Genomic DNA, 121,896 nt, shown 5'->3' on the forward strand with positions numbered 1-121,896 from the left:
TGGACAGGTTTCCTTATAAGACTCTAAACACTAAGCATACTGAACAGCACTTAAACAGGGGCTGCATATTATAGTCACCACTCAAAGACATGAAGCCATATGAAGACATATGCACGATGGTATGCAAGAAGTTCCGTCTCAGAATAAGACTGCTTTGCAGCTCAGATTAGAGTTGCACACTAGAAAATCAGTTTTGATATGACCACTGTTTCCAATTGCACATCTAGTTAGTACATAGTACAGTGGTAAATTTGATGAGGACATTTTGCAGTTATGTTGATCACAGGGGTGACTAGGCAGGTGTCTATGTCACCTACACCAAGAACTGACCCTGAGTTTCATGTTACTTACTGCGTGTATAGTAGCAGTACAGATTTAATATTATAGTCTTTAAAGGTCTCTGCATTTCACGCTGGAATGTCCATCCTCTACAAAGAAAGACCATGTTACATTCATAGTCTGGATATACAGTAGCACAAAAAAATTTTTTATAGTGCTGGAAATTTTAATAAAACGTTTATTCATGACAGATCACCCGGTCTGAATAATAATAGTGTAATTACATTCAAATGATAAAGGATACAATTAAACTTTAAGAGAGGTAGTAAGAAAACCAATAACATATTTTGACAATCCTATGAGATTTTATATAAACCAGCCTTTAAAAGTATGGGGTTGTGAAAGAAACAAAATGAGATTAATCCATAGAACAGGTCATTAACTTTGCATAGGATATTGTGTGTAATTGAGCAAACAGAAAACAAGGCTATGTTGAGAAAAAGTTCAGTACTGAGTTTTATGTTAAGTGCAACCCTGAGGTAGTATTAATAAATATAAGAATTATAAATGTCCTAATAAGAGGGGCAAGCATACAATATGTAATTGAAAGGAAATTATCTTTTATCATGTACTCTCTGATATTATGAACTGCTATCAAATACCTATGATGAATGTAATCATTTAATTACCTTGTATTCATTTAATTACCTCTTTAAATAAGCTGATCAACTGCTATCCTTGATTATAGCTATATACTTGAAATACACATGTATTTCCGTGTCAACATGACACAGGAATTATTTTGTATTATGACTATGTGCTGTGTGTTTTGTTTAAATCTGTCTGACACCTGGACCAGTAGAAACCGTCCACGCACTGCTGTTATCAATGTGTATAAATACTCTTGGTTTGCATGAATAAAGTGGGATGTCTTTATGAGCATGCAAGAATTCAGTGTGTGTTCATTTTAGACCCCCCAGGCCTGAACGCTCCACGGTAAACCACACTTTCTAAATGTTAATAGAAGTTAATGGTAAAATAGGCCGGAAGGCATGACGGACGATTTGACAGGCATAAGATACGTGAAATCTAACAGTAATAAAAAATCATCACATATATTAAATTTAATACATACAGATCTCAGTGAAAATGTTTACCTCTATCTATCTATCTATCTATCTATCTATCTATCTAATCTATGACCCATTGAGACTTGGACTCCACAAGACCTCTGAAGGTGTGCTGTGGTATCTGGTACCAATACGTTAGCAGCAAACCCTTTAACGTCTGTAAGTTGTGAGGTGGGGCCTCCATGGATCTGACAGATCTCAATCAGATTGCGATCTGGGGAATTCGGAGGCCAAGTCAACACCTTGAAATCTTTGACATTCCTTAACATTTTTTGCAGTGCGTATTTATCGTGCTGAAAAATGCCACAGCCATTATGGAATACCGCTGCTATGAAGGAGTGTACAGGACTTGGTCTGCAACAATGTTTAGGTAGGTGGTATGTGTCAAAGTAACATCCGCATAAATGTGAGCACCCAAGGTTTCCCAGCAGAACATTACCCAGAGCATCACACTTCCTCCACCAGCTTGCCTTCTTCCCATAGTGCATCCTGGTGCCATCTCTTCCCCAGGTAAGTGACGCACATGCATCGGCCATCCACATGATGTAAAAGAACATTAACTTTTAGTAGTTTGTGTTACAGTAGCTCTTCTGTGGGATCAGGCTAGGCTTCATTCCCAACGAGCAGCAGTGAGCCTTGGGTGCCCATGGCCCTGTCAGGGGTTCAGCAGTTATCACTACTTGGACCACTTTTGTTAAGTACTAACCACTGCATACCGGGAACACCCCACAAGACCTGCCATTTTGGAGATGCTCTGACCCGGTCATCTAGCCATCACAATTGGGTCTTATCTTATTGGCTTCTGGCACAATTGGCCAATCTTATTGGCTTCTGATTGGTTAGATTCCTTGATGTGTGTATCTTTTAGAAAATGCGGTTCTTTTAGGAACATATAGGATCTTTTAGGAAGGCACTGCTTTGTACCCATATTCACAGATTTTCATTCTTAGGTTTTCCGGTTTCCGATTGAGTGCATGCTGTGCAAGTTTTGGCTGCTGCTCTTCACCAGTTCTTATGTTTTTTGCGAATATGTCTGTTTGTGTTTGCTCTGTTTCCTGCTTACCAATGTCTGCTCCAGAGTTATCTACTTTTTACATAGTACCAATTTGAATCTTCAAATAAACCAAAAGCGTATTTTTTATGTTTTGGATTACTTCTCTCCTTGACTTCTTTCTAACCCACTGTATTTTGGATGGTCTCACCAGTCCTCACAGCTTCAATCCCCCCACTGCTGGTGCGGCTTCTTGTGAGTACGTTACTACTTCCATGCTTAGTGACCATGCCACCAGGATCAGTTTTGGTGAGGTAGTTGCAACTGCCTCTCTGTACTATACACTTAATGTTTAATGCTATGGGTTGACTCGTTGCTGCTGGCTAACTCAGTATTTAAACTGGCTGTGTTTGTTAAACTCATCTCAATCACCTTACTCCTGATTGGCTGTTATCAGGAGATTTTGCACATGCATGAACATATTCTTGACAAGAACAAGGTTATGAGATGTGTTATGTCAGTGCTAGGTTAAAGAAATGTGTTTTTAATCTAGATTTAAACTGAGAAAGTGTGTCTGAACCCCGAACATTATCAGGAAGGTTATTCCAGAGTTTAGGAGCTAAATGTGAAAAAGCTCTACCTCCTTTGATAAACTTTGATATCACCTGTATTATCAAAAATCCAGAGTTTTACAATCTTATAGAGCGTGAAGGATTGTAACGTGATAGAAGATTGGTTAAATATGAAGGAGCTTGGCCGTTTAGGGCTTTATAGGTGAGTGGCAGTATTTTATAATCAATACAGAACTTAACAGGTAACCAATGTAGAGATGATAAAATTGGGGTAATGTGTTCATATTTTCGTGATCTGGTATGAACTCTAGCATTTTGGACTAACTGTAGCTGATATATATGTATGTGTGGATGTTTATGTGTATGTGGATGTGTGTATATACTGTGGTAATTCGGTGTGACTCAAGGTCAGAAAGGTCATTAAGGGTTTCACTATTTTTAAAGAAATATGATAGAGAAGTGTTTTTTGCTTGGAAATGTGAGAAGGATTATATTTATGAAAATGCAGCAATAGGGTAGAGTTACTCCTTTTTATTTATAAGCTGAGGTTTAGGTGCAGTGCGTAGCATTGCCACCACATACTGTATATCCCGACCTTGATCCCGAACTCGGGTTACTGTCTGTGCAGAGTTTTGCATGTTCTTCCCTCGTCTGTGTTGGTTTCTTCCAGGTTTGATTTCTCCTACCTCCAAAAATATGCCGTTAAGTGGAATGGCTATGCTAACTTGTGTGAATGTGTGTGTGCATAGTGCCCTGTGATAGACTGGAATCCTACCCAGTGTTCATGGGATATACTGTAAGCTCCAGATCCACCATGGCCCTGACCAGGATAAAGCGGTTACTGAAGATGAATGAATAAATGTTGAGGTTTATGTGTCAATGCTTGGAACAAAATACTGGAAGGAATATGTAATGATATATTTTTTCATGAATTCTTCTCAATTGGTAACATGCTGACTTTATTAATGTTGCTGGAAAACAAGACAATGTGAGCTTATAAGATTCTTATTCGTAATTGTTAAGAAAAAAGGATGTTTCTGAACTTTGATTTCTGTACTTAACCAAGCATGATAAAATGAAATCATTTACTTTTATAAGATATACTGTATATAATTTAACACTTTTAAGTGCAATCCATTCGATGCACATATCGTGTGTCTGATGTGCACTGCATGGAGTGAATGTACCACTCATGCCACCATGTGGTATCTAGTCATACTGCTGTCATACTACTGCATATGGGCCTCTCTTTCATTTGATGTAAGATTTTCATTTATTGATTTAGATATCTGGCTCATATTTGGATAGTCAATCAGAAATGCACTGTGTATTCCTGAATCTAGAGAACAAAATAAGGTGATGCCATTAGTTAATCATTCTGTGAACAAAGTTACTGCCAATAATACAAATTATTCTTTACTTTCAAAATAAGGACAGATCTATATAAATGAACAAGTAAACACTCCTATGATTTAGTCCATGTTTGATATTTGTTACTGCTTTTTCAGTAGATTGCCAGAAAGCAAAGCCTAACACTAGTTTTGGAAGGGGGATCTGCAGTACTTCATTAGTTGTACTGAATTCTGTATAATAAATGATTCTTGAACTAGCTTGCAAGATTTAGCTGACAGTTTATGTGATTTCAGTGAATGACTGAATAAGAACTGTGATGTATAAAATGTAACACTGAAAAATGTATTAAAGTGTAATATAAAACAGAAGCTTCCAGTCTTATCAGGCAGCAGAGTGGCATGATTGCCTGTTATGATAGTTTGATAGTCACCCAATACAGAACTCATTTTTCTTTGTGGCTGAAGGGGACAAGGAATTACAGATCTTTGTGGTCTATCAAGTGCAACCCAAGCCTATCAATCAGTGACACTCTTAACTTGGTCTAAACCCTAGAATGAAATGGAAGGGGAGGTCCACCAGAGTTCACACAGCCCCTGTGGGAATTAGATCATCTCACTCTGTCAGTTTCCTGATGAATATGCACCTCAAGTCTATCCAGGGTCTTTTGTCTGTCATTCTTGATTGACTCACCAGCAGACTGGAAAAAGCCTACCCTGATGTAGATTATTGCTTTCTCTCTTGCTTTGTCTCAAACACACACACACACACACACACACACACACACACACACACACACACACACACTGTCTTGTGTATATAAAATGTTGTGAGCAATCAATTATTCATCTTCAGTAATATTACAGGACATCATGGGCACACATTCACACACTCGTTTACATCTACGACAATTTAGCATAGACAATCCACCTGCTGGCATTTTTGGAGAAAACCCCAGAGGAAACCCACATAGCTGCTGGAAGAACATGCACATATGTCATAATTATGCCATTAGAACAACTTAAAATGTGCATGATGCAGAAATTACAGAACAAACCACGCTCCTGTAAGGAAGGGGAAGGGAGGGGGTATAGCACATACCATGTATATATATAGTATGATCCAAAAATGCTGCCATTCTCTGGGCCAAAGCTCATTTAAAATGGACTGAGGCAAAGCGGAAACTGTTCTGTGGTCAGACGAATCAAAATTTGAAACTCTTTCTGGAAACCATGGACACCGCGTCCTCTAAACTAAAGAGGTCTAAAGAGGCGAGGGACCACCAGCTAACCATTAAAACCAATACCATTACCATAATTGGTCCTTAATGGTATCCACAAGACATAACATGCCACCAATAGAAGGCAACAAATTACCATTACAGTTTTCATTCAAACCAATTCCCTTTATAACTATTAAAATCATTTCAAATTCTATGAGGGTTTCTATTGGGTTTTTTTCTCCAGCAGGGATGTACATTCTAAATACTATACTGTATATTCAGTTAACGACTCCATCAACATTCAAAATGAACTGCAACTGTGAAAAAGTGACCGAGGCTGCATTTGTGGCTCAGTATTATGTTCTTCGCGTATGTTGAAACCACAGTCATTAGAAGCCAGTGAGCATTGTATTTTAAAGGAAAAGGTTTACTTTCTGAAATTGTCCCGAGGCTTTGGATAAGTGCTAATACACAGGCTTCACTTGCACACTTGTTCAATAAGCTCCTCTAATTCCCATTCTGGAACAGTTCCTGGCTCCAAGAGGATTACTGTGTACTGAGTTTTTCAGGACAAAGCAGCAAAAACTAAATGAAAAAGCATTTTGTGCACATCCTACACAGAGTTGGGTAGAGTAGCTAAAACCTTGACTCAGGTACAAGTAAAACTACTTATAAAAATAATTACTCGAGTAACAGTAAAAGTAAATGTTAACAATCACTTCAGTAAGAGTAATAAAGTATCCAATGAAACATATTAAATACTCAAGTAGCAGGTTACTAGTTAATTTGGATCTGATTAGAATGAAAGGAAAATCCTGAATCTCAGTGTGTGTTGGTGTGTGTATATGTTGAGGTGTGTGTGTGTGTATGTGTTGGTATGTGTGTGTGTGGGTTGGTGTGTGTTGGTGTGTGTGTGTGTATGTGTTGGTATGTGTGTCTGTGTGGGTTGGTGTGTGTTGGTATGTGTGTGTGTGTGTGGGTTGGTGTGTGTTGGTGTGTGTGTGTGTGTATGTGTTGGTATGTGTGTCTGTGTGGGTTGGTGTGTGTTGGTATGTGTGTGTGTGTGTGTGGGTTGGTGTGTGTTGGTGTGTGTGTGTGTATGCGTTGGTATGTGTGTCTGTGTGGGTTGGTGTGTGTTGGTGTGTGTGTGGGAGGGTGGCGTCCTGCTTATTCCCACTCTCCAGGACAAAGCGGCTAAATACGTCAGCGTTTGTTGCGTCCGCATTCAGACCACTGCAGCGTATTGTATCGAGAGGCTCGTGACATCATCATACGTGATATAAACTAATTATTAAAACTACATATGTTCATTAACATTTAACAGTAACGGAAGAACGCCATCGAATGTAGCAAAGTAAAAGTACATTTCTGTGATTAAAAATGAGTAAGTGCATGGCCAGTTAAACCTACTCTTAAAAGTTTACTCAAGTAAATGTAACGAAGTAAATGAAAGGCCTATTTCAGACTGATAAAATTCATCACAAATGTTAAAACTATACAAACTGTTACTTTGCTGACATAAAATAGCTATTTAGGCAAAATTTTGATTACACCATCACCATTTTATTCTTTTAGTCAGCACAAGAGTCAGCATTAGTGAACACTTTTAATTTACTACAATAAATCCAGCCCGTTCCACATAAAATCCATCAACATTATAATGTATTTTATTGATTCTCTATTCCTAATTAAAGACTCCTTACTAAGCGGGACACGAATTCACATCATACTGAAGTGCTAGCTTAAAAGTTAATGGGTGCACAAAGAAATCCTGACACATTCATTTCTCCTAAAGGATTAATCATTCTTAATGTCTTATGTAGTAAAAGTGAAATAACTTGACAGACCCTCTAACTCATTGTTTGTGTGGGTGTGTGTGGTCTATGTCCAACTTTCATGTGCTTGTTAGCGTTTTGCTCATGGATTCTATCACAAAAGCTGAATACTCAGGATTTCTCTCCCACATTCTGAGGCTAGACTTTTTCAACATGAAATAGCCAATAGTACAAAGGTTAAAGGTGCAAGAGTAAAGTTTTATATTTATTTCTAGCACACATAAAAGTTTTAAAATTACATTCCAGGCCAGTCTGCCTATGTGTGTTTACCTGGGCCTTCTCTCTGCCCAGTCTCAGGCTGTTTGGAAAGGAAAACATGTCAGAATTTCATCCAAAAAAAAAATCTGATAATATGATGACAATAAACTAGAGTAAACACTAGTAGTACATTGCTGAGATGGAGAACTGTATTACTGGTGAAGGGGCTGAAATTGGATGTGGATTTAGCGATGTTGTTCATGGACAGGCATGTAAATGTAATCTGTATAAGCGTTGAAGTGTTACAGTAACTAGTTTTGCTTAAGTAATCAAGTAGACACCTGTTTCTATTTAGCTGTTGCTTTGGAAGAACTACCTTCATAAAAACATTTGTAAGGCTATCTAACCCTCATGAAGCTAACGATGCTAACTAGCTAACATCAGTAGTTACATTCAAATGAAAAACTCATGGGAGCTCATTAAAAGAAAAACAGGACAGCAAAGACACTCAGGGGAAATTAGTATGAGCTGAATTTCATATGTTTATAGTCATATAACTCAACTAGCAAGCTGTTGATTGACCTAGTGTGCAAAACCACGGGTCAGGGTAAAGCACTGCCATGAGGACACACAGAAGTTTGATACCTGCTCTGGCAAAAACACTGTTGTATCAAGAAGTATTCAGGTAGCATGATTAGAGGATAAGTCACTCTGTATAAGTAAAATGTAATGGTATGTCATAAATAAATAAATCGGCAGCTGCTGAGGAAAGAGCAGTGATGTAAATGTAGCTGTAGTGATGTAGCCCTCTTTTGATGCTTATCTCCTAGGCATTTCCTCCTAGGTTTCTGAAAGCAGCTATATAAACTAGCCTGTTGCCACTCTATTCACTGTTGTTATTAACTTGTGATGTTGTTTTAGCTATAAAAGAAGGTCAAAGATGTCATCTTTGCTAATGATATCTAGGCTATATTCAGTGTTTTGGTCTCTTATCATGCAACATTGGCATAATGCTAGCATAATGACATTCTCCTAATGCAGTACAACAAGTCTTTTATCATCTCTTTAATAAACAGCCTACCTCATTGTTTGAAACAGATGCTATGACAGTCCATGGTAATGCTAACTCTCACTGAACTCACAGGCCACTGGGAGGGTGTGGATTTTTGTACACGGGAGGGAATGAGAGGCAGGTTCAAGGACTAATGTTGTTTACCTACTTCACCCTGCAGGTGAGCTAGAGCTTCAAACTGGACTAATATTGACTAAAACACCTTTAAATGTAACACTGAGGTAACACTTTATTTGGACAGTCTGCTTTAGTAACTCTACAAACCACTTATAGGCTCTTATGGAATCGCTATTAACATTTTCGATTCAATTCATGTGCATGAATACATGAATAGAAGTCCACATGAACTGAATGAAAAATTATTAGACGGTTTGGACTGTCAAATAAAGTTTTACAAAATATATATATTTTTATATACAGTACATGCCATGTATAGAAATAGTTTGACTTATATCAAATGCAGACTTTTGCTTGCATAACTGTATGGAAGCTCACTTCAGCTGGCTTTTGTGAAGGGGATGTGACACATTTGGCTGAGATCGATGAAGTCTAGCCAACAGCATCATGTTGAGTGGACCAGAGTGTCCAGTGGAGCCTGCTGTCACCCTTATAACACAGACAGTGCAATGTGAATAGTCCTCTCACTGATACTCAACTGCTGTTTTGCTGACAGATATAGGATGCATCTGTTCTGTTCATTTGAAACCGGAAGCACTAAAGTACTAGCCTCAACATGTCCAGCTTACAAATTGTGGTGTGATTCATTAGATAAATCAGTTCCCAGATGTGATACCTTATTTCATGGCAATGATTCTGAATGTTCAATGGATATTGTTTTTTTGTTTTCTTTTCTTTTGTTTTTTTAAATGCCTAGAGTCCGTGAAAGTGCCTAGAGGTCAGATCAGGTTAAACATCATGGACTAGTCATCTGTTGGTTTAAAGCAAATGTGTAGAGGAATAGTATCTGAACATTGGAAAAAGGGTCAGGTGTGTGATTAATGTATTGTTTCTCAACTGTTTGAATGTCATGCTATGGATGTACTGTTTACTCTTAAAGTTACTGTATGTTAAAGGTAAGACTTTTTTTTTTTTTTACTTAACAGGACTTACCATGATATGAACTCTGCATACTGACAACGCCAACACTGACCATGTATAGATTGCAAGAAGTGAAAGATTAATCTGTACTGCCCTCGTCTGGAGAAATGGCTCATGTCAGTGCATTTAGTGCATCTCCTTTCCATGTGAGTAAGATACAGATTTAAATTAGCAGTAATTTTTTTTATATATATAAAAATATTAATACAGTGTAGGTAAACCTGCATGGAATTATTACCATACTAATATTCTAATATTTACAATGTGAAAAATGGCAAATATTATCTAGGCTCTCTTAGTGACACCCAACAACAACCTACTCCTCTACTGACAACCTGCATGCTACATGCATTTTTTAAAATGGTGTTAGTACTATTTAGTCTGTATTTCCTATACCACAGTACCATAAGTCTCAGTGGAAACTGGTGGTTTAAGACACGAAAGTGATTAGCATTTTATTATTTCACAAGCAGTATACTGCAGGAAACCGTGCCAGCAATTTGGATATTTCATAAAATTTTTAGCGGTGCTGCCAAGGAAATAATCAATCAGGGACAGTAGATATAGTGTGCTAAATTAGACCATGATTGTGAATATCTAAACTCTTCACAATCTGACCATTTTACAACGGCATTTTTCATAGCTTAGTAAGGGGACAATATTTTTCTTCATGAATGTTAAATAAATTAATTTTTGACAAAAATATTACAGTAGTGTAGTGGTAGTGCTCTAAGACATATGTGGATGAAACTTGTATACATAAAACACTATACAGTTGACTGTATGCTGTAAGTAATTCCTTGGGAGGCAAAGTATAAGGTTTTATGGTGGTTACCATTATGCACCTTTTAAAACAAGTTAAGTGATTCAGTTCATGGCACAAGCAATTGATTTACAACTAAATCGGAAGTCCAGATTCCCGTAAAATTTCATTAAAATGTATCAGTGAAATATCTCACCAATGGGGCCAAGCGAATATAAAGGGGGAGATCATTCCACAATTTAGGAGCAAGTACAGAGGATGCTTGATCACCCTTTGACTTTTGCTCAGACCGAGGTACAGCCAACAACATTTCATTTGTAGACGTCAAAGGCCTAGACCAACGATAAAGGCTTAGGAGATCTGTGATATAATGTGGAGCCAAGTTATGTACTGCTTTAATAATAAGTAATAAAATCGTAAAATCAACCCTGAATTGAACTGGCACCCAGTGAAGAGATGATAACACAGGAGTAATATCCTCCCTCTTTTTTTGCCTGCCTGACTGCAGTATTCTGCATAAGCTGTAGGCAGAACAGTTTCCACTGACAGAATCCTGCATGAAGAGAGTTGCCATAGTCCAATCTAGACGTAATAAAAGCATGAATAATTTTTACAGCTAAAAAAGTTTTTAGCTTAGAAATCATCCTAAACTGATGGAAGTTACCTTTTAACAACAGAATTGATCTGTTTATCAAAGCTAAGGGTTGAGTCAATGATGACACCAAGATTTCTCACACTGTTTTTCAAAGTTATCGCTAAAGGAGCAAGAATACTGGTTATCTTCTCTGTGAGTTTTGGTGGACCAAATATCATCTCTGACTTTCTTTCATTTAGTTGAAGAAAATTGTCATACAGCCAATTTTTCACATCTTCTAAACAGTCCATAATGGACTTTAGAGACAGATCGTTCCCAATTTTCAGAAGGATATAATTGTGTGCCGTCTGCATACGTCATAAGAAATGCCTTTTTTTAAATTCGTTTTTTCACCTTTATTTTAACCACGATAGCCTCTCTGAGATTAAAAATTTATTTCACAGGAGTTTCCTGGCCAAGATGGACAGTAGTACACAGTCAATTACAATCACAAGTTACAAACAAGAATCAACAAATTAAAACACTTAAAGACAATTACACATCACTGACTCATCTTCCAGCTGCTGAATAATAGATTTAAAATGTTCCATAGACACCAAGTTTTGTAATTTCAATTTCAGTTGGAGAGTATTCCAGTCAGACGGAGCTGCATACATAAAAGCCTTTTTTCCCAGTTCAGTTCGGACAAAAGGAACAGAGAGAGTATGACAATTTTGAGAATGGAGGGAATATTTCCCAACACTTTTCCATTGAATGAGACAACAGAGATATGAAGGCAACAACCCCAAAATGGTTTTGTAAGTGATTATATACCAGTGCATTTTCTTTGAACTTGAAAATAGCATATGCTTAGTTTTATCAGCATTCAGAACAAGTTTTAAGTTATAAAACTGTGACTGAATGACATCAATTGCATTCCACAATGTCGTTTAAGACTTTCAATACAGCTTTTGTGGTACTATGTTTTTTACGAAAACCATGATGGCGGCAGATAGAACCTAAAGTATGCATGTATAATGAAGACAGAATAGGACCCAGACTAGAACCCTGAGGAAGACCATAGAGGTCAATCGTGTAAATAAGAATCAAACCATTTTAGTACTGTCTCTCGAATGACGACTTCATACTCCAAATGGTCTAAGAAAATTGAGTGATCAACAGTGTCGAGTACGGCGCTAAGATCTAACACGATTAAAATTACAGAGAGCCCAGAGTCAACAGCTACTAAAATATGCTTTTGCCAGATTCGCTGGTCCACCATTTTTTTTTATAACCAACCAGCTCAACCAGCTCTGACAATTTAAGTAGGCAAGTACACCAGCTAAACCACTTCCAGATCCAAGCTAATCTAAGTTAAATTTTTCAGCAGGGAAGGCTTATTTTAAGGATGGCAGCTCTGTAGCATCACTGTCCACAACATTTAACTGATATCTGGTTATGGTTATGTTATGTCTAATCAGAGTTCAGAGTTCCTTCTGATTAGATGGCCATGACAGCACAGACCTCAGAGAAAACATTTTTTAGATATCCCTGGCGGGTGGGGGGGGGGGAACCATCACAGGAATTCTAGTGGTTTCCACTACAAATATCCTTACAAACCATCAGCTAACCATTAAACCCATTACCATTATTGGTATCCACTAGACATAACATACCACCAATAGAAGGCAACAAATTACCAGTAGAGACCCACAGCAACCATTACAGCTTCCATTAAAACCAACACAATTCCCATTATAACCATTACGAATTCTATGAGGGTTTCTATTGTTGTTGTGTGTTTCAGCAGGGATTTTTTAATGATGATATGGAATTTATTGTTCTGTGTCAGCATAATCTGTCATCACTACGTGACGATTGCAGCTCTTTGGATAATGCAATACGTTTTGGTAAAGATCAAACACCCACACACACTCCCTTGGATTTTTAGCGCACCACACACACTCAGCCTCGAGATGAACCGCTCGAGATGAGCCACACACACACACACACACAGGCACACACGCACTGAAGAGGGGGCGTCACATTTACTGTTGAGAAAAATCACCGCTGTAACGCACATCTGCCAGGAATGTAGCAAAAAATGTCCAGAAGCCCAAGGTGAGTGATTGTTTACGATCATTATTTTTTTCCAAGGTAGAGTAAATAAACGCTGCGTTCCCAGTTTGTTGTTGTTGTTGTTGTTGTTGTTGTTGTTGTTTTTTGCAGTGAAATATAGAATACAGTGGAGCACTGTTTTGAAGCTTCTACCGTAAGATAATTGCGGTGTGAGCATGCGCACTGAGTTGCGTTTTCAATAACATCGACAGCTAATTGTCAGTCTGTGAACGATTAAAGCTCACACGAGCGGATTTCTCAATCCTCTGACATACTGCGAATGTTATTCCGGCTCAGAAAAAAAAGTATTGAGGGCATGATATCCGTATTTTGATCCCAGGTGGTTTCATAATCATTTGTAATAGTTTGTGTTTATGAGTTGATAACACAATTGAAATGGTACCTATTTAAATGTCAGCCAAGTGTTGGTGTAGTGATCTTCCATTTCAGGAAATTACAGAGCTTTCATTGTTAGCCTATATACATTATATAAACATTCCATTGAAATTCAATAATTAAATTAATTACACATTAAATACATCAGTAACTGGAACATAAATAAGTGGACTCTTGAAAAGAAATAAAGCAACTAGCTTGTGAAAATGTTTCATGGAAATTCCTATTAGTAAGTGAAAGCTCATCTTGGTATGTATGAACAAGTGGGGAAACAGTGGGTTTAAACCACAACAGAGATATAGCTCAGTATTTTCAATTACAACAGGGGCATGGTGGTTAGTTAGCACTTAGTGGTTTGTTACCATGGATATAAAAAGTCTACACACCCCTATTAAAATGGCAGGTTTTTGTGATGGTAAAAAATGAAACCAAGATAAATCATGTCAGAACCTTTTGTATCTTTATTGTGAAATTTTAAGCTATTAATTAAAGTGGAAAAGAATAAGAAACATTTTAGGGTTTTTTTTTTTTTTTTTAAATAAAAAATGTGCAATAACCTGGCTGCATAAGTGTGCACACCCATAAACTAATACTTAGGCTAGTTGAAGCACCTTTAGATTTTATCACAGCATTCAATCTTTTGGGGGTAAAAGTCAATCAGTATGGCACCTCTTGACTTGGCAATATTTTTGCCATTCTTCCTTGCAAAAGCATTCTAACTTTGTCAAATTGGCTGGGCATCTCCTGGGCACAAACCTCTTCAGGTCAAACCCACAGATTATTGATTGGATTGTTTTGGTGAAGCCATTCCTTTGTTGATCTGGAGGTTTGCTTTTGGGTCGTTGTCATGCTGAAAAGTGAAATTCCTCTTCATCTTAAGTGTTTTAGCAGAAGACTTAAGGTTTTGCACCAAAGTTGACTGATATTTGGAGCTATTCATTATTCCCTCCTCCCTAATTAAAGCCCCAGTTCCAGCTGAAGAAAAACAGCCCCAAAGTATGATGCTGCCACCACCGTGCTTCCCAATTGGGATGGTGTTCTTTTGGTTTTTCTTGGTGTTTCTTTTCTTTTCTTTTCATTTCTTTTTTTAAAAAAAGAAGCTTCCGTCTTGCCACCCTAATCCATAGACCAGACATATGAAGAATCTGGGAGATTGTTGTCACATGTAGGGAGCAACCAGAACTTGCCAGAAATAGCTGCAATTCTTTTATTGTTGCTGTAGGCCTCTCGGCAGCCTCCCTGACCAGTTTTCTCCTGGTCTTCTCATCAATTTTAGGTAGTCCTGTTCTTAGTAGTGTCACCGTCATGCCATAATTTCTCCACTTGTTGATTATTGTCTTTATCATTCCATGGTATATCCAATGCCTTGGATTTTTTTTTTGCAACCCTCTCCTGGTTGATATTTTTCAACAGTGAGATCCTGTACCTGCTTTGTATGCTCGTTGCAGCTCATGGCTTTCCCAGGTGGATGTTACCAAAGAAGATGTCAGGAAAATCCTATAGGAAAATCCTATAGGTACTTAATTTGGGGGTAATCAGTCACTTTAATTGATGACAGGTGTACACTAATTAGTATTTAACATGAATTTGAATGTGATTGGTTTATTCTGAACACTGCACCATTCCCAATTATAAAAGGGTGTGCACCCTTATGCAAGCTGAGTATTGGAAGTTTTTTGTTTTTCTTTTTTCCCCAAAAAACATTTGTGTGTGTTTGTCATTTGAAACTTATATGTTGCAATTTTACAGTAAATTTGAAAAAGTTTCTGACATGATTTAACTTAGTTTCTGACATTTCAAGAGGAGTGTCTAGACTTTTTATATCCACTGTAAAGGTAAGCACGTCTGCCTTGCACCTTCGGGGTTTGGGGTTCGAATCCCACCTCCGCCCTGTGTGCATGGAGTTTGCATGTTCTCCCCATGCTTCAGGGGTTTCTTCCAGTTACTCCGGCATTGATTGGCATTTACAAATTGTCCTTAGTGTGTGAATGTGTGTGTGATTATGCCCTGCAATGGGTTGGCAGCCTGTCCAGGAGGTGTCCCCTGCCTTGTATCCTGAGTTCCCTGGGATAGGCTCCAGGGAATCCCCACGATCCTGTGTAGGATAAGCAGTGCGGAAAATGGGTGGATGGACAACTAGCCATATACATAGACAAATGTCTTTACTTTATGCAGTTCGCCTACAATAGTTCTGCAGAGCTCATTCAAATGTTTGGGTGTTAATTTGCACCCTTGCTATAACCTGTTAATCATCACTAATCATTTGATGGTTAGTCTTAGATATTTCTACAGATATTGACCTTTCCAAGATAGGCTCTACTAGCATTTAACATTTTATTATAATATACTAAAATATTATATTAATTACTTATTATTAGGCTACTTAACATCAACACATGAGAACACCTTAACCTTGTTTTGTGTCTCCCACAGAAATAGCATGTTGGTCAGTGTGTAAGTCGACTCGCCATTTGATCAATGGAAAGCAACAAATCAAGAAGACCCAGGACTTCACATCTCAGAGTCTCTTCAACACTGTCTCCTAAGATCTAACAGGCTGGACTGATATATCCATTTAAAGAATGTTGCCTATGTTTTCTCTTTGAAGAGTCTCATTGAACCTCTTTACATCAAGATGAAATAATGAAGAGCTAGTGTATTAAGTACCACTGTTCAGTTCTTCTGGTGTATCCTTCATCCCTGGAAGAATCATGGGTTGTGGAGGCTCTAGGACAGATGCTTTGGAACCACGGTACCTGGAAAGCTGGACTAAAGAGACAGAATCTACTTGGCTGACCAGCACAGATACAGACATCCCATTATCTTCAATCCACAGCATCCCCTCAGAGACCTCCTCTGAGGTTGCTTTTACATCAGAGAAAACCACCAACTCTGGTGAGGAAACATGACAAATAATTATGTAGTTTGTTACAATCTTTCAGAAATAATCGGTTTCACTGTTTCACCAAGACAGTGCATTGCCCTTTGTGAGAATACTGTCAAGACACCAGTATATTCAGCTTCAGTTGTCATGGAGATGGCTCCATTCCTTCTGCAGCTCACTAGATGGGGATAGGCTTTGCTTAACACAATAAGAGCTCCTTAAAAAAATCCAAAACAACATTGCTACAATGGTAAAGATAAAATATTTGAATGGTGACAAGGATAAGTTTGTATGGGCTACTTATAAGGAAAGCTGTGAATCTCAGTGATGCAAAATAAAAATAAAAAATCTTAATATTCAGCTTGAATATTCATTATTTTCCATATGATTCTTATTTTCATGTGATTTGAGTTTTATGTAATTGCTATGTACAGTGGGGGAAATAAGTATTGAATGTGTCAAATTTTTTCAGTAAATATATTTCCAATGAGGCTATTCACATAAAGTTTTCACCAGACATCAGTATTAACTCAAGAAATCCAGAAATATAAAGAATTCACAACATTAAAGTCCATAAATAAAGTTATGTGTAAGAAAGTGAAATGACAGGAAAAAAATATTGAACACGCTAAGAAAAAGCCGATCTCCAAGGCAAGGAAAGGCAAGGAACCAGCTGAAATCCGTAAGTAATTATACCTCCTATCTGTGCAAATTAATATCAGCTGGCTTAGTAAATTGATGGTCTATAAAAAGGATTTTCATTACCAAGGTGTCACACAAGAAACCTCTCATGATGGATAAAAGCAAAGAGCTCTCCCAAAACCTTCGCAACCTTATTGTTGCAAAACTTATTGATGGAATCGGATACAGACGTTTTTCAAAACTTCTGAATCCTCCAGTAAGCACCACTGGGACCATTATCTACAAGTGGAAGCAACATCACTCTGTCATCAACCGGCCATGCACAGGAGCTCCTCGGAAGATTTCTGACCAGGGAGTCAGAAGAAGAGCCCAAGAGCCAAGCACCACTCGGAAAGAGCTCCAGAAACACTTGGAGGCAGCACGTGCCATTGTCACAGAGAAAACAATAGGCAATGCACTCCACTGCTCACGCTCAACCCCGCAAGACTCCATTACTAAAGAAAAAGCATGTCAAAGCTCATTTAAAGTTTGCTACAACTCATTTGGACAAGCCTAAGAAATACTGGGAGAGTGTAGTCTGGTCAGACGAGAGCAAAATTGAACTTTTTGGCTGTCATACTACACATCATGTTTGGAGAAGAAATGGCATTGCACATCGCCCAAAAACACTATACCTACAGTGAAGTTTGGAGGTGGAAGCGTCATGGTGTGGGGCTCTTTTTAATCGCATGGTACTGGCAGACTTCATATAACTGAAGGAATGATGAATGGAGCCCTTTACTGGAAGATTCTTGAGAAGAATCTGCTGCCATCCACCAGGATGATGAAGATGAGACGTGAGTGGAGCTTCCAGCAGGACAACGATCCAAAGCGTACAGCAAAGGAAACTCTCAGTTGCTTTCAGAGAAGAAAAATCAAGGTGTTAGAATGGCCCTGTCAATCACCTGACTCGAATACAATTGAACAAGATTTACAGACAATATGTTTAGAACAATGGGCCAAAATCACACCTGAATACTGCGGCCGATTAATTTCTTCATATAGGAAGAGAAATTTCGTCTTGAAGCTGTCATTACAAACAAAGGCTTCTCCACTAAGTATTAAATAAATTTGTGTGTTCAATACTTTTTTCTTGTGTCATTCCACTTTATTACACATACATTTATGGAGGTTAATGTTTGGATTTCTTTATATGTGTGGATTTCTTGAGTTAATACTGATGTCTGGTGAAAATTTCATGTGGATAGCCTCATTGGAAATATATTTACTGAAAAAAATGTTGATGCGTCCAATGCTTATTTCCCCCACTGTAGATGTTTCAGCTTTCCTTCTATAACACTCAATAGTTACATACAGGAACTCAGAGTGTTGTGATTTATCTTTTAGAGTCAAGTATAAGAGTCATCTAAGTTCCACCATTATTATATATGCAGTGCCCTCCGTTAATATTGGCACCCTTGTAAATATGAGCAACGAAGGCTCTGAAAAATTGTCTTTATTGTTTAACCTTTTGATCTTTTGTTCAACAATTATTGGCAGTCAATACTTTGTGCTACCTCCCTTTGCCAAGATAACAGCTGTGATCTTCTCCTATAATGCCTGATGAGGTTGGAGAATACATGGCAAGGAATCTGAGACCCTTCCTCCATACAGAATCTCTCCAGATCCTTCAAATTTTGAGGTCCACACTGGTGTACTCTCCTCTTCAATTCACCCCACTGGTTTTCTATGGGTTTCAAGTCAGGGGACTGGGATGGCCATGTCAGGACCTTGATTTTGTGGTCAGTAAACCATGTTTGTGTTGATTTTGATGTATATTTTAGATCATTGTCCTGCTAGAACCAACCACGGCCCATTTTAAGCTTTCTGGCAGAGGCAGTCAGGTTTTCATTTAATATCTGTTGATATTTGATAGAGTCCATGATGCCATGTATCCAAACAAAATGTCCAGGTCCTCTGGCAGAAAAACAGCCCCAAAATATTAAAGAGCCTCCACCATATTTAACCGTGGGCATGAGGTACTTTTCCATATGGCTACCTCTCTGTGTGCACCAAAACTACCTCTGGTGTTTATTGCCAAAAAGCTCTATTTTGGTTTCATCTGACCATAGAACCTGATCCCATTGGCAAACTGAAGATGCTCGAGTTTGTTTTTGGATGAAATCCTTCCAAACAACGTGCGGTGATGTAGGTGACTTTTGGAGATTTTCTGACCCCAAGACACAATTAACTTCTGTAATTCTCCAGCTGTGATACTTGGAGATTTTTCTTGCCACTCGAACCATCCTCTTCACAGTGCGTTGGGACAATATAGACACACACCCAATTCCAGGTTGATTCATAACATTTCCAGTTCCAACAGCAGGTTAAACAATAAAGAAAATTTTTCACACCGTTCATTGCTCATATTTACCAAGGCTGGTAAATATTAGTGGAGGGCACTGTAAAGCTCAAAACTCGACCTACCCAAAACCTTTGGATAGATTCTGGCTCTAATGATTGCCAAAGGTCACTGGGTTCACTAACATTTTTGGTTCCTCTATATTTGCACTGACAGATATATTTGACGATGGCCTGCCAGCTCCTGCTCAGGCGTACCTGAAGGTGTGTTCTGCCATGTCTGAGCCTACTCATAATGATGTGAAAAGTGGTGGTCCTCATGCTATACTGGCCTCTCAAGAACAGGAAGGGGTGCCCTCCTCACCAGGCACCACAGTCCAGAGAAGAAGTGTTGTTTGCACTGAAGAGATTGTAAGTTTGAACTTTACACTCAACAATAGCCCTATTAGAAATCAGGTGTTATCTTCAGAATTGTTTCATTATAAATACACAGTGTGCCATTAAACTGTCAAGCTGCTATATACAAATTTGCTAGAGTAATTCAAAATAAAGTCCATACTTGATCCAATTTACTGGAGCAGGAAGAAAGAGCAAGAATATTTCCTTTATTTATTAGCCAAAACATTGAGATTTGGTTGGACATAGATGTCCTCAGATCTTAAAATAAATCAATAGCGAGGCATTGAGTTTACAATTATAACAAAAATGTATTGCAGATGTTATTATTCCAGCCTTGATGTTAATATAATCAGGGTACCCCAAGAAGACATCTATCCTAATACTTCTTTGTGGTATCCTGTGTCCAACATATCTTATGTCGCAATTGTGGTTTATCAGTTTCACATTACATCGACCGAGTAGAATAGAACATAATGAGCAGATGTGCAAATTACATTATCACAATGTGTATTGTACAATCATTTTGCAATCTGTAATCACATTCCATTGTTTGTCTTTTTTGTATTCTGGTAAACCAAGTGGCAAGACAACAGGATGTCCACTAAGCAGGTAACCATCACTGTAACCCAGAGCATTCGTCAAGTGGACAAGAGTGGAAAGATCAAAGAAAAATCCCACACTACTTTTGAGATCATGAAACCTCAGGATTGTTTGAAGGAAGCAGAAGCAGACTCTCTTTTGAAGTGAGACTGATATAAGGAGGCTTATGGATCGTCAGTCTTGTAAAAACTGTGATGAACAGAAGGCAGCATGGAATCTAAAGGGAGGTCTGATTTTTGACAGAAGCACAGGTCTGTAAATGTGGTCTCAATCAAACAGGCTTTATTAGACTATGTAGTTTTGTGTGAAAGTCACATTTTGTTCATTTATGCCAAATGCTCGCTTTTATTGATCATTCTCCAATGCCATGTCTTTATTATAATAGGGGCAACAGAGTTATTTGAAGAAGAGAAAAAAAAAAAAACAGGGTAGATTTATGACAATAAAAGTAAACACCAGAAGGCCTCTTAAGCTATTTATATAAAAGTATAAACAAAAACACATGGTTACATCTGTTTTATGTGGGCAGCACACCAATTGTATGTATTTTTCCTGTTAATCAAGAGTGCCTTTTTGAAGGTTGGATGAATAATTCACTTTTACTATTTTGATAAATGGGATTTTATTGGGGAGAATTTAACAAATTAATATAATACCTAGGCAGCACAGTGGTGCAGTGGGTATCATTGCTGCCTCACAGCTCTATGGTTCAATCCTGAACCTGGGCAAAGTTTCTCATGTTTACACCATTTTACAAGGGTGTGCTCTGCATTTCCTGGTTTCCACCATGCACCAAGTGTTACCAGGATTAGCTCTGGATCCAACGTGATCCTGACTGTGGTAAAGCGGTTACTAAAGATGAATGACTAAATGAATGAATGTAATACCCAAAATAATAAGTTAATTGCCTTTGGTTTGACATGGAGTGTCAGAACATGCTAAGCTATAGTCATGTGAAAAATAAGTACACAACATTTAAATTGATTTTTTGTTTTTTTTGCATATTTGGACAAGCAAACAATAATTTTCACAACTTAAATTAACAACAAAAAAAACAAACAGATTAGTCACATGGAAAAAGTAAGTAACATTTATCACACCTTCAAATCCATAAAATTAGAATCAGGTGTTTTTTTGTTATTGTTGTTTTTGGTGCCAGTGATTAGAATCTGCTTAGCGAGTGCAGGAGTTATTTCAAACTCTCACATCTAGTGTCTGTTGTTCCCTTTGCTATTGAGGTGTATGGAGTCATCATGCCCAAATCTAAAGAGTTCTGTAAGGCCTTCAGAAAAAAGGTTGTGGATGCCTATGAGTCTGGGAAGGGATTTAAAAAATCTCCAAATGATTTGAAATACATCATTCCACTGTAAGGAAAATCATCTACAAATGCCGGAGATTTCCAACAACTGTCAATTTATCCAGGACTGTTGGCCATCCCAGCAAATTCAGCCCAAGAGCAGACAGTCTCATACAAAAAAAAGTCTCCAAGAACCCCAAAATTTCATCACAGGATCTGTTAGTAAATCTTGCAATTGTTGGTGTCAAAGTGCATGCTTCTACAATCAGAAAGAGATTGTACAATTTTGACCTGCATGGGAGGCATGCCAGGAAAAAGCCTTTGCAAGACAACAGTTTGTCAATGAGCATATAGACAAAGACCAGGCCTTTTGGAATAATGTGCTCAGGACAGATGAAGCAAAGATAGAGTTGTTTGGCCACAGTAACAGCAGACATGTTTGGCGTAGACCAAAGACAGCTTTTCAGGGGAAGCACCTCATACCAACTGTGAAGCACGGTGGTGGAAATGTTATGTTATGGTTTGGGGTTGCTTTGCTGCCTCAGGGACTGGACAACTTGCATTCATTAATTCAACTATGAATTCACAAATTCTTTCATCAGGATAATGATCCTAAGCACACTAGTGAATCCATCAAGAAATGGCTCAAAATGAAGAAATGGAGGGTTATGGAATGGCCTAGTCAAAGCCCAGATTTGAATCCCATTGAAATATTGTGGGGGGATTTGAAACAGTCAGTACATGCAAGAAAACCCTCAAACATCTTGCAACTGAAAGAATATTGCATGGAAGAGTGGTCAAAAATTCCAGCAAGCCTGGTGGACAATTATGCAAAATTCCTACTAGAAGTAATTTCTGCTAAAGGGGGCAATACTAGCTTCTGAGACCAAGGGTATACTTACTTTTTCCACAGAAGAATATCACATCTGATGATATTTCTGTTGAATAAATGATTGAAAAATATATTTTTCCTTGTGGTTTGTTCAAATATATCAACTTTATTAATAGGCACTGTTTCAAAAATGATCAAATGTTTGCTTGTCCAAATATGTCAAAAAAGCCAACAATTTCCATGGGGTGTACATATTTTTTTCACATGACTGTATAACACCATGATAACACAATGATGTTCCCATCTACTGCTTCCAACATTAAGGCTTTTTTATTTGTTGATGTGACGGAAACTATCAAATGTATGCTCTAAATGTATGAGCAAAATCCAAAGCTGTGTTTAAAACATTAACTGGATTTTTTAACTGCTTTGATGAGTGTATTCAATAATAAAAGTAGCAATTCAAAGTGCATGTGATGCAACACAATCATTTGCAAAGACAAAAGACACACAAATATTTGAAAATAATAAAGATTCTATAAATCATAAATCAAAGACGGTAACACAGCACCCTGTCAGCAAATTAAATACAAGAAAATGGCACAATATTCAGCATGAGCAGTGCTCTCAGGTCTTTATATACAGTAGAGCTGATTCTGGGTAAGGCAGTAGAATGGTTAGATGTGTTTTAGTGCAGTATGGATTTGTCTCTGCTCATCGTATTCAACGTGCCCCGCCCTAAAACATGGCTCCTCCATCTCTAGCCAGTGCTGAACACTGAACTCTGGAAAGAAGAAAGCAATCTCTCTTTCAGCAGACTCTGATGAATCTGTGAGAGCACACAAAAATTTTAATTAGCTTAAGTAAAAGCACAGAGACAAGCAGAAGAACTGATCCTGACCGCAGCATTCGCAGGCAACAGAACACATACGCATTCGGTAACTACATATCCACCGGTAAACACCCACCATAAAATGCACTTCCAGGAACATAACACAGTTTGTTTACAAATGGATGTGTGCTGACTGTGTATATGGCATCACTCAGTCTATTAGATTTGTACAATTGTGAGAAATTGGTCACTGAATAGAGAAAAAAAAAAGACTGCATGAAGAAATTGATTTCAGCAGGAGAATAGATTACTCCAACAGCCTGTTCTGACCATTCATCTGCAGTTGAAGCAGAAAAGCCTTTATATTGTTAGCTAACTCATATTGATTCAGGTCATTTTAGAGTGACCACACATGATGATTAATAATAAGTAAATTTTGTACACATCAGTCATTATTCAGATGGTCAAGAGCTTCAGGTAATGTTCACATCAAACAACAGAATAGGGGGAAAATTGTGATCTCTGTGACTTTAACCGTGGCGTGATTGTTGGTGCCAGATTAGCTGGTTCACACACAACGGAGTTTATACAGAATGGTGCAAAAAACAAAAAACATTCTGCGTGCGGAGGGTCTGCAGACTGAAACGCCTTGTTGATGAGAGAGATCAGAGGTTGCAGTGGGGTGTAATATTTTGAGTGAAAGGTTTGTATATGTGTTCTATCTAAAATAAACACTTAAGTTATTTAGCAATTTCCTATTTATTGATGTTTTATAATTCAAGCACTTTTTAAGCACCTCTAGCACCACTATTTTCAAGGTTTTCCAGTACTTCAATTTCAAAAAGCCAAATTCAAGTACTTCAAGCACCTTGTACGAAGCCGGTAATTAATACATTTTTGGTTTTTAAGAATTTGCAAAAAAATACTAAAAATCCTTGCAAAAGAATATGAGCAACTGACTAATTATAATTTGTATTGCTTTAAAAAGTAACACTGTTTAACTATAAAGGGGATTGTAAACACATTGCCTGGTGTTTCTGTGGATTTGTCTGCTTCCTCCTCACTTAGTTAAAACATTATGAATGAAAAGATGTGATATAATGTAAAATGATGATAATACTGGTGACCCACCGAGAATCTTAACATACACAAAATTTTGATTCGCAAGGAACCGAATCATAATGAATTTCCCAAGCTGGCACTTGTACACTGTGTGGATATTAGTTGCTTTTGATGCTCCATGTTGTAATTGAATTCTGAACATTTAAGGATGTACACATCACATTCTACATGATCATGTCAGCAAGTACCTGAGCCATGAGTTGTGTTCCTGGTGTCAGTGAGCCCATATAGTGCTCGAATGCTCCTGGGTGATGTGTACCGTGCTCGATACACTTTAGTGGGACCCATCAACTCCCGCCAGTGAGTAACAGCATCCTCTCTCGCTAGGATGTAAGCTCTCATTGGACCACTGAAATGGAAACAATGAACATCCTATCTTAACTGCTAGATCCCTTCAAGTAGAACGACTAACCTAGAAATAACTTTTTGTCACATCATTTATACTGGTATTGTATAAAGTCAACAGTATAACTATTTCAGTTTATGCCACAGCACACAATTCTCGAATCCGATCGCTCAGATGTTGATTAATTTAGTATAACAGCAGCTCTGACAGCCGTGCCAGCTGTAATTCTAATCACAGGTTTATAATAATGCACTTGTTCTAATATATTATCACTTCTATAGTAATAGCTCATTCACAGGCCAAATGCTCACATAATTTAAGTCTAATAATAACCACAAAAAAAAAAAGAAAAATGTATACTCGTTGATATGGTAAAGGTCTCTATAAGGAGACGTTTATTTTGGGGATTTTTCACCCAGTTTCTCCCAAATTTGATCTTGGCCAATTCCCACCCACTCCCCTATCAAACAACAGCTACCAACCAGGAAGGGCTAACACGTGCTTCCTCCGAGACACGTGAAGCCAGTCAGCTGCATCTTTTTGAACTGCTCCTCATGATGCATCACACTCAGAGGAAAGTGCTATCAGCCATCTTCCACATACATGAGCTCAGGCCATAAACAATGCCCATGATTGGCTAGTGTTGTTGTGACTGACAGGGTAGAGAGAGTATACCATCCCTCCTACCCAGAGGACAGACAAATTTTGCACTCTTGCATTCAGTAATAAATGAAACATACATGTGACAGCTTTCACCATCCTTGGTTGGTAACCCTTTTATGTAAAATAAGAGAGAGATGACATGAAAATTATCTCTAAAGGACTAGAACGTTGTTCATGACTAGCATAGATTAATTCTGCTTTTTTGTTTGTTTTAAAAGTAACCCTGTTGAGCTGTAAAGGGAAATATAAACACATTGCTTTGTGTTTCGGTGTATTTGTCTCTAAAGGACTAGAACATTGTTCATGCACATGTCTGATATAAACATCAGGAATATCGAAATAAAGAGCTGCTTCTTTTATGGGAATCCAAAAAGCAGAGCCAGCAAACCTCAAGTGGCGTGCTCACGTTTCATCTTTTATTTTTAAGCTGCCTGATGACTGGCTGCCATGGAAACAACTGACCGGATAAATCCTCATCATTTTAGGCTAATCCATCCTTTAAGAATCTTAACAGTACTACCAGTGTAGACTACAATATTTACCTCATGTTCAGAAGCTTAAATAACTATCTGACAGCACATTCTTCAGGATTTTGGTATTATAAGCTTCTGTCTGGGTGAAGAGCCATTTTGTGATATGAGACATGAAAGATTTGACATTCTAGCCAGCAAAAACCTAATGTTCAGTAATCTGCAGTTACAGCTCAACAAGGCCTACACTTTAAGATTGCTCAAATTTATAACGTTCTATCTAACTTATTATATATCCCGTTTCTTATTAAGCGATCTCGTAATCTCGTTAAATAACTAATAAATGGTAATAATTTCAGCAGAGAAAGCTATTTCGAGGCTATTCTGACCATATCATGATCATATATGCTTGTCATTACTTTTCAGTTTTATTTTTCTGAATGTATTCTCGAAGATCTGAATTACAAGACATTTCTTTAAACGTTGTTCCTAATCAAAATATTCTGTCTTGAATTTCAGTTGGAAAACATTTAACAACAATAAAACCTACAATCAGAACCTACAATACATGTTTCTATGCAACCACACAAACACATCTTACAAGTGAAGTTCAATTTCTTTAAACACATTGAATGTCAGTAATATTTAATGCTAATGTTATCTGATGTTAGCTTTTCTATATTTTTTTATATATATACACATTATTAGCTTTTCTCTATGTTGAAGACTTTCTAAAAACATTTATGCACAAAACCAGCAAGAACAGTATTAAACTTGCTTTTTAATACTCTCATGGAGCATACCGTATGGGTAACACTGACAGATAAAAGTTACGTTTTCCTCTGGCTTGCCATACAGGCTTCAAGACTGTTCTTTTCTGATTGGTCAAGGCCGCCTATGTTGTGTTAACCGTATGTTCATCCTCAAAGAAGATTAAAAACGGAAAGAAGATAAAACCAGGTTTATCTCTGGGTTTCAGAGCACACCACAGAACCTAATCATTTTTACCAAAATGCCATAAAACCTTATAATACAGCAGTTTGTCAGTAATATGAATGTCAAAAACATATCATTAATGTAATAATATGTGATCCAGTTAATATCTGAATGAAAAAAAATGAATTTACAAAGGCAAACACTTGAACAATGATTAATTTACACTTTCACACAATGAAATTTTTGAGTCCAACACTGCCCACATATTCTTTAGTCTATAATTTCTAATGTGCAATTTTCTTCAGGCTGCTTTATGAAACATGATGGTGAAGAGATGGTGAGGAAGATGATAATTACATAATGACTTACTCATACCTTGACATGAATTCAACTAGTCGCTGGTAGAAGAACCGTCCTACAATGGAAACCAAAATTTAAATGGATTTCAATTAGGCAAGCAGGCAGCCTGGGCTATTACTCTGTTAGCATGCTTTCAAATGGCAATTTTCAAATTCAGCACCTTCACGACTCATATATGGATTATGAATGACATATGCAAGTTGGCAAAAGAGAGCAATAATTTGTTGTTTGTCAGAGAAATGATAGGTATTACACTGGCATCAGTTGGCTCATTCAGGGAAAACTCTTGCAATGAATTATTAGTTAGGAATAAAGATCAGTATCCTTACACAATTTCATCCTTTTCTTTTGCCTTGAATATGAAATGCATATAATCCACATCTGTGAGAGTCGAAACATTCTTCCTTACCTTTATGCTCTGCATAAAACCTCTCTGAATCACTTCTTCTCCAGATGAGATCTTTCCTTCTAACAATGAAGAAGTCGTTCTCTAGAATGTTCTGATGAAGAGCCTTAAATATAAAAATGCAACATTTTAAAATTAATTAGTAAACGTATTGCTACATGAAGAAAAAAGGAAGATACTGATATTTTAACATTTAGATACAAAAAAATAGAATTTTAATCAGTTGAAAAAAATTTAATGTGGGTGTATGCTGCAAGAGGAGATTTCAAAACACAAGGCAAAATCAAAGTATAAAAAAAAATTTATATAATTTTTAAGACATTTTTCCAGTCCTCTCAGCCAATAGTGGACATTCAAATGATTCTGTAACATTTATATCACATTCACTACTTGGCTTTTTATGGTACTGTTGATAATGAAGGAACAAGAATGAAGCAATCACATTTAATGCTGTAAAAAATGTCACTGCCTTCTTTATTTTACCCTAAAGGTATGCAAATTTTATATCACTGTAATTTCTAAAACCATCATTGGGTCAAATAGCCATTGCATGTAAGTCATGAACTAATTATTTAGTATTTTGTCTTTATTAGTTATCTGTTTGCTGCTTTTTATTGTATTCCAGTCTCACATCATGAAGTTGGCTGTTATAATTCTCCAACTCCCTTTATAGGATTAATAAAGTGTCTGTCTTCCTGTCTGTCTATAGATATATTAAAAGGCAGACAGATGCATCTGTCTATCTAACAAGTATATTCAGACAGACAGAATATGGAAAATATCTATCATTCATCTAAAAATTTTCAAAATCCAAAGTTATGACTCAAAATGTTGAAGGCTTCTCCACTCAAGGGCATTTCAAATTAGCACAAAGTGGGCAATGTTAGATTTCACCCAATGTTTCAATTAATCACTTTCATGTGCATCTACACGCGCAGATTAAAGCACCACAGCCTGGGTGCCAAAAGAACTAAAGATAATTGCAATTCTTTGAAGCTGAACCATTGTATATCTTTATCCTGGTCAGGGTCGTGGTGGATCTGGAACCTATCCTGGGAACACTGGGCATGAAGACAGGAACTTAACATTGCCAATTGCCCAACCAGCATGTTTTTGGCAAGTGAGAAAGGAAAGGAACCCCACACAGACACGGGAAGAACATCCACACAGTCAGTAACCCAAAGTTAGTATCGAACCAGGGACCCTGGATCTGTGAGATGGCAATGCTATCAACTGTGCCACCCTCTTTGAAGATCCATATCACTAATGTTTCCCAAGGGCTCCAAATGTATGGTCCACATGGCCAACCACAAAAGCTGCCACAGGCTTTATTAGGTTGGCAATGAACTAAGCATTAAAAATGCAATTACAGTATTGCATTGTAATACCATAACTGGCTCAACAAACTTCACAGTGAATTGTGAAGGGACTGTTCAATCACAAAATCTTTGACCCAAAGACCTTCCCTATATGTTTAAATATCATTCAGGAGAACCAGTATCCTGTAAAAGACTCAAATGTTTCACTAATGCAAAGTATTCAATTACTATTTACTACTATTCCTAATAATAATTTTACCGATTATTTCACATAATCTATTGATCTTTAATGACACCCGCATGGTGCGCTGTGATGGACTGATTTATTCCCACCTCACTCCCAGTGTTCCTGGGATATTCTCCAGATAAACCACAACTTTGACCAGGATAAAGGGATTACAGAAGATGAATGGATGGATGAAGAATACACCAAATTCAACTCATGAGTTGAATCTCATGTGCTAAACTCTGACACATCCAGGGTCATTGCAGTACCAGTGAAAGGTAACTGGTGTCATTGTGGATCAACATAAAAAAACACTCGCTTTGTAAGCAAACATCCATATTGGTCTGGACGTTCATCTACCCTTCTCCTAAACCACAGATTCCCAACACTGGTCCTGGAGTACCCCTCTGACCTAAACATATTTTTTTGGGTGTGTTTTCCCTTCTCTGACACATCCACACTCAAGAATTGGCTTATAATTAGCTGATTAAGTTCAATCGGGTGTGTTGGTCGCAGAAAATGCGCAGGACAGGGGTACTTCAGGACCAGAGTGTCCTAGACATACGTGCACACAGACGGCAACAATATTCCTATCCTCCTCTCACCTCCAGTAGTAGAGGATGCGCGACAGCGTCCGGTTTTATGATTGCAAGGGTTAGCTGCAGCACCCGCGCGCATCGTAGATGAGTTAATATCATAACCTGTGTTGGGAATAAAATGCTCCTTCGTGTTTACCTGTCACCTTAATCCACTAGTTGTAAAGGTTCGACCCTGATAACGTTGTGATGTAAACTGGCTAACACTTCACATCGTCTAGTAACCCTGTTAAATCTCCCAAAGGCGTCGAATAACTAACTTGGATTAATATTTATTTATTTATTTATTTTAAACGACTAATGGTTCGTTCATTTCTTTCAAACTTTGCTACTTCTGCACGAGACCCGCAGCCTGTGTGGGCGCCGCCATTTTGCTCTTTCGTAAAACAACAACAGCGGTGAACGGTCCAATCAAATTTCTCCTCTCAGGTCAAAGGGAAGGGAGCAACACATCCGTACTCACGTACTGCCCTACTAAATAGTATGTCAGTATAATAGTCTGGCGTGCTATTTTGGCATACTATTTAGTACGCTAGTATGAGATGTAAAGTAATATGCGTAGTGTTAGTATAGAAGTAGCCAAATCCAAACGGTGCAGTATTAAATGTATTAAACAGTATGTCATAAACAAATACACTTGTTACTTGACATACTACTGTTGTATGCGTTTTGGACGAAGTTACAACGTATTAAACACTGTCTAAGATTAAATATAGACTAAAAGTAGTCTGCTTTTTAGTCTAAATGGAGTACCATCTAGATTTCTGTCCTGTCTCATTAGCATTTTAGCATTAATAGAGTTAAATTGTAACTGCTGGACAGATAATACAGTAGGCCTAATTGTTTTCCCTAATAGACAACATATATTATTATTATTATTATTATTATTATTATTATTATCCATCCATCCATCCATCTTCTATACCGCTTATCCTTCCTTCAGGGTCACTGGGAAACCTGGAGCCTATCCCAGGGAGCATTGGGCACAAGGCAGGGTACACCCTGGACAGTGTGCCAATCCATCGCAGGGCACAATCACATACACATTCACACACCCATTCATACACTACGTACACTTTGGACATGTCAATCAGCCTACCATGCATGTCTTTGGACTGGGGGAGGAAACCAGAATACCTGGAGGAAACCCCTGCAGCACCGGGAGAACATGCAAACTCTGCACACACAGGGCCACGGTGGGAATCGAACCCCCGACCCTGGAGGTGTGAGACTAACCACTAAGCCACCGTGCGCCCAACATATATTATTATTATTATTATTATTATTATTATTATTATTATTATTATTATTGTTGTTGTTCTTGTTCTTGTTCTTGTTGTTATGTTTGTTGTTGTTTTCTTTTGTACACTTTAAAATGGTCAATGTCGAAGTTGCCGTTGTTAAGTGATTGGCTATTTAAAAAGGTGGAGGAGCCACTTAATATGTCCCGCTCTGATTACCTTTTTTCAGTTTCAGTGGAAATTACGTTGGAAAACACATTGAATAACGCTGCACGTTTCAAGGCACTTCATGGGGACTATGACATAATTAAACATATATTTACACCCAATTAATAATCATTTAAAAATCTTATAAAACTATAAAACCAGATTGTAGCTGGAAAAAAACAAGGAAACGTGGCATAATTTATTTATTTTACCAAAATGAAAGCATGCTTGAGAGCTTGATTGTCAACAGTGTTTTTGCTGTATTTGTGTGTTTCATATGAATAAAGTTCATATGCATACAAGACATTTAATTGCTGCATGCTTATGACAGTTTGGAAGTTGTTTATTTCATGCTCATAATTTTATTAAATGCAAGACAGCATGCTGTTTGGTGGGTCGGGTAGAATCTGGTGGATCTTTGTTTAAACATAAAACACTGCTTCATAGTTGTTCTAATTCCCACACTTTTCTTAATCAAAATACCAATTTAAGCAAGTATAGAAACATAGTGAGTTTCCAGTCCACCAGTCTAACAAATAAACAAATTAGAATGGGGCAAACCTTTTAAAATATATTACTTGTTATTAAACGATCCATGCCCCAGGCATCACTTGTCACGCTCTATACAGGAGGTCTGTCCTGCTTTTACAACAGGGTATAGCTGACACCAGTTGAAGCCACACACACTCTATTTTGACACCCTGTGTGTTTCATGTGCCTCAGTAAAACTGAAGGTGACAGGGTGGGTCAGGTCAGAAAGGCATTTCCTGTCATATTCCCATTTGGTCATCTGCTATTTAGTGTCCTACCACTGATTGTACTTTTATTTTATAGGACATTGAGATGTGGCCATGCTAATCAATGTATGGGCCATAATAGATATGGGCCAATATAGTTTCAGTTGATAATCCAGGAAAACGTACTTACAATAAAGGAACAAAAATAGTAGTTTCCATTTTATCATGTAAAATACGTTTGCAGCTGAAAGATCGTTTTTCCCCCTATAAGGCCCTGTTGTCTTCATTTTCCTCTCTATGTATGTCCATGTTTTCATCTGAGATAAAACTGTCATCTGCTGGCTCTGACTGGCACCTGTTTTAACTTTTACAAGCCTAAATACAGGTCTCCTTTGACCTTTTCTATTCTGATCCCTCTTGGTGTGGGCTGGGGCTCTCTGAGACAGCTGTTTCAAGCTCAGCCTGAGCAACTGGCATCCCCAAGGATGGAATTCACCTTTAACTCTAACTGTTTTGCCAGCAACAGGTCCTTTTAATGCTACATGTTTTAATGCTACACTGCAAAACTGATATGTGAAAACATCTTGAATATAGTCACATTCATAACATCATATTTTAATATTTTGTATAAGATTAAAACAAGTATTCTAGGAATATAAGATTATAATTTTGTATTATAAGATTAAAACTATTAAGATTATTAAACTGATTTTATTTTCTCCTGATTTTAAACTTGAAATTGTATTGACAGGTACAGTTCCCCTCTTGTTGTTGTTTGTTTGTTTGTTTCTTTGCTTGTTTTTTTGTTTAGGTTTTTTGTTTTGTTTTTAGAAATAAGTGCTTGAAATAAGCAAAATTTATATTTATAGGAATCTGGCAATATAACAATACACTTTCAAGCTTGAAATGAAAGTCTAATAATAATCATAATAATTTTATTCGTTGTATCATAATCCCATAATCACGGTTATTAAATATATTCACCTAATGTAACTGTATATTTAACATAATGTTTCCTCACCAAGATATAATTTCTTATAGTGTAGATAATTTGGGCAACAAGCATAACTTTATTATGACTATTTGGTCATGTCCATGTACAGTATATATATAGTTCATCTTATTCCCTCTGTTAGATGCTTTATTCAGTTAAGACCTCATATTTATTATACAATCCCTGCTGGAAAAAAACAATAGAAACCATTACAGAAATTCTAATGGTTTCCTTACAAACACCATTACAATCCATCAGCTAACCATTAAAACTATTACTATTACCATTAGTGGTCCTTAATGGTATCCACTAGACATAACTTGCTATCAATAGAAGGAAAAAAATTGCCAGTAGAGACCTACAGGACCCTTTACAGTTTCCATTAAAACCAATACAATTCCCATTATAACCATTAAAATCATTACAAATTCTATGAGGGTTTCCATTGTTTTTTTCAACAGGGATGTTATGAAAGAAATAACATCAGATATGTCAGTACTGTTGGCTGTCAATGTGTTACTTTGTGTTTATGCCATTTCACTGTTGAAAATATCCCAGTAAATATGTGAAGTGAGGGGGGAAATTTGTCTTAAGATACACCTGAGTGCAAAATTTACATCCCTGTAGGGTAAAATGAAAATAAAAAAGGTAAAGATATGCAATGTTGGCTTTTGCAGATGATACTTTGTCCAACGTTTAACAAAAATGATCAAATGTTTTGTATGTACAGTATGTTAAGATAATGATGAAATGATTCTAAAAGGAATGTTTCTGAAAAATCACTTCTGGTGATTTAGGTAATAGCAAAACCTTTTTTCAAACTATATTCTCTTGATTTTGCCAAATATCAAATTGGTTTTTGTTTGTTTAGATAAATTGCAAACATAAAGCTAACTTGTCCTTTTTGCTATCTAGAACCCATGGTGAATGCAAATTCTTTTGCATCCAGCCATATCTTATCCTGTTATCTTATATACAGCACGACCTATCACAAATGTCATAGTCATAAACTGCTCTGGATCTGGTGTAAAAGGAATATAATTAGAGGAAATGCTCTTAAGTAGAATAAAGATCCATCCACCTGCTTTAAAAACACTGGTCAGCTGTTGAATGTGTGGGCCCTAGACAACACTGAGAATAGGTATGGCTTAGGGGATTAGTTTAGCTATACAATTCTGCTCTGTTGGGAAGTCACAGCAGCTGAGGTGTAAGGACTGAACTGAGGTCAGTTGTAGGTGTTCTCTGTTTCTGAAATGGTTCTGAACCATATACGTATGCCATCTGAGCCCAGATCTGCTTTCACGTTGTGCCATCCCCGGGGACATCACATGTCGCTTTTGCTGTTATGAGTTAAAGAGCCATGACCTCTGAAATACAAAGGGATCCTGGCTTGCAAATTCATGTGACAGAGAGGAACAAAGTTATTAGCAAGCTGAACTTCAGCCGGGGTGTGCCTGAGTTAAAAATAAAACCAGTCTAGAACTGACCTCAACACTGTTTTTTTTTTTTTTTCTGAGCCCAGGGAAAAAAAATGTCACCTATTTTGTTTTTAATTCCCAGACCACACATTTTCATGCACATCTTGGGCTATGTGAATTTTTTTATACAATGGAATTATATGAGCTTTAGTATTCTGTATACAACCTGATGAAAACATTCATCCTTTTGAACAGTTTCTGATTTAATCACCAGCAGCACAATCACATGTTTCTCTAGCAGAATATACTGTAGTGCTATACTACAGTATGTCCATTACAATAGCAGTCATGATTGCCATGAAACCTGAAAATGAAAACATTTCATTTTGTAAGTATTACTTGTGAGGAGAAATGAGACTAGGATGTTGATAGTAGCTATTTGTGGAGGCTTTACACAGTTACAATACTGCAGGGCATTAGGTTTCAGAGTAAGCTTCGTCTATAGCCCTGGCTTTCTGTGAATGGGTCCAGGGCTCCTGTTGCTCAGGCTCGTTTTAGAACACAGGTGCTGACTTCAGGATACTGCCATGCTTGCTGCAGGGGAAAATAGAGCCAGCGCTCTCCTGTTTCTCTTGTAGAGATAAATCAAGTCAAATGTGCAATTAAAACAAGATTCATTTAGAAAAAAAACAAGACATTGGACAACCCAATCAAAAACATTTTTTTACACTGAATAACTTCTTTTTTCTTTTTTCTTATTGCTTCATCAAGTGCTGTTGTTAAACAACATTAATGGTTGACAAAATGAATGATTTTATCATTTTGTGATTATGAAAGCAGTTATAATGAAAATAAAAACAAATAATTGTCCGGTATATTTAAGAAAATAAGGGTTTATACACATCCTCATACGCATATTCAGTAGGTAAATGAGTTGAAATAAAGAACACAGTGAATAACACATGTAATCAAAGTGTACTGAAGCTTGAATCTAAGCTGATCCGAGCCTAGAACGCAGTAACAGTACCTAGAAAGCAGGTTGGTTTTAGCCACAACCCTACCCGCTATCTGGCAATGAAACTTTCCTACAGTTGTTTCCGGGGCCATGCATCAGGATTCGCTTTCTTTCAGAAGCATTGAAATTCAGCATAAAAAGAGGAGTGAAGGGTGTTGGGTGTCTTGGGCCTAGTGTGAACAGCTGAAAGGTGTGACTTGCTCTCCCATGTCATGGCCCTGATTGGGCTGGACAGCAGGCGCAGGAGAGGCCCGGGCTTCTAAAGGACACCAACAGGTGGGAGGCCACCATGGCATAGGGGGGGAGAGTGAGGGAGACAGAGCGATAGAAAAGGCTGGGAGCAGGAAGACATGCCTGTGCAGAATCCACAAGCTGGTCTAAGAGGAGGATGGGACAAAGCGAGAGGGAAAGAGAGAGAGAGAGAGGTGTGGAGAAGATCATTAAATGATTAGGACAAACTTTTAGAGAGAGGTGTTCAAATGTTTTAGAAAAGCTACAAAGTTTTTTTGTTGTTGTTGTTCTGTATGTAAGTGGTCAAGTAATGCTAATTGAGCAATTAACAGTCTAGCTCTTAAAGATAAGCATATTACTATGCCATTGATATTAGATTAATCCATCACAGGACTTTTTATTATTTAAGAAAGTGGTAGTAGTCTATTTGTAAAAAAAAAAAAAAAAAAAAATTGGTCCTTTTTGCTTCAGAGGATCCAGCAACATCAAGGTTGAGTAAGGTTTGGATTTGGACAATATTACTTAAAGTATCCCTGCTTTATTATCAAACCCACAAATGCAGGATATCACACGGTTGAAAGAACTAATCCATGTGAAAAGGTGTGCTGGGAGGAAACAGATGTAGGAGTGTCATCAACCTCACACTTGTCATTGCTTACCTTTGATCTACTGTAGCCTGTAGCACTTTTCCACACCTCTGAAAAGTAAAAGGCAGGGATACACTTCAAGGATGTCAATTCTATAGTAGTTCTGTAGGTTGACAACATTCAAGCTCAAGAGGGGATTGTTCTACATTTGCTTAATCAATCACACCTCTCCTTACTTTACTGAACAACACCAGTGAATCTGCTGATGACGACAATAAATATACAACGCAGGACTTCAGTGACATCAAGTACAGGTAATGTTCAATTTCATTTTACAATGACAGTTTACTATTTTACATTGACAGTACATTTAAGGTTATTTCATGAATGGCTGCTAGATGCTTACCCAATATAGTTAGATAGACACGAATAGCCATTTTCATTTCCCTTTTTTTTTTTTTATAAACTACCATAAAGTTACTGTGGGCTGATGCATTGCTGTATAACAGGACACTTTGTCTGTGCAGAGAAGAAAATCCAGTTGTTGCCCCACTGTGAAGACATGCTTCCTTATATCCCCATATGAATAATCTAGTTATGGAATGTAAGGAAGTGTGTGGTTTCAGGGGGAATTTGTCATCAAGGTTTACAAAAATAAATAAATAAAAACAGCTAAAACATTTCTATAATTTGTATCATTGTTGTGAAAAAAAAATAGTTGCAGGGCTAATAGGCAAGCCCCTGACAGTGGGTAGCAGGAGAGGTGCTAATACTGCTGTTTATGTGGTTGGTTTGCCAAAGGCATGTGCTGATGGCTCATCGCTGTCTGCTCTAACTGTCTCACTGAGCAGACAGAACGAGCAGCTGTTCTAATCTTTCTGTCTTGCCAGAACTCTAACCTTAAGAGGACTTTCCTCTATGTGTAGTCAGAATCCATGTTCTGCTGTCCTCTTATATTGACATGTATGTTTTTGTAATTTGCGCACTTTCATACAATTAAGGTGCTAAACAGCACAAACATAGAGTTCCCAATAATAAATAATACCTCAAGATATAAAAACGGAGACAGTGAGATATACTTGAGATATATTTGAAAGTATAGTGAAACACTGGTCACAAGGTAGTTCAGTCACACTATGAATAATACAACTTTAAGGAAGGCCTGCAATAATAATAGTAATGTACAACTTTATCCATGACCACAAATCCTGCTTGTCAGACTTACAGAGAATTAAATAAAATGTCAAATAGTTTTCAGATTGCATCCAGTGGCTCCAGTGAAAACCCAGTGAAAATTTTTAAATTTCATTTCTTTCTCTCTCAACAGGTAAATATCAAGAGTCATTAGAAAGGATGAAAGGCAGTTGAACCCTAGTACTAATACCAGCTCTTGTCATTCCCTCACTTGTCCTGAATCAACACACCTTGCTGTGGCTGGTCAAATGGAACCAAGTCAGGTGTTTCTGTGAGGTTTGGTCCCCTTCAACCAGCTACTGCGCTGTGAATTCAGCCAGCAATTCAGACTATTAGCAAATAAAAACTGTCTATTTAAAACATTTTTTTTTGTAATTAAGTGCATTTCTAAAATTAGTCATAAAGAATAAGGAATACTTTTGAAACCCTTATCTATTTTTTTTTTTTTACGAATGAAATAATATGCAGTTCTGTATGTGAATTTTATGTTTATATACAGTATAATTGAATAAAATGTTGAATGATTAATGAATCTTGTGATTGTAAACATCCCTTTAATATCTTAGAATTTCATAGTATTTTACATTTCATCCCATTAGTATTTTTAAATTTCACTGTAAATAAAACAAAAAGTGAGCACTTTGGAAGCAAAATGTGAACTCATCATTATCCCGTTAAAGTAAAAAGGTCAGCAGTCTATAGTAAACAAGTCAAAAAAAAAATCTATATATTTTTTATTTAACGTCATTACAAACAGGTGGTTACTTATAGTCCAACATGTTTTTTTTTTCCAGATACATCAGCTATCAAATTTTTTTAACAAAATTTCAGAAAAAAATCTGATCATGCCAGGCCATAATCACAGCTAAAATGAACCTTCAGATCTGCGAGTCAGCTCACAACATTCACCTCATATAACCAATTCAAAGAGTGTAATCAATGATCCAACTTGTTCGCAAAGATCACTTCACAAATATTTGTATCTAGTTGCAGGAAACAATTACAAATGTTTTTTAAAAATTACTATTACTCTTAGTTTGTCAGTCTATTTTTTTTCTTCACATTTGTATTATTTTTAATTGTACTCAGTTTGATTGTGTAGTAGAGCTGAAACAGGCTGAGTTCACATACAGACTTGCTTGTGGACAGTCTGTTCCTCCTTCTGTCTGCAGCAGCAGGTGTTACTCCTGCACATACAAGTTGTTTCTGTTCTCTGATAGGTTGTGACTCCTTATTTTCAAACCTGGGGTCTAAATTCACACACATGATACCAAGGGAGTTCAAATTCTCATTACATTCATGCTCTTGTGGTTTACTAAATTCCATCCATCCATCCATCCATCTTCTACCGCTTACTCCTTTTCAGGGTCACAGGGGAACCTGGAGCCTATCCCAGGGAGCTACTAAATTCTCATAGATATAATTATTGTTTTTTTTTTTCCCTGTGTTTTTTTAAGTATGAAATACTTATCCTTTTGAGCAGGATGAGGTTTTTTGTTGTCCTGCTTTTTTGTTGTCCCAGATGATTTCCTTGAGGAAAATAAACAGAGGTAGTTAGAGGACCAGAAGGTACTGAAGTCAGCTTTCTCCTTGGATAAAATTAGCCATTTTGTCTGCACATTTTAATATTTTCCAGCTCTAATTCAGCTGAACTTGTCCCATTAGTGAATTGTTAAACTCTTCATAAGGGAAAAACTACATTGTATATTTCAGGTGAACTCCAGGGGAGGTTATTGAACAGCTGGTGGCATTCTTGGTATTCTTAAATTGTATTCTTCTGCTTAAAGCATATGCTGCATAATTTAAATCGCTGACTACGTTTACATGCACATCAATATTCTGATATTACGAATTTGGCAATATTCAAATTAATATTGAGTTAAATGCCGCAATCCGATTGCCCGATTACAATATTGCCAGAAGACAATTTTCTGATTCCCAACTTTTTTATTTATATTTATTGTCCAGGGATTTTATGTTGTGCATTGAGTAGGTCTTGTACTTGTTTCTTATTAGATATTGTATGTTTATGTTATATTATTTTTCCTGTATTTAATTCTGCATAGAATTTATAACACAAATCAGTGCCAATAAAGACTATTCTAAATTGTGTTTTGAATCTATAGGGACCTGCAGCGGCATTGAGAGAATGAAATCTATACATTGTTCAGGTTCTTCATTTCAGTGGTAAAAAGACAAACAAAACAAAATAAAAAAAAACCCAAGAGATTAATTTGAATAAAAAACAAGAGATTCATTTGAATAATTCACTGTGATTTGCCCATGGTAGCCACTAAACATGCAATGCCCAAACGTGTGAGTCTCAAACCCCAACTAATTTTACAAGTTGAAGGCTACTCCATTGAGTAAAGTAGGTTTTTGATGGATTATATGGAAGTAGAAACTTTGGGGCTTTGATAATTTTAATGGACACTGAAATCTTTATCTTAAACGTGGCCATGTATGAGCAGTATATGTAGAAGAAAAATTTATTTTTTTTCCTTAACTCTCCATATCTATTTTCTTCAGTCCTTTTCAAAATATCTGGGCACCTGTATGAATGTTTATTGTCCAGCAAATATCAGTATGGAGCTGGCTGTCAAATGCGAAGATGTTTTTCACAAAAGCTTCATACTACTTCACACACTTTCTGCTACACCAGCAAGCCTAAAAGTCAACCATTACCTACCTGTCCTCACCTGTGGTCACGAGTTGTTGTTGTAGGTAGTGACCAAAAGAACAAGGTCATGAGTACAGGTAAGGGAAATGAAATACTTCCACAGGGTTCCTGGCCTAACTTTTTGTGATAAGCTTGAAAGAAGGCAACTGAGGTGGTTTGGGTACCTTGCAAGGGTGCCCCATGTTGGCTCCTGCTAGAGGTGTTCACGCATGTCCAACTGGACTGAGAGACCCCTGTGAACCCTCACCAGGGAATGCAGAAACAAAATAATAATGTATTTACATTTATTGAATTTAATTGAACTGAGTAAACGAGTCATTAATCAGGCTTATGAGCTTATTAACCTGAAAAGGTATATATTAACCCAGGGGTTGCCAAACTTTTGGTAGCCAGGGATCCTTTTAAGTGTAAGATAAATTCTATAAACCCCCTCAGTATGGATTTATTTTGTGAGATTTCACAGGGAAGCCTGGAACCTAATCCAGGGAACTTGGGGCACAAAGCGGGGAACACCCTGGACGGGGTGCCAGGCCACCATGACATTTTTCAAATAATAATTTTTTGGAGCCAGAACTTTTTTTTTATTCCTGAAATTTCCACTGAAGGAACACAGGTCTGAGTAGACTTTGGTGCTTGGAACCCAAAATGTAATAACTTTGATAATGTGGATTGTGATTTCCACCACTGTAAATAAATAAATAAATAAACAAATACATACATACATACATACATACATAAATCACAGACCGCCTGGCTATGCTCCATGGACGCTGAGAACCCTAACTTTGAGAATCTCTGTATTAAACTTAAAAGAAGGTTTTGTTGTGGCGAGGTAGCCACAACGCGCATGCGTGCGTCCGGGGCGGGGGCGCGCACGTAGGTGTGCGTGTGCGCGCCCGCTCACTGGGCAGGGCTCATGTCTGACTCCCGCACTCCAGTCGCTAGAGGCAGTATGATGTTTCTGATCGTTTCTCAGCAGCTTTCCACTTATTGCATGATATTCGCAAACTTACCAAATGCTTAATCTGTTTCTCATATTTATGCTAAGGGGCTGAGTGTTTCCTTCTTCTGGGTTTCTGCACATGTAGGGATAGAAGGGAATGAAATTGTGGATGTACTGGCAAAAAGATCGATAGAACATGAAACAGTTGATATACAAGTACATTAAGTAGAGCAGAGATCAAAACCATTATAAACGGACACGCGCATAAAACATTGCAGGAATACTGGGACACAGCTGACACCGGACGACAACTATATACCATACAAAAACAAGTAGGCATAAGTGTGAGGCAGGGCAGAAACCCAAAGGAAGAGATGATAATTACGCGTCGTAGAATAGGTCATGCTGGCTTAAATCTAGCATTAAACAGAATAGGAAAACACCCCACTGGACTCTGCACACACTGCAGTACACAAGAGACAGTAAAACACATCCTGTTAGACTGCACAAGGTATGAGGAGGAAAGAACTGAGCTAGAGATGCAGATTGGAAAACAAAACATGACACTAGAGAACTTGCTGGGGAAAACATCTGGGAAAATGCACTGCCCCCTAATAAACTATTTAAAAAATACTGGGATAAGTGAGAGACTTTAGTAATCTAGTAGGAATATCTATAGCTATTCATCTCTTTATTTTCTTTTATTTATGTATTATTGTTTTGGTATTGTTATTAATTAATTAATTTATTTATTTTTTATTTATTTATTTATTTATTTTTTTCTTTTCCTGCCAACCTACTATCCACACTCCAGTCCAGTATGTGGCGGTAATGCACCTTTAGTGGTTTGCCAACCGCCATTAAAACAAAAAGAATAAGAAGAAGAAAAAGAATGTTCGCAAACTGGAAACATGGCAGACTCAGAGGGAAAAGGTGAGTCCAAACAGACTGACAGCAGCAGCTGTGGTAAAGCTGCAGGTAAACGCACGAAGCTCTTTTCTTAATGGCGTGAGCATTTAATTGAAGCGCCATTATAAAAATTACACCTGTGTTGTTTTGTTTTTTGAACACTCAACACAAGCTAGGCTTTTCTTTTAGTTAGCTTGTTCTGTGTGACTCAGCTAACGCTAAGTGCAGTGAAAATTGCATCATGTTTCGTGTGTATTCTCTCAGTCCTGCAGTGTGACTGTGTGGTCGTGGTTAGTGAATTGCTGAATATACTTGTATTATTGTGGGGAGAAAAAGGTTACTTAATGTTTAGTATTTTTTATTTTCAACCATCTCGTAACACATCTTAGCGCCAGTAGCATGCTGCCTGGCTATGTTTCCTACATTTATTAAGGCTATATGTTCATTGATCTCGGTTTTTTTTTTAGTTATTTATGTTTAGCTGACAACAGTTTGATAATAAATTCTGTCTTTTCTGAAGATGGAGATGGGAAAGTCGTGGAGATTGCACGAGTTAAGGTGAGTCATATAGTTGATGTAAAGGTATATATATGAATTTAGACATAAAACATGTCTCCATCCAGATTCCATACCATTTGTACTTCTGAGAGACTCTGACTCTCTAAGATACTCTTTTTATACACAATCATGTTACTGACCTGTCGCCAATTAACCTAATTAGTTGCAAAAATGTTCCTCTAGCTGTTTATTTTTAGTAACACTTACTTTTCCAACCTTTTGTTGCCCCTGTCCCAACTTTTTTGAAACGTGTTGCTGCCATCGAATTCAAAACTACTTTATTTTTTCCTTAACATGGTACATTTCCTCATTTTAAACATTTGATATGTTTTCTATGTTCTATTGTGAATAACATATGGGTTTATGAGATTTGCAAATCATTGCATTTGGTTTTTATTATTCCGTTTATTTATATTTCACACCTCGTCCCAACTTTTTTGGAATTGGGGTTGTAGGATGTAAATGTGTTCTTCACTCTTAATGCAGTCAGTTGGTTTAAAAAAAAAAAGAAAAGGAATATTAGTAAACCTTGGTGTTATTGTGTCTGAACTTTAACCTGTCATCTCCAGATTGAAGGTCGAGAACTGACAAAAGAAGAGAAGCAGCGTCTGCGGAAAGAGAAGAAACAGCAGAAGAAGGGCAAAAAAGATGACAAAGGTCCAACAGAAAAAGGGGTGGATAAAGAAAAAAAAGAAGCCTCTTCCACCGCTCAGCATCCACTTCCACAGAGTCCAGCACAGAAAGGTAGGCAGTATGGACCCATGCCATATTTTAATGACCTCATTCTCCGCTTCAGTGTCTCATCAGATTTTCTGTCCAATCAAATGCTCTCTAAAATAATAATTTTTTGCCCCAATGTTGTAAAAATCACCTTTCCAAAGTTGCGGTTTTAATCATAACTCGCTTTATTGCTCGGGATCGCATTCCATGGTACTAGCTGTTAAGTACTGTTTAGCCTGGGCTGTGAGGTAAGCTAAACGCTATTGGCTATTTAAAAAAGGGGGGAGAGGCCATTTGATATGTCCTGCCCTGACTCACTGTTTCATTGAAAATTTCGTCAATGAATAACAATGTATGCTTCAAGGCACTTCATGGGGGGCTTTAAGAGTAGCTAAAGGTGCACTGAGTTGGATATGACGTGCATCAACTAATTTCTGCGTCGAACTGCAATTGATTATCATCTATGCATCAAAGATATATTGTCTTTAAGAGCATGTTTTTTAACCACAAATCAGTATGAAATATCTTCATCAGCAGTATATGAAACAATGCACTAGACTGTGTCATTTAATATGTGCAGCATGTGGTCATCTGAATGCTCAGGTCATTTGCTCTCAAAAGTAATATAGCACAGTATAATATGTAAATATGAATAAAGCCATTTCAGATATCAGTGTTTTCATTGTAAGCAGATTATAAATGTCATGTAAATGTTTTTAATACTGCCAGTTGTTATACATGGAAATAATAGACTATTTAATTTATCTGTGGCATTTCTTTGCATTCATTTGCATACCACCTCATGGCAAACTGTTTTCTTATCTTGACTAATCAGGTTGAACCCAAAACTAGTCTTTATGCTGTACTTCTTGTTTTTTTTCCCCCACAGAGAACAATTCGATGATATTATTTAAACAGGCTAAATCTAAAACACACCCCTAAATAAATGTTATATTGCTGAAAAATTGTCTATAGAGATATGTCCTCGATGGAAATGATGTTAAGTTTGTTGTCATTGATTAAGTTAAGTTAAGTTTGTTGTCATTGTTGTCATTGAGGTTATTAAATGTTGTTTTTTTTTTTTTATTTCACATGAATATATCATGACTTATGATGATTATTTTGTAATCACAGGATAGAATTTAACACAGGTGTGATTGTGCCTTATGTATAGCACCCTGTCCCTGTTGTACAGTTCTCCTGGCACACTACCGAAAGGGGTGGTGATGATGCTTCAGTATCAGGCGTTTGTCTGCCTGATTTTATATAAGTTTTTTTTTTTTTTATTATCAGATTTAAACTTCAATTCCATATTTGGCTCTTGCAGTAAAAGTAATATTACAAATCACAATTGGTAACACCTAAAGCTGAAAGGTAAGTGATCTAGCCCATCCTTACTTTTTCCTAATGGAGGTTTTGCATTTAACAAACAAGCCATTGGATTAGAAGATTCCGTATTTTTAATACACATGGAAATGTTTATGTATACTTTTTTCGAACGTTCTAGGAAGTAATCGTCTGTCCACATTTAGGAATTATTTACACACGCCTTATAAATGAGGCTCCATGGTTTTATTGCTCAGAGCTTCAGTGTGCTGATTCTGAGTGTGCATCCTCATATGTTTTAAACATTATACAGTTACAGAAGACTCTGTGTATTTGCACTGTATATGCTGTTTATTCATGCGGCCCTGCTTTGCTTTGGTCTTGTAGTGCCATCAGTGGTTGCTGCGCCTGTCAGTGTAGCTACAGTAGAGAGCGCTACGTCTGCAGACAAGCCAGCTAAGAGTAAAGCAGAGCTGAAGGCAGAGCGAAGGGCACGCCAGGAAGCAGATCGTGCAGCGAAACAGTCTAAGAAAGAGCCGGGCGCCTCCTCCATGAGCAAGCCTAAAGCTCCTCAGAGTGAACTACAGCCAGGTAACATAATCACGGTGAAACTGTCCTAATAGACATGTGTTGATTATATTCTACATGTACTGTACAAAAGGACAACGTAATGAAGTTCTGTCAAACAGTGACTGCTCGCTCCTGTGTAGATCATTCTTTACATGCCATGGCAAATGTCCATTTAAAACATTTTATTCAGTGTGGGATATATATATATATATAGATGTATCCTTGCTATGTTTTCTGGTTATGTTATTCCTCAGTGGTGAAACGATTACCAGAACACATCCAAGTAGATGATCCTGCAGTGGTGAGAAAGCTGGCCAAGAAGCTCGAGAGACAACAGGTCAGTAAGTTTTCATACATGCGTTATATATGGGTGATTCCTCCTTCACCCCCTCTTTCTTTATTCACTTCCTCCGCTACTGACCATGTAGATACTGCATCACACTTACTTCAGATGCTTTACCTCCCATTTCTTACAGAGGTCAGGGCAAGGGACCCGCATAAATGTGTCTCAAGTCAAGGTCTGACCCCGTACTGTGTGTGCAGTGGAACCTTTTTTTCTTTTTTTTCTTTTTTCTATTATTTTTTTTTTTGCTTCTTAAATGTGTATTTTGTCAGTGCACATGAATAGAGATGAGCAAGCATAGATGGGATGTCACTGATATGTGAAAACATCACTTGTGTGACGTGTACATTTGTTATCTAGGGTAGCTGGCTGTTTCGTTGCGTGTGTTGGTGTTATGTAGGCTAGTTGGGTTTCATTTTGTTATGTAGTAAACATGAGTGTTTTGTTATGTACTGTGCATCTCACATGTTTATTCTGGCTGTAAAACTCCATTAAAGCTATATTTTTATTGCTGCAGCAGCACTGATCCTGAAGAGGAGAAAATATCCTCTGCCCAGTAACTGAGCTGACTGTTGCCTTCGTTGTGCTGCAGACTGATGGAGTTCACTTGGCTTCTTTATTCTTACAGATTCCTCTGAGGTCGGAGTATGGCTACAAAGTCAGCCTGTTCTCTCACCTGCACCAGTACAGCCGCAAAGCCCCTCTCACGCAGCAAATCAGGTACTGAACAAAGTCCAGCAATGTAAATAGTTTGAAATAGTTTTGTGTTTTGTCATTTGAGTACAGTAAAATCTGGAAATTAACCCTTTTTGTTGAAAAGTGTTTGAATAAAAAAAAAAGGTCGAATGCAAATGGTTGCCTACATGGAAGAATGAAGAAAACTGCACATGTAAATTATAGCACCAATTATACCATTTAGTGTATTAGGTTTCACATGAGTGATGGGAATTCTGGCTCTTTTTAGTTTGCAAACGACACATCACTATTTCACAGATGTTCATTCGTTTTCACGATGAACAAAGATATTATTAATAAAATAACTGCCTCACATATACAGTGCATCCGGAAAGTATTCAGAGCGCTTCACTTTTTCCACATTGTTATATTACAGCCTTATTCCAAAATGGATTAAATTCATTATTTTCTTCAAAATTCTATAAAAATTCTAATTAAATTCTTATTACATTCTATAATCTTTTCAAATTTATTAAAAATAAAAAACAAAAAAGCACATGTACATAAGTATTCACAGCCTTTGCCATGACACTCAAAATTGAGCTCAGGTGCATCCTGTTTCTACTGATCATCCTTGAGATGTTTCTACAACTTGATTGGAGTCCACCTGTGGTAAATTCAGTTGATTGGACATGATTTGGAAAGGCACACACCTGTCTATATAAGGTCCCACAGTTAACAATGCATGTCAGAGCACAAACCAAGCCATGAAGTGCATGAATTGTCTGTAGACCTCCGAGGCAGGATTGAATCGAGGCACACTTTCCGGATGCACTGTGTTTCATGTCCCCTGAACATCTTTCAGATCCTCGCAATTGTAATATTCAGGTCCCCCAGCAGTACGTTGAATCCCCCACCCCTTTTGCTTTCTTTTTTTTCCCGTTTTTTTTCTGCTTTCTTTTTATATATATATATATATATATATATAAAAGAATTTTTGAGCTCTAACTCTGCCAAATTGCTTAGCCACTTGTGACATTATTTGTTTTAACTCGCTATATAATGTGTAATGTGATTTATCAAGGTATACTTGTGTGTGTGTGTGTGTATTTAGAACTACTCCTGACCATTCATATAAAGAAACCCCTAGAAGTAGAAATGATTATGGGGAGCTTGAATCCCACTCACAGGCCTGCCAGCCTTTACACATTTAGCATAGGACTTTAACATGCTGCTGCAGGTTATTACTCCGACAGACCAGTATTTTTCAGAATTTTGTTTCAATTTTAGTTCATGCCATATGATTTAAATTACTTTTTTGTTACAGGGTGCACCCCTATTTTTACATATTTTGTGTGGGTGCAAACTTTTTAATCAAGTAATCAAAAAATAGTGCTTGAAAAATCCTGGAATTTGATGTTATTGCATCTGTATTTCATGTCAGCGGTGTGGCTTCTGGTGAGGAGCAAGTGTTATTCTATTGAGAGAGTGAGGTATTATACTATAATGTTAATAATAGACGTGTCATTTTCAGCATCCCTGCCACAGTTATTCACCCCTTCATAGTCCGGTTGGGCCTGCAGTACTCCCAGGGCATCATAGCTGGCTCAAACGCTCGCTCTGTGGCTCTCTTGCATGCCTTTAAACAGGTATAATGTTACTACAGCCTTTTCATTTCCCTTGCTTTGGTTGTCCATGTAGAAACACGTCACTGATTTAGAGCTTTTCAGTCATTCTGGTTACTGAATGTCCAACAGCAATAAATCAAGGCAACAAGAATTTGCTTTCAAACCTGAAAGTTACTGTAAGATATAATGTTATTGTGATGATGTTGCAGGTGATTCAAGACTACAGTACTCCTCCAAATGAGGAGTTGTCCAGGGACCTAGTGAACAAACTGAAGCCCTACATCAGGTAAACAGTAAACATGTCTAGTATATCGAGTTGTTTCACACTTCTACCTTATCTCCTTCATTCAAACTTTACCAGCTGTTTAAAATAACACTAAGCTGGTTGCTAGAACTGAATGGAGAAATTTCCCTGCTGTCTTCCTCTGCAGTTTTCTCAATCAATGTCGCCCCCTCTCGGCAAGTATGGGTAATGCAATCAAATACATCAAGAAAGAGATCTCCAATATTCCAAATCAGTGCAAAGAGGAGGAGGTGAGAAATATTATTAAAGAATAACTTGGCTATGCTAATATGTCACTATATAAATATGAATCCATCCCATATGTGAATCTGTGTTTGAGATGATTATTATTATTATTTATTTTTATGTTTTTGGGTGGGTGGCTTGGGTTGCTTGCTAGATCAGTGGTCAGGAACCTATGGTTCGCGAGTCACATGTGACTCTTTGACAAAAATCATGTGGCTCGCCAGGTGTCTCTCCGTTCACCAGAATATCGTCGTTAAAAACTTCACTAGAGATCAGTTTCCTGCAGAAAATGCTAAATCAATTACAATTCCTCTGTTGTGCAGCCTACCGAAGTTGTAAGCGGACTGAAAAGTCAGTTTACAGTAATATATTTCAAATTCTGGCCAGTGCATGTATGTAGTGCTGTTCTGTTTTTTTAATAATGTAAAATATTAGTTTTTGCAATGGCTCTTTCACAAAAAAAAAAAACATTAACCAAAGAGTAAAAAAAATGTCTCTGGTTGGGGGGGGAGGTTCCTGCCCCCTGTGCTGCTGTTTATACTCTTCTGGTATTACTATTACCCGCTGTCTGTACTCTCTGACCATTTTCTGATTAAGTCAAGGACATGGAAGATACACAAATCTTTCTGTTGAGATTTGAGCGTATGGGGTGAGAGACATTCAGATGTTCTGTTTTGTAATTTATAGAAATAAATTTGATCAAACAGCTGCTTATATAAGCAAATATTTCAATGGCTAAAGCAAATTATATCCATTATCTCCAAAGCAAATTGTTACACTGCATGTTTTGGCTAATTGGTAAAAGATATTTACAATATAGAACAGCCTTACTGAAATAAATATCGTTTTTAAATTTTAAAAGTTTTGTCTGCTGTCATCTCTACATTGTTGGTGACGGTGCGTGTGCATTACACACCATTTGACAGCTGGTTTTTTTTTTTATCAGTTTACAAACTGAATCTAGTGGGTTTTTGGATTTATGTCTGTTTTGCTGTGGCAACCAACAGCTTGACATTCACTGTGTGAGGAAATCACACATGGTCAGCATACTAGCAGTTAAACAGCAGAAAACAGACAAGGTTAGAAAGTAAATAAAAACATTTTCACATTGTTTTGGTGAAATATATTCATTTTCTTAAAGCATTTTTTAGGCAGGGGAAAAAAAACCCAATTCTGGTCACTTTTTGATGGTTTGCTAGAATTCAGCCACAATGACTTCCAACAGGTTTTCCCAGACCACCACACGTATGTAACATGCAACAACACTGTCTTATTAGATTTTAAAAATGTTACCCGTCTCCCCCCCCCCCCCCCCTTTTTTTTGTCTATAGGCTAAGAAGAAACTATTGTCATGTATTGACAACTATGTAAATGAGAAGATCAAGTTGGCTGCTGAAGCCATCTCTAAATTCGCAAGTGAAAAGATCAGTGATGGTGATGTCATTCTAATTTATGGATGGTAAGATAATCAATGTCCGTCTCTGTACATTTTTATTTTTAGAAGATTCGCCTGATTGTGCAATGTGTACTATTTATTTAAAAAAAAAAGTACTGTTTCTTTTTCCAGCTCCTCACTTGTCAATCATATCCTGTGTGAGGCGTTTGAGAAACTCCAGAGGAAGTTCCGAGTCATCGTGGTGGACAGCCGGCCCAGACTGGAGGGCAGGGAAGCACTGAGACGTTTGGTGAAGAGAGGAATTCGCTGTACTTACGTGCTCATATCTGCCCTCCCCTACATTCTGCCTGAGGCATGTAGCCATACAAAAGTGAAGAGTTTCTCTCTAGTGTTTTATTGCACTTTAGTAAATTAACAGCATTCTTATAATTACATTCACATACAGGTGTCCAAGGTGTTTCTTGGTGCCCATGCTCTTCTGGCTAACGGGTACGTCATGTCACGAGTGGGAACATCGCAAATAGCCCTTGTAGCCAAGGCGTACAATGTGCCTGTGCTGGTCTGCTGTGAGACCTACAAGTTCTGTGAACGAGTGCAGACCGACTCGTTCGTATCTAACGAGCTGGGTAATTACGATCGACTTGGCAGATAATAGTATACTAACGATTTACCTGATGATAAATGATTTATGTGCATTTTTGACCAAGCCTTTCCCCCTTCCCTCCCTAGATGACCCTGATGATCTGATCGTGACACGGAAGGGGAAGACCCAGCTGGAGAACTGGCAGTGTGTGAAATCCTTGGGCTTGCTGAACTTGGTCTATGATGTTACACCTCCAGACTTTGTTGACTTGGTGATCACAGAGCTAGGCATGATCCCCTGTACCTCTGTGCCTGTAGTACTAAGAGTGAAGAATGTGGATCAGTGATGATCAGGCTTCCCGTTTTACATCTGTTTATTCATAAGCCTGGACACGCTGCACATCTGGCATAAAATAAATCTTATCTAAAATGCCACTTCCTTTTTAATCAGTGCTGTTCTGTCTTTTTTCCCCCATTATCTTTGACAGAACATCACTTAGAGGAGTTTCTGTACTTGTACAGTTTCTGCATTTCTTTCAGAGGGTCAGCTAGGGTGCGTGTGTGTTTGAAGGGGGGTGGTGGTGCTGGTGTGCGCAAGTATAATGTAGAATAAAATGAAGAAAAGGAGACATTTGAAGGAATAATAGTCTGGTGATTTTCTGTTTGTCCACTCAATAAAATGCAACCAGTAGAAACAGGTGACTGAATTCATTGGTACAAAGAGTTCCATGGACCAACTTTTTCACCAAAGCAAGTTACATCTTCGGCTTCGGGGAGTGAGGCGGTAGAAATGTGAACGTGTGCTGTATCTTACGTTACCGATGACCCCGGTTGGGAGCTTTTGTGCATCATTCAAGCCAAGGCATTAAACGTCAGTAAACTTATATATACTTAGAAATATGTAAGAAAGATTGTAAATGTCTTTAATTATGTTATCTGGAACAGAATTTGATTTTGTTAGTAAACCTTTTTGATTAAGCTGCGTACATGATATAGGGCTTCTTACAAATTTGACTGCACTTATTTATACTGGCTGGGGAAAAAGTAAAGAAAATGTACACATGAATGTTAGTTTTGTAATTTCTTACAGCATTTATTTTTAACATGGCATTAGCCTACGCACATTCCATATCTTCATAGTAACATCGCTATTACTTGTGAGGACATACAGTACATAATGCCAGTTGCATAGTGACAAAAAGTCGTCACTGTTATTCATAAATGTAACATTCTAAGTTTTAGCACCTTTGTCTTTTTGAGGTTCTTGGACATTTTATGTACATTTTAAGGTGACTAAACACAATGAGAACATATGCCAATAACAAAATTTATTATTTTAATTTAAGTGTAATTACTTGTACCCAGTAAAAATTTATTCATATATACAGTATTTCACAACAATCAATAACCACAATAAATGAGAGAAAATGTATGCAAAAATGCCCAACTATTTCTAGTCATCCAAGTTAAGTAGTAAGGTTAACTGACAGGATATGTTATAATCTTAGATTTTGTACCTCATCCAAAAGACTATCAGTGCCCCTCTCTAAAGTACTGTATGTGATGATAAAAACTTAATGTCACATAACAGTCATTGACCGCCAGAGATGTAAATGTAGGAACATGGTACACTTTCAAATATTTATTCAGTATATATTTTTGGCCGAGTAGACAAATGGTTTAAAAGACGCACAAAGGAGACAATCTCTGAACTTCACACAACACTTGCCATGTGTATATTATACCATTCCTGCAATTTGCAACTCCGTGGTCATCAATGACTCTTAATTTTCACTATTCATTAGAACTGATGAGCCTCAGAAGAAATCTAGTCATTTTGACTTAAAACCCTTGGCCACTATTTACTACATGCCACAGCATACACCTACAATCCAAAGGAACAATTCCTCCCAGTGTTCAGCATACCTGTATAATGCATACCATGCAGTTTATTAATGTGTCTGTTATTCACTGAAGACCAGCAGCTCTGAGGCAATGAACAGCATCTAAAAGACTGAACTTCCAACCTGATCATGTGCTTAGAGCAAAGTCTGTTTTTGTTGAAAACAGATCAATCTTAAACACACAAAAATACTAAATAATATATATATATATATATATATATATATATATATATATATATATATATATATATATATATATATATATATATACACATACATATATACAGTGCCCTCCACTAATATTGGCAAAGAAGGCTGTGAAAAATTCTTTATTGTTTAACCTTTTGATCTTTTGTTAAAACCATTCAGAAAAATACTCTGCTCTCATTACCAAGAGTGCCAATATTAGTGGCTATACAGAGAACTGTATAGAATGCATTTCTCTATTCAGACATTGTATCCCTTTGACACAATGTGTTTTGTTCAGTGTTTCTTACAGCTTTCTTCCAGCTCCCAGATGACACAAGAACTCAAGTGCCTTTTACTTTTCGCCTTTGGGTGATCCATAGTAAGATTGAAACAACAACTGTGGACCCACCTAATACTGCCATGACTTCCAGCATAGGAAAATGGCCCTGCAGTCCGGAGAAGAATCATCATTAATAACACAGTCTGCTCGAATTTTATACCTATGTTTTGCTGTTATCAGTACAGATGGACTACTTCAAGCTGAAATTCTTACCTCTCGTAGGCACTTGTATCCATGGAAGTTGTGGGTACAGCTGCACTGAACGAATCCTGGTCCATAAGGCATGCAGATAGAGTTCCCAGGACAATCCAAGGCTAAAGTTAGAATGGTGAAAAGGCTCTTGTAAAATCTCATAAATAAAGAGCAGCAGTGACGGTGTTTATGTTCTACAGAAGAAGAAAAAAAAAAGACTGAAGGTGTGCTTGACTTACACATCTGCCCAGTTTGATTGCAGGCATTCCTCTGTCCTTCACAGAGCCGGGTATCATGGTTAACGTCCACTCTGTCCCATGATGTGTTGCCACCAGGACAGTCCAGTTTTCTGGGCAGTATACTGAATGAAAAGTAAATGTTAGATTAAATACACCTGTATAATTGTGGTCTGAAATGTGATTATACAATTGGCTTACTTACAGATGGCTGAGATAATTAAAACCTTGGAATATAAAATCACTCATGTTGGAAATAGGGTTGCTTGAGAGGTCTCTGCGAAAAACAAAAAGGCATTCCACTGAATTTGAGACTTATATGGTGCATATATTTTGTAGTTACACTTGCTGGCTATTTTACACGTATACAATTACTGACTGTAGCCCATCTGTTGCTTTGCACAGCTTGTCAATCCCGAACTCACTGTAAAGAACATGCATGCCTGTGATCACCATACTAATTCTGTACATAACGATGTCAAGATTTTAGTCCATTCCTTTTTTCCTTGGCTCACAAGGTCTAATATCTCTGATTCATTTTTGTGATTCTGACTTTTTTTTTTCCCTTCCAGAAAAAAATACTGATCAGGAATTATGAGGACTTGCATATTTCCATTACTTTTCCAGGGCTTTCCTGAAACCTGAGAACATCCTGCATACTGAACATTCCAGCATTTTTTTTTCTGTCTGAATGTTGAATATTTAGAGTCTATCCAGAAATGAATCCTCTGCTCCTGTCAAGGGACACTACTTTGTGGAGCTTGTTACCAAATCTACCAGGTTTTCTTTTCTCTCACAAACTCTACACCAGGTGTGTCCAATCTTATCCACAAAGGGCCGGTGTGGGTGCAGGCTTTCATTCCAACCAAGCAGTAGCCACACCTGATTCCACCTGTTTAATCAGTCGATCTTGGCTTTCAATAGACTCAGGTGTGGCTTCTGCTTGGTTGGAATGAAAACCTGCATCCACACCTGCATTTCTGGATAAGATTCGACACCCCTGATCTACACCATTTTATTCATCAGTGGAAAGGGATCCCCCTGCTGACCAGATTTCATTAGGGTGATTGACCATTTGTATTACAGCAATAACACTGATGTGCGTGTGTGTGTTGCACTGGTATTAGCGTATCAGGTAATGCAGTGTTGCAACCGACTTAAGAAAGGTCCACCAATCAACAAAAATGGCAAACATTTTAAGCTTTTAATGGTCTTGACAACGCATCATCGGTCAGAAATTTGCAAGATTAATCAAATGCACTCCTGAGACATCGTGTGCCTTCATTTGCTCGTTTACTTTTGCTGCAGTGAACTGTTTAGGGAAAAGCTAGAAACAGGGAAATTCACTTATATAGTCTTCTTGTACACAAAGGTAAAATCATGATAACGATAAAAATGTTTGATGTAAAATTCAAACACGTCAGGGTTTACTAAATCAAAATCAAGTTAAAATGAATAAAACTAAATAAAATAAATCATTTTAATAAAATAAAATAATAATAAAAAGCTGTTCACAGCAAGTTTATGCACAATGTTTAAACATTTCAAAGGGATTTCTTACCAATTTCCTGATCAATGATTTGCTGTTAAGACCATTAAAAGCTTAATATTTTGTCATTTTTAATTTTTAGCTCAAGAGTGTATACTCATCACCACATGCACGTCCATGTCTGCTGTATGTGTAATTACTCCATGCTTGGAGTAATCCTCCAGACTGGAGTATACTTATTAATAAGTGTATAGGTGGTAGAAGCTGCAATACTGTTTCCACAGGACCAGGCACTCTGCTTGCACAGCAAGACTTATATATATATATATATATATATATATATATAAGTCTTGCTGTGCAAGCAGAGTGCCTGGTCCTGTGGAAACAGTATTGCAGCTTCTACCACCTATACACTTATTAATAAGTATACTTATTAATAAGTATATATATATATATATATATATATATATATTCCATCCATCTTCTATATCCTTATCCTTTTCAGGGTCACAGGGAACCTGGAGCCTATCCCAGGGAGCATTGGGCACAAGGCGGGGTACACCATGGACAGGGTGCCAATCCATCACAGGGCACAATCACATACACCCAAACATACCAATCAGCTTACCATGCATGTCTTGCCCCCAAAGGACCCCGGTGGGAATCGAACCCCTGACCCTGGAGGTGTGAGGCAGATGTGCTCACCACTAAGCCACCATGCACCCAAATATATATTTTGTTATTTCTTAATTTGTTTACTTACACGATAACTGCAGCAGAAGCTACATGGAGATCCTCCACTTGATTCAGAGAACAATTAGATAAATCCAGCCTGAAAGAATTATATATAGATATAGATATCTTAAACTCTGAAGTCCCATATTGAAAGAGAAGTTATTGCACTGCTTATCTACCCCAGAATGTTTTCCTCTTCATCCTGTAAACAGCACCGACCCTCAATCCTGCCTTCTGATAGGCAGAACCTCCACACAGCGCTGTGGTTCTGTATAGCTCCTTCACACATGTGGCATAACTACAGTAATCACACAGGAACTGTTCAAGTCAGGCAAAACCTGTAATCGCTTTACATCTTACTAACAAACAGCAAACGTAAATACATTAGCCTTCTTATAGTCGTACCTGAGCATCAGTGAGCTGACAGTCGACGTAAACACGTGATAAAATAACTAAAACGCTAAATAAACATACAACAGAAAAGGCAAAAATGCTGACCCCAGCTGTCATGTTTCCCCCCCCACCTCAGGTCACATGACACATTGTAGATCACGTGACGTTGGCATTCATGCCAAACTAATCGGCGCTGCGTTTGCGCAGACATCACTCTTTCCGGGAATAAGAAGTTGCAGTGATGCGCTGATTTGGGACAGGGATCTTACAAAAACAAACAACAGCACGTCTAGTTTGGAAAAGCATTGCAAATGATTCTAGAAAACATCAGTTATTTCAGACTGATTTCTACACACCATCACAAAATAAATAAGAAAACGTTCTAGAAATGCGCAGGATATCTTTATTTGATGCGTAAACGATTAAAGTTAGAAAACCAAGATATAATGTGTTTGAGATATTTGAACCGGATTTCGTGTGTTTAATTGTTGTGATTTACTCCCAATAACAATGCACAAAACAATAGTTAAACCTAATTAGACCTAATTTCCCCTCAGATTCAATTGACGCCTTTAATCAAACGCTTGTTAATTTGCCCTGCAGACTCGGGAAATACCATCACCTTCTTCGAGGGTGTACGAAATTTGTTTAGAAGTGAAACGTTTTTTGTTTTTTTTTTATCTTTCTTTGTAACAAAAAGTAAATATGGTGCATGCATGGATAGATACGAGTGTAGTTTGAAATAATATTAGTTCACGAATTATAGTAAGAGAGAAACATTTTGAGGCGAGTCAATATAAACAAAAGTCCCCCTCTTTTTTTTTTAAATGGTTTGAACCAAAGGACTGTTGCAATGCCTAGAGAAAGAGTGAACACACACACATTGAATATATTATCGACCTTTGCTAGATAGAGAGGAACGCAGGGAAGGCGTTATAATGTTAGTCCTTTATTATCATCTTTGGGAGACATGATACACACGGAAGAGTAGATTTTGATAGCAAAGTGGCAGAATTGTTTTTCCTCCCTTCTTTTTTGTGTTTCATTTCCTTCACTCGTTTGTACTGGGGATTTTGCAGATCGCACACATTTCCATGCAGTACAGTATTTAGAAGTTTATCTGGTTTGGCCGTCTATCATAAGGGTTTTTTATTTATTTATTTTGTATAATTTTTTTTTTAAGGCTAAACCGTGTTACAATTTACATTGAAACAGATTTGTCCAAACAGGCTGAAAAAGAGCCAACAATGAAGGCGGAATTACTTCCAATTGCAACATGGCTGCTGCTGCCCACACGTTTATGGGAGAAGTTTAGTCCCTGATGCAGAATAAGTTTTGTTTCTCGTTTATTGAAAAGATAAACGTCAGTACTTATTAGATACATTGCCTTTGCTTTGGACTGCACGAGCCAAAACTACGCAGAGAAACCGAGACAAGGGCGACTTGGATACTCCATCTGTGATTACAGGACTTCGCGTTACTGTCCGGATTTGTTACTCTTGTAACGGCTGAGGCTTTATCTTATCTCTCAATCTTTCCTGAGGAAGACATAAAGATGCATTTTTCCATTCCTGAGACGGAGGTTCGCTCCGGTGAAAATGGCTCTACATATGTGGTGAGTGTTTTGGGCGCGTGCTGGTTTTCTTTTCTCTCGGAGTCTTGCCAACAATGTTTAAAAAAAAAAATTCATCTCCAATTCGACCATACAGGTTAATTCATGTCACCTGTCTAGTATGCCCACCCATCCTGCTTGCAACAAAGACTAATAATTCGACTCTTTACAACCTGGAAATTCCTAAGCACTCTACTTATTTCACATGATTTTATTTAGTACAGACTGCATGTCTCATGTTGTAGTCACATGAAATAATTATGACTAGGACCTTTTTTAACAATCCATTTTCGAGGTTGTTGGCCTGTAATGAAATGAATAATCTCAGGATTTATGGAGAGTGTGCTGTCATGCTCCTGACAGTGGAGTCCAACTAACAGTACACTCAGAAGAAGGGCTCTTCTAGGGGTCAATATTACTAGCTTTCTACAGGGACTAATACTTGAAAGCTTGACCAAAAACCTTTTTAAGACTTTCATCAGAGGAACAAACTTAATTTAAATAAATAAAGGTAATAAATCCTTAAGAGTGTAGACTTTGCATTAGGGCTGGGTGATATGACAGAAATGTATTGTATCACTATACTTGAGGACATTTCTACAATGTACGATGCATATCGCAATATATAATTTAGCCAACAAACTGTCTGCAAAACAGTATTAAAATAACTTTTTTAAATGTTAATTGTTTGTTTCTTTAATGCCGACAAAGATTAAGCAAATAAAAAGGAAACCGCTGACATCCATTCAGTGCCAATTAATTTGTAATAAAAATTTTTTTATGAATCATACCAACAATATCTCAGAAAAGTGTGTATAGTGTAATAATTGATCATGATATCAATATATATTGCCCAGCCCTACTTTGCCCGCTTCCTAATAGTGTCTATGCCTTTGGGTGGGGATTCAGAGAAAGTAAGATTTGGTAAACAGGTACACATATGTAGTCTGCTTTGCCACTTTGAGCCTCTGGCACTCTCTTTCTACACGATCAAGATTTTAACTCGGGAAAAGTGCACCAAGCTGCTGAACTATGCTTCCTCCCTGCTTCATTTGTGGAACTCCCGGGGGAGGCTGAATTACAGTAAATGGGCTGACCGGGTGAAACCACCTGTCTTTCAAAGACCTTTTATAAGGTTTAATATTGACATCCACATAAGATTATTTCCTTGTGTATTGAGATGGATTGTTTTGGACTTTTGTGTCACCGATTGCAACAGAACCAACAGTTTTAAGAAAAATCGACAGAATTTTAGGTAGAAGTGAGGCTGGGGCTGATTTCTTTCAAGCCCAGACTGTAGACAGCCATGTCTGATGATTACATGGTGAAACACCATCTGATATTGTTCAACCCACTTCACTGACCTCTGTCCCGCTGCAGTGACTGAGAAAGCGCACATAAAATAGTGTGGCAAGTATAATAAACATGAATGAGGTGGATTATTTACTCAGCTTACCTTTTGCAAAGGAACTTACTATAGATATACTGAGCATGAAATAGGGCTGTTGCATATCGTATCATCCATGATATACCGGTACAATTCCTCCCCGCGATGAGAATTTGTCATCTCGCGATATTGAGGTTAGGCGATGCCGTGTTGACTTGCCGCAGCATGGGCGTCTCAGACGTTCAGTGAGAACAAGGATGGCGGGAGGCAGAGGTTTGATTATGAATCCTGCGAGTATTGGTGTTTGCATTTTGACTGTAATTTTAATTTGTGAGTAAAATTCATATTCTAGTTACACATGGACATTCTTGCTGTGGTTGCTGGGACTACGGTTGCTACTATGGACCCGGGACTGGAATTACCACATGCAGTTTTGCACTCGGGTCTCCTTTGAACAGTGGATTAGTTCAACAAACAGACTTCATATAAAAACCATAATAAACTTTCCTTTGCTTTTACACTATCCGTTGTTACCCAGATGAGGACGGGTTCCCTTCTGAGTCTGGTTTCTCTCAAGGTTTCTTCCTCTTACATCTTAGGGAGGTTTTCCTCGCCACCATCGCCACCGTCTTGCTCAATTGGGATTAATTCCCACACTTAAAATCTGTATCCTGTGTTCATATATGTCTGTAAAGCTGCTTTGAGACAAGGACCATTGTAAAAAGCGCTATACATATAAAACCGAATTGAAGTTATTAGCCTACTTTATTTGGTATAGTTCAGTATTTGGTGATGGTTAATATTTAAGCTTTACTTTTTGGGATCAATATTTGTGTTTGCACAGCTCTCAAGACTGTATGCTGACGTCACTTTTGGCTAAAAACCCCAAACGTTGAATGTTTCTATTTTCATATCGTCATTTATATCATTTACAAAAAATTTTTTGCAAATATCGCAAACGGAATACCATGAAATATCATGAGATAGTTTTAAGTCTGTATCGCCCATCCCTACCATGAACTGGTATGAATTAGAAAATAGTGCAGGTGACAGTATTGTAAAGGTGGGTTTTTTTTTGTTTGTTTTTTAAACCGAAGTTTACAACTTTCACGTGTACCATGCAATACCTAGTAGGTCAAATCAGCAGGTAGACAGCTCTCTATCTGTCTTTAAGCGTGCGTGTGTGTAATAGCTTGCCTCCTACCGTTCTTATCATGCGTTAAGCATGATAAGCACCTTGTGATATATTCCATTACTCAGCCCTAATAGTTTTATTGTCAAGCTATTGATATTTGATCTTCGCCCTCCCATCGAATATCATGACCAGCCGTCACTAGGAACTCCTGTACTATAGTGGTTGTTTTTTTTTTTTTTTTGTTTTTTTTTAAACTGGTAGCCTGAATATCTCTTTGTAAACATTAAGTTCTGTGGATACACTGTGTGCTTGACTTATTAGATTAGATTCAGCTTTGTCATTGAGCAGAGTACAAAGCCCAAAATATGCAGCTAGCATCTAACCAGAAGTGCAAAAATAGCAAGTCATGTTAAGGGAAATGTGCAAAGAGACAAGTGCAAGCGATGTGCAAATGGCATGTTATCAACAATGGAATATTGTTGGCATGAAAGTCCTGAAACAAAAGAATAGCATGATTCTGGACTAATTTACAGACGACTACCTCTGTTGACATGTTTGCGCAAAACCTAAAAGGCTGTGAAATAATCCTTATTCTATGAAGTCGTTCTTTCATGCTAGATGATGGTCTATGTTTTCGTGATTTTTTTTTTTTTTTGGCATCAGAAGGCTGCTTGAGAATATTGCAAAGAACACAAGACTTGGACAGGTCTTTCAAGATCACTAGAGGAGGGAAAGATGGCTGGATGCCGACCTACGCCGTCTATTCAGTCACTCTTCAGCACTTGTGGTCCTCTGTTGTCTCTCAAAATGTGCAGCATGGACATGTGGACACCAGTGTTGCTTGCTTCCTCTTCTTTTCCCCAGTAATTTCCAGCAGAAACTTCTCATTGAGGTGCAGCATGTGTGGAATGTGTAGCCGAAACGCAGCCAAAATTCCTGCTGTCTGAGTGAATTTTCTGGATTTATCCTACAGCTTTTTTTTTTTTCCCCTCTTCTGCACTGGTTTCTCTTTAAACCTTCCCTTCTAAACAGTCTTATTGTGAGAGTGCTCATTTGAGCAGCATGTTCATGCTTTGGCTAAAGTTGGCTCCATTTGGATGTGGATGAATCGTCACCGGTGTGTGGGTGGGAGGGAGGGGGGGGGGGGTGTTTTGCACTCTAAATGGCATACTTCCTGTGCAACTGAACTCTTTTCTTGATGATTATCCAGGAAGTGTGAGAGATCGAGGCCATGCTTTTCCTTCCTTTTTTATATTTTGATTATATTTTATAATTGCTTCTGTACAGCACTTTGGTCAGTGTAAGCTGAATTTAAATGGGCTTTATAAATGCAATTTACTCACATCCTTTTTTTGTGTGGAGTGGACTAAAGTAAAGAGTGCATGAAAATCCCATGTCTGTCTGACAAGTTAAGACTTGGTAGTTTTATTGCCAGGATGGTTTTAATGCATGCCTACAAGTTGGCAAGCCTTTTATTAACTAGGGTTGCATACTTTGGGTTAAAATTATCATTTATTATAAGAAAATAAGATTATAATAATTTCTAATTAACTATTCAGTCAGATTTTGCTTTACCAGAATTAGCTTAGTTAAAAACAGATGACTAAATGTTCATTGGGGGGAGGCAAAAGTCTGAGGCACATTGGAATTCTATTGTTTTACTTATTTATAACTGAAAAAGTTTTAAAGGAAAAAAAAAAGGAAGTGTTCATAATGTTAAATATTCAGGATTCTGTGTGATTTTTGTTTTTGGTTCGTGACCATCTGTTTGTGACATTGGTATCTCCTATGTACAAAAGGTCAAATAATTCTTGAGGCTTATCCCTTCCACTGAAGAACATATTCAGATTAAAAACTCTCATGGTTTTAATCTAAACCATCTGGTTTTACACAAACTTCTGTCCATGCCAGCTCGAGTGAACTGTCGTTAAAGCAAAAGGGTGGAGACACCAAATACTAAGAAATTTTCATTACTTTTCACTCATTACTGCTGATGGTGTAATTTGTAATTAAACATTCATCCATTCATCCATTTTCTGTACCGCTTATCTTTACTGGGTCGCGGGGAGCCTGGAGCATGGGGCACCCATGGCAGAGTACACCCTGTCAGTGCCAGTCCATCGCAGGGCACAATCATGCACATTCACACACCCGTTCGTGCACTATGGATACTTTGGACATGCCAGTCAGGAGGAGTAGTGAGGAGAAGTGAGGAGAATGTGCTAACGATTATTTATTTATTTATTTATTTATTTTTAATTAGATTTTTGTAGGGCCAAGAAGGTTTAAGTGATTATTATTATAACCTCCAGGATATGTCATGAATAATCAAAAACCGGCCTGCGTTAAGATGACCCAAAAGCCCTGTGAAAACAAATTTTTCTAAAATGCATTAATCCACTTCTGTACCAGCATAAATGCGGTTGTCTGACATTTTGAATATTGATGCTCCTTCCCTCGTTTTACCACTTGCACAAAGTCCCTGGGAAGAAATTGCGTCTTTTAAGATGATTGATTTTTTTTTTTTTTTTTTCCTGCCACGTCTAAAAGTAAGTTGTGTTCGTTATTTCATGAATGACGGGCCAAAATGAAGACTTAATGGAATGAGTTTGAGTAAATAATATTAGGGGAATTGTAATATCCTCTTTTTTTCTAAGAGGAGGATGATTTTGGCCGGCATGCAAGATCACAACGATGACCTAAAATAGGGGGAAAAAATCCACACATGATCCATTACACTTGCTCTTGTTATTACAGCAGAAAAGGAAGGGCAATTATCAGTCACCACCCGTTGTGTGTATTGGCATGTGTGCAGGGGAAGCAGCATGGAGCTGGAGCTGTTCTCTCCGCTAAAGCCGCGATAAAACCAGGGCCTCGTTTTCTGGGGTGAGACCGTTAGGAAGCCTATTTACATGGTTTGTGGACCGGTTTTGTTTATGGCCTTGTGGAAGCTGGAGCTAGTTCATAAACTCTCATTGTGTTTTATTCATAGTTCCTGCAGATTTGCTCTAGGTTTGTTAAAGTTCCCCAACACTCCTCCACCTTTTTGTTTGTTTGGTTTATGCGTCATCAGAAGTGCTTCTGAAGCACCCTGAAAAGAACTCCTGAATTTATTTATTTTTTATTTAGCTGTCCATCCACCAAGAGGGCAGTAAACACAGAGACGTGACGGGTGAAAGCACACATTGTCTATTCAGTTTTGACTGAATTGAGGATGTTGCACTTCTCACTGTGGCCCCATCTGAGAAAGGTGATGCAGAACCAAACAGTCTAAGTTACAGCCTACTACATGATTCAAGGCTTTAAAATTTTATTCAGAACTTGTTTGAAGCAGAACACAGCCAGCTTGCTTTAAAATATTTAACTGTAGGTTACTCCGCAAAAAATAAACACGGGCAGAAATATAACAACTTGACTTTAAAAAGCTTGAATCAACTGACAGGAGATATAATCTTTTTTTTTGTACTCTGTATGTCTAGTCATTCAAAAGTTAAAAAAAAAAAAGTGTAAATTATCTTAAGATAATTAAAATTGTTTCACTGTTTATTATTTATTCCACAATGCGGTTGACTTCTGGAATCTGATTGGTCAGAAAGTGTGCATTATTTTTGTATAACAGCACAGCTTGGACAGTTGTTCTGGCTGTGACATGAATGATAGGTTTGTATACGCTATTGTTTCTGTGGTAACAGCTCATACACTTGTAATACAAATGGTCTACATAATCAAAAACGAATAAAAATGAACCGATTTGAAACAAAAAATGTTTTGATTAACAAGTAACAATGTAACTGCTGTTGGGGAATTTTTTTTGGAGACATTTATCATTTTATGGAAGGAGTATCAAAAAAATTACTTGTTTTTTTTCACGAGAGAGAAAAGGGGATACTGGTGAAGGAACGACTGCTTGTCATTGCTTTAATGCAAGTGATAACGGGAATTTACTTGTTATACAACGTTAAAGCTAAATATAATCTCTTAATGTATGGTGCCATTCATTGATAATGGTAATCTTTGGCAAATCACTGTGGTATAAGTAGAATAACACTCTCCAGATTGTGCATTTATATGAAAATAATCCACCCACAGTCGCTTGAGGAAAATAGGAACGGTCTCATAGGACTGTGCCATAGCGTACTGTCCATGATCTACAGATATGATAGTGTTTACCCGCCACAAAATGGGCGTCTCGCATATAGAACGAGAACAAGCATGGGGGAAGGCGGAGTTCCAACCCTAGAAGAGGAAGAAGAATTAATCCCCAAAAAAGGAGCTTCCTCAGTGATATGAAAGTGGTTCGGATACAGAAGATCAGATGTGAATCAAATGTCTTTGATGTGTAAAGTGTGTCAAAAACCGTGCCAGCAAAGGGTGAAAATGTATCAAATTTGTTCCGCCACCTCACGCAAAAACACTGACCAGACTATGAGGAAAGGCAGAAAATGGTGTTGAACGTTAGTCTTTTCATATCATAATTTCTATTGTTACCACACAATAAATCCCATGAAATATTATAGTTTTAGGTCTACGTGGCATATCCCTACTGTCTCAAATCACATATTTACGTGGCCTACTTGTTGGAGATGGCTATATCTCTCTAACCACATGTGTTTGAACTTAACAAATATTTACTAACTCCCCTAAACGTTCCTTTTGGATCTTCTAGATTAGTAGGCTTTCTTAGTAAATGCTTTTAAGTTTAAGGTCATGGTATGTAATTTGAAATGAAGATACAGGGTCAGGCACACAGGGTTGGAGCTCTCACCAGTGTCCCAACCCCCACCGCAGTTTTTACACTTTGACCTGCTCACTGAAGTTATTTTTCCTGCAAAAGCACATCCATTTAAGTTCCAGATGGCTTTAAAGCCAGATGAGATTCAGTTCTGCCCTTGATTTGTTTTATTATTAATATCTCTTTGACAGAAGGTTTGATGGTGTGGTGGTTGTTGTTATAGAAAACATTTTTCCAGGTTGTTGGTCTTTCTCTCCCATCTTAAGTTTTAGCTATTTTTTTGGAAACATGGTTTACCTCGACGCTGCAGATCATTAGCATGTAATTACAGGAAGAGCTCAGAATCCTGCTTGAGAGATCATCAGTCACAACCCTGCAGCCATGAAATCTTTTCACATGGCCCATCCTTTTTCAGTGATGGATTAGCGAGCTATAAAAGTGGGATTACTCTCTTCAATAATGCATGTAGTGTTAAATAGATAGACTGAATTGGCAAAGCTGTGGCTGTTAGGATGTTCTTGGAGATGTGTAACAGAGCGTCCTATGGTGTTTATCATTTAATGTCTCTCTCGGCATGTGATCAGAAAGTCAGTCTTTGTTAGAACCCTACTTCCACAGTGTGTGCTTGTATTTTTCCAGAGTCTGATTGATTTGGTTTTTCTTCTCTCCTCCTCAGGCCTACAACATCCATGTCAACGGGGTCCTGCACTGCCGAGTGCGCTACAGCCAGCTCTTAGGCCTGCATGAACAGGTAACAAACTCTTAGGGGAATTTACTGAAGGGATCTAGAAGTGAGGTAATAAATCGCTTCATGCCTAATCTAGATTAGTAGATGGATGGAACAATATTTTATTGATACCTCCACTGGTGAGATTAATAGCATTTTAACCTTTCATTTACAAACATCAGTGTTTTCCAGTGGGGGGGGGCTGCTGAGCCTGCCCATGCCTCTCTTTGACCTTTTTTGAATAAGCTTATTGCAAAGAACATCCAAGTCACGTGGATGTCCTGTGATTTGTTGATGAATGGAGAGAACTTGAGTGTTTCTGCCAGGAAAGCCACGTTTAGTGCTCTGGGTACTGCTGTTGCTAGGTAACAGGGCATGTGTGGTCAGATGATGCGCCCTGGTTACGAGGGTTGCCATGGTGGAGGGCAGCAGTCGACTCGCTCTGATCAGCCCCAAATCTAATTACCTCCATGTAATTAGAAGAGGTGTGAAGATGTGCTATTTATTATTATGATTATTATTATTATTATTATGATTATTTTTTTTTTTCAGCTTCTCTTCTGTATTTTTGCATTTCAGTACTAATACCTAGTGACATTACTATGGTGTATATAGTGCAGTCATTTTGTATTGTGTGCTGATGTATTATTATTGTCATTCCTCTATATCGCTTGTATGCATTGGAACAAATTGTCGTTTATCTAGGACCATGCTGCAACACTTAACAATACAGTGGCGAATTACACAGGACTACGTAAAGTGCACGTGTGACCATGGTGTTCAGTCGTGCGTACAAATACACGTTGGTATCTGGAGAAATGTTCATTTATTATGTCGCTTTAGGAAATTAGGACTATTGTGGATTGTGAATGTCGCTTCGGAGAAATATTTTGCTAAAACAAATATGAAAATTTCACTTGTACGAGGAGGGCAACAAGGTCTACATTCATGTTGTGTTTGTAGGAACTATGGTCCTGGTTATGCCTGTTGTTTATTTATTTGTTTAATTTGCCCTTAGATTGTGTCCTTATGATTCATTATATTTACTATGTAGTGCATCGTGTCTGCGGTTAAGCAGACATCCTGCATACCTGTATCACACACAAGATGCAAATCAACTCACACCTTCCTGTTTCTCGGGTCCAGCAATATTACGCCAAAGATGGCTGCTGCATCAAAAAGCTCAAATTTCTGTGAACCCAGTGGAAGGAGGCAGCTTCAGACACCGCTTAAACTGTCTGCTCATCTGCAATAAGATTTTCTGCTGTATTAAATGCTTCAGCCGTAACTAGTCAGGAGATCATGGACCACATAGGTTATGATGTAATGGATTCGGAGGGGGTTGTCCGTAAATGTTGCTTAGAAAGACGGCATCTTTAGTGCCTTTATGCCTGCATTTTCTCAGTGGTCTGGTTACAAGCATGATTGTTTATGCATTTATTGTGTTTACTTTTGGAACAGATCAAGAAAGAGTATGGAAACAACGTGGTACCTGCCTTCCCCCCAAAGAAGATCTTCACCCTCACGCCTGCAGAAGTGGAGCAGCGTAGAGAGCAGCTGGAGAAGTACATGCAAGCTGGTGAGTTTGACGTAATGACAATGTTTTCTTAATCTCAGTCCTCCATGTAGTGCAAGTCAAATTACATTCTCTAAACTCGTTCCGAGTTGTTGTAAGTCAGCTCTTTTAAAGTCCCTCAATTGTGCAGATCCTGTTTACCATGTATATCCCAAGTACCGCATGGATACCTGCACTATCCTATATATTTATAGACTTGTCGTACTAGCGAAACTGGCAGTATAATGTTTGAGAGAATTTTTGCCCCACCACATGAGTAAATAAACCTCCGTGTTCTACTACTATGGCTCAGAGTGCCATTAGGTTTAACACTGTACAGAAATACTCTTCTGACGTCTTTTGTATTCTGGCGTTGCTTTTAAACGGCTTGGGAGGGTTGGACATAATCATTGGTTAAAGCCAGCCAGGGGTGACATTCTCTGCATGTAAAGGCAAATCGTTGGAGCATGGCAGCACCATGAGCCGTTTGTTCTAATCCATTTCAGTCCCGGCACATGCAGCCAAACAAGCTAAGCCTTGTTGAGCGTATTTGCTCATAGTCTGAAAGCACGCAGGCTGTTCTTGGCTGGCCACTTGCACCGTTACATCATGGTTTAAAGCGGTTATGGAAAATGAACCACTGCGCACACACTGTCTTTTCAGAGCGCACACATTTGTTTGTTTACACAAATACGATGTGCGCCTTTTGAGGGCTGCGGATGCCCAACGTGCCATAAATGATGAAGGAGTTGGGTTTATCCACCTCTTGGTTCCATCCAAAGCTTTTTATATGTCGTCCAAAAAAAAAAAAATCTTATTCTGATGAACACAAGGGTCTGTTTAGAGAAACAATGATGCATAAAGTTTAAATCACTTTCTTTGTAGGTGTTTTTTTTTTTTTTTTTTTTTTTTTTTTTTTTTTTTTTAAGTGCTACACTGTTTTAAGAATAAGGAGCTCCCTATTTGATAAATTCTGTTAAGAAATTATTTAATTTGCTATCATTAATAAGCAGATACCGATAGTTTTAGTTAAATGGTGCTTTATGATTACTAGTTTCTTTCAGTATATTTGTTCATTGTATAGAATAGCCTCCTATTTATTAATGCTATGTTCCTATACAGCTTTGTCAATGTAATTAAATCCATGAATCATAATCAGATGTTTATCAGGTAATACAGTCAACATAAATACAGTAATATTATGAATGGTCACTAAATGTAAAGTAAAGGATTCCAGATTTATATTAGAAATGTATCGCCACATGAGTTTGCATGCTTTATTTGTATTTATAAACTTGAAGTTGTAACTTTTTTCTATTTCAGACTTCAGAATAGAAGACTTTTTCTGAAACTGATTCTCAAGGTGTTTTGCTACAAGTTGAACCAATTTATGCATGTCATTAAAACTGTGTGCACACACCTAGCTTTAGTTGTTACAATGTTCCCGTCAGAACTTGACACTTATATTTTTTTTTTTAACAGTGCGTCAGGATCCTCTGCTTGGAGCCAGTGAAATGTTCAACAGCTTTTTAAGAAAAGCCCAACAGGTACAAACTATCATGTGCTGTAATGTTTCTAATACTGTGTGTGAAATAAGAGGTGTTTTGAGAGTGTTCTGGTGAACGGTTTTGTTTCCTCTAGGGGCTTAACAGTTAGCACGTTTTCCTCGCACCTCCCGGGTTAGGGGTTTGACTCCTGCCTTCGCCCTGTGTGCATGGAATTTACATGTTCTGCCTGTGGTTCGGGGGTTTCCTCCTGGTACTCTGGTTTCCTCCTCCAGTACAAAGACATGTTTTATAGGCTGATTGGTGTTTCCAAATTGTCCGTGTTGTGTGTATGAGATTGTGCCCTGCGATGGATTGGCACCCCATCCAAGGTGTCTCCCCGAGGTAGGATAAGACCCTGTGTAGGATAAGCGGTACAGAAAATGCATGGATGTATGATTGTTTCCTCCTGTTACTTTATTGCCTCTCAGCATGTGTGAGGTCACTCTTGGGTTCCTCAGCTCCATTAAATATTGTTCTGGACCAGTTTTCCCGTGCTAGTTAACAAGTCTGCATGAGGAACAGAATGAGGGATTAGTCAGGCTTTGCTGTGTCATTTCATCTGGTCCGCAGAGAACAGCGGCTATTTTAAAATCCTCCCACATTAGCAGTAGAGACCGTATATGCTTTCAGTAAGCTGTAGTATTCGGCAAAAGGTTTGGTCATCTAAGTCCATGGTTCTCATAGTGGTGTCCGAGGACCCCTAGACTGTCCGTTATAAGTTACTATTTTGTTGGAGATGGCTGTATCTTTCCAACCACATGCATTTGAACTTAACAAATATTTACTAACTCCCCTAAATGTTCCTTTTGGATCTTCTAGATTAGTAGGCGTTCTTAGTAAATGCTTTTAAGTTTAAGGTCACGGTATGCAATTTGAAATGCAGATACAGGGTCAGGCACACAGGGTTGGATCTCTCGCCAGTGTGTGCACCCCCCCCATCCCCCAAACCCCAAATTTGAATAAAAATGGGTTCTGATGGGGAAAGAGCAAAAAAAAAAAAAAAAAAACATTTTTGTCTCCAGTAAATAGGCAAACTGTTATTGTGTACACAAATATTGCGCCTAATTTCTAGTAGTTAAAATGAATCTGTACTGATGGGGATTTTTGTATGTGTTGTGTTTTTTAAAAGGGGCCCCTGACTGTAAAAAGAGATTCAGAACACCTGGTCTACATAGTTGATATCTGTCTTTCCTTTGTCCACAGCTTCTTCCCTCTGAGATATATATATATATATATATATATATATATATATATATATAATGTGTGTATATATATATATATATATATATATATATATATATATATGTGTGTATATGTATATATATATATATATGTGTGTATATGTATATATGTGTATATGTATGTATGTATATGTGTGTATATGTATGTCTGTCGTTTATCTGCAGCTTTCCAAAGCCCTGCTGTTCAGACACCTGCTGTTTTCTCTTTACAACAGGAGACACAACAGATCCCCACTGAAGAGGTCCAGCTGGAGGTGCACTTATCCAACAGCCAGAAGGTCAAAGTCAACATCTTGACGTCAGACCAGACTGAAGATGTCCTTGAGGTAAAGACGCTGTGCAGCCAAACCGTTGTGCTCAGAACTGGATCCAGGACGATTTGCGTTATGACTTTTTAGTACTTGAGCTAGACGTTTAGCTAAAGTTGCCAGACGGCTTTATCTGAAGGCATCCTGATGGCTTCCTGGGTTTGTGTTATTCCATCTGAGATTCTTGAACTGATTTGTGTTTGTTGTGTAGAAGTTTTTATAGGACACTTACAATTTTGGCAGTAATATCGGGGCCAAACTAAAATAAATAACCACGATGGCATGTTTAAAATCCTGCTGGGAATGTCCTACCAGACACCAGTTTCACTTCATTGTTGCATGTCTTTAGAGAAGAAATGCCTTTTGGACAGAAAATGTGCTCCAAATTAGTTGTTCACACAAAAGGACTTATTACTTAGAGCTTAAGATTCCTGCCAAACCCACAATCCAGAAAAACAAGATCAATTTCTGGGAGCTTCATGTTTTCAGACTGGTGCTTGTTTGTTTCTGCTTCAGTTTATATCCAAATGGGAGGCGCAGAGCCCAGCTGAGTCCTCTCTGGAGAAAACACATTACACTTCTCGGTTTGCTCGAACACTGTGTCAGTTGCACTGCAGATGCTAAATGCTTCTCCCAACTGAACATTAGAGTGCAGCCTCTTTCCTGTATACTGTTCTTTTATAGACCATTTTGTCAATAAAAGTAGGACAGTTCCCGCATGTGTGTACCGTGTGTGTGTGTTCGGTTTGTGCTTATTTAAGTGTTTCTAGAGTGATTGAGTGATAGAGTTGGCATGTAGCCTAGAAGAGATGCGCTTTCAGCAACAAAGTGTTCCTTTTATACAGCTGAGTTGGAAGATTTGAGTCGGCGTAGCTGCCAAGCTAAGTCAGCAATCCCAGTGCAGTTTTAATGTTGCACCATTTATATAGTGCTTTCGAATGGATGTAGGTCATTTTCGATATTTCCGGTTGTCAGAAAGCCTGATGACGAGGTACACTTTCACACTTTTAACCAATGTCTCTAGGGAAACCGAAATGTTTTGGGGTGGAAAATCTTTGAACTGACCTTTCCTGATTGACACTTGCTATGGATGCACTGCAAAGCTAGAGTTTTTTATTATGCAGCACCTTCCTCATCGTGTCTCCGCTGTGGCCCACGTGGCCTTGTGCTATCGAGTCCCAGCTGTGTCAGGCTCACTCAGCCCTCTATTAAAGCATGTTTGACCCTGCAGATAAACGTAGCAAGTTTGCATTCTGAACAAAAAGGTTCAAATGTCAAGGTAGTTGATGTTTGACGATCACCTGATGGATGCAGCCAAGTGACTTTCTGCATAAACATATTGATGAGTGACTGACTTAATCATGAGATCATCTTGTTCTAATGTTTAATATCTTATTGTGAAGCAAGCTGTCAGGTTGTCTTTTTGATTTCTTTGATTTTTTTTTTTTTTTGTCTTTCATGTAGTGGAACATGTCTGGATGTGTTAGAGTTGCCAGTAAAAGAAAAAAAAAATCTTCATGCCTTTTCGTTTTAATATGAACTCGTGGTGTTATACTTCATGATTATGCAAGTCCTCTCTGTGAGACTCAGAAAATTCTCAACTGGCAGGTTGCCTTGCTATTGATCCAAGTTTGTTATATAGGCATATACTGTATCTAAATACCATAAGATGTTTCTGTGCTACATTACAAGACCCAGTGAGTATCGAATTGATTGATTAATTCTCTTTTGGGCCTTTCCCCTCCTTCAATAGGCTGTTGCATCGAAACTGGAGCTGCCTGATGATTTGGTGGGCTATTTCAGCCTCTTCCTAGTTCAGGAAGGGGTAAACGGAGGCTGCACATGTGAGTACACAACCTGTATTTGCTGGTTTGATGTGATTTGTATAGAAATTGCACCAGATGTGCACCAGATGTCTTCATTTGTAAACGCTCATGACATGCTGGATAATCTGGGTACTGTTGTATATACAGTGTACATATCTCTTACATATGTTTGACTAGTAAGTGCACATTTTTTTTATATTTATATATCTACTATAGTTTTTCTGTTATAACCTAGTATAATGCCATCCGTGTAAAAAGATCCTGCACATATTCACAACCAATAGCCTTCTTTTGTTTTTATTTTCTTATACACGCATTCAACCTACTCTTTAACTCTGCACGAAGCTATTATTTGCACATCTGTGGATGCAAAACTGAATTTTGTTGCTGAGTACCTGTACTGTGCAATGACGATAAGCATCTATCCGTCCGTCCTTCCTTCTGTCTTTCCGTCCTTCCTTCCTCTAGTCTGTTACATTGGGATATTATAATCCAATGTCCTCATATTTAATAGTTTCTGTTGTGGACATTCTACTTGAATTTTTGCTGTATATTTAAAGTGAACTTTGAATTTTTGCACTCGTGACATGTTCATAAGCCTGGTGATGAACAAAGCTGTTTATTCCCAGATGAAGACAGGGTTCCCGAGAGTAAGCTTGTGTTGGTATGACATTAACAACCTTGCTGCTGGCTCATCACCTAATTACTGACTGTTTAACAAGCTATTATACTTTTACCTTAATAATACACCTACATTTATTTCCAGTTTGTGTGAGTCTGTGCCAATGATAGCCTCAGATTCTTGTTCTTGGCTGACAGCAGTGGAACCTGATGTGGTCTTCTGCTGTTGTAGCACATTCACCTCAATGTTTGATGTTTTGCGCATGCCGAGATGCTTTTCTGCTCACCATGATTGAGTTACTATATGCTTGCTGACAGCTCAAACTAATCTGGCTATTTCCCTCTGATCTCTCTTATCAGCGGGGTGTTTCCACTCATGGAACTGTTGCTCACTCACTGTCTTTTTTTTGTTTTTCACACCATTGTGTGTAAAGTGTGTGTGGTGAAAACCCAGGAGTTCCACAGTTTCTGAAATACTCAAACCAGTCCTTCTGGTACCAATATCCATGCCACGATCAGTCACTGAGATCACACTTTTTCTTCATTCTGCTGCTTGATGTGAATGTTAACTGAAGCTCTCGAGCTGTGTCTGCATGATTGTATTCATTGAGGTGCTGCCACATGATGGACTGATTAAGAAAACTACATGAATGTGCAGGATAGGTGTACAAATGGTCCTAATAATGTGGACAGTGAGGTTTAGAGTTACAACCAATCGTTATTAGAGTTTTGATTTTTTTTTTTTCCACCCTGTAAGGAAAATGAGAATCACTTTGAGAACCAAGGCTTTGTAGGACAGTGTGCTGTAGACAGTAGGATTTTTTTTGCTCCAGGACATTTTAGATTTGCTTACTTGCCTTGAGCCCTTCACTAGATGAAAAATCTATTCTTGGCTGCCAAAGCTGCAATCTCAGCAAAATGCAAAGTATATTGACTGATTAGATTTCTTTTGCCTGAGGTGCCCTTCGCTTACATATAATTTCCTCCAAATTTAGAAGAAGATTGCATTCAGAGTCTCGGGCTTTATTTTAGCTCAGATAACCACTCTTTACAACCGTGCTGAGCAGAAAAGCATCTCCGAGTGCGTGTCAAACAGCAGACGACCGCATCGGGGTCCACTTCTGTCAACCGAGAACAGGAATCTGAGGATACAGTGGACAGTTGTTGGTTTTTTTTTTTTTTTTTTTTTTTTTCTTTTCTCCCCCAAATGTATTTATTTTTTTATGTATAACTTGATTGCAGGACTCACAAGTACTGAGCCAGTTCATATAGTTTGCACTTACTTTCTCTTGGATTAACACATTTATTTCTGCACTGCTTTTTCCTGATTTGTTCGTTATCGCTCGCTCGCTCTTTCTCTCATCATGTCATGCCAGTTTTGAGATTTTTTGCCATTTTGGTATGGTTTTTTAAAATTTTTTATGCCAGTTTGAAATCCAGTGTTCATGCTGTCTGGAGCACACTTGCATATCTCCTTGGGGAATTCGTTCTCTTTTGTACTTTCTCCTTCTTATCTCTTTTATGTTCTCTCTCGCTATCTCGGTCTTTCTCCCTCTCATCTGTTCGCCAAACTTTATTTTTGGGAACAGGATCAAGAGTCTGTCAGCTATGAGAAAACACATGCTCTATACGAGCCCAAAGCAGCTGTAGAGTCCTCAGTGGCAGCATATGGGTTGTTTTTTTAAAAAAAAAAAAAAAAAAAAAAAAAAAAAAGTGAAGAAGTGTAGCGGTCTTTAAGCGGAAGAAAGTATTTGGCATACAGATGACCAAGTAAAAAAAAAAATAAGAAGAAGAAAGCTTTGTGCTGACACATTAAGCAGACTACAAGTAAACAAGCTAGCACTGAAATGGATAGCTGTTGGTCTGTGTTGTTGGTATACTGTTCATCACATTAGCGTCTTGGATTCAGAAGTTCACCTTGACTATTTCAATCCCGCAGTTGCCCTCTTCTGCACTCCAGAGAAAAGAAAACCACCTGTTTTTATCTGCCAACTCCCTCTCTTACGTCCTCAGCTTGCCAACTAATAAAGCTGTCATTTGCCCAGATGGATTTCTCTTCATCTCTCATCGTTTGTTTTTACCATCAGAATGTCCTTGAGGCTACTCATACGCTTTTTCTCTTGTCTGTCTCTCGTCTCTGTGTCCTCTCCCACTGCGCCGCAGTCGTGAGAAAGCTGCAGGAGTTTGAGCTGCCCTACGTGTCGGTCACCAGCCTGCGCAATCCCGACTACCACATCGTCCTTCGCAAAAGGTACACCATGACATCCGTATGCCACGGAGCATGTTTACTCACAGCACACTTTACTTCTCGGTTTAGTAAATCATTTTTCCAGGGCGATGTTTTCCTGTTACAGTCAAAAGGGCATGCTGAGTCAACACTGACTACAATTCAGTTGTGGTTCAGGAAGTTCAAGAAGACTTTATAAAAAAAAAAAAAATATATATATATAAAATATGTTTAAAATTCCATATTGAAGTATCATGGCCTTTCTTTTTACTTGCACACACATTTAAAGAACAGGACAGTGGAACCCGAGTGAGACTCCCTTGAGGCTGTTCTTCATGAGAATGACCAAGTTGTTTTTTGCTGTCTGCTTTTCCTGTAATCCTTTCCTGTAGCTTCTTAAACTTGGTGTATATAGGTTTACTTTCCAACTCCACTCGGCCAGCTTGCTTCTAAGAGCACTTATCCCAAAAGGGTTTTGAGTTTGAGGCAGCATGACTTGGGCATTCCTTCTGAAACTCAACACTACATTAGCATAGAAAAACCTTCTCAAATAAAGGTTCCTTGTAGGATAATGTTATTGTTTTGTTTTTTTTTTGTCCTTTTACCAGTAAATTATCCTGGTTGATAAATATTTATATTAGCTTAATAATTGATACTCTGACGCATTGGCCTCTGGCAGGCTCGATCCGTGTTGTGAAATAGTGCAACTCATTTCCTCTCACCATTTCACAATACTCTCCATCCACACACACTCCTCTTCCCCAAAGAGTCCTGGTGCTCCTGAAAGGCACAAACAATGTTGCCCCCCCCCCCCCCCCCTTGTTTGACCATGTAGAAGTGGCTCCATCTCAGTTTTCAGTGCAGAATGCCTGACCGTGGGTGGATCGACAGCTACACAAACAGATGCGCTAGGGTTTTGTACAAAACTGCAGTTTCAACATAATTTCTTAATGATTTCTCCAGCATTCCAGCCACGCATTTCAAGAGAATGTGCTTCTTAGCCTTCTAAGAAAAATAATACTGGCTGTGTTCTCATCTAATAATTGCACGCTTGCTTGGTGGTCTGTATGTCCATTCTGATGTTTTTACACGTTTCCTAGGATGTATGTGAAGTCTGAATAACGTAGGCTTGATTGGTCTTGTTACCGTAGCCAGGCATGGGTTTGTCCCTAGATTTGGCATATTTTAGGTTGTTAAAATTCTCACTGCTTTATAGATTGCTTTATTTGATACTCCTTTATTAAAGCAACTTTTATTCTTACTTCTACACTTTAATCCGAATCGGTCCATACAGGAGTTCAGGGTTTTTTGTTTGTCTGTTTTTTGTGATTGTTGCAGCTAAAAAATGCTTGATTTTGCTGCAGCTTTTTTTTTCTTCTTCTTTCTTCAAAATTTGCCGTGCAATTTGTGGAGTGTTTTTGTGCTTTTTTTTTTTTGTGGAAAAGTACTTCAATTGGCGAACTTGTAATTGCACCGAAGTGTTTTGCAGTTGTGTCTTTCATGGTGATGTTTGTTGGTAAATGAGGCCTTTTTAGCTGTACTCATGTTTGACATGTGACTCAAAGGGGGCTTGGGCTGAATGCGAGTTGTAGTGATGTCACATGACTCATCTTGGCTCAAATCTGCAGTAATGTTGAAAAATTACAAGCTCCGGCAAATATATATTTTTTTTTTGCGTTAATTTCTGCATTCGTAAAATCCTGGAGGGACTGTCTAATGTACTCACTTTTTAAAATATATTTTAGGTTAAATATAAACAATAGAAGCACAGTTTTCGAGGTTTTTCTCTCTCCGTAGGGGTATATTGTTAAGACTAAGTGTGGTTTATTTTCTTCTACAGTTATTGGGACTCGGCCTATGACAGTGATGTAATGGAGGATAGTGTGGGTCTTAACTTGTTATATGCACAGGTACAGTATGTGTTTAACCCCTTTTGAAATGAAAAAATGTTCTCTTTTGATTTGAGCCATTTAAGGTTATGTTGGGTCAGAATAAATTTCCTTTAAACTTGATTCAAACTGTTTGAAAGCCAAAGGCTGACACAGTCTTAATAAAAATATATCATTGTAATTTTTGGAAAGCTGTCATATAAATACCGTGATTGCTCTTGGAGCAAGTATCCTTTTAGTCTGACTGCACATCTGTATTGTACTGTATTTTGAGCTGATGTGTTTGAGCTCTGTGTGTAGGCACAGTTCTACACGGCATTAATATTTGGAAACAGTGAAGTAAAGCTTGTCTTCTGTCTTCAGACTGTGTCTGACATCGAGCGAGGCTGGATTCTGGCCAACAAAGACCAGCACAGACAGCTGAAATCCCTGCAGGAGAAAGGCTCAAAGAAAGAGGTGAGAGCGGACTGCTCAGCACAGACACGTCTGATCTCCTCCTCGAATTCCCCTCTAAGATGGTCGCTGTCATTTACTTTAATCCATGTTGCTTTCACAGTTCATCAGATTGGCTCAGACGCTGAAGTACTTTGGCTATATCAAGTTTGATCCCTGCATCACGGATTTTCCAGAAAAAGGTTGCCATGTCATCGTCAGCGCTGGCAACAACGAGCTCAACTTTCACGTCAAACTGCCCAATAACCAGATGAAGGAAGGCAGCTTTAAAGTCACACGCATGAGGTGCTGGCGAGTCACTTCATCTGTAAGTGTCAACTTTGTCGAAGGGTTATCTAACGGTATCAGCTTTGTGTTAAAGGGCTATATATATGTTATCATGCATGTCATGATGTTCAGCTTGAACCTAATGCATGTCAGCTTATTGTTGGTTAATGGAGATTTAATCATGTTCTGAAAGCTGTTTCCAAGATAGCATAATAATGGTAAAATTACAAAAATAGCCTTGACATGAGGCATTGAAAGTGGCTCTCTGCCAGTTTCCATCACGTTTTCCTGCAGTCGTAATGAGTGTGACTCCCTTTAGGCAGCAGTGGTGTAAATATTTCTGTTCCACCAAGCTGAGAAGAGAGTCTGCATCAAAATAGGTGCTGGCTAACGGTAATTGGCTAAAGCAGTCGCTCTCATTAAGGAGTAAAGCCTACATAAGCCTGCCATCCATCCATCTTAGTCCTGGTGTTTAGGCAATCATCCATCTGCCTCACTGCTGTTATATTTTCAACAGAACGCCTCTGCCTTCCAATACACTTACAGCCTATTGGCACTTCACTGTGGATTATATTACTCATCACACAGTCTTGTTTTTTCTACCTAAACAAATTAGAGACTGCTTTGCACACGTTTCAGTTTGGATTGGGATCGATACACCATCTATGCAAACTGTTTGGCTAAGTCTTTGTTTGTCTAGACGGAAACTATTGCAGGACTTGTTTTATCTTCTGAAGGAAGCATTTTCAGACAGTGGCCTCCCACACAGATAGCCTGTCTCCCGTTATTACTCTGGGGCTTTCACAAAAGGATGTGGAAACGCTTTGTATATTTTATTTTCTGCTTAGGCATTCCATTAGCCGAAGGGAAGTTGAAGGCGAAGCAGCCTTCGCTCATCAGAGAGAAATGAAGAAAACAATTTTTTTAAATCTCTTGGGAGCAGAGCCTTTATATAGAGAGGTGTTAAAAGTTTGTCTTCTGAAAAATCGGACAGTTGCGCTTTACAACACTTTTTTTTTTGTTCCTTTAAAATGCAGTCCCGAGTGGAGATAATGATGATTCGGGATGATTAATGATGCTGCTAATTAGGAACAAATTAAGATTTGATGCTAATTAAAGTGTAAAGGACTATGATAATGGCTGATGGTAAATAGTAATAAGCAGGATGATGATGATGATGATGATCTGATTTCCCCTCTGTAGCAAGTTCCAGTGGCCAACGGTACTGCTAATCCCTGCACCTCTGGCAAGTGTGACATCAAACTGGAGCTGGCCTTCGAGTATCTGATGAGCAAAGACCGTCTGCAGTGGGTCACCATCACAAGTCCACAGGTCAGTGTTCCGTCTCGGCCAGCTCGTTTTAGAACGAAGTTTATTTATTTAATCTAGATTTCATTTTAGTAGGTCCCTTCCAGGTCAGTGTCTCATGCTAAAACAATGTCCATTCCATGGATGAGTCAAGCCAGGTCATATGGCTTAAAAAATGGTGCAAACCATTGATTGTTCTAATGCACTTATTATAAAATCATCTTGATTAATATCTCTGAATGTAGTTACTTTTCTGTTGGCACAAAAAAAACTCGTGTAGTGGCTGTCAGCCAGACGTTTCTACCTTCTTTTTTTATTTTTTTTTATTTTGGAGGAATTACAAGGCGAGTCGGTTTAAAACAGTGGTTTAATGTTTCAGATTCATCATTCATTTTTATCCAGTGATTATTTAGCATGATGTTGTATTTTTTCCCCCACATGGTCTAGTAAACCATCTTGAAAATAAACTCGGTGTCAAATGGCTTCCTGTTAGTTAGTTCGTTCGTTCGTTCGTTCGTTCATTTGTCTATAGGAAAAGCTTTACCCAAGTGAGGATTGCTCTGTATCCAGAGCGTATGCTGGGAACACTGGACACACTGTGGGAGATTTCACCTGGAAGGGCCAGGATGACACTTAAGATTCAGCCACAGAAACTCCTTATATTTCATTGTATTTTAAAGCTTGCACTCAAACTTCTCTCAATTGTCACTCGGGCTATGAAATTGGATTCTAGACACAGTGAGTGTGGGAGAGCACTCGTCCTCTCCCGTTACATTAAACACTGGAGCACCACATGGCTGTGTGCTGAGCCCCTTGTTGTACTCCATCTTCACACACGACTGCAAAACCATCCACAAGTCCAATATCATAATCATAATCATCAAAGTTTTAGATTACACCACCATCTTAGGACTGATCTCAAACTATAACGAGTCACCTTACAGAAAGGACGTCAACAACCTGGCTCTCAACTGCAAGAAAACCAAAGAACTGCTTGTGGTTCTTTAGAACTTCAGAAATCAAAACACAATGTTCACCATAGTGACAAGGTTGAGGAAGTCAGCAGTTTTAATTTCCTGTGTGGTGTCTACATCCGTAACGACCAATCATGGTCCATCAACACAACCGTGATAGTATTTTTTTTTTTTTTTTTTAAAAGTTCGACAGAGGCTCCATTTCCTATGAACGCTAAGGAAAACACAGCTCCCCAATCAGCTCCTCCTGAACCTCCACCAGTGCACTATTGAGTCGTAATCACATTCTGCAGAACGGTACTCGTTGTGCAGCTCCAAGCAAAGGAAAGCACTCCAGCACATCATCAAAACCAGATCACAGATCCAACATAGGAAGAAATCTGAAGAATTTGTTGCACCTGTTGACCCGCTAACATTTCCAAAGACCTGACCCACCCTGGCTACGTTTAGCATTTTCACCCGACTGCCTTCAGGAAACCGTTACAGGATCCTGTACGTCCATACCACCAGACTGAGGAACAGGCTCTTTCCCAGAGCTGTCGCATTACTCAACACTCAGCGTTTACTCCCACCTCTATAACATAACACCTCACATCTCTCTGTAATACAGATATTCTGGATGTACGTGAAATCCACTATCGTCGTCTTAAGTGCAGTTCAGACCTTTCTGAATTCGGCGATACTTTATACTACTGTACGCTTGCATTTACACCCATGTACATATTTTTGATATCGTTCCACAACCTCCTATGAATACTGCTACAACTGCTTACCATTTAACAGTATAGACTTGTGTATTATCAACCCTCTATTTCCATTTTAGCTCTTTTCTACACCTTTGTCTATATCCTTTCTTTTATATCTTATTCTTTGATGGCATTTACTGGCTTGCTCCAGACAATATCTTGTGGTGATAAAGGTATCTTATCTTATTGGCACACTTATGTTTGGGTGCATGTGCTAGCAATAAAACAAACATGGGCTTGGTTTTGTTGACGTGCTGTGCTGTGCCATTCGATTAAAAAAACTTTATCATACCAAACTGTAGTACTGTAACAAGGGCTAAGGTTGTTTAAATAAACTCATATGGTTCGTGTTTTTAGGCAATCATGATGAGCATCTGTCTCCAGTCCATGGTGGATGAACTGATGGTGAAGAAATCTGGGGGAAGCATTAAGAAAGTCAGTCAGTTTCTCTGTTTTGTTCTTATGTAACTGCTTGTCTGTCTGCCAGATCTCTCATGATCCCTCATCTCTTTTTGTTTTTGTTGCGTGTGGCGTTTGTGCATAAAGGTGTACGCTAATTTGATGAGCACGTCCAACCTCACAGATCTAACTCATTGTGTTTATTGCATTCATTTGATCTTGACCATTTTGTATGCGTGCACAGCTCCGAGTGTGTACAGCAGGGATTTCATACCCATGTCAGATGTTGGCCTTGAGAAAGCACTCTGTGTTTATTAAAAGGACTTTGTTCTAATGCTGTCTTGTCAATAGAGTGCGGTCTCTAACACCGTTCTGTGCTCCTCAGATGCAGAAGAAACGTCTTAATGGATCCATCCATCGATCCAACAGCCAGCAAGCTGTGAAATCTCCTCCATTACTGGTCAGGATGCTTATTCATTTACAACATGCTTTTTGATTGTGTCAAAACATGGGCAGATTTAATGCTTCGTTTTTATCCCCAGGATTCTCCTGATGCGAATCGGGAACAAGTTGTCAAGCTCTCGGTGAGTTCAGCGTGCTCTTTTTCTTTTTATTTCCACCCCCCCCCCCCCCCCCCCCCCCCCGGTGTAACAATGAAGTGTAAACTCATGCATTTCTGTGTGTTCCTCTAATCTTTGTGCTTTAGACCAAGCTGAGTTCTGTCTCCCTACGGGGGATCAGCGCCTCAAACTCTGCTAACGATCTCAGCGGCAGTGATTTTCACGGAAACTATGCCTTCGAGGGCATCGGGGATGATGACCTGTGATGCTCCTCTCGGACTGAAGCACAGGACAGCTGAGCCAAGCCGAGCAGGTTCGAGTGGAGAATACACGCCTGATTCTACAAGATTTTAACACACTGTTGTCCTGCAGCATTTCTCCAATAATCCAAAACATCCTTACAAACCACAAATTACTAAGGGGTAAGGGGTCTTGCATGTAATGAGGTGTCAACTTAGATAGGCACAGCACAAGAACAGTACATTGTGTGCAATGCCCAATGTGGAACACATGAACAAAATAAAACAAAAATATCGAAGATGCACTGACGAGCTTAATCTTTAAAACAAAATCCGAGTATCTGCCGATTACTCCCAGTAATCCCAGTCTGACATTCTCTTAGTAACCAGGCGGCTCTGCTAGCTTCTGTTGCCAAGATCTGCGTCATATTAGACAACGTCACATGCATTCATGGCAATAAATATGGCTGTGAATGGGACTGCAAAATCATCAAATTCATTCTAACATTTCATCAGCTTCAGTATCAGTGTTGAATCCGTGCATTCCTAAAAAGAAAAAAAAAAAAAAAAAAAAGGTTCACACTGTGCCATCCTTTTAAGCAAGCGCAGGGATGCATCGTTTATTTCCTGCATCCGTGAAACGAAATACTCTTATTGGCTGCGACAAAAGCTGCTTCTGATGTTAACCTCTACTGAATAGTACTTCCTTTTTTTTAGAGACTCAAAGCTGTGCTTTCTCATCCTCTATGCTGTAACCAATGATTAAGCATTAAATGAGCTTCATGCTGTCTCAAGCTGATGGCTACAATGAAAGTAGATCTGAGAACACTGATTTGAACAAGTCCAAACATGCTAAAGTCAGCTGCCTAAAACTGTACAGATTTTGGTTTAAGGCTTAAAGTCTTTTTCAGTTACGGAGTTCAGGAGGAATTACGACCTTCGTGTGCAATGTGCCAATCCTTGCCAATTATTTTTTCTCCGCTATTATCTGACCGGAGTTTTCAATGCTCTCAAAACTCCTCAGCATCATAGCTTCATAAGTAGTGAATAGAAATCGTTATACGGGTTCGGAATTGAAACCTCATCCTAATTAGATCATGCACCACACACAGAGCCATAGCATGGCCTTTTTTTTTTTTTTTTTTTTTTTTTTCTTTTCTTTTCTTCTGCCAACTCTTTGCCTTACAGTAATTCAACCGCCTTACATTTCAAGCTTGTCCGTTTGTCATTTCAGTGTTAGGTCCTTGTCAATGTAAGCTCTGGTGAGAAATCTTGCAGAATTTAGAAAGAGTTCTGTTGGTGTTTGGGCAGAACCGCTTGCACATGCTGAACCCATGATTTTGCACAATATTATACAGACAGATGGCGTGACTCATCTTGGAAAACATTCTGAACCATATGCTCAATGTTGGATTTTTTTTTTTTCTCTCTCTCTCTCTCGTATTTCCAACCAATATTTTGTGAAAGGTTTCTCATAAATGCCAAAATTCTAGTTTACTAAAGCATTTTGCACAAAAACATTTTAAAAATCATAGTAGTCACTTTTATAAATGTACATGCAAATAAAAAGTATTCTGAAGTATTCATTTTACTAATATGTATTATCATTTAGTATATTATAATCAAATGCAGTAGATCAACTATATCCAAGCTGTGTAAAGAGGAAAAAAAAAAAGTAATAAAAAGAACATATACCGCTGTTTACAGAATTGTAGAAAATTAAAAATTGAAAGAACAGTGTTTACAAATTCCACATTTCCATCGTTGTCGTCTTGCTCATTACCTATTCTGTTTTTGTTTTTTTTTTCTTGGTTGAAAAACCACAGACCATTTTGTGCTTTATAAAATGCATTGTAGCAATCATCTCAGAGGACCAGGTGGAAAAAAAAGAAGCTGCATTTCATATTTCAGGCTGGTGGTGGGTTAATATATATATATATATATTTTTTTTTTAATCTTTGCATGGCAAAATTGTTCAATCTGAGTAAATGAGAAGCGACATTCCAGAGAGACGTACTCCAGTGCGAGTGCTGTTTACCCACCAGAACAAGACTGATCTGAGTTATGATTTATCTAACTTGTCTGAGTCTTGATGATTTGAAGAAGTCATTCTCAACTTGATCAACTGTAAAGAGTGAATGTGTTTTCTGACTTATTAGAATATGTGAGCGTCAACTTCAGTATGTTCACCAGCAGCATATCTACAAGGGGTTTATGGTATATATTCTTAATGTCACACACAGCCTAGCAGTTCTTTAAACATTTAAAAGCAATGTCATGGATTTCAATAAAAGTAGATGCCAAATCTCTGCATTTCTATGTCGTGGTGTCTTTCCTGTGCACTTGAATAACATTTACATTCATGGCATTTGGCAGACGCCCTTAGCCAGACCGACTTGCGTTTATCTTTTATACATCAGAGCAGCTGAGGGTTAAGGACGTTGCTCAAGGGCCCAACAGTGACAGCTTAGTGGTCCCGGGATTTGAACTCCTTCATGACCTTCCCATCAGTAATCCAACATCTTAACTGTTGGGCTACCACTGCCCCTTATAATTCATAGTATATCTGATTGATTGTGATGTGACCACAAATGACACTGCTATGATTAAAAGGAGTGAGTGTGTTGCTCTACTTAACATTTCCCCAACCCCTGCCATGTCCTGCACGTTTTCCTGCCTCTAACACACCCGCTTCAGCTAATTTCCTGTGTTGACGTGAACGAGTTAGCAGGGAAAAGATTTGGTGATGGATTTCTGCGAAATCTGAAAGAATAATTTAATTCTGCCATGAGCTGGAATTAAATAAGAAGTCTATGACCCCTGGACAGGTTCACATTTTTCCAAAAGGCATCTGTAGAAAATGAAGGTACTTTTGGTCTGTAGTGTAGATTCATAATGCAGAGTGGCTTTTATGACACTACAATACTGTCATAAAAATGATAGCACAAGGAAGTTTGTTTACTAACTACCACAAACTTTACCAGACTGAGTTTGGAGCAGCCATTTCACCACTGCAAAAAAAAAAAAGAAAAGAGTTGCCAGTAAGTTTTGATAACAGACAGTTTAGCTTTTTCATGCCACTGTTCAGCCCCCATTATATTTCATCATGCATCATACACAAGTCTCACCACAGAGTACTTTATTCCAGGATATTTAAGGCAATTATGAAATGACTGCATAATTACAAGAGAGCACTTAAGCACCACACATCGAAAGGAATCCATCTCAATCATTTTTTGGCAACCTGAAGGTTATAAACTGCATATAGAATTCATGGTCCCTTTTCTTTTAGTTAATGCCACTGATGGCAAACGCATGCCAAACATTCTTTTTAACGAACAAAACACCTACAAAAATAAGTGCTTTACATAAGTCAGGACATTCTAAATGTTTACTATGCACTATTTTAACATCAGACAGAAGTCCACAGTTAAGACATACAACCAAGGAGCAACACTGTCGCTATTAAATAAAATGACATTTGAAGATGTAAAAGCTGCTGTGGTTAGGATTCAGTTTTGGCACTGTAAAGGGATGTAGTGAAGGTTTAAAACTATCCGTTTGAGCAGCAAAGGCCTCAGAGAAACCACAGAAGGTTCAGCCAGTAAGGACACATGGCTCTGTGGCACCGCAGATCAATGAACATCCGTGCGAGATTTACGATGAAGGAGAAATTGGATTTCATCTAGGTAGCATTATAAAATGTCTGTATGGCACTGATGAAGCAAGGGCACTCTGATCCAGAGTCTTGAATTACCCATCCAACCCTACGCAAAGGGAATGAAAACAGTTTGTGCACAAGTCTTTTTAGCAGCTGGAAACATAATGACACAAAGGGGGCAAAAAAACAAAAAAAAAAAAAACAAGAACTAAGCTTATGCTGGTACTGTAACATTTCATCTCAATTTTATATAATCTTATCGTACTACAATTGTTCCTCCCATTGCCAGGCTATACTTCCTCTTCTTTCTCCTCCTCCTCCTCGTCAATCTCTGCCTCTTCCTCATTGGCGGGCAGCGGCACTGTATCCCACTCTTCTGTTCCTGCTACGTGTTTCTTCTGGTGCCGCTTGTAGTTGTCCCAGTGGCCTGTAGTGTACGTGCACGCATGGCACTTGTGTGGCTTCTCGCCTGTGTGACGCAGCATGTGCCTCTTCAGGTTCATGCTCTGGTTGCAGCTGTAGCTGCAGACGCTGCATTGGAAAGGTTTGGCACCCGAGTGAACCCGCTGGTGCCGCTTTAGGTTAGCCAAATTTCCACAGGCGTAGTCACACAGGTGGCACTTGTAGGGCTTTTCGCCCGTGTGCACACGGTGGTGCCGCTTCAGGTTGTCGAAGTGGGCCGAAGCGTATGGGCACTGTGGGCACTTGTAAGGTTTCTCGCCGCTGTGCGTCTTCATGTGCCGGGCCAGGTGGTTGGGGTAGTGTGTGAGGAACGGGCAAGCTGCACATGTGTACACCCGGTCCCCTCGGTGTCCCCGCTCGCTGACGCTACCTGCTGCATCTTTAGTCAGCATTTCCAAGGTGCACTTGGCGCAGATCTGCGCTGACGACCCATCCTCGCCATCCAGGACCAGGCCACATAGCCTGCACGTGAAAGGGAAGAGCAGAGGAGGCAGAACGCCAGGCTGTGCCCGGGTGCACGACTGCTGCTCTGACTTCAGCCTTGCAAAAGCCTTGAGATATCCGCTGTCTCTGCCAATGCTCAAATTCCCTTTCATCATTTCCGAGGACTGAAGCACTGAAAATTGCACAAAAACAAATCAGCAGCTTGCAATAAAAGGGCATAAAAAAAATCTTGCATCTAGTAGCTAGAAAATATGAAATATTCATTAATAGAATTCAATATCTGCTCCAGGATCCCAATAAGTGAGGTTATAAACATTTATTATAATTTATAACAAATACTTTTAGCAATAGCATTGTATAATGCATTTCAAAATACCCAATATATGATTAATCTCAATAGAAATGATTAATTAAAACAGTCACAAAGATTTAGAGGTCCTCTTTATGGTGGAAGGTGTACAATAATTAATTAATCTAATCTATAACCTATTTACTAATTAACTGCGAACCCTTACCTGACCTTCTTCTAAAATGTCCTGATTATTACCTCTAAATAAAAATGTACCGTTCCAAACAGGACATTCCTAACGTTTCTAATAAAGAAAAATAAAAGTGTACCTTCCCTCGAGGCACGGGGAGCATCCTCTTTTAGACTCTGGCATCCAACAGGACCTAAAAGGCTGAGGCCGCTCATCATCCGCTGTGCATTCTGTGCAGGATTTGCGACTGCGTGCATATTCTGATGTGTATTTTGGCCTGGATTTATGGCAGTGTGCATTCGCTGTTGTATGTTCTGAGCAGGATTTGCAACAGTGTGCATGCGCTGGTGCCTCTTCAGGTTGCCCAGGGAACTGCAGGCGAAGGTGCAGTACTCACACTGGTAGGGTTTTTCTCCTGTGTGGATACGTAAATGGCGCTGCAGGTTGACCAGCTGTGCGGAGGCGTAGGAGCACAGAGAGCAGCGGTATGGCTTCTCGCCGTTGTGCGTCTTCATGTGCCTCTTTACATGGTTGGTGTAACGCGAGGAAAAGCCACACAGCGGACAAGAGTTCAGCTTCTGCTGGCCGTTCTCAGGTCCCGCTCCCTCTCCATCTGCCCCTTTAAGCACAGGCTGTGCTCCTATGTGGACACTCCTGTCCCCTATGCTGGATCCATCCCGTTTAGAGCAGCGCTGGCATGAGTGCTCATCCTCATCAAGGAGCTGATCGCAGCCCCTGCAGGAGACATAGAGAGGGAACGCAGGCTCGGATCTCGCGCCCTCTCGCTCTCCATCTGCCCCTTTGAGCACAGGCTGTGCTCCTATGTGGACACTCCTGTCCCCTATGCTGGATCCATCCCGTTTAGAGCAGCGCTGGCATGAGTGCTCATCTTCATCAAGGAGCTGATCGCAGCCCCTGCAGGAGACGTAGAGAGGGAACGCAGGCTCGGATCTCGCGCCCTCTCGCTCGTTCTCAGCAGTGCGTAGGTCGTGGGTGTCACTCTCCATGCTGAGGTGGCTGAAGGAGGAGCTCTCTTCGTCACCCAGTTGGAAACTAGGCAGACTGATATTAGCTGTATGGGATGAGAACAAATCAGGACAAGTTAATCTGAGCAGTAAAATGGTGTTCTATAAAAGCTCCATTAGACTTTCCTAGTTAATAATAACACTGCATAAATGTATTTCTGAAAGAAACATACGTGTTCAAAAAACAAAAACATTGTTTTATACTCACACAGTTAAGAGGTTGCAGTATCCTGCAGGAACAAATACTGAAATATTGAAAGCACAGAATACATTGCCTGCCTATAACATGGCTCTGTCTCTTTCTCCCTCACTCATGAAGCTCTCTCCTCACACACAGAGGAAATGAGTGCGAGATTCTGAGTCGGCCTTTATATTGGGCTTGCAAGAAACCCTCGGTGGATGATTACCCAGCCTAATGATAATGATGATGACTATAATGGCTGTGCTGATCATGATGAGGGGTTGATGATGATGATGATGATGATGATGATGATGATGATGATAATAAAGGCACAGAGACGACGATGATGATGATGATGATGATGATGATGATGATGATGATGAAGGCACAGAGACGATGATGATGATGATGTATAAATGCCTTCCTGTAATGGTGTCCTTGATGATGATGGCTGTCTTGATGACCCTTATAATGGCAGCACACTGCTTCTTTTCTGATTTGCCATTTTCAGACTGCACACTCCAACAGAATGCTGCGCTCTTTCAGCTGTGCATGAAAATAAGTATTTTTCCCCCTAATGTATTCTGCCATCTAAACCCTCACATTAAATTCCGATATTTTCACTGGGAACACATGGCAAAAAAGAAAGCAAAAACATTAGCTATTCAGACCTTTCCATCACCACAACATACATACTATACCTTGTATGATTTTTGGACTGTAGGCCATAATCCTAAACATCTCATCTTTATCATCATCATCATCATCATCATCATCATCATCCTGCTTTTGATAGCATCTCTCACACTCCCTCTTGCTTATAATAATAGTTGATTTTTTTTAATTTAAAGAATCTAGTGTTCACTATCAATTTATCACACTATAAAAGTTGTTGTTTTTTTTAATCTGTTTATCTATTTTTTTTTTTTTAATCAAAATGCTAGTTTCAAAATTTTCTGCAACCTTACAATTAATATGTAGTGATACCAGGCCTGGAAAGACTAAGAGCACTAGTCACTTCCTGTAATGACGAACAAGGTTGGAGACTCTTGTAGCGACATCTTAGTCCACTCCTTCATGTAGAATATTTTAAGCTCCTTTATATTCTTATGTTTGTGCACATGGACTTCCCTCTTCAATTCAGACCACGGTATGCAAATACTGAGGTGGCCACTGCAAAACGCTGATTTATTCCGATCAGCCATAACATTAAAACCACTGACAGGTAAAGTGAGTAACATTGATTATCTCGTTACAATGGCATCTAAGGGGATTTATTAGGCAGCTCTTGAAGAACAGTCATTTCTCAAAGTTAATATGTTGGAAGCATTAAAAATGGGTAAGTGTAAGGATCTGAGCGACTTTGATGGGCAAAATTGTGATGGCTAGATGATTGGGTCAGAGTATCTCCAAAATAACAGGTCCGGTGGGGTGTTCCAGGTATGCAGTGTTTAGTACCTACCAAAAATGTTCCAAGGAAGGACAACCAGTGAACTGGTGACAGCGTCACGGGCGCCCAAGGCTCATTGATGCATGTGGAGAACGAAGGCTAGCCCTTCTTGTCTGATCCCACAGAAGAGCTAGTGTAGCACAAATTGCTGAAAAAAAGTTAATGCAGGCTATGATGGGAAAATGGCAGTATTATGCACTATAGGGAGAAGGCAAGCTGCAGAGGTAGTGTGATGCTCTGGGTAATGTTCTGCTGGGAAACGTTGGGTCCTGGCATTCATGTGGATGTAACTTTGACACATACCACCTACCTAAACATTACTGCAGACCAAGTACAACCCTTCATGGCAGCGGTATTCCCTAATGGTTGTGGCCTGTTTCAGCAGGATAATGCTCCCTGCAGCACTGCAACAACTGTTCAGGAATGGTTTAAGGAACATGACAGAGTTCATGGTGTAGACTTGGTCTCCAATTTCCCCAGATCTCAGTCCAGAGGACTGTGGGATGTGCTGGACAAGAAGTCCGAGCCATGGAGGCTTCACCTCACTACTTGCAGGACTTAAAGGATCTGCTGCTAATGCCTTGGTGCCAGGTGCCACAGCACACAGTCAAAAGGTCTTGTGGAGTCCATGCCTCGATGGGTCAGAGATGTTTTGGTGCCACAAAGGGGACCTACACATTATTAGGCAGGTGGTTTTAAAGTTGTGGCTGATCGGTGTATATATACACATATATAGTCTTTTATTAAATTGTGTGCATGACCAAAAAACTTGATTTTGGTTTCATGTAACACCACAACACATGATGCCAATTTCTAAAGATGCTCTGTGAAATTCAGGCACAGCATTCTGAGATACTCTCAGGAAGGACTTACTGTTGATTTGCTACTTAAATTTTTTTTTAATAGAAATAATTATTAACAAATCACACTCAATTAAACCATGGGGACACTGTGTGCTCATGGGTCCAATTCCTGGAAATTTCAAAACTCTTTCATATATTATTTTTGTTTTTAGCACTAATTGTGCTTATTGGTATTTTTTTTATTTATGTATTTTTATGAATCCATTTTAAAAAATCTAAATTTTTCCCCATGGTAATAAATAACAGGAAATTTACACAAGTGTTGCATGCATCCTCATACAAGTATAGCAAGGCAACAGGGCACGGTTACAATTAAAATTGCAATTACAAATATAATGACAATTTTATTCATTTATTCTAAATATTCCTGATGGATGTTGGTAACTATTATTATTATTAACTAAAAATACTTATTATTTTAAAAAAGCAGTTCTAATGAGAAATGTTTTTTTTATTATTATTTATACTATTATTGTGGACAATTTGAATTATGTGTGTTATGTATTTTATACAATCTTTTTTGCCAATAATTAGAGCACCGTGTATTAAAGTGTATGACAGCCACATCATCAGACTCTGTATATAGTATTTAGTCCTGGTTGTATTATTATTACTGTTGTTATTTTGGCTTTAGCCTGGTCAGGTTCCCCTTTCCCTGAATGGGATGCCAGTCCATTACAGGACAATTAGTACATTTCTGCAATATTTTGGTTTCACTCCCCCCTAATCACCAGGGCTGGTGTGTAACACCAAATTGTGCACATGTGCACACATGCCAAGGCTACAGTGTGAATTACAACACAGTATATAGCAATATAATTACCTTTACTATACATAATTCCCTTTCTACTTCTTACATTTGTAAACACATTATGGAGCTATTCACTTAGCAGCTGTAAGGCCAAAACTTGCCCAAGCCCCTCAATCTATACAGCTTAGCAATCACAAACGCCCAGGCCCAGCGACGACCCACAAAAAGCAGCAGAGTTACTCTCTAAATGAATCAACTCTCAATGTGGCTAGGAAATCAATGACCCAGGAACTGAGGCAATGTAACTTAAAGGTTGGCAATTCTCAACAATAGCTCATAGCTCAACAACCATTATTGGTCCGTGGTCGGTCCTTCTTGTCCCTTAGCAGGTGAATGCAAGAATGTGTTCAAGTAGTTTTGGATGGTGCAATGAATCAAAGGGTATACTGAACTTGATGCACTTTTCTGATGGCACATGTGGTGGCAGGGTTTGTTGTCCCACAGTGCAAGGACTTGGGGGATTTATGTAGGCTCCAGCTTACCTGTGCCTGGGCACCAGGGCATTTGCTTTGGCCAATATGATGAATAATGAGCAGGTCATATTTGGCCATGCTTGTCATTGATGCTGGTGTTGCATCACTGGTCCACTACATTGATGACTCCTTAGTGAAAATGTACAACATTGCAACAAGTGTGGCACACACTCACAATAAGCTTGCTATTCTGCTGCTAGCATTGGATTAGTCACTCCAATTTGCAGATGTTAACTGCCCTGTAAAGGAATTAATTGACAAATCACTCCTGGTAACGCAACACCTTGGCCAAGACATGGGGCAACTTTGTTTCTATGCTAGCAAGGTATGGTTTAGTCAAACCTATCTTGTGTGCTGAGGTCATTCTTTGGGCCAGGCACAGAAGCACTTGATAAGAAGTGGGTAAAGGTTTCTTTATTACAAAACCATCATGGCCAAATGAACCAGAAAGTCAGTTTTGTCTTTGAATGCCGACAGGGGGCCCATCTGCTTTGCAATTGCATTCAGTAGGGGGAGGGCCCATATCCTCTGACTTCTTTTAAGTGTTTGAGTGCCCCTCATCTACCCTGTATGGTGGGTCCTAAATGGGGGTCAAACCTTGCAATAGGGCTAGCCGCCACCTTTTGGGGGGCTCAAGGCCTCATTGAGCTTAGACTCCTATAAAGTTTTCACCCTGTCTCAAGAGGTTTCTCTCTTGGTGCAACAGAGAATTGAATTCAACTTCAATTCAAACCATTTTGTTGTACAAAAAAAGATCAGTTTCTGCCTAATGTTAGATCTGAGCGGGATGCACACTTATTTTTATGTTTCCATTGCCTGAGAATGCAGATGCTTCATAAATTTGCCTTCTAAGGACAGGGATTCTAATTCAAAGTCCTGCCATTTGGCCTCTCCTGAACACCATACATGTTTACAAAATACAAGTGGATTTGTCTCTGAATATGGCAGGATACTGCCATATTTGGACACCTGGCTCATGGTGCCTACACCAAGGAGCAGGCCATCTGGAACACATCCACCCTCCTCTCTCACATTGTGGTGTTTAGACTCACAGAGAACATAGGGAAGAGTTCCAAAGCAGATAACAGTTCACTGACATAAGGCTAGATTCACTAAGAATTAGTCATTGCTTTAGGTAGGAATCATTACCCCATAGTGTGGCAAATATTTTTATGGTTTCCAATCAGATATGTGGTATCAGCTGTCTGCTGATGATGGACTAATGAAAGCAGGAACATCAGTGTGGGTGTGGGATCTGGATGTGGGTTACCCCAAATTGCCAGAAGCTTTAGCATTGCCTCACTGGTGGCTCAGAGTGTATAACAGTATAGTAAGAGTCTAGTTAGGGTCAGTGCCCTATGGGAGAAAGATATTTAGTTAGCTCAGGGGTGGCACCCAGAGGTGGTAGCCAAGATCTGGGAGAATCTGGTGGGGTGCAGATGAGCCTCCTTGGTGGAGCCCGATAGCTTGCTAGGCCAGGATGCCTTAGCCCATGCCTGGCCTCACCATTTGTTATACACTTTTCCTCCTGCACCGCTGAGATCTAACTGTGACTCCAAGATGGCCAGCAAGACCTTGGTTACCACTGCTGCTTTCACTAGTATTGAAACACCCTGGCAGCTTCCTCCCCGACCAGATTTGCCATCCCAAATGGATGGTGAAATCTGGCCAGGCTGACCACCCGCCCCCTCCCCCTCCCCCTCAGAGGAGATCCTTCTGGATGCAAGATCACATGGTTATTGCACATCCTTTTGTGCAAGCGGTTCAATTAATGACATTCACCTTATCAGCTAGATCCTGTACACTGAAACTCTTTGACCTTTCTGCAGGGACTGCTAAACAGTGGCAAGTCCTCACCTACCTTAGGTGGGGCAGCCTTCACAGTGTACAGCACTGGCATACAGGGTCACATAGGCTGTATAAATACAAATCATGAATGTGCTAGCTAATTTTTATGGGTGATTTGCATTTATTGACATATGCATGAAAGTACAAAGAAAACTGAAGAGATACTGAAACTAGTTCAGTTTGGCCTATGAAAACATTTGATTGGTGCATGATAGCAATAATTATAATGATTACAACATGAGAATAGGAACATCCATGTGTAAAATAAGGTTATTCAAATAGAGAATTAATTCATTGCCATGCAGACGTTTAACATTAATAAATAAGTTAAACAGGACATATAGTCCTGGTTGCATTTTGTTAGTTTAGTAAATGATTACTTGAGCAGAGAGACATCACCTACAGCTTGTTAGAAACAAGTTCTAATCATTTTAACAATTCAAATGCTGTAGAAATAACAACTTTCATTAACTTTAATGTACAATGATTAATGGAAAAGTCTCTTTCCTTCCTTCAGTCCCTTCCACCCTCCCTGTTAAAAATCTGAGCTCAGCCATATGGTGGCACTATAACGCAAAAACCTTTTTTCAATCCTAAATGCTGAGGCACAAACTATTTTTTACATATACTATAGTTGGTAACCTGAACAAAAACTATAAAGATGTCTCCTTAAAATTAAAGCTATGAAGCTGGCTCCAGATGTTGTGTCTGTAACAAACTAAATGGCTCAAACTCAACACATGTTTGTCAAATAGAAACACAGAACTGAAGCAGTATCCAAATTGACATATTTGGATAAGTGATTGTGTTTCACCAGAACTGGACCACAAGTGTACTCATGTGTCAAAAAGAACAAGCACAATGCAATGGCATTACCCTATTGTGAGTTTAATTTTGCTTAACTAGCTACAAACTAGTTCAAGAACACTAGGGACACCAATAATTTTCAGTATTAGTAATAATAAAATTAAAACCATCACAAATCTGAAACAGACATTACTTACCACAATATATGCAATGGATATAAAAAGTCTACACCGCACATGCTTTGTAAACTCTAAGAAAATTCTACAGAAACAGCAGATCTTTATTTGGGGTTAATCAGAATCATTTAAATCAATGACAGCTGTCTGATTACTACTTTTGAACATGAGATTGGTTCATTCTGAACAAAGCCACACCCACAATTATAAAAGGGAGTGCACACTTATGCAACCAGGCTATTGTAACTTTTTTTCCCCCATAAAATTAAAATTAAATGTTTTTCGACTTCATTTTTATATGTTGTAATTTCACGTTGGCTTTGCAAAAAGTTCTGACAGGATTTATCCTGGTTTCATTTTATTTTTTACATCAGAAAAACCTGCCATTTTGACAGGGGTGTGTAGACCTTTTACATTCAGTGTAAAAATTAATAAAAAATAAAATTATCATCAGGCACCAAATTTAATATATGTATTTCATGTAGTATGGTAAAGCAGACAGCAGTTTTTACCTTTAAGAATAACTGATAACCAAAATAACAGGTATACAAAATTTAGAATGACCACCAAGCATTATCACACTAAAGAAGCTAAGACGGAGAGATGTTTTTCATTCCCTAGTACAACATGTTAGTTATGATATGCAGTTTTGCACATGTATACATACATACATATACACACACATATACATAATATACATATACACATTATATATATATATACATATACATATATATATATATATATATATATATATATATATATATATATATATATATATATATATACACACACACACACACACACACACACATGTGCAAAACTGCATATCGAGTTTGCTATGCTGCAGCTCAGCCCATCACTCACCTGAAAACTTCTCCAGACCTAAGATTTTGCCGTTATCAGCATCTGAGAAGTCAAGGTCTTGGCCCAGAAGAAAGTCACTCTCAAATGTAAGGGTTGTTGCAGGATTAATGCTTACGCCATCTTCAGAATCCACTAAAAAGCAGCACAGGAGGATTTACAGACTCATACATGTTTACACACAGAATAATACTAACAATAGTTACATCATGTACATCATGCTATTACATCAGGCCTGGATGTAATAACCATAAGCGCTTTCATGCAGGATAATGTGTTTTCCACTTCCAGGAAGAGTCAGCATGCTAACTGGAAGAACTTCTTAGGTCTAACTGCACAGCTTGTATAATTATGAAAAGAAGCTTCAGTAGGTCAATAGTTTCATTCAAGGGCTCAATTTTAATTTTGTGGAACCTCCCACCACCCTTTTATTTAATTTTTTCTTTTTCTTTTTTTTTTTAAGAACTAACATTTTGCTGCCATCTGCTGGACATGGTATCAGGAGTTAGGCTATGATGTATAGAAAATCACACCAGATGTACCTGATAAAACAATTTATGAAATGCAAATACAGACTTGTGTATGGATTGAAAAATAACAGACAAGTATTTTGTAAATGATCATAATTATATATATATATATATATATATATATATATATATATATATATATACATATATATACACATACACACACAGACATAAACAATTTTGAGTTGAAGTAAAAAACAAAACAAAACAGAGCTTGGGGACTGGAAGAGTGTGATTTGTGGAGACACTGATGACTCTAAACAGGCACTGTATAATGCACTTTGGAATATGAACAAGTTAAATATAATTTTATTAATAACCATGAGTCTACCAGGTCAATGAATTATTGAATTATTCACTAGTAATAAGGTGAGTTTGGTGTCAAACCCAAAATGATAGTAGCAGAGTAATAAACTGGAATTACTATGACTAAAACTACTTATATATATATATATATATATATATATATATATACATACACACACACACACACACACACACACACACACAACAGGCTTTATTTTAGCCTATTTCTTTCTGGAAAAGTTATTATGGATATGGATTAAAACCACTGGAAAAAAGCACTTACACTTTACAGGTTGTGGATTCTGTTGTTTTCTTCTTGGCATCTTCCAGCCAGCCTTTCTTGATTAGTAGCTTCTACCACAAGCCAGCTACAATCAGCTCATTCTTCCTAACACACACAAACAGTGCAGCACTTTCATTAAGCACTGCAACGAAGCTCTCACTCACTCTCATACACTAGCTGTTTGTTCTATCAGAAGCACAATCACCATGACAATAATATGTCATGTACCACTGGCACATCTCCATTGCACTCGCTGTCAAACTGTTAAGCTAATAATGTCACAACATATACCAGGATCTCAAAACCCACCTCTTCTACATGATGCACATTATCATTTGGATTCTGAATAATTAAACAAATCTATTTGACTTTTTGTCTTCTCTCTAACTGCACATTCAAAACAACAAAGATCTCATTACGGCGCAAAAATGGAAACCACAAAGCTAGCTAACCTCCCCAAAGCTGATAGATATTTCTACATCTCAGCCTAGCCAAACATGTACATGAACATTTAGCTAGCTATAACATGCTAACATGATTTCATCAATATTATACCTTCTGCTTCTGCTTTAGCCATCAAATAACTCTTCGCGTGCGAGTAAAATGGCGTTATGTCAGAGGACGTTAATATGAGCTGTCCGCCATGCCATATCACGTCAGCCACGAAGAAAGGCAATTAATGGTCTTTTTTTCACAAGTTAATTGATTTCTAGATTGCCATTGTATACATTTTCTTCCGGAATTCTACGTGATCCGCTTCCGGAAGTGACGACAGAATGTAGTTTTCTTGCCACTGGGATTTGTAGTCACGACGGAGACCTCCACCACGGACGCTGCAAGTAGGGGAAAAGCCAGCAAACAAACAAATAAACCAATCAATAAATATTACTATTATGTTACTAGTATAACTGTGGTTGCTTTTGTGTTTTTGTAAAGTCATGTAAAAATATGAAACACTCCTGAAGGTTTGGCTTTGCAAATGAGATCTTCCTCCTCCTCCTCTTCCTCCTCCTCCTCCTTCTTCTTGTAATAACAACAGTTTTACCGATTATTACTGTTGTTGCTGTTTTTATTATGTATTCATTATTTAATTATTTTCATGACGTTGCTATAATAACGATGGAAATAAAATATAATAATAATAAATATTATTATTGTTGCTGTTATTGTTGTAGTCGTTGAACGCTTCATATACATATACATTAGGCTCCGTGAAGCAGAGTATCAGCTTTGTTGTAATGCGTAGGCACAGGCTGTGTAGGCATAGGCTGTTTTCCGGGCGCTAGAGAGAGTGAAAGGGAAATCTCTCCGAGGTTAACGGGGATCTCCTTTCCCACGTCACGCAGCGTTTCTCTGACCTCGGTGTCGCGCGCTCCCGCTGGCCGGCAGTGTTCTACAGCAGTGGGCGGAGCTGTTCTCGGCTTTTCAGTGGGCGGAGCTAACCGACTGTTCCCGAGCAGCAACACGATAACGCGGCGAAAAAAAGAGGTAAGGGACAGCATTTTGTTATTCTTTTATTTTTATACACATTTTATTTGTGTGTGTGTGGTTTTTTTTTTTTTTTAATAAATATGATTGTTTCATCACGACCAACAGGCTGTATTTACGGTGATGAGACGGTGACATTTGCAGTCCAGGCTGCAGAGTATGTAGAGTAATAACCTTGCCACTCCCTGCAGTGCTGTGTGTGATGCCTGCTCCAAACACTCTGATCAATGATGAAAAATGCGCTTCTGCGCTCGTTCAAAGAAACGAATATCGGCGTTGAGATCCTGTTAAGTATCTTTTCGCTCCGCATCGTTGTGCTCTTGTCCTACTGAGAGTGTGTCAGTGGTTAGTGTGCGATTCGTCAGTGTTGAGTCAGTGCTGCTGTATGATGAGAACAGCTCGGGTTACTGATGCGCCTCACAGAGCAGCCAGGTGTGTGCTGATAAAGCTATAACGCAGCACAGTGCCCTAACCTGCAGTGATGAGATAATGTCTCTAGGACTTATTCTGACGTCCATCTGGTTACTAACACCCTCTTTATCAGTACAGCAATACAGCCCGTTCGTGTTGTCTACTCAGCAGCCTAGTGAGGAAAGTTCTAGCTTTTTTTGCTTTTTATTTTGATTAGAAATTGTTATGATGTCATAAAATTGTGGTTTAAACGGATTCAGCAGACTTTATTTACCATGTTAACCAATGCAACATGAATCATACTTCAGTCACAGCTGTACAACATACTGTTTAACCCCTTTAATTACTTTCTGACCAGTGGGATCATTGGCCTACAAAAAAATAGTCTGAAAAGAAATATGAAATCCGCTGCTTTTACTACAGACCTTGTGATTGGATGATTTGTTCTAAGAACCTTATTCAGCAGTCTGATTTAATAGGGTTTCTCTTTTCTTTGTGGTTAATACGTGGTTTTGGAGTGTCTCATTTTTTTTTATGAAGAGACTTTTGAATTTGTACCGCAAGTCCAGTTCATTTTAAGAGAACTGCTTCCAAACCACATTTTATGGTCAGGGAATTTTTTATTTATTTATTTTTTTAAAATCAGCTTTTGTTAGAGACTGAATCAGAGTAGTTCAGTAGGTCTGAGTCTGATTACATAATACTGCCTGAGTGGGCTGATGTTGGTATTTATCCTGAGACAAAGACTATTGATAGTGGTGATATCACTTAAAAATTATAATCACTTAAAAATTAATAATGACTTTGTGGTATTGAATAGCCTCTAATGCTTGTGTTAATAGCTTTATAAGAAAACCAGCAGGATTGGATTCTCTCTAAAACATTTGCTTCTGGTGAAAAAATGTTTAATCACCAATGAAAGTGGGTTTTGGGCTGTTGTTTTTTTTTTTTTTTTTTTCTTTGGAAGTGCTGTGTCAGCCTGCGTATCTCAGAAATGAGAGAACACAATGTTCAGAAATAGTTTGGTGTATATCTAGTGATATAAAACATATACACACAGAAGAACAGTGTTTCAAGGTTTTCTAACATGCTTTGTGTAAGGTATCCAAAACTAATGCTGCAACTGCTGCTTTGCACTATAACGAATATGTGTTGCTAAAAGGGAAAAAAAGTCCTAAAGGACTGGGGACTGTTGTTCTCTTAGCCCAGCTACTAATTAATCAAACATATCTGATTATGGAACTCCAAAGACATAAGCTTGGATGTAGTAATATTAACTTACAATGACTACGTTTACATGGACAGTAGTAGTCTAATTATTGACCTTACTCTGAGTAAGATAATAACGTGATTAAGGTGTTTACATGAGTTGCTTTTAGAATACTACTTTCATGTTCCCGTTTTACATGTTATAGAACATAATTAGATTAACAGCCCGCGTCATTACATCACCACGCCACGCCGTCCGACGTCCCCCCAGAATTTCACGTATCAACATACAGTTCATCTTCGTTATGGTACCGTATACAGTTTTGGGTGTTTTTACTTAATTTTTTATGAACGCTTTAAGTGCAGTTAATTATTTGTCATGCTGTACGTTTAAATAGAAAACTGCTTGAAGCCGTGGTCTGCGTCCCAAACCGTGTACTTACCGTCTATATAGTAGCCGAGATACTATATACACTACAGGCCTATAGTAGGCAAGTATGCGGTTTGGGACGCAGCCGAACTCTCTTGTTCGCCGTAAAATGTTGAGCTCTGCCGTGTGTGATCGTGTCCTGTCGCAAAATGCGGTAAAAACTCTCACACGACGTTCATAATGTGATTAAGGTGTTTACATGTCTGTAATACACGTCCATAATGTGACTAAAACAGGAATACTCCATGTCTTAATTCGATTTGTGTTTACTTCGAGTGTGACCCTAATCAGATTAAGGTAATTAAAAATTGTTGTTTACATGGTAGTTTCTTAATCACAGTATTGTGTTAATTGGGTTAATAGTGGATTATTGTTGTCCATGTAAATGCACTAAATGTTTCTGCCATTCCTTTTGTTTTCTCTTTTATTTTTTGCATTCCTGTACAAGCACATTTGAATGAAAATACATGATTCACCTTTGAGTAGGTTTATAAGAACCTTGGTACCAACATTATGAAAAGCTTTTGCACAATATATGAAGCAGTGGTTCTCAAGTTTTTTGTAGTCAGGGATTCCTTTTTCAATTGTTTTTTTTTTTTTTTTTTTTTATAGAGGCATGACGTGTAATAAGCAACAAGTATTTCTTGTGTCAGGTTTGTTCCAAATGAACATAAGTATAACAGAAAGAACAAACATGAGTCAAAAGATGGTTTGTTGGTGAATTAATTGAATATTATATATTATATCACACATGGTTGGAATCAAAATTATTCAACCCCCATTGCTAATCTGATTTATTGTCAAAATTGACAGACTTTCAGCTGTTTGCAATGGACAAATCAAACAAAAGCCATTGAAATAGAACACAACCAATCCTTCAAGTGGTTCCCCCAAATTCAACTGAAAATGCAACTTATAATGATAGATATAATTTGTAGTATGCACCTGTTTATTTGAGCTCATAGCTCTTTTTCAAATCACAGTGGGGAATTTAAATGTTCAGATAAAAGGTCTGGGAATATTTTGGCGCTGCCGTGTGTGCACTTAAACATCTCCCAGATGATTTCCCACAAATCCACAGGATGCCTTTCCACGGCTTACCATTATGCTGTTAAATGATGCAGTGTCTCACTGTAGCTGCTGCCTTCATTTCTCTCTCTAGCCCACATCCATGAGTCTTTCCTTTCAAGAACGACATTAACAAAATGGAAGGAAAATAATCTCTCATCCTAAGCTTCTTAATATAGCTTTTGCCATATCCTTCATTAATGATCATATTCAATGAGAAAAACAATTCATGTTGGTCGGTGGAGCATCCGGCTGTATTTTCATTTATGTTATTTACATTTCAGTGTCTCATATGCATGTTTAAACACAAATATTCTCGTTTTTGGATGATTTTCAGTGCATTTTGCTTCCAGATTCTTGGTGTCCTTTGCTGACTCTATTCACATGAATGTGACCCAAACCCATACATTTCAAGTGTGCAATTTTCTGCACCGTTCTTCAACTTTTCAGAAGAAATCACCTTGTGATCTACAGTATGTTAAATAGCAATGCCATGGCAGCACAGTTAATTAACATATGAAACTATTTAAACCAAAAGTCTTCTCTAATTATTCCAGAATGCATCATGTGATGGAGCTGATATTTCAGATGCATATTAATGTACTGTTCCTCATGCCTTTAATATCATGCCTTTAACATTAACCTTTACTCTTCTGGAAACACTTTCCACTCCATTTTGAATGTGGCTGTTTGGATTTGCCCATTCAGCCCAAATTATGACACTCATATAATACAGTTTATTGATTTTAAATGATATTTGACCATGGGTTGTCTTCACTGATACTACTTTATGACCTCATGCAGCTGGTGTTGCTTCTTGGCATACACATCAGAAGTGTTGGTCATCAAAGTCTGGCAAATGATTGAACCTGGGCATGGCTCTGGGGCTCGATAATGCCCCTCTTTGACATTATTCTTCAGTATAAGCATGTCATTTCATTTACATGTACCAAATTTGGTAGGTATATTGAGTCTTCTTAAAGGGAAATAATTTAATGTCATCTGTCGTGATATGTACTATTCTGTTGCATGAGACTGTACCAATTACTGCCCGTGTTATAGCAGACTTCATGATTTTATGTCGTTTTTCTGTTTCACGTGAATGCTAAATTACCCAGAACGCAATAAACAAACGTCATTCAGCAGCGCCCATTTAATCTCAACTAAAGAGCGAACCATCAGTAACATCGGAAAGCTAGCTAAGAATTGTTTTCTGCTTGATATATCGCTTTGCTTGTATTTTCTCATTTGTAAGTCGCTTTGGATAAAAGCGTCTGCTAAATGAATAAATGTAAATGTAATTTTACAGGCTTAGCTTGCTTAGATTTCAGTCCCCACTATTCTTATCATAAAACAAAACATAACATTGTAAAAGTTGTAAACATCAAGTTTACATGGATAAACATTTCTCTCTAGTATAAATGCTCTGAGATTCTATGACATGTGTATATATGTCCAGTTATTGCAGACAAGACCACTGTTTAGCATCAATTAGCCACTGACATAAGACTCTTCTAGCATTATACCATTTGAGCATGTTAGTTTAGCTGAATAGCATTCCCTGTCTTTTATTGCTAATCTATAATAATATGTGGATCACATCTCTGTCTAAACAGATTAGAAATCGCTTTTTGTTTACAAACACTGCCAAAAATGACGGATATTTATCAGTGTGCAGCCAGCACTTCAAACCAGAGGACTGTTAAAGAGATTTGAAAGTGGAGTTACTGGTTCAATGGTTGTCTTTCCTTGGACTACTTATGGTAGGTACTAACTACTGCATACCAGGAACACCCCACAAGACCTGCCGTTTTGGAGATGCTCTGACCCGTTCAGCTAGCCATCACAATTTGGCCCTTGTCAAAGTCAATCAGATCCTTAGGATTGCCCATTTTTCCTGCTTCAAACACATCAACTTTGAGAACTGACTGTTCACTTGCTGCCTAATATATCCCTCACTTGACAGTGGCCATTGTAATAAGATAATCAATGTTCTTCACTTAACCTGTCAGTGGTTTTAATGTTATGGCCGATCGGTGTAGTGTGTGACAAACCAAATTAGTTCCTTTCAGACAAAATTAAGCACACTCCGAACCAAAAGTGAAAAACAGGAATTGAGAAAAAAATTGTGATCATAATGATTATCATTATTAACATCATTATTATTTTAAAATGTAAAATTTTCTACTATTGCATAACCAAGGAAGTGTTTTATTCCTCTTATACCACAGAAGCGGACCACACAACATTTCTTTTATCAGTTTATAGTTACGTTTAATGTTCTGCAAAGTCTGTGAGACAAGTTAATTTCTGTCATCACATGCTTTATAGCAGATATAAACAGATCATGCTGTGGTATACATAGTAATAATTTTCTGTCAATAAATAGTAGACAAAAACTGAGTAATTGTAGGTTATTGCTTGTTGAGTGTCTGACCAGATACTGTTTGTATTCATCAGCATTGAACATTCTCACTATTTCTCACTAATTCTCGGTACACTTTAAATTATTTGTAAATGGTTATATTTTGATACTTGTTTAACCCTTTCATGCCTGAATTATGAAATCCTGATCAAGGATTTTTTTTCTCTGTGTGTTTTTAGTTTTCTTTAGGCATAAAAAAAAATAATTTTACCTTCATTTTACTTTTACATATATATTCCACAATGTTATTGAAGTGTCCAATCCAGTGGCCTGCATGTGTTCAAGCGAAGAATTGTCCACGCTAGTGGCTATTATGCAGTTATTCTATTGAAATCCTTGCAATAGCCAGAAAATGTCATTTTTTGGCGTTTTTTTGTAGTGACCACTATGCATGAAAGGGTTAATGTTATTACAGAGACTGTGGTTCTATCAGTGCATTCACAGACAGGAAGAATGAATCTATTTGTTAAAAATGTGTCTTGATTAGTTGTTCTGTACTTGGTAACCTAGTATTATAGGAAGTTTAATACGGAAAATGTACAACATTTTTGGCATAGAACAAGACAAGACATGAAATTGAATGACTTTTTTAATGGTAATTGAATAATGAAAACATTGTAAACCACAACAAAACGCCAGTAAATGAGTTAATAAAGATGTGTTGATGAATAAAATGTTACCCATTACTAATCTTTTCCCTTTTTTTCAGGTTGGTAAGTTTGTTGTGGCTGAAGAGGATGACTACGCTACTGGATACTCTAAAGGATAATGATCTCCAGTAGGATTCACGCTTATAGATGTCTGTCTCACTCTCTCCCAATGTGTGCTCTAGTGCATCTCAGCTTCGAGTCATAAATATCCCATACACACCCTCTCGCATACTGAAAAGATCTGATTCGCTCATGTTGGTTTGGTTGGACGGTCACATTTACTACCATGAAAAGGCCAAAGCAGCAGTCCCAGGCCTTTAGCTTCCTTAGTTTCTTTACTCGCAAGCCCAAGTCCGACCCCAAGAGTGAGAAACCTGCAGCTGCCTTGAGTCGAGATGAAGTGGTGATTACGCTGACACCCAACGAGCAGGAGCATGCACAGAATGTAAGAAAGAGTCACTTTTGCACTTTGGGGGGCTTAAGTGATCAATTTAAAATTTTCATCACTTCAGTTAAAAGCACTTCAAGGTAACTGGCTAGTAACTCACTCATTTATACACAGTGGTAATGGACACAGTGACTTATTGGTTAGCACTGTTGCCTCACACCTCCGGGTTTGGGGGTTTGAATCCCGCCCCCGCCCTGTTTGTGCAGAGTTTGCATGTTCTCTCTGTTGTTTTGTGGGTTTCCTCTGGGTACTTTGGTTTCCTTCCTCAGTCCAAAAACGTGTTGTAGGCCGATTGGCATTTCCAAATTGTCTGTAGTGTGTGAATGGGTAGCCTGCGATGGGTGGGTTGGCACCCTGTCCAGGGCATCCCCTGCCTTCCGAGTTCCCTGGGATACACTCCAGGCCCTGTTTAGGATTAGTGGTATGGAAAATGGATGGCTGGATGTTATGGTTTGTAAAAGTTTGCTGGTTTCTGGTAACTAGCTGCAAAAAATATGCACATACTGCTGTTGTATAAACAGTGACTATAAATGGGAATAGTAACCAGTTCACACGTAAGGTTTGACTCAAGATTCAGTCATACTGCAGCAGTTAGAGTTCTCGCTTCATGAAGGTGCTGCGGAGCATAGGAGTGAAAACCTCACCGGATTAACAAACTTTTTTTGATCATATACTGTACATGTTTGTTATATTTATCAACTCGGTGCGTGAAAGCACACAAATATATGCCTCAGACTGACACGTGACTTGATCCTGGTTAACTTTTTTTTTTATTTTATTTTATTTTTCCTCTTTTCTTTTTTTTTTTGTCCTCCAGAGGCCCATGTTCAGCATTGAATTTATTTGTGATGTTACACTCCACACAAGTGTTTAATGGCTCATATGAAAATAGACACTCAGGGCTTTAAGAAATTGCAGTTTTTCATATGTAGTTTTTTTTTTTTTACCTAGCCTAGTAGGTTGAAATGTTTAATTTTTTATGGCAGTTCTATACAGTGTTCAACTATCAAAAAAGCTTTAGTTGTGCTCTCCTTTTAATCTCTGTACTAGTATTATTGTGGAGAGATGTGAATCATTTGCCCAGCAGGAGGCTCACACCCCTCCCCTTTCCCATCACCCTGCTCACCAGCAGCTAAACACACAATGCTCTACACACAGAAACCTAACAGCATTCTTCTCATAACATTAATCTTATAACAGACATCCGGCAATAAAATAATTAATTTGATTGAAAATGTCCAATAATGGGCGCAATTAGGGGTTCGACTCTCGCCGCGGCACTGTGTGTTTGCATGTTCTCCCCGTGCTGCGAGGGTTTCCTTCGGGTACTTCAGTTTCCTCCCCCAGTCAAAAGACATGCATGGTAGGCTGATTGGCATGTCCAAAGTGTATGTAGTGTATGAATGGGTGTGTGAATGTATATGTGATTGTGCCCTGTGATGGATTGGCACTATACCATCCAGGCTGTACCCCGCCTTGTGCCCCATGCTCCCTGGGATAGTCTCCAGGTTCCCCGTGACCCTGAAGGATAAGCAGTATAGAAAATGGATGGATGGATGTACAATAAGTCTATTTCCATTCTGCTGGCATCGGTGTACTGCAAGAAAGGGTTAAATTGCAGCTCCATATTCAGTAATGGGGCTTGTCCTTGTTTCAACATGAACATGTATGCTTAATTACTCGAATGAACATAAAAACATTTACAGTTGAGTACAAAAGTGTGCATACTTTTCAGCCATGTAATTTAAATGTAATTCATACTGACAGGGCATTTGTGTGTTAGGTTTCACAGATATTTCTATATCACTTGATACAATGTCTCTTGACATAACTGTCTCTTTTTTTAAGAGCTGGTCTGGAGACCGAGATAGTCATGGAAAAACATGATAAATGACCTTTTCTGATCATTTTGACATACTCGTCTGCCTTTCCTCCCCACTCACTAATATCTTATTTAATTAGTGTTATTGTAAGGGTCTCTTTGCTGTTGCCAGGAAACCGTGGTTTAGCTGCACAGTTTACCCCCTCCGCATGAATGCACATGCACACACGCGCGCACACACACACACTCGCACACAAACACACCCCATATGACTACACAGCAACACACATACAATATGTACACAAAGACGCTGGAGGTTTTGTGTAGGGATATGAAGTGCTATAGAGGGTTGAGAGTTCAATCTTATATTGTACCCGAGAGTTGCAAGTAATTTAGTTTATTTCTAGCTCAAACTTACTTTTGAAGTTGCCAAATGCTCTGGTGTCACCCGATCTGATTTTTAGTCTCTTTGGGGAGCAGGTGATGTAATTCCCTGTGCTTCTGCTGCAGTGCAGAAATGTCATGGGGAATTTTGCAAGGGCATGAGTAGGAACATGTTTTAGGTGAATCAACAATGCAACAATACTGATGCTGCTTATTTACTTGTGCATGTAAAAAAAAAAACAAAAGAAAAAAAACACACAAAAATCTCTGATGCCAGCATTCAATACCACATGATACTGTGTGACATAAGCTTAGTGTGCATTGGTGTGCTAATGAACAGATGACCTGAAATTACAGAAAATATCCAGAGGAGGTACTATATCATCTTCATACAAGTCAAATAACTTTAATAATACAACATCTCCTGGTGTCTAAAGAGTATTTTTATCCCCCATAAACAGAGCTAAATAAAATGTCCCATAATGCCCCCGATTGCGTAATACTAAGTAGGTTGCTAATTTCAGTATCAGTATCTGCTACTTAAACAGAACATGCAACACACTACTTAAATCATGTATATTAAACCTAATACTGCTGTCCCTACAGCATCAACATAATGTGGGTAATGGAACTTAGCTACAGTCATGTGAAAAAATAAGTACACCCCATGGAAATTGTTGGCTTTTTTGACGCATTTGGACAAGTAAACACATTTGATCCTCTTTGAAACGGTGCCTATTAATAAAGGCGATACACTGTATCAAATGACACATAAAACTGACATTTTGTAGTAATTTTCCCAATTTAAATGAACAAAAAACAGATCAGTCACTTGGAAAAAGTAAGTATACCCCTATATTTATCACACCTTCAAATACATAAAATTAGAATCAGGTGTTGAAGATTGGGTGCCAGTGATTAGAACCTGCTTAGGGAGTGCAGGTGGAACCGGTCTTATTTATTCCTTTCTCATATCTAGTGTCTGGTGTTCCCTTTGCTGTTGAGGTGTGTATAATAACACAATGTAAACAATATGAATAGATCAATGCCAGGGAGAACAGAACAATAGTTTGGTGCAATTTGAGATGACAGCTTTTTTCCTCAAATAGAATGTTTTAATTATCTAAATTTTAATTTGCTTGTTTTTTTTCCCCTCTAGGAGCCACCTCAGAGTGAGAGAGATGGAGGTGGAGAGACTGCTGAAACAGGCTCGGTTAAGGCTGAAGGAGCTGAGGTTGAGCAGGCTGTGGAGTGTGTGAGCAGCGGCTCCACAGGCGTCGTGTCGCTTTCCTCCTCTAGCCAAGAGCAGCTCCTCGAGCACCTGGTGGAGTGTCCACTGTGCCTGCTGAGCCAGCCACGTGCTCACTTCCCCCGTCTGTCCTCATGCCCACACCGTGCGTGCACTGACTGTTTGCGTCAGTACCTGCGCATTGAGATCTCAGAGAGCCGCGTGGGTATCGCTTGCCCACAGTGTCCTGAAGCACTAGCGCCTCCGGATGTACGTGCAATCTTAGATGACAGTGCATTGCTGGAACGTTTTGAGGAATATCAGCTCCGCCGTTTCCTGGCTGCCGATCCTGACACACGCTGGTGCCCGGCACCTGACTGCAGGTTGACACCTTTCACTATAACAAGGCGTTTTTAAAGGTTAAGGGATAATAAGCCAGAAGAATTCATGAGACCTTTTGACATATTTTGTAATTCCTCAAGTGGAAATGGTTTTTATAATTGAATTTTGCCATTTGAGGTCTTGTCTGAATTTGAAAGCGTGCAGTAGTGGACACAGGGCCTCAGTAATAGAGTTTGTTCCTCACTCTTGCATTATGCATAGCTCTTGAGGCCACGGTTGGATTTCCTCTCAGCAACTAAAGAGGCCTAATAAAGGGAAGCTGAGACTCTGTGTAGGATTGATTTTTATATGTTGTAAGTCTCCTGCCCTTATTACACTATATATACCTCTGTTACTCTAATATTACACTTTTTCACACTGTTTTATTGCATAGCTATGGTGAATACATACAAATATTTTGTCAGAGAGAGTTTGGTACTTTTCCTTACTAAAAGAACCATCTACCTTCACTGAAAGAGCACCGATGTAGCCAAGTTCCAACCACGTTCATGCACCACTAACTGTTTCCAACAAAAATCTAGCTATGATGATCTGTGGGATTCAAGCACTCTTCACAAATTGAGCTAAGTTTGTGTGTGACCGAAGTTACACAGAACAGCAAAGAGGCCACAGATAAATATGCTTTTCAAGGCTCATGACAGTAGTTTAATGCTAACCCTGTAAAATGCCTGCTGAAAACTGATTGGCTGAGGGTGGCCATTTTTGTTGAGTAACGCAAACTCATTAGGAAAGTACTTACAGATTAGGACAATGTTGCAGCGAAACAAACTTCAGCTGAATCTAACCGAGATCCTGAGGCTACGTCTACATCAATCTGGATACATTTGAAATCGCATCTTTTTCTCTAGGTTTTGACCTTTTTGTCCACACTGAGACAGCGTTTTTGTCTTTTCGAAAACACACTCCCAGTGGATAAATTTGTAAACGCCGTTTTCGCATTGTAGTGTGGACTGAGAAAACGGAAATATTCAAAACACAATGACATATTTTTAGTCATGCCACTCACTCATGTGGCCCATTCAACTCCAAACAAACAAGCTGGAGGATGTTGCTGTGCTGCAGATTTTGGGCCTGCTATTCAGTTTGATAGCTTTGTTAAAGATTAATGTCACTTTGTACAACAGACAGGGATTGTTTTCTATCTGAAACAGTTATTTGATTTTAAACCCGCCTGCTTATGGATGACCACGCCCCAGTCTTTGCAGACTTCCTCAGGACCCTGTCATGAATCCATACAAGCATTCATGAGTTACAGCTGTTTGAGTAAACCAGTGAAGTTTGCAATACATAGCAGCCGTATCGTTTAAGAGTTGCCAACATATTTTTTATAATTTTTGAAGCTCAGTCTCCCTAGAGTCTTTTGACCAAGTTTGAATATAGGCCAAAAATCTTAGTTCTTGTGAGTCCTGTCAGAGTTTAATGAGTAGCATAGTTTTCCATTGCATTGCATGTGATTTAACTTAAATGTCAGTCTAAGCAAAGATCCATACTCTAGATTTACTGAATTAATGGAAGTAGAATTCATGTCCTGCATCATTCTTCTTTGAAATATTAGTTGGTTGGCCCTCCACTGATGATATTTTTTTAAACATTTAAAAATTCGTAATATGGTGCTGAGAGGTTTTTAAATGGACTGCACACCTTGTATGGTCTGATAGAAATTTGATCCGGATTGGACTCTGTTTATTCAATTCAGATTTAGATGTATACATGAATGGTTTTTATTCCACTTGTGCAGATTATTAACATACTATTCGGCTACATGTTGATAAAAACATGTGCTAATAATGTTAATAAAATGTGGTGATTTGTGACCTGTTGCTGTTTGATCAGTTACGCAGTGATAGCCTATGGCTGTGCCGAGTGCCCTAAGCTGAGCTGTGGCCGTGAGGGCTGTGACACAGAGTTCTGCTACCACTGCCGTCAGCTGTGGCACCCAGACCAGACGTGTGATCAAGCCCGACGACAACGTGCCCGTCACACATTGGGCACAAACGATGCCTCAGCACTCTACGTCTTCACTGAGGAACCTAGCGGAGGTACAGCACACAGTGTTGGGATTACACAATGAAAGGCCTGTTTACAGACTGGCCAAATCTCTAGCTCTTGTCACTGTTTACAAATTAAGGTTCCGTGGACCATCTATTATAACATTTGAAAATATACCCAGTAACACTTATCTTCAGCTCAGTTAGTCTCAGTATAAACATTGTTGATGTAAAAGTCTCTCCTCTTCTGTGAACACTTAGGCTGCATCTACATTAATCCGGATAAATTTGAAAACGCATCTTTTTCCATCCACATTAAGATGGAGTTTTTGTCCAGCGAAAATGAAGCTTTTCGAAAACGCTCTTCATTTGGAGTGGTTAATATGAACCTTAGAGTGATTTCATCCCAAGTTTAGTTTATTCGGTTATATATGAACGCAACAATTGTACTTGGGTGCAGACAAAATTAACCTGGCAAGAGACCAAGCTAGCAGTCTTAGTACCTTTCCAAATACAATATAGCGCATTTCATTTTGTGGTATGAATATGATCGAACATAAGTCCAATCCAACTAAAGGAAGTACATTATGGATAAAATATGTTTGTATTAGCTTTCTAATTCACAAGAGCATCCATCACTCAAGATGCCCTCATTTTCTTTTGTATAAAATCTATATATGATTTTTAAAAATTCATGTTTCTTAGATAGATTAATGCAAAAAATCACTTGACCTGGTTAGATGCTTTTATCCAAAGTGATGTACAATTGAGTGGAGCAGATTAACCCTTAATCCTTTAAGGGCTTTGCTCAAGGATCCAACAGAGGCAGCGTGGTTCCAGGATTCGAGCTCACAACCTTCCAATCATTAATCCAGAGCCCTAACCACTGAGCCACCACTGCCCTGAGATAGAACCTTTAACCTTTTTCCTTTGGGTAATCCTTGTGTGTGTCTGTGTGTGTGTCTGTGTGTGTGTCTGTGTGTGTGTCTGTGTGTGTGTGTGTGTGTGTGTGTGTGTGTGTGTGTGTGTGTGTGTGTTTTTAGATGCAGAGGAGATTAAAGCTTGTCCACGCTGTGGTGCCTATATCATGAAGACTAATGATGGCAGCTGCAACCGGATGAACTGCACAGTTTGTGCTTGTCAGTTCTGCTGGCTGTGTATGCAGGAGATCACAGACGTGCACTACCTCAGGTGTGCAACTCAATCACACACGCTGTTAAATATACAGTGTTGTCAAAGACACATTACATGCCAATCATTGCAGGAAGCAAGGCTGATTCATCACTAATGCTTGTCACGAAGATATTCCCATTAGCTGTTAGATAGAGAAGATCACTGGAGTTGTGAGAGATCCCGTAGTGTTGACAAGGACATGATAAATACCGTTGATGGACGTCCAACAAATCTAGACTTGTTCGCTTACTCTGATGACCTGGCAATGGAGAACATGCACGTGTATGTGCACGTGTGCTACGTGCTGTAATAGTGAATGCCTGGCTCTTATTCATGATTCATATGACATTTGAACATGATGTTCAATGTGGCCTCTGGTTGCAGTGCCCTGTAGTGATCTCAGCTCTTTAGCTCTCTGAGTTGCACCTAAAGCAAGTAGTATGAGGGATCATAATTCACAAAGACATGGTACTTTTATAAATTGAGGCTGAGATAATAGTTTGCTGTTTGCCCATACAGTAAAACCCCCACATAACAGCTCTTCTGCTTAACTTGAAGAATGCAGCAATTGTTTGGTTGTCATTGGAGAAGATCATTCATTTGAATTAGCGTTCATTTCGTTAACAAAAACTATGACGTAAAATGTTTGTCGACGACCTTTTTTTCCCACGACTAAGACGAGATGATGAAGAGATGATCATGTGATCATATCAACATGCAATATTGTTTATGGAAAAAAAAGAGACTAGAATGTAGTTTAAAAAATAAAAACTTTACCAAAATCTCTCAATTTTTTTGTCAAAAAAAGAGGAGACAAAATATTACAGACTGGGTTTTCTTTTCTAAATTTCAATGGATGGCATGAGAGGCAGTTTCCTTTCCTGTGCTGCACATGGCATATCAGGTCTAAGCAAGCACAGTTGGGTGTACATTTCAAGCTAATGTTCATTTTGGCTAGACTAGATTGACTGAAATGTTAATCAATAATAATCTTATGGCTAAAATGTCTACAGTGTACAATGACTAAAATGTCAACAGTTTCATTGACTAAAACTAGACTAAAATACATATGCTTTTCTTTGACTAAGATAAGACTAAAATGCCCAGACTTTTAGTCAACTAAAACATGACTAAAAATGCAGGATAAGGTTGACTAAATATGATAAAAAGCTATCAAGGACATTTGACACAGGACTGAGACTAAATTTAAAAAAAAAAGAGCTGACAAAATGAACACTAATTTGAATCTAAACATTTTGCTTCATAGCTCAATCCAGTGATTCGTAGACACAGGCTTCAAACATTTTTTCATGATTCTCAATTAACGAGACGGTAAATAAATTATTATTACCCATTTAATTAGTATTATGTAAGGAATAACACTTGACCCCATGCTGTTATTCGAAAATAAGCCAAACCAGGATGGTGTGAACTCTTTAAAACACTGAAATGGTGTGGAGCATGTTATTCTTCTCATACCACAGTGATCTACCGACAATTACAACGTTTCATTTATTAATGAATGATGTGTCGTGCATTTTAATGTTTGACAGTTAGATGTAATGTTGTGGAACATCTGAGAGACGTCAGGAAGTTGGTTCCTGTTCTCATTTATAGCTGCAATAAACAGTAGATCCGACACCCAGCACCCCTTCTGTAAATGTTAAATAAATGTCTCCTCTCAAAACACTTCACCACATCGTCAATGATTATCCATTTTTCTGTGCTAAACAACACTTTTTTAAATCTGTTTATTAGTTTATAAGACGTGTCGTGTACTAGTTCTTGTGAACGAGCTGTTACTATAGAAACAATAACTTAATAGAAATAAATTAATATAAGCCGATCATTTATGCTACAGTTGGAACTACAATGCAAGCCCTGCTGTTATACAAAAATGATGCACACTTTCTGACCAATGAGATTTGAGAATTCAACCACACTGTGGTATAATCTGTAATATTGCTTAGATTGACACAATTGCAATTTGGTGTATTGAAGACAATAACAACAATAAAACTACACTGTATATTTCTAGAAATTTCTGTTTAGTAATTGATTACAGAATCAGCTTTATCCTATATTTAATACGTGTTTTTCTTTTTCCCATCCTTGTTCTGTATTTTCCCCAGTCCCTCTGGCTGCACCTTCTGGGGAAAGAAGCCGTGGTCACAGACACGAAAGGTCCTGTGGCAGGTGGGAATGCTGCTTGGGGCTCCAGTGGTGATCTCATTGATTGCAGGCATCGCCATACCTGTCATTATCGTGGGCATCCCTATATACATGGGCCGCAGGGTATGTATCTATCTAATTAGAGCTACTGAAAACAAATATCAGTTGCTCAGACTTCCGTTCACACCTGGTGCTTTCATGTATCTCCACTTGAGCAAATCTGTAAATACAACCTAATGTCACTTTAAAACCAGATGTAAAAATACTAGCTAATACCAAACTAAAACTCAAGCAAAGTGTTTATATTCCTGGTCATTTTTGCTTAGATTAGTAGATAACATATTCAAAGACTGGGCAAATGTTGTGAGTTCAAGAATTAAAAAAAAAAACCCTCAGAAACACAACTTTAATGAACTTCACCACAGGGTAGATAGCTATATACACAGATAAAGGCAATTTAGCATAGTATAGCGGGTATACATGCTTAAAATCCGTGTGAAGTACTATGAAACGCACAGTGTTATTCGATGGGTTGACATAATACCCACTGAAACAGGAAGTCATATCAAGCAGCTCCTTCCCCTTTTTAAATAGCCAGTAGCACTTAGCTTACCTCACTTACCTCACTTGACAGTTAGTACCATGGATTTTTCTAACATTGGGGGCAGGACACTTCAGATTCTAGAGAGCAGTTGAAAATCTGATGAGAAGCTGAAGTGCAGAATGAGGTCATCAAAATTGTAGATCCGTATTGGTGGTAGAGAGAGACTGTAAATTTTGAACGCATATATCTGAATATGCATATAGCATATTCATACTAAAAGCCAAAAAACTTTCAAATTTTGAAATTAAATTTCAAAAAGAAATTTAATAGGTATAATGCATGCAAAACATTGAAGCTGAAGACAAACAAAGTCAACCCAAGGACAAAAAAAAAACAGTAATAGTGTGGCTGGTTAGTTCTAAATGTAGCTCAATTCCATGTGATAAATACAAACCTGGAATTTCTAGCGGCCTTTTAATGTTGTAGATGAGATTTGAATTTATGCTACAAACGTGGTCTGACTGTTCACATCCATACTTAGATCTGTGCACTTATCCAATCAGCTGAGACGTTAATACCAAGTGTGAACAAGGCATACTTCTTAGATTAAAAACTTATCTCTCGTGGTTTTTGTCTGCTTTTGTTTACACTATCTTTCAGGTCCATGGTCGCTGTAAGAAAAACAATATCTCAGGAAGTAAACATTATTTGACAGTAGCCAGCGGAGTCATGACATCAGTGTTTGTCTCTCCAGTCTTAGCAGCCGTCACTGTGGGTGAGATGATTTTTATTAGTTCAGTACCTTGTCACACACACACACACACACACAAGTTCAAGTGGCTTTATTGTCATTTCAACCATATACAGCTGGTACAGTACACAGTGAAACAAAACAACGTTCCTACAGGACCATGGTGCTACATAAAACAATATACTAACCACATGAGACGACACTGAACTAAATAAGATACATACAGACCTAAATAAGATACACACACATGTTAATTACAGGTAGTTGTTGTCCTGCTGTGGCAGTGCTGCCTCCTCCGGTGCCCATTAGTATTAATGTGTTTATAATATCTATTTGTATTATAGGACCATTCGTTGTTGACGGAAATGGATACACTATAAACCTAGCCATAAGAGAGAGGTGAGATGTCATGCGAGGCAGAGAATACCTCCCATCGCTAGTAGGCTGTTACTCATGTAGGTGGCTTATGTAGGAAGAAAGCGCTGACTAAGAGCTTGGTGTTCCAGTTCACTCCTACAAAAAGGCTCCGTTTCCTGATGCGGGTCTCCATCTGGGGGAAATATATGGTGCACACATGCAGTGATTATACACCTACATATGCATGCTCGCGCACATAATCATGTCCTTCTTCATATTATCATACTGCTAGCACCATAGAAACAAACGGGAGATTAGCTCTGGGTCCTTTCATGCACAGTGATGCCTTCAAGCCTTGTTTTCTCACACATATGTTCACTCCTCTAGGTCCTTGATGAGTCATATGTTTCTCAGTATAATGGCCGAGGCCAGGGCTTTAGTAAAAAAATTACAGCAGCTTGTTGCCACTGAAGTGTCAGCTCAATCTCCATGGCGTGGTGTGAATCCACATTCACATTGTGTAGTGCCCCCCCACCCTCTCTCTCCCTGCCTGTGAATAGCATTATCTGCTATCAGCCCTGATCCAGTTTTAAAAGATTCACAGTGGGGCCCTGTCCCCTGAGCACAAGACTGCTACAGAGTGGTGTAAACAATGCTACTCTGTTCTGCTTTGCACCATGGAGAATGATGACCTTTTGTCCCCTGGCTAATATGAGCCGTGGCCCAAGTCTCTGTTGCCTGCATTATTCCCCTGTATGTTTATAGTGCCATTAGTTGTTGTGGCGAGAAGGAAGGACGGGCTGTACTGTGAGGACGCCTGGCACTGAGTGATCTAATCAGTGGGAGAGAGTGATAATGGAGCGACTGGAAGCTCTGGAGGGAGGGAGGGAGAGAGAGACGCACGCATGTTTTGTGTTTGAGTTACTTTTATGTTCTGTTTATCATTAAAGTTTACGTTAATGTTCAGCGGGTTCCCGCCTCCTCCTTGCCCATCATTGAAAGTTTGTTACGGTGGTGCTGAATCCCGGGAAGGAGGAGGGACGTGCTGTCCAAGAGCCCTTGCCACTGTGGGAGGATCGCAACGAGGAAGCGGTGGTGCTGGAGTGGTTGCTGACGACGACTGAGAGTCGCTGCCGTCTGCCGGGAGGCAGGGGATACTCTGCCATCCGCCTAGTAGGGGAGGAGCATTTGCCATCCGCCTGGTAGGGGAGCAGCGTTTGCCGTCCGCCTGGTAGGGGAGGAGCGTTTGCCGTCCACCTGGTAGGGGAGGAGCGTTTGCCGTCCGCCTGGTAGGGGAGGAGCGTTTGCCGTCCGCCTGGTAGGGGAGGAGCGTTTGCCGTCCGCCTGGTATGGGAGAAGCGTTTGCCGTCCGCCTGGAAGGGGAGGAGTGTTTGCCATTCACCTGGGAGGCGGAGGTGCGTTTGCCGTCCACCTGAAAAAGGGAGGAGCCGCAGCCATCCGTCAGGAAGTTCAATACCATCGCCGGACGTCTGGAGGGATCGCTTCCTAGCAGGCCGAGGCCGAGATGACATCATGTCTGGGGACCGGAGAACCAGTTTTCTTTCATTCCCTGATCTGTTTCCCTCATGTGCCTTCTCTCTCTCCCCTCTCCTTTGGGTCCCAGGATGAGGGGGCGGAAGGATGTAGCCGAAAGGGCAGCACCGCTCCTCCCGAGATGAGGGGGGAGAGGGTGAATGTCAGGCCAGAGGCCTGAATCTGGCCGGGAGGAGTGTGACGAGGGGCCAGGTTGTGAGGACGCTCACCTGGCACGGAGTTGTGTAATCATTGGGAGAAAGCGATAAAGGAGCGGGAAACACCAGAGAGGGTGAAAGAGAGATGCACGTGCACTTTATGTTGGAGTTATGTTTGTGTGTTTTACGTCATGTTTGAGTTCCGTTTATTGTTCAACTTTAGGTTTATGTTCAGCCGTTTCCCGCCTTTTCCTTGCCCGACTTTCAAGTTTGTTACAGTTGTATTACTGCTCCATGTTTAAGTCATATCTGGAGACTGTAGATCACTCCATCATCAGATCATCTAGAGATCATCTGCAAAGCAATGTATATGCAACATTTTATATCAGAGCTATATCCTGTAGTGGTGAGATGGAAAATACCAAAAACAAATATTTCATAGACTGTCATACCTGCCAACCTTTACACATTTTGCATACTATCGAATGTACTCCAAAATATGCCAAAAGAGCTGTCTTTTTGTTTTTTCATAATAAAATCCACTGATAAGCCAATCAACATTTGTGCAGGCTTTTCAATGCAGTGCTCTCCAGTATTAACTGACTCTCTCGAAGCCCCTCCCCTTCCTCCTTTCACACTAGTAATGCTTTGGTTCATGCTTGTGGTGCTGTTTGCACTGACATGTTGCCTTTGCTTTCATACAAGGTAAATTTGAGAATATTTCGAGTTCACTGAAATGGTACTTTTTGTTGTAGGTCTAACACTTTACAAATAATGTTAAATGGTAATGATAATTGGACAGCGATTAAAAATGCTTTGTTCTCCTGCACTGGTCAGTACTCAGACATGTTCAGGTATTATTCTTCTTTGGAGTTGTCACTTTTCCGGTGGTTCTCTTTTATTTTATTGTCCAGTTAATAATAGCCATTAAAAGTCTCAGGCAAATAGGATGACTTGGCCCACTTTTTAAAACCTATACAGTGCAGTCGATTAAGTAGCTTATTGGCAAGTTTGTTTTTGTTGTGTGGAAACAGGGGGATGCAAGTTCTCAAAACTGGGAAGTGGGAAATTTGAATATGTCTGCTCTATATTTCCAGCGGTTGGAGTGCCTCTGATGCTGACATATGTTTATGGCATCGTCCCCATGTCTCTGTGTCGTAACGGCTGGTGCAGGCCTCAAACTGAAGCCCCTGAAACACGGAAGATCCAGTTAGAGGACCTGGCCACTTGTAAGTCTACCATTACAAGACGCTAATATAGGGTTGGGCGATATGACAAAAATATCATATCACGATACTTGAGGACATTTCTGCACTACCTGATGCATATCACGATATATAATTTACCTAACAAACTGTCTGCAAAACAGTAGTAAAATATACAAAAACCATTAAACTGAGTTTGACGATAATTTTCTTTGAAGATTAATTTTTTAAATTATGTCAAATGAGCAGTGTCCGTTTCAAATCGTAGTACTATTTCATTTGTAACAATTAAAAACGTAAAAAAATACTTCACCATATCAACGATATCTCAGAAAAGTGTATCACATAATAATTTATCACGATATCGATATTATATCAGTATATCGCCCAGCCCTACGCTAACATGCAACCCTTTTTCAGAACCTAATTTAGTTAATTGTGGTGGTTTTTTTTCCCCTGTTTATCTAACAGTCCCGAATCACTATAGTAATGACATTGGAAAATGTTCCACTTAGTGAACTTTATATTAATTATGCCTGTGGTATTAGCTCCAATTTGAAAATCCACAATATATCGTTTAGTTGACAGTTCAACCTTCTGATCAGTTTCAACTTCTCTTGAAGATCTTTTGTTTTCTCATGTAGTAAGTGATCACTGGACTGGGCAGCCCAAGCCAGCGCTGAATGCTATCGGTCTCCAGGAAGTGAGTGTTGATGAAGCAGTAGCATTACCCAGTACCAGTGCTGTCCTCTCACAGCCTGAGGGATCTTCCGATCCGTCTGATGATGTACAAGTGGTAAGCACCAAACAAGACAACAAATCAGATGATGCGGATGCTGTTGAGGAGTGCGTCTTTAGCAGCGCACAGACTTTTGCTTTGAGGTGGGTCCAGATTTATCTAGACTACAGTCTTAAGTGACATGCAACCAATATTCTAATGTATGCTAATGTATTTATACAGTGGAGTGTGTTTTCTCAACGATGGGACATCCATTAAATATAGTGAACAGATTATGAGATTTAAACAATGTGAAGCTGGTATTGCTTCTATGTGTGACTGCAGGGAGGGAACCAATATTGAGGTACGGGTGGAGATTGAGGCACAGCCACGCAGTGTACGTCAGCCCAGTCTCAGCAGCGTCCTCTCCAGCCGGAGTCTGTCGGCCGAGTCCCTCCATCAATCACACGATCCTCTCGGTGCCACCCAAAGGCCAGTGAATGAAGTCCCTCAGCCAATTACGCAGACAGACAATGTCTGATTCTCAGCCGCTTTCACCACCCACTGTAACTCCGACCAGCTGCTTCTAGCCTCTGTCTGTTCCCACAGAGACAGAGAAATGGAGACCAATGCAGCCAAAGAGGATGAGAGATGAAGATAGAAAGGATTCAGTATCATGACCGAGGGCATGGGGACAAACGTCCAGGGCAGCTTCCACTCTATCACTATGATGACTAATGATGATAGTATGAACTAAAATGACCGAAAGCATGTTTTGCAAGCCAGTCTTGTGGTTGTTAGCCTCTTTTTTTACTGTGGTACAATGAAAAAAAAATGGCTATCCAGATGGTATTTAATTTAATTTATTTGTTTAGCCCTTCTTATAGCTGCAATATACTTTTGTATTAAGTGGCTGTACGTTTTCATCCCTTAAAATATAAGAATAAATTCAAGAACCACAGCATGATTTTCTCTCAAGCAGTGCGTTTCCTAGTTTGACATACAGCTTTTACACAATATTATGGAATTTATTGCTTTCTTGCTTGGAGAATACAATACTACTGGCAGCGGATCTTGTCATTCCCATACAGTATAATGTTCATTGGCTTAAATTATACAAGTTTGAACAGAATACCAGGTTCTGTCCTATTTAAGTTGCATTGATAACAGGCTTTTGATATAGATTTATCCTATGAGCCTACTCATTAAAATACTAATCTCTTCAACCTTCCCTGTATGTAACTAAACATAAGCCTTGTTAATGCAGTTGAAAGAAAGGCATCTTTTCCAAAAGGATTCTCCATCGCTGTATTGCATCCAGTGTGTAAGACCACAGATTGCTTACTGAAATTCAATCGAACTTGAGTTACAATCTCTAGAAGGCCACTTCTAGAGATATGCCCTATTTCTTTAATGGTTGAGCCAGTAAACTGCATTCAGCTAATATGATACAATTGGATGAGCACTTTTCTGGACTAGAGATACTAAAGATAGTAGGGAAAGAGATGTTATGCTTGTCCAGTTTGCAGAAGGAATCAAGGAAAGGTTCGGTAATGTGGCTGGTTCTATTTCCACGAGTGCAACTGAGTCTTAGATAAGGCAGTCTCTCAAATCACACCTACTGCATATAGAGGCATGATGGCACAACGGTGCTGCTTGCAGAAACCAGCTAGATTTGCTCTCTGCAATTCAGCGGTATGCACCAAAGCGAGATCTCATATCAGCATGCCATCTGAGGCCTCTTTTTTCCCCAAGTAAAAAAAAGCAGATAAGTAAAAAGGAAGCCAGTATATTTCACATGTTTGACAAAGATTTCATTGTTTGGGTGAATATGCCCACAGATCCAAAGTTAACTAAATGTATGTGCACTGTAGATTTGGAAAATTGCAATGGTGTATGAATAAACAGATTCTAAGAAATTAACTTTGTGTTCTTGCCGAATATGTGTATTGCTGAAGTATTTGTTCATGTTTTTTTGTACAGACAAGAAAAGGTTACAGCCATAACATTATTAGAATTACTTGGCTACTTACTGAGCTGCCAAGCTACAGTATTTCTTATATTAAAGATGTAATGTAATAACAACACAGCACTCCTAGAGGGAGCTAAAGGACATGCCATGTATTGATGCCTGTTTATGCTGATCCCGTAATTTACTTGTGGTGCATAATTTGACACTGATTAATTTATCAAGTACCTGATTGGTACGATATTTTGGGAATAGTCATGAAAAGATCATATTTTGAGCAGAGTGTCAATGATGGCTATATGCAGTCATAATATTTTCCATTAAAACGTCTATACAGATTTAATTGTGGCTTTTAGGTGGTCTGGATGTTAGGCTTGTATTGTAATTGTCGTTTATGGTAAGGTACACAGCACAATTCCAAAGCTTGACATAACTATCACAGTGTTCATCTGTATCCAGCTGGAATTAGATAAACTTTGTAGCCAGTTATTAACAGCTTCAAATTTCACTCTTTAAGCTCTTTTAGGCCTGTATTTCTGCAGATGTTATGAATGAATCAATGATCTTTATTGTCATTGTATACAATGACATACAATGAAATTTGAAGCGCAACTCCTATCGATGTTGATATAACAAGAAAAGAAAAAAGATAAACCAATTTACAGAAAGTGCAAAATCCACATTTAGTGCATGTGTCCTATTGTCCTAGTGCATGTGCATAAAGTCCTGATAGCACATGGGGGTGGGGAGGACTGTCCTGTAGTGGCCTGTGTGTGATACATCAATCATGATGTTTGTGGTTCTACTAAGATAGCGGGAGCAGGCAATATTTTCCAGCAAAGATAGTGAGCAGCCAGTGATTTTTTGGGCTGTGTTAATTATTCTTTGGAGAGCTCTCTTGTCTGCTGCTGTGAAATCAGAATACCACACTGAAATGCAGTACGCCAGCCCGTTCTCGATGGTAGAGCAGTAAAAGGCCACCAGTAGCTTACACTCCAGGTTGTTTTTCCTCAGCACTCTCAGGAAGTGTAGTCGCTGATGTGCCTTTTTGACGATCTCTGAGGTGTTGGCAGACCAAGAGAGGATATATGGGCTCCCAAAGATTTTAAAGTGTCAAC

At 38.7% G+C, this 121,896-nt stretch overlaps 7 protein-coding genes across 9 annotated transcripts; 4 read left to right on the forward strand and 3 right to left on the reverse strand.

Annotated features, from left to right (window-relative positions):
- The first annotated feature begins 16,265 nt into the window (after nt 1-16,265).
- Nucleotides 16,266-20,697, forward strand: baalcb (BAALC binder of MAP3K1 and KLF4 b). Its single transcript, XM_053614551.1, has 3 exons — nt 16,266-16,493; nt 19,682-19,874; nt 20,436-20,697. The coding sequence occupies exons 1-3, from the start codon at nt 16,310-16,312 to the stop codon at nt 20,608-20,610; spliced, it is 552 nt and encodes a 183-aa protein (XP_053470526.1). The 5' UTR covers nt 16,266-16,309; the 3' UTR covers nt 20,611-20,697.
- A 2,206-nt stretch (nt 20,698-22,903) lies between these two features.
- On the reverse strand, nt 22,904-30,415 carry nme6 (NME/NM23 nucleoside diphosphate kinase 6). 2 transcript variants are annotated; one of them, XM_053614550.1, is made up of 5 exons: nt 29,878-30,415; nt 27,731-27,833; nt 27,337-27,376; nt 24,735-24,895; nt 22,904-23,421 (listed from the first exon to the last, which is right to left on the reverse strand). In XM_053614550.1, exons 1-5 carry the CDS (start codon nt 29,968-29,970, stop codon nt 23,270-23,272), a joined length of 549 nt encoding a protein of 182 aa, XP_053470525.1. In that variant the 5' UTR covers nt 29,971-30,415; the 3' UTR covers nt 22,904-23,269. The 2 variants fall into 2 exon arrangements, with proteins under 2 accessions (XP_053470525.1, XP_053470524.1); XM_053614549.1 differs by having other exon boundaries at nt 27,331-27,376.
- A 10,844-nt stretch (nt 30,416-41,259) lies between these two features.
- eif2b4 (eukaryotic translation initiation factor 2B, subunit 4 delta) lies at nt 41,260-50,798 on the forward strand. The gene is made up of 13 exons (XM_053614476.1): nt 41,260-42,048; nt 42,545-42,582; nt 43,152-43,326; nt 45,016-45,219; nt 45,453-45,535; nt 46,170-46,261; nt 47,751-47,865; nt 48,054-48,130; nt 48,276-48,378; nt 49,705-49,832; nt 49,941-50,121; nt 50,215-50,395; nt 50,499-50,798. Exons 1-13 carry the CDS (start codon nt 42,027-42,029, stop codon nt 50,696-50,698), a joined length of 1,599 nt encoding a protein of 532 aa, XP_053470451.1. The 5' UTR covers nt 41,260-42,026; the 3' UTR covers nt 50,699-50,798.
- Nucleotides 50,799-52,551: 1,753 nt separating this feature from the next.
- atraid (all-trans retinoic acid-induced differentiation factor) lies at nt 52,552-55,962 on the reverse strand. Its single transcript, XM_053614253.1, has 7 exons — nt 55,842-55,962; nt 55,616-55,734; nt 55,465-55,533; nt 53,418-53,489; nt 53,216-53,337; nt 52,998-53,098; nt 52,552-52,890 (listed from the first exon to the last, which is right to left on the reverse strand). Exons 1-7 carry the CDS (start codon nt 55,944-55,946, stop codon nt 52,786-52,788), a joined length of 693 nt encoding a protein of 230 aa, XP_053470228.1. The 5' UTR covers nt 55,947-55,962; the 3' UTR covers nt 52,552-52,785.
- Nucleotides 55,963-56,454: 492 nt separating this feature from the next.
- snx17 (sorting nexin 17) lies at nt 56,455-83,895 on the forward strand. Its single transcript, XM_053613608.1, has 15 exons — nt 56,455-57,444; nt 65,372-65,446; nt 66,884-67,001; nt 68,460-68,524; nt 69,981-70,091; nt 71,827-71,917; nt 74,684-74,771; nt 76,588-76,657; nt 77,000-77,092; nt 77,193-77,396; nt 78,560-78,688; nt 80,742-80,819; nt 81,169-81,243; nt 81,326-81,367; nt 81,490-83,895. Exons 1-15 carry the CDS (start codon nt 57,385-57,387, stop codon nt 81,607-81,609), a joined length of 1,419 nt encoding a protein of 472 aa, XP_053469583.1. The 5' UTR covers nt 56,455-57,384; the 3' UTR covers nt 81,610-83,895.
- An 80-nt stretch (nt 83,896-83,975) lies between these two features.
- On the reverse strand, nt 83,976-97,146 carry znf513a (zinc finger protein 513a). The gene is made up of 5 exons (XM_053613605.1): nt 96,801-97,146; nt 96,246-96,350; nt 95,130-95,261; nt 86,768-87,700; nt 83,976-86,321 (listed from the first exon to the last, which is right to left on the reverse strand). Exons 2-5 carry the CDS (start codon nt 96,283-96,285, stop codon nt 85,534-85,536), a joined length of 1,893 nt encoding a protein of 630 aa, XP_053469580.1. The 5' UTR covers nt 96,286-96,350; nt 96,801-97,146; the 3' UTR covers nt 83,976-85,533.
- Nucleotides 97,147-97,169: 23 nt separating this feature from the next.
- Nucleotides 97,170-120,892, forward strand: si:ch211-278j3.3 (E3 ubiquitin-protein ligase RNF19B). Of its 2 annotated transcripts, none has more exons than XM_053613606.1 (10): nt 97,170-97,733; nt 103,986-104,371; nt 107,740-108,191; nt 110,044-110,249; nt 111,242-111,389; nt 113,504-113,666; nt 114,748-114,862; nt 117,984-118,115; nt 118,715-118,973; nt 119,155-120,892. In XM_053613606.1, exons 2-10 carry the CDS (start codon nt 104,213-104,215, stop codon nt 119,348-119,350), a joined length of 1,830 nt encoding a protein of 609 aa, XP_053469581.1. In that variant the 5' UTR covers nt 97,170-97,733; nt 103,986-104,212; the 3' UTR covers nt 119,351-120,892. The 2 variants fall into 2 exon arrangements, with proteins under 2 accessions (XP_053469581.1, XP_053469582.1); XM_053613607.1 differs by having other exon boundaries at nt 118,736-118,973; nt 119,155-120,891.
- The last annotated feature ends 1,004 nt before the right edge of the window (nt 120,893-121,896 follow it).

This window comes from Ictalurus furcatus, chromosome 25 (genome assembly GCF_023375685.1).
Source record: "Ictalurus furcatus strain D&B chromosome 25, Billie_1.0, whole genome shotgun sequence".
NCBI lineage: Eukaryota > Metazoa > Chordata > Actinopteri > Siluriformes > Ictaluridae > Ictalurus > Ictalurus furcatus.

What these genes read in the sequence shown, in the direction of transcription:
- si:ch211-278j3.3 (XM_053613606.1), top strand. Translation starts at nt 104,213, where the DNA reads ATGAAAAGGCCAAAGCAGCAGTCCCAGGCCTTTAGCTTCCTTAGTTTC. An exon ending in TGCCCGGCACCTGACTGCAG is followed by an intron (nt 108,192 to 110,043) that starts GTTGACACCTTT and finishes CTGTTTGATCAG; the next exon opens with TTACGCAGTGATAGCCTATG. An exon ending in ACAGACGTGCACTACCTCAG is followed by an intron (nt 111,390 to 113,503) that starts GTGTGCAACTCA and finishes TATTTTCCCCAG; the next exon opens with TCCCTCTGGCTGCACCTTCT.
- baalcb (XM_053614551.1), top strand. Translation starts at nt 16,310, where the DNA reads ATGGGTTGTGGAGGCTCTAGGACAGATGCTTTGGAACCACGGTACCTG. An exon ending in AGAGAAAACCACCAACTCTG is followed by an intron (nt 16,494 to 19,681) that starts GTGAGGAAACAT and finishes TTGCACTGACAG; the next exon opens with ATATATTTGACGATGGCCTG. An exon ending in GTTGTTTGCACTGAAGAGAT is followed by an intron (nt 19,875 to 20,435) that starts TGTAAGTTTGAA and finishes TGTATTCTGGTA; the next exon opens with AACCAAGTGGCAAGACAACA.
- znf513a (XM_053613605.1), bottom strand. Translation starts at nt 96,285, where the DNA reads ATGCCAAGAAGAAAACAACAGAATCCACAACCTGTAAAGT. An exon ending in GAATCCACAACCTGTAAAGT is followed by an intron (nt 95,262 to 96,245) that starts GTAAGTGCTTTT and finishes GCTGCTTTTTAG; the next exon opens with TGGATTCTGAAGATGGCGTA. An exon ending in TCCCCGTGCCTCGAGGGAAG is followed by an intron (nt 86,322 to 86,767) that starts GTACACTTTTAT and finishes TGCAATTTTCAG; the next exon opens with TGCTTCAGTCCTCGGAAATG.
- eif2b4 (XM_053614476.1), top strand. Translation starts at nt 42,027, where the DNA reads ATGGCAGACTCAGAGGGAAAAG. An exon ending in TGGAGATTGCACGAGTTAAG is followed by an intron (nt 42,583 to 43,151) that starts GTGAGTCATATA and finishes TGTCATCTCCAG; the next exon opens with ATTGAAGGTCGAGAACTGAC. An exon ending in CCTCTCACGCAGCAAATCAG is followed by an intron (nt 46,262 to 47,750) that starts GTACTGAACAAA and finishes TGTCATTTTCAG; the next exon opens with CATCCCTGCCACAGTTATTC.
- snx17 (XM_053613608.1), top strand. Translation starts at nt 57,385, where the DNA reads ATGCATTTTTCCATTCCTGAGACGGAGGTTCGCTCCGGTGAAAATGGC. An exon ending in TTAACTTGTTATATGCACAG is followed by an intron (nt 76,658 to 76,999) that starts GTACAGTATGTG and finishes TTCTGTCTTCAG; the next exon opens with ACTGTGTCTGACATCGAGCG. An exon ending in GCTGGCGAGTCACTTCATCT is followed by an intron (nt 77,397 to 78,559) that starts GTAAGTGTCAAC and finishes TCCCCTCTGTAG; the next exon opens with CAAGTTCCAGTGGCCAACGG.
- nme6 (XM_053614549.1), bottom strand. Translation starts at nt 29,970, where the DNA reads ATGATATTAACTCATCTACGATGCGCGCGGGTGCTGCAGCTAACCCTT. An exon ending in CGCATCCTCTACTACTGGAG is followed by an intron (nt 27,834 to 29,877) that starts GTGAGAGGAGGA and finishes TTTATATTTAAG; the next exon opens with GCTCTTCATCAGAACATTCT. An exon ending in GAATTCATGTCAAGGTATGA is followed by an intron (nt 24,896 to 27,330) that starts GTAAGTCATTAT and finishes TTTCCATTTCAG; the next exon opens with TGGTCCAATGAGAGCTTACA.
- atraid (XM_053614253.1), bottom strand. Translation starts at nt 55,946, where the DNA reads ATGACAGCTGGGGTCAGCATTTTTGCCTTTTCTGTTGTATGTTTATTT. An exon ending in GCTTCTGCTGCAGTTATCGT is followed by an intron (nt 53,490 to 55,464) that starts GTAAGTAAACAA and finishes TGTTTTTCGCAG; the next exon opens with AGACCTCTCAAGCAACCCTA. An exon ending in CAATCAAACTGGGCAGATGT is followed by an intron (nt 53,099 to 53,215) that starts GTAAGTCAAGCA and finishes TTCTAACTTTAG; the next exon opens with CCTTGGATTGTCCTGGGAAC.